General features: G+C 39.9%; 3 protein-coding genes and 1 long non-coding RNA gene across 4 annotated transcripts in view; 2 read left to right on the top strand and 2 right to left on the bottom strand.

Moving 5' to 3' along the window:
- The first annotated feature begins 5223 nt into the window (after positions 1-5223).
- Positions 5224-76518, top strand: PLCG2 (phospholipase C gamma 2). The gene is made up of 28 exons (XM_072422710.1): positions 5224-5461; positions 22265-22506; positions 29735-29878; positions 30318-30411; positions 31703-31750; positions 34915-34999; positions 35702-35785; positions 36302-36345; positions 37361-37433; positions 40654-40755; positions 41826-41944; positions 43652-43759; positions 45490-45648; positions 46142-46322; positions 47681-47755; positions 48650-48759; positions 48859-48952; positions 49906-49972; positions 50083-50240; positions 53334-53436; positions 56287-56496; positions 57228-57367; positions 57946-58060; positions 59543-59710; positions 60185-60273; positions 63770-63942; positions 67008-67054; positions 72342-76518. Exons 2-27 carry the CDS (start codon positions 22308-22310, stop codon positions 67051-67053), a joined length of 2988 nt encoding a protein of 995 aa, XP_072278811.1. The 5' UTR covers positions 5224-5461; positions 22265-22307; the 3' UTR covers position 67054; positions 72342-76518.
- A 1804-nt stretch (positions 76519-78322) lies between these two features.
- SDR42E1 (short chain dehydrogenase/reductase family 42E, member 1) lies at positions 78323-85458 on the bottom strand. The gene is made up of 3 exons (XM_072422517.1): positions 85393-85458; positions 84632-84722; positions 78323-80671 (listed from the first exon to the last, which is right to left on the bottom strand). The coding sequence occupies exons 2-3, from the start codon at positions 84691-84693 to the stop codon at positions 79573-79575; spliced, it is 1161 nt and encodes a 386-aa protein (XP_072278618.1). The 5' UTR covers positions 84694-84722; positions 85393-85458; the 3' UTR covers positions 78323-79572.
- Positions 85459-116934: 31476 nt separating this feature from the next.
- HSD17B2 (hydroxysteroid 17-beta dehydrogenase 2) overlaps positions 116935-126030 on the top strand; it is a 25450-nt gene continuing 16354 nt past the window's right edge. Inside the window, exon 1 of the mRNA XM_072422515.1 lies at positions 116935-117278. Coding sequence (XP_072278616.1) covers positions 117002-117278 — 277 coding nt within the window. The 5' untranslated portion in view covers positions 116935-117001. The remainder of the gene's footprint in view (positions 117279-126030) is intronic.
- On the bottom strand, positions 120036-122020 carry LOC140338333 (uncharacterized). Its single transcript, XR_011922225.1, has 3 exons — positions 121682-122020; positions 120312-120433; positions 120036-120236 (listed from the first exon to the last, which is right to left on the bottom strand). It is a non-coding gene; the product is annotated as an uncharacterized lncRNA (long non-coding RNA).

The raw sequence follows: 126030 nt of genomic DNA, 5'->3' as shown, positions 1-126030 counted from the left end.
TATCTATCTATCTATCTATCTATCTATCTATCTATCTATCTATCTATCTATTATCTATCTATCTGTCTATCTATCCCTCTATCTATCTATCTATCCCTCTATCTATCTATCTATCTATCTATATATCTATCTATCTATTATCAGCACTAGCAAACACTCGGCTGACCCTTTCTCTTCACCAAACGCCACCATTTCTGTCAGCCTGTTAGTGTATTACCATAGGAACAAATAAATTCTAATTATCAGAGAGACCACCTAGTTGAGATCTATAAGTGATTTCCCTCGCCCGGGCTAAGAATCAATAAGCGCCATGGGGGCGTGAGGGCTGAATTATAAATGAATGGTGCCGTGAATGATGCCTGCAGGCGGCAAAGGGCGTTCTATGGATTACTGGGGAGTAAACGTTCCAATGTGCTCATCCAGGGAACGGGACAGACCACACAAGAGTTTATGGCTGCTTATGGATTTGTATGTTATAAAGGAAGTGTAGCTTCAATTCAGGTGCACAATTAGGGCCTATTTTGGGATTGGGTACTACCACGGCATGGCACCAGCATCTGCACATTTGACAGGTGGCAAGAATGAGTGGCACTGGTTCCCCTCACTGGTGCCCCTATTCATTCTCCATGGGGCTGCTGTGGGGCATGAGGAACAACAACCACACCACAACCTCATGGCAAATGGGAACATACCCTATAAGTCCCAGCATATAATAAGGGGGCATGGTGAGCTCAGTTTTAGAAATCATCAGCAAAGCAGAGGGTGATGCCAGAGACAGTTTTGGGTAAGGTTGGCTTACCCAGGTCCCCCACCTTCTCCATTTGACATAATGCCAAGGGTGCAGGTGCTGATTATTAAGGGCCCCGCTTCATATTTGCCCAGAGATCCTTTTTGTCCAAAAGCGTCCTTGGTGCTGGTTTGGATGACAAAGGTGACTTATAGGCTTCAGAATCCAGCAGAAGGAACCACGGCATGCCACGGTATGTGACACACGTGGATGTGTTGGATATTCACATGGCACAGAGATAAAACACAGGCTGGCCGAATATGAAGCATTTTTCTTCTACTTTTACAGCCTGGGTCTTCATATGGTGACAGGGTCACTTTAGGTAGGTGGCCGCCTGCTGTGGTTAGTATGGACTCGGGTAATGTTCTGTCTGTAGGTTGGTCCAAGGAGCTGTCTGTCTTTCCCAGCTGAATTTTTTGTGTTTTACACAGACTGGATACATCCTGCTACCCTTCAGAGCATCGATCGAGATGTATATTGGAAAACCATTAAAAGGTGAGGGGTGAAGGCAAGATACTCAATCAGAATGACAGAGCCCTGGGCTGTGACAACCGACAGATTCTTCATCCATGTCATAGATGGCACAAACAACTTCAAAGCAGACTGATCCCCATACTGCAAGTTTATATTTTGCATTGAATGCAGTGGCTAGAACTCTTTGCAAAACCAGGTCTCAGGGTCGAACCTCAGACAGGACACTATCTGCATGGAGTTTGTCTGTTCTCCCTGTGCTCATAGATAGTATGAGTTTTCTCCTGGTATAACAATTGGCTTCCCCCCAAAATTGGCCTTAGACTATGACTCTGGCAAGTACATCAAATTGTGAGCCTTTCAAGGGACAATTAGTGACATGACTATGCACTTTGTACAAGGCTACATAATATGTTGGTGCTAATGAATACAAGATAATATTAAAGAAACATGTGCCTTCCTAAATTGATTCATATCATTTTAAAAGTTGTTAGCAATCTTTAAATATGCAGTTGCTATTACAATGTCACATTGTGATCTTGCTAGGAGAGTCCCAGATATAAGGTGACAACATTCTGTCCCTGTCAGCCCAATTCTTCTTCTGTGTTGTCACCCTATCACATGATCTGGTAATGGAAACTACCATTGGCTGTACACACAGCGCATTGCATGGACATTGTCCAATGTTGTCACTATCAGGAAGCCGATCCAGAGCAATGATGTGCAGCCGCATGGAGTACATGGATAGGAGGCGGCTGAAGAAACCTAAAGGAGATCAGCAGCACTGAGATGGAGAAATGATGAAAAAAAATGAAAGTGTGTATTTTATATAATAAAAAAAACTCAAATTGTTTATGATACATTTATTGGTTTATGGTACCCTGTGCCCTGTGCGGTTTTCCCTCACACCTGTGTTGGGTTCCTGGGTCTGCAGAACTTCTGTGCCCAATTTGTGACCATCCCTGGGCTGGGTTCCCGGGTCTGTACACCTGCTATGTCCATTATGAGGGTCTCACCCTCTCCTTGCAGGGCTTCCACCCTCCTTGCACTGAATTCCTGGGTCAGCACAACTGCTATGCCCATTTTGTGGGGTCCTCACCCTCCATGCCCTGGCATCCAGAGTTTATACACCTGCTGTGACCTTTAAGAGGAGCTCCCACCATTCTTGTTGCATTTGTATTCATTGTTATATTTTTTCCAGGTGGCTGCATTTGTTTTTTTTCCCATTTGGTGATCTCCCACTTTCTTGGCTTAGAATTAATTGTTGTATAAAGTGGCGGAGAAAGGACAAGCAGGTGGTGGGGAAACCAATAACCAAAAATAGCGTTAGTTATCCAACACCACAGATTACCATTGACCTTGTCAATGAAGTTGGGGTACACCTGTACTCACAATAGATTTTAGCCCAAGCAAATGATTCTATTGGTCCATTCTTGACAATGGGGCGGAGCCTGTCACATTTCATACGTGCCATTGGCTACGGTATGCCCCCTATTTCCTGGAAGGTGACCCGCACTAAATTTCCCCCATTCTTTACATGGCACATAACAATAACAGGTTGTACTGGCTGAACACAAAACATTCTGCTTCCTTTTGTTTCCATTTTTGTTTATTTTTTCAGCATGTCACCACTGTGAAAAGTTACCCCAAAGCTATTTCGGATTGGACTTTTTTGCAGACTTCCTGCTTATGCCCTGCATTGCGATGGTATGTCAGATATAGACGTGTTGATCCTCTTGAAAATCTATTTTTCTAAATATGACAAGCGCAATCAACACCCTTGTTGAACACCTGCTGAGAATAAACAAATGTTAAGACATCAGGATGTTATAGAAGGGACTTTCTTGAAAAATGCAAATGATCGGCTTGTGATTTGGTGGTGATGAAGCACTTTTGCTATTCGGGTTCCCTTTGCTGCTGTTCCACCTATAGATTTCCCTTTCTTCAGATTTATTCTCATTAACTTTCGTCCCATGCTGCTCCTTCCATGTGAATGCAATTTCCCAAATTGATTGTTGCTGGAGCCAATGATTGCAGATCACAAGGTGCCCCCCCTAGTGGTGCTTTTGCATATGCACCCTAAAATTGCTGCACTTTTTGCACCATTCAGCTTCTTCCAATCACATGACTGCTATTTCCCCTACCCATAGCCCATGGATTTTTGTGTTTGGTAGGGGAGGGGGTTGAACTGTTATAAGAAGCAGAACTAATCTGCCACAATGTTCTCTCCATCCAGTCCTGAGGTTGACATAGCTTGGTCATACACTTCAGCCCTATTCAGGAGGGTAGGAGAGATGATATTTCTATGCTGTAGGTAAATAACACAGAAAAGTATTGTCCTTCTACCAACCTGCAACAGGTAAAGGAGAAGGAACTCACTTTTCACTCTCTCTGCTCTTTCCTCCACTCAGCACACTACTTCTTAGCATATAAACATTGTCTCCTTCCACCTTTTCCAGTCTGAGCTGTGCTGTAGGAGGCTACAAGAGCCACTGAACAAGCCAGACACTCACACTGCTTTGCTTTAAAAATACTTTAATAATGAGTACAGATTTGCATTTATATCTGTCTGGTATCCATCTTTAGGTAGGGATGTGCAAAACATTATATGACAGCCATTGTCTTATAAGGATTGTATGAAGAAAGAGATCACCAGACTTGGTTAATAAAGTCCAGTATTTGCCACTTAAATGCCAAAGAAACAGCGTCCGACGCGTTTCAGGGGTCAACAGTCCCTCTTCATCAGGGCTTAAAGTGGCAGGGAATGCAGTACATAAATATATTCTGCCGTCCATCTCACTATTTGGGGTTCAGTCTTCAAAAAGCTATAGTGGTCAGAAGAAGCCCCAAATAAACAGTACAGTGCTCAGAAGGGGCCCCAAATAGACCGGACAGTGGTCAGAAGAGGGCCCCGAATAGACTGGACAGTGGTCAGAAGGGGCCCCAAATAAACAGTACAGTGCTCAGAAGGGGCCCCAAATAGACCGGACAGTGGTCAGAAGAGGCCCCCGAATAGACTGGACAGTGGTCAGAAGGGGCCTCAAATAAACAGTACGGTGCTCAGAAGGGGCCCCAAATTGACTGGACAGTGGTCAGAAGGGGCTCCCGAATAAACTGGACAGTGGTTAGAAGGGGCCACAAATAGACTGGACAATGCTTACAAGGGGCCCCAAAAACAGTGCTCAGGAGTGGCCCCAAATAGACCAGAGTGTGGTCAGAAGGTGCCATAAATAGACCGAACAGTGGTCAGAAAGGGCCACAAATAGACAAGACAGTGCTCAGAAGGGGTCCTCAATAAACATTACAGTGCTCAGGGGGGCCCCAAATAGACCGGACAGTGGTCAGAAGGGGCCAAAAATAGACTGGACAGTGATCAGAAGGGGCCATAAATAGACCGGACAGTGCTCAGAACCGGCCCCAAATAAACATTACAGTGCTCAGGAAGGGCCCCAAATAGACTGGACAGTGGTCAGAAGGGGCCACAAATAGATCGGACAGTGGTCAAAGGGTTAAAAATAGAGATGAAAGTGCTCAGAAGGGACCCCAAAAACAGTACAGGGCTCAGGAGGGGCCCAAAGAGCCTAGACAGTGGTCAGAAGGGGCCACAAATAGACAACACAGTGCTCACAAGGGGCCCCAGATAAACAGAGAGCTAATATGCATTTTTGGCACTTGTCTGGTTTTTATGTTGACCCCCATGAATTCAGAACTGACTTGAAAAGCAGGAACTCCTGGTCAGCTCTTTGCCTTCGAGCCATTATCTAAAATTCATTGAAGCTAAAAAATTAGGACGGCAGCCAGTCAACTAGAATTTTCAGAAAGTTAACAGTGACAACATATAAAGTTCTCTTCTGACAAAAGAAAGTGTCCGCGCCTTTAAGAGCTCATTTACTATGCAGTTGTTTCGTCACTGCACACATGTGTCAAAAAGATAAAACAGGAAGGACTGTGCTCAGTATATAGTCAGTGCCTCTGACACTTCCTCGTATCTAAACCACCTCCTTCTCCACTCGCTGTATTGTTCCTCATTGCTGGAAACATTTTGCAATTTTACTTGTTTTTTTATTATTATACTTTTTTATGATTTTTTGGTTGTCTGTCTTCTTCTGCAAATGGATACTGAATAAAGTGAAAGAAGTTGTAGGTGGCTCATGAGCAGCGATGACAGGAGAGAGGCTGGAAACTTGTGCAAGCAACTACCAAGTAAGTAACCGCTCACTGCACCTGTCACCAAAGTTCTTTTCTGTGGTTGAAACTTTCTAAAAGGGTGTTATAGGGGTGCGCAAATTGTACTTCTTCTACTTTAACATTTAACACTTTATGACATTTTACTGAAGAAAACTTTGCAGAACTTTTTAGGGTATTGTAATAATGACACATAATACAAAAAACAACACATAAAAGAACATAAATACCATAAATATATAAAATTGTCTTTAATAATCCTCAGAATTCTTTCCATTTTTTCTTCTGGAAAAAGTTTTATTTCATTTTAAGAAGAGTTATAAGAAAACTCAAACAGTACAAGGAATCAATAGCAATGTGAATGATAAAGTATTCTAAAGGTAATTCCAAGGTACAAGTGTAGATAATGAGGTCTCAATATGAAAGTAGCAGAATAATATAAAAGTAAGATAGCAAAGGGCGTATGGTCATAGGGTGAAGGAAGAATTAGGAAAAAAGGAAGGGGTGGGGGGAAAGGGGTAAGATTATTGGGTTTAGTATTAGGGGAAGGGGGTCAGAGGACTGGGATAGGTGTTAAGGAAATGGATTCAGGGTATTATGTTAGGTGTTGGCAAAAGGGGGTCAGGGTATTGGGTTAGATGTTGGGGAAAGGGGAACAGGGTGTTGGTTTATGTGTTGAGGAAAGGGGCTCAAGGTATTGGGTTAGGTGTTTGGACATGGGGTTATGGGTTATATTTGTGAAAAAGGTCCAGGTTAGTGGGTTAAGTGTTAGAAAAAGGAGGTTAGGATACTGGTTAGGTGTTTGCAAAATGGAGTCAGGGTATTGGGATGGATATTGTGGAAAGGGGAACAGGATATTGGGTTAGGTGTTGGGGCAAGGTGTTGATGAAAAGGGCAGAGGTATTATTATTTCATGTGTTAAGGAAAGGGGATCAAAGAACTGGGTAAGATGTTAGATTATTTCATTGGGTGGACATAATAAGAGAGCCAATGTAGAACATAGATGGCCCTTGGTGGAAAGGAGAAGAGAGCTCATGTAAAACATAGGTGGTCTTTGGTGGACAGGACAAGAGAGCTCATGTAGAACATAGATGACATTTGGTGGAACGGAGAAGGTCATGTGGAACATAGGTGGCTTTGGTGGAAAGGAGAAGAGAGCTCATGTAAAACATAGGTGGTCTTTGGTGGACAGGAGAAGAGAGCTTATGTTTGAAGTCATTAATGCCTAATCATCAATAATAGATAGAAAATGAGCAGAAGGTAGCTACAGCAGTGATCAAAGTTTTTGGCCTCCTTTTGTTGGCATAGTGGACAAATCATGAGACCAAACGATTCTTAGACATGTGTTTTACCTATTTATCTGAACTTGCTTTATAGTTTTCCCTGAACCATAATCAAAAATGTGGTCTTATCATTTAGGAGCAAAGGCTAAGGCCATTTAGGGCTAGGCTTGAGGGCTGATTTGATAATCTCTTACTACATACAGCTTTAATCACATGCCCGCTGTCATTAGAAGGGTTTTTCTTAACAATCAATCATGCTACTAAAATCACTAGTAGTAGCAAATGATCTCTACACTTATGGAACACATGGCTTCCTATTGTACAATGTGGTAACATCTTGTTACCATCAATTGTGCATGATTGGAGCATATGGGTAATTGCATCCACTGGATTCCTATTTAGGAACATAGGGAGTCCTTTTTTCTATCAATTCAGTATTAGAAAAAAAAGTTAATGCTCACATTGGATAGGACAGATTGGATTTAAATGCTCACATTGGATAGTCTGGAATAAAATCTTGCCTAACCTGAAAGAGGCAAGGTAATTGATTTCCATAGTCATCCTGGACCCCTCTAAACCAAACATAGAGGGCCATTTTTTCAACTATTTAAGTTTCAGTTAAATTCCTACTCCTTAGCAGGGGCATAACTTGGAGGATGTGGGCCTACCAGCAAGGCTATAAATGCCCCAACCCCCAATGCTTATCTATTGGACAGTATAGTACACCCGCCCTCAACAATTGCCATTCTCTCCACTATTTATTAGTTAGAGCCACCTTTTCATGCACAGACACCTTTTGCCTGGAACCCAACCATTTATCGGATCCCTAGTTGGCCTTTCTTTTTCTAATTGGGGGTAAACCAATCCTGTTTCCTCCCTCCTGTGCCAGGCTGACTACGAGGGAAGGGATTGGTGGGAACACCAAAAGCAAACAGGCCTTCAATAAGGACTCTTTGGCCCCATTGTGACCTTAGGTCGAGGGAGTGATAGGTACAACTCTGGTCCTAAATTACATTCACACTTTCATATGATGGTAATATCACGGCAATGTACAGCAATTCACCAGCCACTATGCTCTGTGTATGGGTACCAATGATTTTTATACCTTATCAGGACTTGCATCATGCCGCCCCATGCCAAGATCTTGGTGCTGAAATAGGCTGATTGTTTTTTCGATTGTTTCTGAAATATTCCCTTCCCTAACATGAAAGCAGCAGCATGATTGGTTTCTGTAGTCATCCTTGTCCCCTCCAAACTTTGCAGCTTTATAAAGCTAGTAAGTAAAACTGCACATAAATAGTATGAAAATCAGGTGAACCATGGACTTGTACAAAAGAGGAAGTGCTGCCTGTGAATATGACCTAGACTTATTCCTTTTGCAGCTACTTTGAATAGTTGGCGTATTGTTTTTACCCTTGATGTCAAAACCTTGGAAGATTTCAGTCACAGCCGCTGAAAAATGAAAATGTAAAACCGTCATTACTAAAAATTTCTGGATTTTTACATTTTTTCATCTGTCATTGTTCTTGCATTGGTATTATTTGTTGACTTTAATTCATTTTAAAATGAATAACTCTTCTGAATTATTTCCTCTGTATGCCCCTCTAATGGTTGGTTTCATATAATAAATGTATAAATTCAAAAATAAATATAAATTCATTCATAAATATTCAAAAATACATTTCATTTTATTAAACATGATGGGCTGCTTCAACTACCGTAGAATATCTGTCTAGGTTGGGAAAAACCAGTCCTGTCTTCCCATTCCTGTGCCATGTATAGGGGAAGGAAGTGGTGGGGACACAAACAGCAAACGATCTCTATCAGGAGCTGTATTAAGGACTTTTAGGTCCCACTGTGACTTGGGGTTGAGGCAATGATAGATACGGTTGTGATGCTAAGTTATATTCACTCCTTAATATGACGGTAATGTGTTTTAGTGAACCTTACAGCAATGTACACCAAGGGGCAAAGCACTGTGCGGTGTGTATGGGTACCACTGATTTTTGTACCTTTTCAGTATCAACAGCATACTGCCCCATGTCAAACTTTATTGGCACTTATAATATTTTATTATATGTTCTTGATACTCTATCAGTGAGATCTACCTACTTTTATTTTCCCAGACTGTCCACATAGAGTTCAGGGGTGTACCTGACTTTCTGGACAAGAATTGGTGACCCTTACCAGTATAATTTAACAGAGAGACAGATCTATTGGGTATTTTATAGCAAAAACTATGGTAGACTGATCTTTACATTTAACCCTTGGCCTCAAAAACATTAATTTAAATATATTCTTTAATAGCCAAATAAATGCTAATCCATTTTGTGTGCACCAAATACCTTTGCAGATTTAGTTATTACCTTGTAACAGTAATAGTGATACCAATTATTGAAATGTATATAACATAGAGGTGTGGGAGGGACCTAGAATGCCCGCCTACTACAGGCTTCCTATGTAAAACTACAGAGGGGCGGGGACAAGACCAGTCACCCTGCACAAGAAGACAGAACACAAGTGACTGGTCTTTAATACAGGAAGTTGGTGCACACAGGGAAGTTTTATGCTGGGTTACTGCACAAATCTGTAAGAAATTCATAAAATACACCAAGATTTAAGTAAAAATACACATTTCACCTATGTTATGACAGTAAGTACATATCCTGGGGGGTCAGCTTTTAAAGGATACAACTGTTCCGATCTGCACCCTGAGCTAAGATCAAATTGCCAATATCTTCTCGTCCAATGACAGCCTTTTTATTGACCACTGAAATGGTGCACAGAAAGTGGTTAATATTTTATGTGTGCACTCCTTTACACATAACAATGGCTGTGTGTGCATGAAATGATTGATAAATGTAAAGGAACCTTTCTTTCAACGTTTTCTGAAGATAAATTATGTTTTGTTTGAACTTGGAACACCTTTTACCAAAGCATGTCTATTTTATGTTTCCTCATCAACAACATTCCGGGACACTGAATGAGGAAGCTGATGGTTGTAGATGAGACAGTACATACAGGCTGGAATGCACAGTCTTATCTATAGTTTTGCAGAGTTAGTATTGTCGGTTGTATCTTAAAATAAAATGCCGGCAATGCCTGTTACCAGGGCAATATCAATCAAGGGGTGAGTAAAAAAAAAAAAAAAGTACTTCTTTGCAATACATACACACTCCCCCATCATTTATCCCATTGAAGACCCTGCAAGTACAAAAAAATACATATTGGTCTTCCAAAAAGTCTTGTTGTGGGCTGACAACACAGCAGTTTTTGAGGATTAAGTGTTGTCAGCTATTCTAATTTCTTTTGCTAGACTACCTAACTACTACCAGATCTCTACAACACAACGGCTGATCATTATGTATTAAAAGAAGACCTAAGAGGGCAGATTAGCTTCCTTGAGATAACACAGGAAGGCCGTGGGGACACAAGATGGCTCTGAATTGCTGACATGATCAAAAGGTATTTTGTGCAGATATATAAAATTGGTAAAGGCTAAAGGAGCAAATAAGAGAGGTTTATTGTTAGGGTTTTCTGTAGGTGGACTGAGAAATTTCCTAACCAGGGTTCCTTCATTGGTGATCAATTGATCTTCTGCCTGAAAGTGGATGCATAGTACCTTCACTTGGCAGATCATGTCCATGTACTGTGCACTGTAGGACAAGTTCTGGGAGCCAGTTAGGCTGATTGCATGGTTTTGGAGTTGTAGGGGAAACCTGAGTTTCTGGACGAAACCCTTGTAAACTTGGGGAGAACATGCAAACGTTTTGCAGGTAAGACCTGCAAAAAAATTAATGGGTTTCTCTATGGTGGGAAGGTTGAGAATGGCTTCTCTAGGACACCTTTTTCCAATATAGTGATCTTCTAAAGGTAGTTGGAGGTTTTATGCCCAGTCAATGTTGGTGGATTATTTCCAACTATCCCATATAGTTTCAACACCAAAGCCATTTGGCCAGTGGATTCTTTCCTCTTGGATAAGGGAGTAAAGAATGGGAGGCATCTTTCTTTCTGTCCGTCATGGTACCAGGGTATTCTTCTCTTTGACCCACAACATAGGGGGAAGCTACTACTCTAAGATGCACAGATCCAAGGTAACTGCACAATTCGGATATCTTCACCTATCTTCTCATTGAGCACCAAGTGGGCAGCACCTCTTGAACAGTAAAAGATTTATTCTTTATTGCATACAATTTTGTGGAATTCATATTGGCCATTTGGATGATATCCAAAATCTGAAATGGTATTCTGAATGAGATGTAAAGTCAATGACGAAAGGGACACTTGCTGTTTACTTTCTGTGACTTGATATACAGCATAGAAGGATAATTCTGTGGCCAGTATGGATTTCATCTCATGATATATAGTAAGGAATGGTTACTTTTTTGTTGGTAAGGTACTGATCACTTGTAGTGTGTTAAGAGGATACATTGACCTCATGTATTCGAAAAAAAGCTTCCTATAGACCACCAGTGTCAGAGGAGAACATAGACAGAGTATCTTGTTGCCTCTTAAACTGAAGGAAAAGCAGAGTGCCACCCTACATTGTGTTTGAACAATATCTACAATATACAATCTCTAGAACAGAAAATTAAGTGACCCCCCCCCCCCCCCCCATGGTGCACATAGAGCCAAAACACAAACCTGATGGTATTTAAGATACATCCATCATGTTAGTATTTTATAGCTGGCCACATTCCTATTAGACATAAGAATGAACATTCGGTGCAGCACACCAGTTTTTTGTGACTTTAAGGGCTGACAACAGAACATATATTAAAAATCACTTTATTTTAGATTATTAATTTTTTTTACAAAAGTAAAAAACATAGTAAAATTATGGGTTACACACAAGATTCTTCCATTGGAGTATCCCTGGTAGGGGGTACAACCAATTTACTTTCTCTACGCATTTTGCAGAAACCTCTGCTTCTTCAGGAGAAAGGAGATCTACAATTACAAAAAAAAAAAAAAATATTCAATCAATATCTCAGTATTCACATTTAAATCTTGCATTATTAGAGAACAGAATTATTTTGTGCATAAATAAATATAAATATAGATGTACCTGGTGTTAAAACAAATCTGATGGTATTTTATGTAATTTTTTACCATCTTTAGGGTTCCTCCAGATGTTTCTTCAGTGGTGGTCAGTTGATCTTCTGCTTGAAAGTGGCTGTGTAGTATCTTCAGCAATGCCACTTGCCAGATCTTTCCAATGTACCACGCACTGTAGGACATATAAAAGGCATACTAAAATAAGAGAAGGAGAGACGTTTCTCTTTATCTTCTTCTTTAGGCAGAAACAAAGTGGGTATTATGGGTGGCACTATGGCTAAGTGACTGGAAGTTTTGTCCTGGAGCTCATGGTACGTGAGGACATAGGACACTATTGGCATGGTGTTTTCTGTTATACCAATGTTTGCCTGGCTTTCCTCCCAAAATATACATGTGTTCTACTTAGGGTTACCCTAAAATTGGCCTTAGAGACCTTGGACCTCAGAGCATGAGATCCCATTAGCGACAGTTAGTAACTAAAGTCTGTCTATCTCGAACAAAGGGAAACCCTTAAAAAAACACGTCTTTGAGAACCCTTTGCTGAAAATAATGTATCCACAACTCACAGTATAAATATTATGGTGGTCATTGAGAACAATGCCTCTAATATTGCTGGCCAGTGGGTTGAATGTCACCCTTACAGATAGCCAAAAAGATCAATCAACTGACTGAACAAATTGCTCATTGCCCAAGAAACCCCTTGGCAGAACCCTTGAGGTTGAGAAACAAAACACCACAGTAATCTATGGACTCTGTAAAACTGTTATCCTGGTTATGGTAATAGCCAACAATTTTTCAAAGTGGCTAGCTAAATTTTTCGTACTAGCTGTGAAATAGCCGAGTTGGTATCTTGACCGAGAGGTTGTGATGTAACTTCCTTCTGAATAAAATGACTGCAATGCCGGTTCTGCGGTTTCAACATTACACACTGACGGCAGGAATAAAGGAAGCTTCCCCTGATTATTGAGTTGTTGGCATTCTGCATGGACAATATAGTGGTAGAGCAAATTAGGTCTGAGGTAGGCAAAGACACATTGATTGTGGAAGGCACTTTTTTCCAGCAATTTAAAAACAGCCACAAAAAAATGTGGTTTTAATTTATTTAATTGGCAGCATTTTGCTTGTTCTACGTTTATTTTCATGCCTGGAGTTTAGCTTTACCACAAAAGTAAATATAAACCTAAACACCAGTGTTTCTCAATTGGGGTTCCATGGCACCCTACGGTTCCTCCAGAGATTACTAGGGCAATACTTGAGCAGTAAGCAGATTGTACCTCTCAGGTCAGTTTAAGTGACACCAATGATCGTTTTGGCTGCTGGACAAAGTAAATGCCCATATCATGCACACAGTGATTTGAATGCCCAAAGCACCTGTGCTGTGTCATCAAAAAGATGGAAAAAAGTGGAAATTAGAAAAAAGATAACTCCGGGCTGGAATATAACATGTCTATCGATTTAGGTGGGTTAAATAGACTTTTAGTTTTTTTTTATATACCAGTCATTTCGGAGGAGGGAGGGAAGTGTGTGGAAGGTCAGTATTATCCCAAAGATCATCTTTAATTTGATGGCAGTGTGGTTCTTATAAAAAGAATTAGTTTATGTTTTATGCAGGGTGATGGGAGGTGAATATGCTGTCAATGCTTTCATCCAGTTGCCAAAGTAGACGCATTTCTATCGGCCAATTGTAACAGCAAGAAGTGGGAATATCTTTCACCACACTGCATCAAATGTTCTCTTGGTTGTCAGCCCCAATAGGTCCTTGGCATACAAGAATTCTCTAGTATTCTATGTTTACGGGCCAACATTTTGGATGTACCCATCATTTTAGGTCACAAATACAGTCACTGGAGCAAATGGAAAGGTTGTCCCCAAAGTGGGCAGAGACGGCAGTAAATGCCCAGTATGCATGGGTCAGTTTTGACTTCTGAATGAATGAATATGAATTCAACAGCCCGTCACAAGTGATCGTTTTTTGAGTGTTTGATCGCACATGGACAAGTCAGCAATGTTGGTACCATTGACTGCAAATACCCAAGGATCATGGGTCTGAACATCAAGTGAATCCAATCAGCAGCTCCCATCCCTGCTGTAGCTTACCCCATGTGTGCCAGATTTTGGGACTTTTTTTTTGGACTAAATGATTACCGGTTGGAAAATCAATTCAACCAGTCAATGCATAATTGACAGCAAATCTGCTCATGAATTCTAAGTCTACCAGGGTTGCTAATTTGCTAATTTTTGCTAATTTGTATTAAAAAAAGCTTTTGGCTTTAAACGAACCTTTAGGGGGAAATGTTTTCTATAGTCACGCTGTGCTTTCAGTTCACACAGACGTATTGTGATGACCAATTATTAGAACAGCACCAGGCTTGTCCCTTTTTTTTATTATGCGGCAACATGCAAGCAAACAAGCCCGTCAGGCGCCAATAAAAATAACTGAACAGCACTGTGTTTGACAATGGGGTCATTACTCAATTTCCTCCCCTTGTTTCAAACTTTTTTTTTCTTTTTGCAAAGCTGAAGCCACAGTGCATGCACTTGTTGATGTGACATTTAAAAGGTGAGTCCCGATGCCATTTACCTAAAAGAGCTTAATAGGTTGTGACTATTTTTGTGCATGCGGACAGGTGATGGCAACATATTATGTTTGCATGTGATACTTTTTGGCTGGCTGAACTCTTGTAGGGCTTGTGTCATGCCTTGTTGTTGGCTTTATTATTCAAAGGAAGCCACTTCAATGTATAGGTTTTAATACAAATGTGATCTGGTCCAAGCAATGCAAATGGTTTTCCCATAGGACATGCTACATTTAAAGAAATTAGGTGAAATGCAGCTTGAGACCTGGCTTTCACTGTATTGCGGTCAATGGGAATCTGCAGACCTGGTTATGATGTATACAGGCCCTTAGGATGGCCCAGGGAGACAATCTTATAGATATGGTGACACTTACATAGGGTGTTGGTAATCAGGACAAATTTTGCTATGATGTTACCAGGTTTGCCATCAGCACCCAGTTTTTGTTGAGTTGTGTTGGCACTATTTACCTATGAAAATGTTTTTCCCCTTTTTCACTTTGTTCAGAGCAGCTATTCTCATGCAGGGTTCTACGGAACCCCAAAGGGGCTGGGGGTTCCTCAAACTGACCTCTGACCTCCCATTTGATTATGTCTGCATAATTCTCAGGCCCACACCACTTGGCAGATGCATGACCCCAAAAATGGTGGTATTCTATTACCACTGTAGGGGGGGGGGGGGGGGGATTTCTTCCATTGGCCACCAATTGGCTTTTTCCTACTGACCTCCTGGAGTACTGGAACTGGAGTAATGCAGGATTATTTGGCAGGGGAGAGGCCCTTTGCAGTCACAGGAGCCCCACATTCACCGGCACATGGGCCATGGGTATTCAGGGAGCTTATCCAATGTTTTTCTGGGGGCAATTGAATTTTTAGTTCTGTCCGAATAGTCAGGAAAATGTCTGCACAAACAAATTTACATAAAATAAATTAGAGCTCCATTTGAAGTCCAATGTAGGAAGCTGAGAACTTGCCGGATTCTTTAGCTATTCGACTTGACTGCTGAAGCTCCGGTGTACCTTCTGGAAAGTACCAGCCCTTCCAATGGCCAAGTTGGTCTAAAGCCTTGTGTACAATAGGTAGTTGTAGAAGCTATACATGTGAAATCTGAAGCAATCACAATGTAATGCTCATTTGCAAAGAACATTGGTGCTCCTTAATGAGGCCATACCGCTGATTTATAATTGGTGCCCATCGTCTTCTTCTGATTGAAACCCTTCGTTCTGTCAACAGTTCAAGGCATATCTTTCAGTTACAGTAAATAAAAAAATCCCCATTTATCTTGATCTTAAACCACATCCTAGCAGCTAACAGCAAAATCAGATTAGTGTTGTGAGAATTTCTTTCCTGCAGAATTCATTCAGAGCTCATTTAGAAGTTGACCCACAGTTTTAATTGTTTCAATGCCCTCACACTCAAGATTTGTCATCTAGATTTGTCCTGGTGTCACTGGGCCAGAAAGGGGAAATCCTAAAATTTACAGTTTTCAGCAAAATAGGAAGTGAAGGGAAATCTTCATGGCGCCCTTTAGATATATCTGTTAACAGAAAAGGTATCAGACTTCAGATTTTGCTATGTGAGATGTGTTTGTCCTGGGGACATTAAACACAGCACTGAGCCCCCATGGTGGTTACAATTAACCCAAAGGGATTCCAGCAGCCATTGTGTTTCAACAACAGAAATTGCACTGGGGACCGAAGCAATGTATTAAAATAAATAAAGGGAAAATATATATCCAACCATGCGGCTTAGTTTTGGTAACGTAGGGAAGGCTCAGAACCCTTGTTGGGTTTTACTACAGGCACCATTGGAGTGAATTTTCTTCAGAAAAACTCTGTGCAGGTGGTTAATTTTCTTTCCCCATGATGATCACATTCGGACAACCTACATAGTGGTCCTTTGTTCTTTCTGTTACCCAAAACGATCCATAACGACCATTTCTCTATTTGTGGGGTTTGAATTTTATGGCAGGAAGTGAGGTCAATTATATCAGATTAAAGCCGAATGGAGCCCTAGACAAGGTAGATGTTTTGGCCCCCATTTTTGATTGATTTGCATTGATACGGTTTTCAATAGGCATAGAAGAAAACTCCCTATGTGTGCTGTCTATTGGACATTCATTGCTCCATGTGAGGTTGCCTTGTGGATGACGTGGCCTTGGCTCAATCCTACCCTGGCTAAATTCAATGCACATTCAATAAATCTTTTTACTTGGCCAGGAGTTGATCCAAAAACTGTTCTTGCACAGGGGCCCCTTGGTGATTGTCTACTTATGTTTGAGATTGGAAACATTGAACTAGATGAAACTTAAAAAACGAGCAAACCAGAGTTGTGCCTAACTGAACAAGCCTGTGTGTGGCATATAAAGTCCATCTGGGGAAGGGAGGTCGCAGCAGAATGTGCAGCACGAGGAAGGAAGTGGACGCAGTGGAGCAGAAAGCTGAGTGGCGGGGTGGGGGCAGAGGAGAATCATAAAGACCAAAAAAAGCAGAAGCCAAAAAACAACAAGGAACAAGCTTACAGCTTTCTCCATGTGCCTAGTGACAGAACACACCGCGTTCACCTGTCGGAGCCACTGGAACAAGATGGTGGTGAGTGAAGGAAGGAGAGGGAAAGATGACAGGTGCTCTTTATTGGCTTTTTAGTGGTTGGCTGTTTCTTTCCAATGCTAGTGCCAGCATATACTGATTTTATAACTTAGGCTTGTCCAGGATTCAGCATGCGGAGGGGACCCAGGGCAGCTATAAGACGAATATTAGGATCAGAATCAAGAGCCCTGGATGGTTAGGCTGTGGCCCAAAGTGGTATACATCCCTACCAATGGGGCTTACTATATATCTTGAAAATGCATTTTGTAAACAATACCCAATCACAGGCAAGGAGATTTTATAAAACATTGCACATGATTGGGTCGTTGAAGTCAGCAGATCTTCATCTTATTTCTAAGCTAGGTGATTAATCCATTGCATTGGGATAATTCACTTTGCTATGGAATCAGCCTAAATTCCCTTAGTACAGAGCAATGTTTCTAAACCAGGGTTCCTCCAGAGGTGTTGGGGGTTCCTTGAAGAAAGTGCACCTCTCAGGTCAGTTTGTGATACCAATGATCTTTTTGAGTATCTGTAGGGGTGACATGGCCAATGGCCAGCAATGTAAGGAACATTCGTCCTACTGTCGATATAGTAAATATTGCCAGGGTTCCCTAAGACCAGAAAGCAATTTAAAGGGCCTCCCATGGTATAAAGGAGGACAAATACTGGTATAGATCAGCCCCTTTCAATCTGTGCAGATCACATAACTGAAGGTGGGTGAAAGCAGCCTACGTGTGAATCTTGACCAGGGAGCTGATCTATACCGCAGATCTAGCCGGGGACAAGAATATTTTTATTGAAGTTCATCTAAGGGAACTCCTTAGAGTTTTTGAAACCCTATGTCCTTAGGGTTTTATATCTGGGATATGTTAATTTCCCTACGAATGTCTTTTTTCAACCTGACTTACCAAGTAACTAAGTTTTAAAGAACTTTTGCTGCTTTGATTTAAAATCAAAATAAACTAAATCTTGTAGTATTTAGTTTGCAAAGCATTGTATATAATAAATTATTTCTATCTTTCTTTTGTTTAATGAAATATTCATTTGGCAACCCTCATGTCACTGCCCTTCATACCAATTCACCCTTTTCTTCCACCACCCTTTTCCCATCCCAAAGAGAACTACCAGCCCAGTTGCTTAAAAGTAATTGGCTGTTTATTAATTACAACTGTTTTTTTTTTAACATTTCCATCATCATTTTCCATAACATTACAGATACAACAATTTTCCTGGTTGCGGGTCCTCGAGGGTGTTAACTTGACCAACACACCCACTATGGCCCCATTGGACTGATCCTCCTGCTCTCTCTTTGGGAACGTGACAAATCCGGCAGACCCTCCGCTACCCGAACCTCTGCCACCATTTACCGCCACTACTTTGGGAGACGCTACACCAAAGGCAGGTCCTCCCATCACTGTGACAGTTACTACCATACTGCTCCCAAGGACCCCAACCACCTCGCTCGCCTGTAAAACTAGGGAGAGAGGGAGGAAAGTGGAATAGTCCACTTCTTCCCCCCTAATATAACTCGTCCTCTCTCCACCCCTCTTGCTCTACCTTACCCCCCTTTTTGCCTCCCATCTTTCCCACACTTTTTTTCCCCAGTCATATTCCTTACATTCGTTACTTTCCCCTGGGTACAGGCTTAGGATACAGGATAGATCCCATCTGCCATAAAGCATACTTACCTGCCTGTTCCCAATCTTTTTCTTGCGCAGATGGAACATCACCAGCCCCTTCTGCAATAACAAATCTATCTAGTAAAATTTTTGAATTCTGAAGGTTTATTTTGGCTTAAATTCATCCATGGATCCCTGATAGCAAAAGGTTGCAAATAACTATTAGCATGTGATTTTTTTCCATTGAGCGGAGCCTCTTCATTCTACTTTGTCTGCTGGGATTGATGCCGCAGCTCTTCAACAGAAATCATTCTGACCCTAAGCCCTGGCTTCTGTTTAAAGCTGAGCTCTATGGGAAAAGTTAAATACAAAGATTAAATAAATACGCTCATTCAATAGGTTTCAATCAAATCAGCACTGCCCTGTGTGGGAGAGGAGGTGACCTGATTTTTCACTGCTGCAGCTTCACTTTTACTTACAAGTCTCTTCCCCACCCCCACTCTGTCATTGGACAGTAAAAGAAGACTAATGGGCTTATGCCTCTCCTAGCCTGTTTTCCTCCAATTGGAATGCTCAGAGCACTACAGTACAAGAAATTTATAGCAAGTCAATGCAAATACACGTTTACAATGAATTCATTAATACAATGCTGCATTTATTTTTGTTTCATATTTGCCTAGAATTCACCTTCAAGCTATGCTGTAAGTTGTCTAATAAAAGGAGTTCTATTTGGTAATACAATTGAGTTTATTTCTTGATAAGCTCAAAGCCGTACAGAATTTACAGAATTCACCTGCCACAATACTACCATGATAATGCATGTCTCATGCATGCAGAAAAATAAAAAGTTCATATATTACATTAAAAACCATCTTGGTTACCAGCGCGTTTCGCCATGTGGCTTCTTCACGGGAGGAAGAGGCAAGTAACAATCAATGTGCAGGTGAAAGACCTGATATAGGTCGTACCCCCTGTAGCTGCTTCATGTTACATATCCTGAGAATGTAACCCCTTTCTACTCTGGCATAAGGCTTGAAACTCTATTCCATATCATCTTTGGGTTAACATTGAAGCTAAATCTTAGAACAAGGGCTACAACCTATATCAGGCCTCTCCAGACACCTGCACTTTCATTGTCACTTGTCTCTACCTCCCCTAAAAAAGCCAAATGGCGAACTGCGTCAGGTACAGAGGCCGTTTTCGATGTATTATATGGATTTTTTATTTTTCTGCATTTCCTTCTTTTCCTACTTTACTTTACATTATGTTGTTAATGTGACAGGTGAACTCTGTATAGCTCTGCTTTTTCTTTTTATGTACGAGCTTATCAACAAGTAAACATAATTGTATCAAAAACTCTCCTTTTATTGTAGGCATACCTCTACGAGCTGGCATAAGATTTTCTCCAATATTTTTATTTTATAATATGCATTTCAAACTTTGCTATACGTTTGCCACCAAAGGTACAACCTAGCCCCCAAGTGGGTGTCCCAATTCAATGGACAAGGGCCAAGCTGTGTTTTTGCCTTAACTTGTATACAAGTTGTGTTTTACTTTTAGGACTCGGTCATAATAGGTGCACATGTTTATTCTGATCTCCTTCGCATTGTCTTATGGCCAACATTGTTTCTGTTCAGCTGTTGAATTGTTGGTGTTACAGGTGACCTATTAGTAGTTTCACCTCCACAATGGGGTATTTTATAAGGCTGGGCATCTACAATAACACTGTCAGGTCCTGCAAACACCACACACAAAGTTCCACTCATGCAAATCGTCTGCCATTCATGAAACAAAGAGCTACTCATTGCAAGTATTGAGACAGGGCTTGCAGAATAATACATTGTATGTCATGAGAGACTCTGATCAAGGACAAATTGTTACATTTCTGCACATCATCAGGATATCATGCAGTTGCTTTTTTTCTAACCGGAAGACTGCTGATGGATTCCAATTCTTAAAGCTGAACTCTGGGGAAAAGCAAATTATTGTAGCTTTATATTCACTGATTAGCTATAAAAAAATGTATTTTTGTAAATGCAGTGTAAGTGCCTGAATTCTACTTAGTATCAGCCTCTTAGAGTCCAGTGAGAATCTCATGTCATTCATCAATCCATCACAATGGATGTACGACCAATTGGAAACAACCATTATGGAAGAGAGCACATTTGGGTGCTTATCACTTGTTCTTCTTTATTTGTTCTCCATAGAACAGTATGGTGCCTGTTTATTAATCTGGAAACAATCACGATTTAGAATCATTTGATGCCCTGGCATCTGTATGCCAGACAGGGCTTTGCCAAGTTTAAATCTCAAGGCTTGATGGACAAAAATATAAATCCTCTGCCAGTTATGTATTTACCTGTATGCCTGGTGTTTAGTTTTAAAGTAAACATGTGCCAACACTTTGCACCTTAAGGTATGTACACATTCTTTAAAGCCCATCCAAAAATGTTTTTCTCTACCACACCACCCTCCCAACCAACTTCAGTACACCGTGCATGTTTTTCCTTTCAATCAGCAATATCTATTCACCCAAACTTGCTATCCAGGTCCCCACAGTAGTGCCACTTTTGCGCCGAATCCCCTACCCAAAAGTAAAAATGTATGGTTTACCAATGGAGTGTATTACAGAAATGGATGAATGGATCAGGGCCACCATCAGGGGGTACAGGGGGTAACTCTGCACTGGACCCCATTCAATAGAGCTTGACTTGTAGACATGGTAGGGTGTCAGAAAGTTTACCTAAAATTGAGCCCAGAAATTACAGATGGCAGCCCTGTAACAGTACAGTGTTAAAGAAGCTTTAAAAAAAATAAATTGAAACTTTTAAGGGTCTATTTCCCAGAAGTTCTTCTGAGATCTTTCCATCTTTGCAATGAAATCCATATTCTGTGAGCGTGTAAATTCCCCTGATGTCACGCTGATTGAAAACAATCTTCATTTCTGTGTACATTAGGTAGACGGAGGCGCTCAGTCAGGTACAAGGAGTGTGGCGGAGCGTAGCAATGCAAGTTGAACAGGAAAATCGCCATGTAATAGATCTGTGATAAATTGTCAGGTGATTCTTTCACAGCTGTGTCATGTATCCTGCTTTGTGTGTGATAGTAGTCATTTCATTTTGTTAACAAATAAGAATTGTATCTTGTTTTTTTCCATAATTAAGCCGTGTATGGACTCTAGATATAAGTTGGTATGAATAAATGATTCCTGACCAATGATGTGGTCCCCAGACGGCATCACAATCCATGATTCCATGCATAAGCCAAGGCGATGTTCATTGGCAAAGGTTGGCAAACCGCTTTACTGACTAATGATGCAATGTGTAGGGTAAAACGCTTCAGGGAACAAGGTCCCAGGTGGGGTTTCTTGATGGTTTGTGCAGAAAAATAAAGTTTTTGGATGGAGGATTTCCTTATGTACTGCTGAATTTTTTTGCTTGGACTACTTTGGGGTGGGGATGAGCTCCTCTCTGGCTTAGGTGTTTGGTTTGCTCAGGAGAGAGATCCAACGTATGGCTTCAGGAGACCATTTCTTTAAATTTATTTTAACAATGTGTAAAAAATTTAAAAAGGGTCTCAACTTTAGATATATTATATTATAGAGTTGCCCCATACCTAGCGCAGGGTTTTAGGTTTATTCTGTATAAATCTATAAAATAGCCCAATTGAAATCACTGTTCATTTTTTCCCCACACAGCGGTTTTAAAAGGTGAAAGGCCTCCTGGGACAATTTGAAGACGATGGCTCGTAGGAGTAGTTCCGATTACCGGGCTCTCCCGGAGTACGAGAAAAGCCACATCAAGAGGACCCTCGAACTGGGTACGGTGATGACAGTATTTAACTACAAGAAGTCTCAGCCTGAACGAAGGACTATCCAAGTCATAATGGAGACCTTCCAAGTGGCTTGGAGTAAGACTGCCGATAAAATCGAAGGCTTCCGTAAGTTCCTTTTTCCTTAAAATATTGAAAAACAGATACAATAGGAAGAAGTAAATAAATAAATAGTAAAGTAAATAAAAGTTCTGATAGCTTACCCAGGTCCGGATTTGTACTTCCCCACAGCCAGCTAGTTTGTGCTTAAGGGGCGAATATGGGAGGCCATAATGATAATGCAGGGTCATGATTGGGAATCATGATGGTTACAATCATGATAGCAGTAAAAATGTCACCCCCATTGGCCATGGCACCATTGGTGGTCCAGGACCTAGGTGGCTTTGTGACAAATCTGGCCTTAGATTACCCTCCATTGATTGCAACAAGTAGTTTTTTAGCTTTTTATGATTCTGTTCTTTAGGTATAAAGGTCCAAGAGAGTAAGGGACCTCTTTTCTAGGGTGGCAACACCTGATCAGCAACATTGTCACCCAAATGTTGATTAGAACATATATGAGATGAGCCTTTTGCACAGCTGCTAGCTCTTAAACCACCTACCTCCTATGAAGTAGGTTTTCTTTGCTCCAAATATAGTGAATTGATTTAGGTAGATCAAAATTCAGGGTTTGGTTGAACAGTACTTTATTACGTGGTCTTTATAAGAAGTGATCATTACTATTTAGGTCAGGCTTGGCAATATGGCAGTAATAGAGCTTACCAGAAATTGGTCTGTCCGAGAGTAATTAGTAATTTAGGTGAACAATGATGAGCTTTAGTGGCTCATTAATGGTTTTGAAAGATCTCTTCTTGATGGATAAATATAAAGAGAACATTATGGAAGCTGCCATCGCCAGTAGACTGAGCCAAACTCCATTCTTCCTTTTTTATAGTTTTTTTCAACTGCTAGTTTTGGGTTTTGATGATTCAAGACCTTTATTTATTTTTGTTTTTTTGGTTGAATTCAATGGACACATGTCTTTTAGTTCCACCTGACTGATTCAACCAAGAAGAACATGACATTAAAGAAGAAGGATCAGTGGAGACATCTCCCGTAACTCTGTCGTAACGCGCTCACTTTAAGCGACTTAACTAACTGTTGCGTAAAAATAAACCTCACATATAAAAAGTATTCAAGAGATAAATACTCTATTTAACATCAGACAGAAAGAACTATTTCACCTAATCCCTAAAAAAAACCGAATACTACAAAAAAGAGGCCTCCTTCCAACGGTGGTCACAAATCACTTTCAGGAGCTGGCCATTCTCTGTACAATTCATAGCAAGAATACAATTTCACCGCTGTGCAAGAGGTCAGCACTTTAAATTGCTTTTCCCTATCTCACATGAAAGAACGAAACATTTTCATTTATTGACGAGATGATGGCTGAGCTGAGACAAGTTACTTAAATCCAATGACCCCTGACCCCCGAGTTCAAAAAGATCGAGTTTTCTCTGTTTATAAGGACGAGAAATGGCTGCTGTGTTTCTTATTTCTTACTGCAGCCTGTTTTTTAAAGGCAGAGGACGATTTGATGGCCGCCCAAACAACACCATTTCTATGGGTCTTAGGCAATTAGATCTCCCAAGGGTAAATTCAGGAAAAATGTTGAACTCAACACATTCTTCTGGATTTAGCTACAGTTTTTGTCTATCTGCAGATATTGATGTTCTTGTCACTTTTTGTGGAAGGCATTAAAGTTTGCAGTGGTGGGAGCACGTAGAACATGCAAATGAGGAAGATATATGGGATAAACCTTTCCCCCTACACCTTCCTAAAGTCCCATTAAAAAGACCACTGGCTTAAAAAAATATTTTTTTCTAAAGCTTTGGTTCTGTGATGCTCACTTAAAGCTTTGATTCTGTAATGCTCAAGTCCCATGCTCTCTGTCTTCCTCTGAATACAAAGTAAGGGTCCTTTGGGTTTCCGCATCACTGTAACTTGGACTATTGGCTGTCCAGTGGTGGGGCCCTCTCATTATGCAAAAAGAAGTATGACATCTTCTTAAGGTGACTGTTGGGGTCAGTGGCAGATGTAGCCAATGGTGGGTCCCCTCACTGAACTGGCTTGGGGCCCCCGTTGGCTGAACTTTACATCTCCCTATGTCCACTCCAGTTTGGGGTTGGGCCAGTGCAGACACTCTGCAGCGCTGGAGTTTTGGTCCCCAGTCCCTTGGAAACAGCCCAGGCACAGTATCCAGTCAGCAGATTTAGGAGAATATATCTTGTTTCACAAAGCAGGAAAAAAACCCTGCCGTATTGGAATTCAGAATTGGAATTTAGTTGGATATGGAGATAAGTTAGGCTATGTTTTCTAGGTGGTGGGAGTTGGAGGCACTGATTTCCAAAAGCTGTTTGGGTTTTCTAAGTGCAGGGAATAAGTTCTCACTAGCCAGCTTTCCCCAATAAGAAGACCTAAACCACCTAGAAAGATCTGTATTGAGTAGTGTCAACATTTTGTCCCAATTGAAAGACGCAAAACCCTGTGTCCAGTTAGTACATGGATTTTGAGGGTTCTGTGGATCTCATGACTAGTGGGAAAGTGACTTGACTTCCAATTCATCCATTTGGGTAAAACTTTCTAATTCTTTAAAATCCACCAGACCCCACCGTATTAATCTATTGCTGTTGGGTGAGTGATTATCTGATGATCATTTAGATGTATCTTTGTCTAACCCTGCATTACATTGTCTTGGAACAATGTTTCCAAAAATAAAAAGCAGATGTTAGTCTTTTGATTTGTTACACATTTGCTGTACTCTGGGTTTTCCCTGGAGTTCACATGAATTGTATTTACTTTATTGAAGAAGTAAATGTAAAAAGAAAGTAAAAGTGTAAGTATAACTTTGTATGCGTGATGTTGTCATGCTGTTGAGTTTATGCCTTTCCTTTCAACTTTTAAAGCTTTTTCTTTCATTGTGGGCAAAAGGAGGTGAGGTCATAGAAGAGATGGGTGAGACCAGTGTTCTTCAACCAGGGTTCTGTGGAACCCTAGGGTTCCTACAGAAGTTGCTAGGGGTTCCTTGAACAATGAGAAATTTCTGCCGCTCAGGTCAGTTTAACAGAGACCAATGATCTCTAAGGGTGGCATTCGTCTCAATGGCCAGCAATGTAAGAGGTCCATCCACTGACCACCACACTAATATACTGTGAGCTATGGATATAGTAAATATAGCAGGGGTTCTCTAAAGACCTGAAAGTTAATTTAAAGGTTCCACCATGTTGAGAAAGGCTGGGTAAGACTAATGGGACTACTCTAACCCTGATACAAATTTGGGTGGTTACCTTCTAACCTTCTGGATGGTAACTTGTACCAAGTTATGGAGGCCTATCAACCTTCTTGGGCATAGATGTCACTACATAGATGAGGTCTCCATATCAACAGAAGGACTTACTGGTGCAGCCAGGTCCCTACTCTTAAACCTATGTAAGCAAAGTTTGGCAGGGAGACTTTTGATGAGCGAAAATGGTATATAGAGGCACTTCCTTTCAACCAATGTCAATGTTGTGACCGCTTCTGATGTAGATAGAATTTTGCAGCAAGAATCTCCTTGTATTGTGTGGATTTCACATGTCCAGGTACTTACCTCTCACTGAAATTACTACTGCTCCCACAAGCATTTTCATCTGATTGTCTCCCCAGAAGGGCAATATTACCTTTGCTCAGGCATCATCCAGGGTTCAGGATTTACCTCCTGGGCTCAGAGATGGTTCAATCATTTAACACCTGGTGCTAATGCAGTTTTTGGTTGGGTTTATTTCCTACACCAGATTGGATACATCATCTCAGCCTAGGCAAAGTCAATGAATGGGAGTTTATGGATGGAATTTTAATATTATAGGCTTAAATTTTTAAAAAAATCATGATGTTTTCTTATATTGCATCATGATTTTTTACTACCACTTTTAATGTTATTGAAGGGTCCTCTTTAAGACTGGGAAGCACTGTAGATGATGGACATGCAAGCCAGACGGGTCAGTCTTCAGTATTAGTGAGATCATTAATATTATTGAGGTTACCTCGATGCATTGCATCATGATCCAGAAGTATAAAGTTCACCCGCTCACCCCCAGCCACCTCCCGAACAGACCTGTTAAAAAACTCTGTAGCTGTATTAGCTGTAATATCACATGCAAATATTTCCTCCCTTTGCCCATTCCATTTAATTTTTAACTCGAACATTGGAAGTTTATGTTCCTTGATTCTAAAACAGTCAAAAATCAAGGAAACACTGTGACAACCACTTCTGTCTTTCTTGTCCTGTTGTCACAGGTTGTTAAAGGGACAGGAAATTAGATAAAGACTCAACGGGATAATGGGCAGCTATAAAAGACTGATGGAGGTTCTAAGTAATTATGAGGGTTTCTAAAACCAGAAATTTAACAAAAAAAAAAAAAGATAAAAATTGGTAAAAGTAAAGAAAAATTAGGAAAAAAAATGATGAATTAGGGCTTAAAAAAGTGATGTGATATATTTTTATTTAATTAAGAGGACAACCTTCACTTAGCTTTTTTTAGAAGCATCCAGGTACTTCTATTGGACGGTTACCGTCTGTTTCTTCTTTACCAGGTCTTTTGGGTGTAGTGGCCTGTATATACTTATATTGTGTTATTGTGTGCTGATGCTCCTCCCTCCAAAGGAAAGCCCACCCATGAGGAGCATTGCTGCCCCCTTTCCAAGAACCAGAGGTATTTTGGGGCTTTCTGCTACCCAATAACTACTCCAGGGGTGCTGTATGTAAACCAGGAACCCCAATTACCACTCAAGGAAGAACCAGGGAGGCACCAGCCTACACAAAATGAAAGTACCTACTACTCAGAAGCATACAAAGCTCATTCAGCAGTATTTATGCACCTGACAGTCAAAGAATTCCAGCCTCCATCTAACCTTAGGATTTTGTTTTATGACTGAGTCTTTTTAATTTGTCTTTTACATTTATCTAAATGTATTCTCAAATTTACTCCTTCGTTGTCAGCAAAGTAAATCCTTTGATGTTATCTCCCCCGGCGAAATTCTTTTTGTCTGCTGCTGTCAGGAAAGATGAAAAATACCAATAATAGCCATGATCTGGAGTGGAGTGATTCCATATATCATTTTATTTTGTGGCTCCTCAGAAGTCAGGCCGATGTTTGTTCCTTTTTTTTATGGGGAGTCCAAGAAACAAAAGATATTTTTATTATTTTCTGGTGCTCCGGTTTAATGGTCCCATCGCTCCATTGTTATGGAAAACGGTGTTCAGCACAAATCACCGCTCCCATTAGTCACAAGCTTTTGTTTTCTGTCTATTTTTTTACTTTTGTTTTCTCCCCTTAATAATGCGCCTTACATGCCACCGTGGGGGGCAAATTCACCAGGAAGGCCTTTAATTTCCTTTCAAGACTTGAAAAAAATAGAAATCCTTTTATTCTTGTCTATGTGAGATTATGAAACGACTTTTGACATCTTCCCTTCCTGTGTGTGTGCACAGAGCTATGTGGCCGTTTAAAGAGGACCTGTCATCAGATATATTATTTCATGCATTCTCAGTATTGTGTATTGCTTCTAGTTATATTACACAGTACTTTACCTGACAATGCATTTATCTGCTTTTTTGCTTAAAAGAACAGAGCCATCTGCAGTCCTGCATATACATGGAGAATAAGGGCTTGTTCAGACCAGCGTTTTGAACAGATGATCCCCTGCGGGACCTGGCAGTGGGCACTTTGCAGACCCCCTTGCAGACCCTCTGGCAGACCCGTTGCAGTCATGGCTCCTTATGTATCAGTGTTTGAACATTTTTTGTTGTCCGTACTGGGTACTGTGCCACTGTGCCCCCATTCACTCCTTATGGGAGGCTGCAGGTGAGATGCCTCTTGTCCTGCCACATTTTTCTGTAGCTCAGTGATGGGTCCTTCCCACAGTGCTGGCAGTGTTACACTCTTCAGATCCAACTCATACAATAAATTTACTTTTGCAGAAAAGGGCTGGTGGTGTATATAAGTACATACCTCCCTAATTTTACATACAGGGTAGAGGGGCACTTTGTACTCCAATACAGGCAGATGCTGTGGCCCTACCACGCCTGAAAAGCATAAAAGGCAAATATGCAGAAATGGATTGATTAACCAATAGGTGCTTTTTAACCACTTCATTGTAATATTAATAATAATAATAATAATAAAAAAACAGGATTTATATAACACAAACATATTACGCAGCACTGTAAATTAAATAGGCGTTGCAAATGACAGACGTATACAGACAGTGACAGAGGAGGAGGGGAGGACCCTGTCCAGAAGAACTTACAATCGAATCTTCATTTTTTTTTTGCATTTTTAAAGTAACCAATGGGATCATTTAGAGCAAGCTGAATGTTTTGTGTAAAATAACACTAGGTAAAAGTTGAATACTATTGAGGTCTATATGTACACCCACAAAAAGGAGCAACTGACCAAGAAGAAGGGACAGCTGGGAGATTTGTAGTTCTCATGGTCGTTCACTTCCCAGGCCTACGCGGCATTCGGCTGAAGTGCTTCCTGTTGGCGGGTGGCCCCGTGTCCTGTCAGAAACAGGAAGAGCTTGTGACTGTCCATTACATGTGGTGGTGAACCACTTCCTTTCCGCTCTCATCAACTTCTTATCATGAAGAAGCATGAACATTACAGCCCCAGAGACGCAGCTATTAAGTAACCGATTGGTTGGGAGCAGGCGGCAGTTTTGTGTGCTAGAAAAAAACACTCACATTAACTCTGTATTCAACAATACGTCACTAAACAAATATATTTTTATTGAAGCAATGAAAAGTTGCCTATTTTATCTTGTACAACAGTACTCAGGGTGGGAGAGGAAGAAGAAACACAAGGAGCCAATTAGCTTTGCAGACAAGTAACATGACTGGAGGAGAGATGAGTGAAAGAGAGATGAGCCAATCAGTGTGCTGCTTTCTCATTTCACCTTTTCAACCACAGGCTAGGGGAGGGACAAGACCTGTAAATAATGTTGAACTTTACAAGAGAAAAACCAGAAAAACCAGGTGTCCTGCACCGTATATAGGCCTATGAATGCCTCTTAACATGTACCTAAACTTTGCCTGATCCCTGCCTAAACTCTCCTCGCTGCCCTCTCCTGAAATATGAGACTGCTGGAACTTTACATAAGGAACTTTAATAGATGTCTCTTTTTTTTAGCAGGACCAGCAGCCAAAGCCTAATTTGGAGTTACAGTTTGTGTTCAGTTAATTCTCACTCTTCATATATATTTTATATATATATATATTTTCAACCACATAATAAATTCAGCATGTTCTTTTCTGTTGCAGTCGACCTCTCAGAGATTAAAGAAATTCGCCAGGGCAAGAACTGCAAGGACTTTGAGCGGGGGAAGGCTTCTCGCCTGAGGGAGGAATGCTGCTTTACTATCTTTTACGGGAGCCAGTTTGTGCTGAATACGTTAAGTTTAGAAGGTAAGCCATATCTCCCAGTGGCTCCTGGGGGGAGGGATAAAATGGTGGGACCGCCTCTCTTCCTGTATGTCCAGCATTATCTAGACCCTCCCTCCCCATCCTGCCTGCCACAGCCCCGCCCCTTTTGTTCATATGATTTCAGTTCTTTCAACCATGAAGGCTCAGGAACTCATTGACGATCTGTAAGCAAATGTAGCCTGTCTAGGCCTGCCCACTCCTCCAGGATGACACCTTCCCATTATTACATATTTGCATGACTCACTGCTGCCCACTGCTGGCATCAGAACTGAGGGCTCTATAGAGCAGTACTACGGCAGGGTACGGTGATGTTTTCAGGAAGCTACAATGAGCACCCTGATGGCTCCGCCCACTAGTCATAACCTTCTTTCATTGCACAGAGAAGCACAGAGACCTAGTCACATTTATTTCAATCTTGCAGCTGATTCTGTTGAAGATGCAGAGCAGTGGAAAGGCGGACTGAACATACTGCTAGAAGAAATTAACAACGCACCTACCCTGGCCATTATTGAGAGGTAAGTTAGATGGCACACTAAGCTTTTGGGTGGCTTTGCTATTGATCAGTCTTCAATTCAATGTTTATTGTTCCTAAGTGAACAAGGGCAGGGTAGCCTAGAGTTACCACCAGGTAAGTCACATTGTGGCTTATCCCAACCCCCATATTCTCACAGTGCTGAACTCATTTAAGCAGCTGACTCACCCTGACACACTCATTGTAATCAGAACAATTACACCATAAGCAGAGGGGAAGTATTATTAATTTCGTGTTGGACCTGAATAAAATAGCAAGCTGTGACTCAAACCACAAACCATAAGAGAAGCTGCTGAACTTTTGTCAAGTAAACTTGCCATGCGATATCTCGATGGACTATAACGTCCCACAGAAAATCTCTGACCCCCTTCCTTCTTGCACAGTAGGAGTATTTCACGACCACATAATTTGTCTTGTGAATGGGGCAGCACCCCCAAAACTGATACTTTCCATTTGTACACCTCTCTTTGGGGGTGATCACATGACGTTAAGGCAGAGGCATCGATCATGTGATCCTGGATCAGCGTGTGTGCGATCGTCGAGATCACATGGGCAATGCTTCAGTCACATGACAGGAGCAAGATCCCTCCCTCCCCCTCCACCAATATGTCCTGTTACACTGGTGGTCAGTGAGCTCCCCCCAGCTATACCTGCCCTTCCATTGGTGGGCAGTAAGTCCAACCACCCCTCTCCCGATTTTTCATGCCTTCTTACAATGGTGGTCATTGAGTCAAACTGCCCCTTCCTACTTTTCTTCCCCTGCTAAACTTGTGGTCAGTGAGCGTCCAACAGGTACATGCCTTCTTCAAATGGGAGACCCCGACACTTTTTGTGCCTTCTTACATTGGTGTTCAGTGAGCTCCCTCTGACAGTCACCACTTTGGAGCCACATCGGGGGCCTGAGTGGGCCCAAGTACTGTACCATGGGAGGCAATCTTACCCAATCAACCCCATGTGATCTCCAATGTAGGGCTTGCTCAAATTTTGACTTTTGGGGCAATGGCCAAATTGGGAAACGTAAGCAAAGAGAGTGGGTTGAGCTTTAAAGAGACCCTGTCACTTTGCCAATTCAGAGTCCCAGGGACAGTTCATAAATGTAGCTGCTGCCTGTAGTAACGAATCAGATTTCTTTTTCTAAGAGTTGATTAAATACTATTAGTTCCATTGTCATTACAGCTTTGTAAACCAGCTATGTTGTCCAAATTACCAATATGTAGGCCCAGGTATTCCATGGGTGCACGTGACTCAATTTACTTTTATTTTGCTGTTTACAGTTGGCTGAGGAAGCAGATCTACTCGGTGGACCAGACCAGGAGGAACTGGTAAGGCGGCATTCTTGCTGTGTGTGTAACGCAGTTCCTGACCTTGACCGTAAAACAGATTCTTAGATCAGGCCCCTGGGCCAAATACTCAGGGATCACTGGTAGCGAGGGGTTTGCCCGTCTCTGCTTTTTTTATTTTTATTGTTGTTTAAGTCATAATCAATAACAATACTCCCTCCTACTTGCTGCAGAATTAAATGCTAATCTAACACTTATCTGAATTCTACTTACCTTAATTCACAGTTCAGTTCCAGTTGTGGTGACCAGCTCCTTAAAACTGTTTTATTAGATGGTCTTGTTCCTGCCCCTTTTGCTGATGTCATCACATGCAATGCAGTACCAGCCTCTACCACTAGTCTTACCATATATATCAAAATGTAGAAGTACCCAACAAGTCTGCCTTAATCCAAATTGCTTTCACTGGTTCTTTTATTACCTCCTATACAGGGCAATTTTTACATTTCTGCTATAGGGTAATATATTCAGTATTAATCCTTAAAGAGACCCTGCCTACGTACTAATTATATCAGCAACAATATTACCATAAATCTATATGCCACATGAAGGTGGGGGACTAATGTCTAACTATAATAAAGAAAATTGTAGTCACCAACCTGGCTGTGCTGTCTGGCAAGGCTGAGCAAATACTATGACTGGCTAAACAGAATTACAAATGCTTTGTTAAGCAAATCAGCAAAGGTTGCAGCTGTGTCTTTAGCAGTTTGCCCCAGAGTTCAGCTTTGACATTCTCCAGCATAGGAGGCCTTTATTATCCTGAGGATTGGCAGTGAATGTTTTTTCATTGGTGAGAAAATCAAGCGGGCATTCATCTGTCAGTACATTGTGTGCTGGACGCCAGGAGGGCGGCTATAGGAAAAGCAGGATGTGCCTTTCTTATATGGGCGAACTTCTCCCACCCAGAGATTGTTTTATAATTGGTGTTTTCTTTCCAGGAAATAGCAGTGAGCCCATTTGGTTCTATAAATAAAAAGCAGCAGCTGCCAAATGTTTTGTATTTATGCTGAACGTTCAGCAAATATAAATGTAGATGTGTATATATATATATTGAACAAATTCATTGCATGAATTTATTGGGATTTCAAGACAAAACTTTAAAAACTTGCAACTTTCTCCTCCCTTCTGCAATCCTGCATTCTTTTTTAGGATTTTCTCTCTTCCCTCCCACCTGATAGCACTGGAGTTTGGTGATTGGCCAAGCCCAGTCACAGGAGAGTGGCATGTAAACTCAAACTAGGTGCATACACTGGACCTCCTCACTTTTAAATCAATTGAATTCAGTTACCAAGTGCTCCCTCTAGGGGCTAAATTACAAATCTTTATATAAAACCCAATATTGAAAATATGACCTGTCAAGATGGTGAAAATGTGAACATCTGCAATAGAAAATGAAAGTCTTTATTAACTGAATGCATAAGAAACTTTTTTAAGTGTTTACAAAAAATATTTACTAAATATTTGAATAAAAATCAAAGCTCCTACGTTTACCTTATTAAACAGGAATACTGCACTGACTGTTAACCTAGGGCACAAAATTTGACTGTTAATGCTAACATTCAAAACAGTAATCAACAGAAACACCAATAAAATGACATATACTATAGTGTGGTATTTAAAAGAATTAATTTAATAAGGGAATACAATTAAAATCACATGGAGCCTAGAGATTTTTACTTTTTCTCCTTTATACAGGCTAAAGTATTTTGCACTTTTGATTTGGTTATGATGGGTCACTTTCTCTTATATGATCTTTTGTGCTTTATTGTTGGCCATCAGTAGATGGCGATCATGTAACATGTGTCCTCATGTAACATGTATACCAATAATGTCTCACTTTACATGAGGACACTTTACATGAGGACACTTTACATGAGGACACAACTCCATCTAGTGGTGTGACCTGAGTATAAACCACATTTTTATGTTTATATTGGTAGTTTCAAAATCACTTATCCTAAATCCTAAAAAAGTTGGGCCCAAAACTGAGCTATAGCAAAATGCTTGCCGTAGCAATATAAAGTAAAGTTTTCCTTTAATTGCAATATCTTTTTTTCTAATAATCTCCAGAAACCTCCCGCCTATGTTTATTCACAAACGTTATTAAGGCTTCTTTTTCATGAACACAATGGCATTTGGGTGCTCTGACTCTTTAATCAGAGACTTATCTATGACATGCTGGCAGAATGAAGTGTAGTCCTGATGCTGATAGCAGTAGGTAACGCCATGCCTGAGTACAGACCAGTAAAACTAGGGCACATCTTCATTACTCTCTCCTCATCCCTCTGCCAGTCTTTTTATATCAGCCAGAATTCTGCGAGATGTGGAGGGGAAGAAAGGTCAGACACTGAGACTGAAAAACAATAACTGTTACTCAGTAACGTACAATCCATGAACGCGGCTCACCGAAACAAGCGTCTCATTATAGCACGCACAAATCACAGTTTATGCACTTTGCGAGGTACTTTTCAGCCATGAGGCTTAGAATAATATCCCCTATTAATCAGGAATACTATTCCTTTCTGGTATAGACAGGGAAACAGATTCTGATACTTTCCACACCAGACTGGGAGCATTTTTAATATCTTTTAGATGGGGACGCCAATATAGGGCCATTACATTGTAGTGATGTAATAACTCAGAGTGACCAATCAGGAATCAGCTGATCTGAATTTCGAATTTTGGCGTTGGGCAAATGTGACTAATGTTTTAGGATTCAGATTTAAACGAAACTAGTGCTTAGAGAAATACCTATTGGTAGCCAAGGCTGGCCTCCTTCTCACCTTCCTGATCCTAACACTTTGGGCCTCATTTATTAAAGCTTACCAAGGCTGGAGAGGATACACTTTCATAAGTGAACCTGGGGGATCAGGCTAACCTAGAAAGGATTTCCTGAAAGTCATTTGCTTTTTGTTAGCAAATGTGTTCAATCCAGTGGAATGTAGACCAGATCCATTCCAGGTTTGCTGGATGACCCAGGTTTACTGATGAAAGTGTATTTTCTCTATTCTTAGAGAGCTTTATTAAATTAGCCCATTTCAGTAAATGAGAACATGTGAGCTGCCTATTGGCTTCAGGTCTTAAAGTATTGAAACCTCCGGATTTTCTGGACTTTGAATAATACTTTAAATCTATCTATTTATTCTCAGCATTAGCATACGTGAACTGAAGACCATCCTTCCCCAGATTAACTTCAAAGTCAGCAGCGTGAAGTCCCTCAAAGACAAGTTACTGGTAAGTATGGAATAAGAAATATTCACCCATCCCAAAACAAATTCACTTTTAGATGATTGGCTGTGAACCAAAACCCCAGAATTTCATCATATTTCTTATGGTATCTGCCTTATTCTGTGTTGCACATTACACACATAGTACTATATAGATCAGCCTTTCTTGATGTCTTTACCATGGTGAAACCCTTGAAACAATTTTCTGTTCTTCAAGGAACCCTTTCTATATGGTGGTCAGTAGGAAGAATGTCTCTTACATTGCTGGGCAGTGAGAAGAATACCACCCCTAATGACAGCCAAAAACACCATTAGTGTCACTTAAACTGACCTGAGAGGCACAAACTGCTCATTGCTCAAGGAACACCCAACAACCTTCAGAAAAACCCTGGTAGAGAAACACCCCTTTAGAACTTTGGCCATGTCTTGGTCTAGAATCTCAAGAATATTCCCTTCACACAGATTTACGAACCCCAAGACATCCTAGTAATATAAGGACTGCTGGGAAATATGTTCTCAGTAATAGGCCTAGAGAATGAGAGCATCCTCAGCTTAGGACCTCATGCTGATGGACGAAGGAACTCACCATAATGATAATTTTGACCCAGTTTTTGAAAATTTTGGAATTTCTCAAATTCCCCAAACTTTGCTGAAGAAAATTATTGAGAAACCAGTGTATGTATTACTTTGTCCTATTTCTTGTTTTCAGGAGATCGGGATCCCACGGGATGACCTCAGTTTTGAACATTTACATTTATTTTACAAAAATCTGATGTTTGACCAGCAGAAGTCAGTAAGTTTCTACTAATTTGTTTCTTGTGGTTTAAAGTTTCCGCTAAAATTGAAGATCTGTGTTCACAGACTAAGTCTCGTTCTCAAATTGCCTAATATAATTTTATGTTGCCTGAATTGAAAAAAGTTGGATTGTGCTTAAAATACCCCCAGGGTCTACCCTATCATTGGGAATGAGGCCACCAAAGCCACCCAACTGGAGGATTCCTGAGGAATGCAAAACAGGCAAAATCTTTCAAGAAGACACTCCAATCCATGGCAAGAGTTCCACCTTGGCCAGATTTTGGCTGCTCTGCATTCTTTGACAGATAGGCAATAATGTCCTCCTTGCCTTGGTGGTGAGGGTGGAAAAAAGGGGTAAGGTAACCTTCAATTCTAGTAGACAAAGATGCCCCCTTTATTCCTTTTCACCTAGGCACTGGCCAATCAGAGCTTTCTATTAAATACAGCCTTTGGTTTCCTTCCATTATATTGCAAAACAAACTAAAAAAAACTTTTTAAAATATGTTTTCTTTAGATCCTGGATGAATTCAAAAAAGATTCTTCAGTATTTATATTAGGGTAAGATATCTTGTTTTTTATGTAATTTACTCATGCCTTGGAATGTGGAATTGCTGGATTCTGTTTTTTTTTTTTTTTTGCTTTTTATTGACAAAATACAATATATGTTCAGAATAAACAATAAATGTAATCAGAATTATAATACATGGTTTTTTCATATTTTACATTTCTATGTTTTATATATACTGCAATGATAAATATATTCTGGGGTACATGAACCCATTCCTGGCAGAGCCAGGACAGTCTTGGTCAGCACTTTGCTTACCTAGAAAATAATTCCTTCTTTTACCTTTATTTTTTATTTCTGTCTGGATTCCCATCGGTCATTTTTACCTCCTCTTTATGTTCCCAATTTAAAGTTTGTTTTCCTTTAGCCCTGATGAAGAAGGATTTGCTTAATCTGCGAAACGTGTTGCTTTTTTACATTTTAATATGACAAAAAATTATCATTGGACTTAAGATTGGCTTCCTTCTTTTACCATTTTTTATTTCTGCCTGCTCTTGTTCATGTTCTTCCCCATTTCCTGCCTGACACCCAAACTACACATAGGCGAAGCGGATGTCACTGAAACAAGAAGTCCCCAACAGCAAAAAAAACATTCGGCCTGATTTATTAAAGCTCTCCGAGGCTGGAAAGGATACACTTTCATCAGTGAAGCTGAGCGATCCAGCAAACCTGGAATAGATCTTGTCTAGGATTCAAAATATTTGCTAGCAAATAGTAAATGATTTGGAGAAATCCATTCCAGGGTTGCTGGATCACCCAGCTTCACTGATGAAAATGTATCCTTTTCAGCCTTTGTTGGCTTTCTCATTGGCAAAATATTCTATCCTGACAGGAAGAGAGGCGACCATTTTATGCAAATCATGTAAATTAATATAAAAGCTAGTTTTACACACGAGTGCCCATTCAAACAAAATGTAAATGGACTTTAACAAAAGACATTTTTGTTGTTCTTTTTACTATTATAATGTGTCACTTGACATCCCCATTGTGTTCTTTTTTTATTTATAGAAACGTAGATCGCTCAGATGCTTCTGCAGTCCATATACACGACTTTCAAAGGTTCCTGCTACACGAGCAACAGGTGAGGGGAATGGAGTTGCTTGGTGTCTTGCTTCCAGACTGAAATAATACCAGATTCCAATTAAAGCAGCGTGCCGGGATTATTTGCGGCTCTTTGATCTGGGGAGCTGAAGGCTTTTACAAACTGAGGGTTCCAACATCAAATAAAATCGGAGCGTAAATACAATTTCTCTTCCTGTTGTAATAGACTGCAGGAAAGGTTTGAGTTCATGTATTGTTTTTGTTACTATATGTTACTATATATATATATATATATATATATATATATATATATATAGTAGAACCTCAGTTATCCGGCAATTATTATTCCGCATAACTGAGGTTTCCTTTTCTCAGCCATTCCGACTTGTCATTATTCACCTCTAGTGCTGAATGGCTGAGAAAAGGGAAACCCTGATGACTGCTCAAGCGTCATCAGGGATTCCCTTTCCTCAGCCAATCATGAAATGGAGCAATCAGCGTAGTTCTGATTATTAATCCGCTTTCTTGATTGCCGTAGAACCCCGGTTTTCTAGTTATCTGAGTTCCGGATAACCAGGGTTCCACTGTACAAATTTTATAATGAATGATAGAGGTGGTTGATCCAGGGAATGTCTGATTGCCATAAAGTATCAGAAAAAAGTGTTTTCCCTATTGGACCAAATTGAACCCTGATTTATTTTTTTTTGCCTTCCTCTAGATCTACCGTGCATATGGGTTTCTGTCTAGGACAGCCTTTCCCAACCTTTTTTTATTCCTAAAAAAAAATATATATATATATATATATATATATATAAATGTATATATAGATATATAAATAAAACCAGTGCATTGGGGGTCAGTGGGAAAAACACATGTTAGTGTTACCTAAGATCTGCAATTAAATATGTAGTAATGGCTATATCTCTATACTGACACCCACCCACATAAATGTTAGGGTTGGCACCCATGAGCAGATCCACTGCCACGTTTATGCTTTGACCTATCTAGGGTCTATTTGTAAAAAGTAATAAGGAGCATTGGGTTGTCTATATAGAATTGTGTTTTGGTGGCGGTGTCTGGCAGCTCCACCAGGACTCAGGTAACACTTGGTTTACAAAAAGAGCATAAGAAAGAAACAACTACAATAAAAAGTGCTGCAATATTGATTCAAATAGGCCAAAAAAGAAAAAGCTGACACGTTTTAGGAGTAACACCTTCCTTCTTCAGGGCTAAGAAAATGTACATGTAAAAGGGGGTGTGTGCTGTGATGTTTTCCAGAATTTACGTACAGCACCCTACCCAGTGATGATTGCATTGGGGCCAGAAATAAAATATGTAACAAATGCAGATATATTTTTTTAAAGTATCATCAGAATGTTGATACAATCAGAGAATAATGTAAACAAATGAAACTTAGTGTATTTGGCTAAATACTGCATATTGTAATACCTTAATCAGTTAGGGGACCCCTAAAAAAGCACCACATTCCCAGTGCCCTCGTAAGCACCATAGACACTTGAGCTTCATTAGCACCTTCTTCTGGTCAAACTTGGTATTGTATCCCAAACCCTAAACCTTCTTTGGCACGTTCTAAAGTTCTCTGTAAACACAGAAGTTATTATAAAACTCTTCTTTTGTATTGAGTGTTTGTTCTTTTTGATCGTGTAAACCTGAAGGGCAAGAAACAAAAGACAGCATGTAAACGACAGAACAGTACTTGCCTTTATGGCTGGCAGACAAATACAGGCCGTTTTGAATATTCTCCCCCCCCCCCTTATTGTATAGCAGAGAAGCTCAGCTCAGCCTCCGCCACCATTTAACATTTTCTATGCAAATAAAAACGGAGGGGCCACTGAGAGCACGATTTGTTCCTGGCGACTACAATGGTACCCCAACGCCGAGTTATTATCAAGATGCTCTATGATTAGTTACGTGGGGGCTGTTTTGCATATGAAAATGGAAGGTGCTCTCTTCTGGGAAGGGGCTCCGGGGCCACACACTGACTTTCATTGTCCTGGTATTTGCATGGAATAATTATCTCCAGTTAGGGGGTTTTTTGGTGTCTGGATGATTCTGTAGATAGTAAGCGCCGTAGTTACCGCTTGTTCCTTCCATTCATTAGACTGATTGATATTCCCGTTCTGTACTCGGCTGAATGCTGAAAGGCTGAAGGGGATCGGGGTTATGCTATAGCACGGCTAATGAATTCTTTGTTGTTGGAGAAAAGAAATAAATAGAATGTAAAGAGGAACTCCAACCAAACAGCTAAATACATATACACTATATGAACTGTGTGATCCAACTTAGCCATTGTTTATTCAGCTCTGAAGGTGACACAAAAAGTTTCCAAAAGCAATTTATCTGTTATATTGTCTATGTGTTTGGGCAAAATTAGAACAAACATTTACAGTAGATTTTTGTTATACAATTATCTATGTTCCATCTCTTTAAAAAGGCTGCGAACAAAAAAAGGAGGCAAATAAAATAACAAACACAAAAGTAACAAAAAAGTAAAAAAAATACAAATAGTATAAAAAAAGCTGTAAATACAAAATAATCCTTGGCAATAAGTTCCTAACTTCCTTGCTGCACTGAAACCCCAAGAAGTGTTTGTGGGTTCAATCACCTCCTCCTCCCCCATACTATCTTTGGGGAGCATTCTGTAGTCCAGCATGGGAAGAACAGGAAGTAGGGTTGACAACACTGTTTAGGACTTCATAGGGCTCGATTTATAAAACAGTAAATCTGACATCCCCTCAAACATTTGTTTGTGGGATTCAATTACTGCCATTGAAATACATGGACCTGGAAGATTCCCATGAGGGAATGTCCAATTCTCTGTTTTATAAATAGATCCCATAGCCCATTTACAGTAGTACTGCATTCTGTTCAGCTTCCTGTGTATAACCCAATATGTAGAATGCAATGCAGGTCTGCTACAGTCACAAAGATGACAACCTCTAAATAGATGTCAGCCTAATCAATGACATTTTATGTAAGCTCAAACATGTCATAGCAAAAATAAATTCTTAGTATTTTTTACCTTTGCAGCTTTTATTGAAAGACTACCTGGCAACCCTGCAATGTAAGACTGTATGCAACCACTTTCTGTTATAAAGTGACAACGCTTTAGGCCTGCCTCATATTTTGCTCCTGTGTTGTCACCCTATCACATGGGCTTCCAATAATGATTACTATTGGTTGTTTTAACACATTACCCAGGCATGGTGCACTAAATTTAAATTAAATTTTTCCTAAAGGAATCCTCAGCCCAGGATCTGAACAAAGTCCGTGAGCGGATGACAAAGTTTATAGATGACACTATGAGGGAGACGGCGGAGCCCTTTCTCTACGTGGATGAGGTAAGCCTTAAAGGGTAAATCTACATGAAAAAGACCAGTTTTTTTGTTTTTAGTGCCATATGGAGTCTCATTTTTTTCTTTATAGTACTGTATTGCCGTTTGTTATAGTTTTTAACCAACTTTTGCTCAGAAATGCCCTTAAAATAACATTTTCTTCAAGTGGAATTGTAGTTCCTGTTTTAACTCTCCAGAGCTCTATGCTAGCTAAGATAATAAGATAATAGTAATGGCCAAGTCTTTTAGAGTGTATTGCTTAGTGTGGTTGGTCGATAGAATGGGCAGGGGCATGTCTGGCCAGGTTTACTAGAGTGCATTGCTCTGTGTGGTTGGTCAATAGAATAAGCAGGGGCGTGTCTGATCAGGTTTTTAAGAGTGCATTAGGCAATGTGGTTGATTGATAGAATGGGCAGGGCATGTCTGGCTTGGCCTATTAGAGTGCTTTGCTCCATGTGGTTGGTTAATAGAATGGGCAGGGGCGTGTCTGGCCAGGTCCATTAGAGTGCTGTCTGGCCAGGTCTATTAGAGTGTATTGCTCCATGTTGTTGGTCAATAGATTGGGCAGGGGCGTGTCTGGTCAGGTCCATTGGAGTGCATTGCTCCGTGTGGTTGGTCAATAGAATGGGCAGGGGCGTGTCTGGCCTGGTCTTTTAGAGTGCATTGCTCAGTGTGTTTGATTAAATTGGAGGAGGCATGTCTGATCAGGCCTATTAGGCTGCAGTGGACAGTGTTTGGTCCCTATAATGGGCAACGCTTGTCTGGCCAGGTCTATTAGAGTGCATTGGGCAGTGTGGTTGGTCAATATAATGGGCGTGGCGTGTCTGACTAGGTCTTTTAGAGAAGATTAGGCAGTGTGATTGGATATTGGTGCCTATTGGGCTGCACTACTATATTCAGACACATATAGCAGTGGTTATAGCAAGAAATGAAATGATAAAAATGGGGGCTATTAGAGAAATGTTTATTTCTGTGACTTCTTGCACAGGCAAAGCTCAGGTGCACTTTAATGAGACCTTTCTTTCTTTAATGAGGAAATCTGATTCTCCTTCTTTCTGTCTCTGAATATTTTACAGTTCCTGACCTACTTATTTTCCGAAGAGAATAGCATCTGGGATGAGAAATACGATGAGATTGCAGTCCAGAACATGAATAATCCTCTGTCGCATTATTGGATTGCTTCCTCGCACAACACGTAAGTAATGATGGGGTGTTCATCCTCTGGGCCCCTAGGTACATTACATTTACCTGCATTGGGAATACTTTTAAATATAAAAAGTAGAAAGGTAAGAAATCAGAAGGTAAAAGAAATCCCTTCTGAATGAAAAGTGGAGGCTGTTGATTTGTTAATGTCAGGTGGCTGTTTGCTATACTTGGTACAATGTGGATAAGAGCTTCAATCTTTTTGTATACATGTGCCAGCTCAGTAAACCAAAAAGTATTAAAACCAAGTAGGTTGTCAATAGCAGATTCCAATTGCCAACCAATTGGCCAATATTCCTATTTAAGTCCTAAGATGCCCATGGCTGTGAGAATCTTGGGTAACATTTCAATAGAGAACTGGAAAGGCTCACCTTGCATGTTCCTAGATCCCAGGCCCCATTTTCAAACCAATTCTGCTAAATATGACCTGACCTGCTAAGCTTCAGTGAACTCTCAAAATCTCAAAAGTATTAAAGCCTTCGAACCCACAAGCATGGGTTTTGATGGCAAGCTCATGAATGTATTGGGACTTGGAATAAGACAAGCCTTTCAGGTCTTGGTGTGCAGGCTGTTATGAGCCCATGAAAATCCAAATATAGCAACCTACTATGCAGACTGGATTCCTTTTATTGTACAAAATCACTAGCATACAGCATGATATAAAGCCAAAACAAATATCAAGACATATGTCCTTGTAAAATCTTTAGTAATCCTGCTGGACATTATTGCCCCATAGCCCTATGCTTGGGATGTCTCACTTCAAGAGAAGTTCCTCCATATTTGGCATCATCCATGGACAATATAGTCTTGGAAGAACAAGGACTTTGGTCGTACCAAGGCTGGCCATGCTTTATATCAGATGTGAAAAATGTTGTTTAAAAGAGCTTCAAGGCAGTTTTATGGTCCAATTACTGGAGTTAATTATCCTTTGATATATCCGGCAACACCAAGGGTTACAAAGATTCTCACTTCACCATGGCTCTATATTCTCAGAGGAGATGGGTGCTGAACTTTAATCACCTTTGATGGTGAACCTGATCAATTTGAGGAGTTCAGTCTGGCACCTGGAGTGACAACCTAGCCAAATGTGCATCTTTTTACATCTAAGCATAGGAATGTATTGGCAATTTTATTTGTAGCAACACTTCTTTACCAGAACCTTTAAAACTAGCGCTCTTCTCTGTCCCATTTTACCCAAATATGTGATAACCAGGCCAATTAAAAGTCAAAAATTGTTATAACTTATGACTCTGACACCCAAGTAGCAGTGCCAGACTATGAGAAAGTATCTAAAGTTCTTGTCATACCTTTGCATTTTTTGGGTTTAAAACAAAACTAGGAATGGATAACCAACATTAAGGTCAACCTAGATCTGAAAACAGATTAGGAAATCCTTTCATTAGTAACATTGTATAGTTATAACATGTAGACTCTTCTATAAGTTTACCCATGACTGGTTCTCCTTAGCTTTGGTAGGAAGATTGCTCCACCAGTGAACCTGAAACATATCAGAAGCCAATGGTTAATTTTTTTTCATTTGTTAGACCTTAAAACATCAATTGCGAGTGGACTGACCCTTTAAATTACTATTTATTGAGGAACTCAGCCATTTCCAACAATGCAGCAATACAGCCCCTTCACACCTGGCACACCTGGGCCATTCTTCTCAGTCCTGACCCCATTTGTGCTTCCTTTATAGGTATTTAACTGGGGATCAGCTGCGCAGCGAGTCCTCTACAGAAGCTTACGTGCGCTGTCTGCGGATGGGATGCAGGTGTATTGAGCGTAAGCATGAAATGATTTCATTGTTATTTAATAGGAAGTTATGCTAATTGTTCTGTTTGGTTTCTGGTCATTGTTACGCTTCTGACGGAGGTTCTGATAGACGTGACCTGAGGGACCACCATTTACAAAAACAACTTCATACAAAAAAGTTTCATTTCTAAAGGCAAGGTAAATCTGTTAAATTGGAAGGAGGATCAGAACAGATCTGAATGCTGCAATTGCACAAAAATTTGCAGTTATCATTTTGGACTTTGTTCTGTTTCTGGGCCCTGAGGATGTAACAAAGGTTTACTTCTTCATTTCCTTTAAAGGTAGCAACACTGCAGTGAAATTGTACAGCTTCATTGTCAACCTGTGGACAGGATGGTTTTAGCTGGATATGTAATTTTGAACCTTTTATAAATACCTAACACAAATGTTTTATACATCTTAGGTGCATACTAGATAACTGAATTGAAAATGAATGATCAGCATCAGCATCAACATTCACCTAGGTCAGCTTTTTTTCCATGTTACTCCTTCAGAGTTTGCTATGGGTTCCTCAAATTGTGGGTGGTTGACTTCCCATCTGATAATGTCTACATATTTCTGGGACGAACATCACTTGGTGGGTCCAGCTGCATGACTCTAGTGATGTTTTTTGGTGTCTATAATGGTAGGTATTTCAATCATCACTGTGGGGCATTTTTTTCCCACTTGCCACCAATTTCAGAGTCTTTTTCCCATTGATCCCCATAAAATTGGTTTTAGTAGGGGTCCCTTAAGACCTGAAAATTATTTCATGGGGTAATAGGGATGAGAAAGTCTGACTAGATAATGGGTCAGAAGAATGCATCCAGTGATGCCAAAAGATGTCGATCCATGAAGATTCTTAGCTGCAACAAGATATCTATCCAAATGGAATAATTCTGGTAATCATCTCTTATCCAATATTATGGGTGGAGATGTTGATAGACAACAAACGATTGTAGACACCACCATGCATGTGCGACCAGTGGGCAAATGGGCAGGGGAAGTGATGTAATGTGAACAATCTTTAAATGATCACATCTACAGTCAGTACAGTGCCAAGTCTGAGCATCCATTGCTGTATTTTATTATTATTATTATAATAAACAGGATTTATATAGCGCCAACATATTACGCAGCAATAGGGATTGCAAATGACAGACTAATACAGACAGTGATACAGGAGGAGAGGACCCTGCCCCGAAGAGCTTACAATCTAGTGGCTGGGGGAATTCCACACACAATAGGATGGGAGATATGTAGTGGTGGGAAGTAGTGGTGGTTTCAATTGACAGAAGAAGACAGGTAGGCAAGTTTGAAAAAATAGGTTTTGAGTGCTCTTTCAAATGAGCAGAAAGTAGGAGCAAGCCGAATAGGACGAGGAAGACCATTCCAGAGAGTTGGGGCAGCTCTAGAGAAGTCCTATTGTGTGTACAATATCTACGAACGATCGTGTCGTTACCTCTATGTGCAGGATCGGTGCTATACGATCGTTCGTATATATCGTGCAGGATCGTTCGTCGTTCGTTTTCCAACAATAATAATTGAAAGTGTGTACGTAGCTTTACCTTCCAACTATGCATACAGATACAGGCTTGCACAACCAACCCCTTTTGGGGGGACACAGGTGTGTCACATAGCACCTGCAGTGCCACAAGGGACAAAAGGGGAGGATGTCACATGCTTTCTCATACCCACATGAATGGCATGTACAAAGCACATGTTTCATGGTATTGATTTTAGTTTAAGAATGATTAGTGATCAGTTGTTTATTTGTCATAGGTGGTATTATGACAACTTGAGTCGAGGCGAAGCAGAAGACATGCTCATGAGGATACCTCGAGATGGAGCTTTTCTGATACGAAAGAGAGAAGATTTAAATTCCTTTGCCATCACCTTCAGGTATGTTTTAATTCTATGTTCTCTTTCATGCATAGATTCTGTTTTGATGGTTAACTAGGACCTAATCTGTATGAAACAGATCTATAAGAGTGCGTATAATAAAAGCCCAGTTCAAGGCCAAATTGTACAACAGCTGGGTCTGTAAAGAATATAAGGACAGTTATACAAGAATATGTTTGATTCTAGAAGAACAATGTGCAGACTCCAAACTTTTGGAGACATTTACTGATGTTCAGATATAACTTTTTTGGAGAAGAAACCCAATACATTGACTTGAGCATAATCCAGTGCCCCATACCTATTGTTTTAAGCTGCTGTGAGATCATTAGACTACCTGTAAATATGAATCAAATGCGTGTCAAGTCCCAACCCCTGTATTCTGTGTTGGAGAACCTCCTCTTACCCAACATAGTGAGCAAAGAGAACATAGGGAGCTATTCTTAAAATTAATCCCAATCTTTTTCTTTTGTTTGTTTCCCTTCTGTTATTTTAGGGCAGAGGGTAAAGTGAAGCACTGCAGAATCCAAAAAGAAGGCCGACTGTTTGTGCTGGGAACTTCAGCTTATTTTGAAAACTTGGTGGAACTGGTCAATTATTATGAGAAGCACACATTGTACCGGAAGATGAAGTTGCGTTACCCCGTGACTGAGGAGCTGCTGATGAGATTCAATGCTGTATGTCCTGAGTTTGCATTGTGTTGAATTTGCATTGTTGATGGCTATGGTTCCAGACAAATCTTAGGGTTGTTAACCATTAAAGCAGAAAAAAACAAATATAGAGGACTGACAGCAGAAAGAGACTGTTTTGTCTAATTTTGGTCTGAAGATAGTGCCCTTGACCTTTATTCAAACCCATAATGCACTGAAAGGTCATGTCATGCCCCCCTTCCTTTATTTACTTGTAGGTTTGCATATTAGGTATCTGAGGATTCTCCTAATGTATTGAATCCTTAAGGCCTTGCACCATTTTGATATTCTATCTTACATGACAGGAACATTGGGTCTGATTTATTAAAGCTATCAAAGACTGGAGAAGATAGGCTATCATAAAAGAATCAATTTGATTCAGAAAACCTGGAATGGATCTGGTCCAGGATTGAAAACATTTACCAACTAATTACAAATGATGTTTAGGAAATCTATTCCAGGTTTGCTGAGTTACCCATGTTCTTTCATGATAGTTTATCTTCTCCAGTCTTGAAGAGCTTTGGCTCATGGGTCAATTTTACTAGGCATTTCAGGATTTGATAGACGTTTCTTAAAGGCATTCCATTGTTGTTGGATGGCTCTCTTTCTATAGAATAGGACAAAATGTTCAACATACTTTCTCATTTTCCACATAGCCAATGGAATGTCCCACCAGCCCACACATTAAAGGTACTACATTCTTATCACAATACTTCTTCAAACTACAACAGCTAGAATTGGGTCTAAGTCAAAAGGTCTTGATGTCCAAGTGACTAGAAAACCTCTATATGACACCAAAAGTGATAAACCAGTTGGTCCCTATGACAAACAAAATCAGTTGTCTTGTAGATTTTTTTAGTCTGTACCAGGGAAGTTCCTAGGCTGAGACAAGCTTGGCAGTTGCCCTGTTCTCCACCACTCAGAGAAGGCACCAGATTGCCATAGGATATAAATCTGTATTAAGAGTAGCCAAGCATACTGTAAAAAAAAGGTGGGCGTGCAGGCATTACTAAATTTATGGATTGGAAATGCCTAAAAACTTAACCCTACTATTGTAATTGGCTTTTCTCAGGATCCTTCATTTGACTGATAATGGGATTGCAGTAAAGGCAGATATTCCACCCTAGCACTCACTAGGAGAGTTTCATGTTAGAACACTAACTAGTTTTTATGTTCAGTGACTACAGTACATAAAAATTTATATCCTGACATGGAAGAAAACCCATTTCCTCCAATGCCAGTTCTAACATGCCCATTCAACCATTCACTTAACATAAATAACATTGTTTTGCTGTATTCGTTAGAGATTACATACTTCTTCATTAACTAAGAATGTTTTGTTCCAGGAAAAAGATGTAAACTCTATTTATGATGTAAAATCCAAACTGTATGTGGATCCCGGTGAAATTTCCCCAGCTATGGTGAGAATTATTCCTCTTCTACATCATCTCCTAATTCTGCAACTATGTCACCTGTTCAGGAAAGACAAACACTTTAGGAATGTTACCTAATACATGATGTATTATTGGTAGTTAGAAACACACAAATCTTTAACTAATGCTGCTTAATCAGCATCATGGGAGATTAAATTGTAGTGGATACAAATATTATTAAAGCCACAATCAAGGTATATATAAAAGACACAAGTGAAAGCCGCATTGTATTCAGTAATTCATCATGATTTTTGCATGAAATGTATATATTTGAAATTGACCTGGTATATGCCCATTTATTGCCCCAGTACAGCAAAACTTAGACTGGACGAGCTAGAACCTTAACAAAGAGCCAACAGTTTTGCTGAAGTGTTATGTGCATTTGGGGGCACTGGTATAATCTGGGGTGCCTGTGGGGGCAGTGTTTTAATCTGGGGTGCCTGTGGAGGCAGTGTTATGATCTGGGGTGCCTATGAGAGCAGTGTTATGATCTGGGGAGCCTGTTGGGGTTGTATTATGATCTAGGGAGCCTATGGGGGCAGTTTTATGGTCTGGGGTTCCTTCAGTTGGTCAGGTCTAGTAAGGTTAATTTAGCAAAATTATGTGCCCAAAAAAATGAGGTCAACTAACTACCTGAAAATACTGAATGACCAGGTTTTTCTCATCAATGGATTTTTGGTGCTAATGGCACGGGCAAATTTCAAGATAACAATGCCAGGATTCATTGGGCTAAAATTGTGAAAGAGTGGTTCCCAAAGCATGAAACATTTACATATTTTAGGGTGTATTTAGGTGTTTGCCAGAAGTTTATCTTAAAGAGTTCTTATTTCACATTTGCCCCACTAGCTTACCTTACCTTTATATATATTCTTTTCTTCTAAGCCTCAAGGAACAGTTATGGCTCTATACAGCTATTCAGCTACCAGACCGGATGAGCTGAGCTTCTGCACAGGCGCAATCATTCATAATGTCGTAAAATTCTCTGATGGATGGTGAGGACCGTTCATATTTCAATTCATTTCTAATTATATTATAGTGTGTAAATGTATTAAATATAGACTGAACACAATATTGTGACTGCTGTTTTGCAGGTGGAAGGGTGACTATGGAGATAAACTGCAGCATTTCTTCCCTTCTAATTATGTGCAGGACATATCGACCAACGAAGAGTTTATTGCTAACCAGGTAATAGAGTTACAGGCAAGAAATACTATATGTATTTCAATGGTGTACTCATGTGAACCTGTGCCCAGGGCATCCACACACTATTTATAAGCAATAAAACAAGCCTCTATTAATCTTGGTAGCTAAAGGAATTGTGGAGAAATTATTTTTGAAAGCTTAGAACATGAACAATGAAATTACAGCTCCTCTCCTTGTTTTTTTTATGGAGTGGAATTCCAGCAGCATGCCAGTTCCATAGAATGTGTTACCAAGCTGTTAGACAACAACTAAAATCTTACTCTAGAAGTTTTCTGTGATATTTGAGAATGAATTGCTTCACAGTACAGGTCTCTAGAGAGGTCAGGGATGGCTTGTTTTAAAGTCCATCTCCAGGCAAGTATTGGGTGTAACCCCATGATATACAAGACTTACAAAGCTATTCTTATGTGAACACGCTTCAATCTTCTGCTACAAAAGATGCATATGGCTCATTACTGGACGTACTGTATGAATGGTGAAAAGGACTGCTTTATGACCTCACTGGTCTTTACCGTGGGTATTACCATCTTCTGAGGATCTTGTTAGTAAGAAGATATGTCCCTATATTCAGAATGGCCGTGAAGTTGCAGTGTGGTTACTGCTTGTTCATATCAGTGATCAACTGCTTTAATGGACGGACCACATGTAGCTTCTACCTACTCTGCAGCCCATCAGAGTAAATAGGGGTGGCAGTAAGCAGAAATAGAACTACTCACTGTTGCCCAATATTAAATCTGTAGGCTGTGAGTAACTGAGCAGATGGCAAGGTGCAAACCACCAGGAGCCATGTAGGATCGCTTAATCCTTTCTGAGGTCTGAATCTGCCCTAAGATTATTTTTTGTGGAGATGGTAATCTTGAGCTGTTTATATGATCTGTTTGTTTTCCAAATGCAAATTTTCATGACCGTGACTAAAAGATTTTCCCATTTGGCAGATCATTGAGGACAGTCCCTTGGGATCCCTGTGCAGAGGTATTCTGGATCTGGGCACCTATGACATCAGTAAGTATTCTTGGTTTGCTTTTTAGTAGCTAGGCACTTGTCTTAGCAATATAAAATTATTAGTTGTAATTGGTGCCAGTTAGTAAGAGTAATACATTTTTTATATATAGAGAAACTTCCGCATGGGAAGAACAAGAAAATGTACGTCTTTTCACTGGACCCCAAGAATCCTGAAGATCCTTCGGTAGATTTCGCAACTGACAAAGTGGAAGAATTATTTGAATGGTACAAAAACATTCACCATATAGTGCATCAGAAGGGGGCACAGGTGAGTGTTGGACAACTCATATAAGTTTATTTAGTTTTGCACTAAATCTACATTTGGAATGTTGGGTTACTTACTTACTTTAAATAGATGCTCCTTTCTCAGACCCAACCCACCCTCCCCTTCCACAGATGCATACCTATTGACATCCAATGGCCTGGTTTCGCTGTTTGATTACATCCATTGCTGCCAAGTCATTAGTATGCCAGCCATACCTGTGCATTACATCCCTATGGGACATTCTCTGTTCACCTTTGGCTTCAAGACACAGCTCCATAGAAGTCTACATAACCTAACTACTCCCACCCTCTCGTTCTACAGATACAAGACAACAACCTAAATACAATGACCACAATTTCCTTGTTTGTTTAGAACTAATTATTTACTGTTCTAGCTATGCCTACCGGTATGTATCACAGTTCCATAGACCTCCTTGGACCCATTTCTGACCACCATCAGCCTTGGGACTCATACAAGTCCATGGAATGGTAATGCACAGGCATTAGACTTGGCTCTAAATCAACAAGGAAATGTGGTTGTTGTCTTGAGGTTGTGTGTCTGTGGGTTGTATGCATCTACTCTAGGTTAGGACAAGGGAAGGGTACTTTGATTTAGGGGCACTTGTCCTATAGCTCAAAGCATTTTTATTGTTTTCGCATACGTGTAAAATGCACATTGGAAACCTGAAGATGTTCAACCCCCAAAACATTATACTTTTGGAAGAAGACATCTTGTAACAATCAAGACACCTTGTTCATGCATTCAGGGATCTGCTCTATAGCTTGTTCCTTCAGGGTGATAAAAGGGTTAAAAGAAATAATATTATATGATTTTTAATATTCTGCATTACTTTTCAATCAGCTTCCAATGCAAACATCTGGATTTAAGTGACGCTGACATCACCCACTTGTGCTGATTGCCACCGACAGGAATATCTTACATGGCAATTGGCATATTATACATTTTAAATTGCTCTCCCCATTGACTTCAACAACCCGCATACATATTTATGCTTCTACAAAGCTGCGGCAGAATAAAAAAAGTCACTTTATTTGCAGTTTAATTTTTCAATTTGTGGGTGGATTTTGTTACAAGTTTATTTTGTATGGCAGAGATCTCTTCAAGGGTTTTCAATTAATTTTGCATTAGTTAGGTTTTAAAGTGTAAATGTCATTAAATATTTAGGGTTCCAGAAATTTAATTCATGTCCCCACCAGAGTCAAACTGCAGGACGCTGGTTAAATGGAGTCAATGGCAGCAGCTCACACCTCTGCAGTGCTGTGGACCTTTTTATTATTTATTCAGCGGTTTGACTACGCTAAGGCACATTTTTAGACCCACAGAATTCATCAATAGCTTTAATGCATATGTGGAAATTTAAACCTTTCCATTTTTTTAAGTTAGGGAGAAAAAAAGGAAAATGAGAAAAAATATATAGAAAAGTCTCATTATTTTATTTTTAGGTGAACTTGACCTGGCAGACAACATTTCTAATGTATTAATGGTGTTGGCGTATGGTTTTATGGTGTAATAAATTGATTATTGTGTCCAAAAAGCCCCCTTGGATCATATGGCCAGTCTGTCCGTGGGACCTTGACTTCTGCTCAGGTTGAAATTAAGCCCACCCCCTTCAAAGTTTATCCTGCCCCCTATCAAGAAACTGTCAAATGCCAAAGCCCCATTTGTTAGATAAAGGATTTGACAGTGCCCAAACCTTGGCCAGGGGTGTAACCTAATTTGGGTGAAAGGCAAAGCTCCACATACATCCTAGTCCTAGGATGCAAGAAGGCAACACATGGCCACAGGAATCAGTTCTGCCGATTGGTACCCTTTAGAGATCTTTTAGGATCAGAGTGAAGTTTTTGTTACATGTACTGTTTAATGAATATCCTGTTTCACCCTCTCCCTTGCCATGGCAATGGGTGCAGCTTCTTCTCTATGTGCCGCCAGTGATGTCTATGCAGTAAAGCCTAATGGACTTCTTTGGAGCAGATAGACAATTATCAGACTAATTGCTCAATACGGCTCCATGGGGCTTGTAAACAAGGGGCCACGTTCCTTAGAATCTCGATAAGTATAAATGTGTGGAATGGGTAGGTGGGTTACTTAGGTCAGGGTAATGGGTAAACATACTAGCTGTACTAAATTTGAATGTACTTTTACCCTTTAAGAACTATAAACGACCATTATTTGACCATTAATTAGAAACTATAAAAGACCACATGCCTCAACTAAGCACAGAATTTTGGAGGTACACTCCCAGTGGCCCTTTGAAGTTTCTAAATACATCTGGGAAAGGTTGGGCTAAGTTTGCGCAGATGGCTGTAAAAAAGTTCTGAGGCAGCCATCAGCCTACTAAGAGCCACAACCATCATGCTTCTTCAAAATGAACAAATGTTGGTAGGGTCTGATGGGCAACCGGGAGGTGGTCTTCAACCACCTTGCTCGTTCCTTTTGGGAAGCCACAGATGAGAAGTATGAGATACCTGAAGCATCTGCTGGGTACCTGTCAAGAAACAGGAACCACACAGCTTCCTAATGGACCATTGGAGTTGTGATTTCTGTTTAGCTTTTTTCTCATTTGCTCATCAGACTAGGACAGGAAGCAATCTCCAAGAGGGACACTGTGGCAAGAAAACAAGAGTGGCAATGGGAGAATAGAACCCTCAACAGATATATTTTGTTGTCTATGTCTTTCCTTGCAATTTCTCCAAAAATCATGTTGGAAGAACAACATTTTCACCACATAAAGAGAGGAAATCTTCCCAAATCATCAGACTGCATTTGAAGATGATAGCGGTTCTTACCCTACCTTTATCCAAAACAAATGTGTTTCAATTTCCTGTATCCTTGTTATCTGCTGTACTTTATTAGAAACCCACATGCAATCTCTTGGCATTCCTTGCAGTATCCAATAACCCCAGAGTCGCTACCATCTTTCTTTTATTGAACAAGAAGATGTGATCTTGCCCTTACCTATATTCTATTTTAACATTGTTCACTTATTTCTGTCTAATTAGCTAATAAAGCAATGATTAATACCCTCTAACTTGTCCCATATATGTTGTAATTTGTCCCATGTGATCTTCCCTCCAGGACTTTGTCATCAAGACATGGGAGAAGACTCAGGTCATTGCAAGAGAGCTATCCGACCTGGTGATTTACTGCAAACCCACTAGTGAAGGCAAAGACAACCTAGGTAGGGCTGCTTTGGCAATTGATTTAATATGAATCTTTTCTCCTACAGCCTGGCAACCTTAAAAATGGGACTTTATGTCAGTAATAATCATAAAATTAGTAATCTGATTAACAAACCTTATTCAAGGAGAGTGTAGAAAAATTAGGGCTTTTAGGCTATGTACATTCATAAATACACAGGTTTTATGCACAGGACATGTAATACATATTTATAATATTAGGATTTATAAAGGATTCCTATAAAGAAAGGGGAGATATACAGTCTATTAATAGGTATAATCCTAAACCCGAGGTATTTCCCCAGTAGGCTTCTCTCTGCTGTTCTGGATTAGATATCTGCCGATCCTCATTTGGCTCATTAATTTGTCTTTTTCAAATCCTAGCAAATATTAATATCCATCTTTGGAAAAGGTCTATTTTTCTTACCTGGGACATTTTACAATCTTTGGGACAATTACTTTGCATGATGTCTCTGTTTCCCCTGAAGACCCCATACTGGCGAAATGCATCAGAATTTGATTTAACTTTTTAATCTCCCAAAAAAAAATATATCTTCTCCAAAGCCAGAAAATATTATTTGCTAGGATCTCTGGGGGGATCACTATAGGATGGAAACAGCCAAAAAGGATCTGCAGATATCTGGTCCATAACAGCTGCAGCAGAGAGAAGAAGCCTACTGGTGAAACGCGTTGGTATTTAGATTATACTTAATAATGGACTGTATATTTCCTCTTCCTTATGAGAATTTTTCATGAATCCTCTGTATGATATATGTCTTTATTGTTGGACACTAGTGGATCCCTATTAGTTTAAAATTAAGAAAATATGTATTTCCCATCCTATTGTGTGTGAAATTCCCCCACCTACTAGATTGTAAGCTCTTCGGGGCAGGGTCCTCTCCTCCTGTATCACTGTCTGTATTAGAAATTCCCCCACCTACTAGATTGTAAGCTCTTCGGGGCAGGGTCCTCTCCTCCTGTATCACTGTCTGTATTAGTCTGTCATTTGCAATCCCTATAAATTGGTAATCTGGACATAAAGGGTCATGCTGTTAATGGCTGATGATGGCTGAGCTAACAGAGATCCACTAGTATCCAACATTAGGGATATATAATATACTCTTGGAATATTAAAATTATTAAAAGACTCCCTTATGGAAGAGAAAATATACAGTCCAAGTTTAGACAACTTTACCTCTCTATTTCCCCTTTACTCAATCCTATTAATTGGTAATCTAGCCATTCAGGGCCATGATGTTGATGACTGATGTGCTTCTCCATGCCCACTGACCAAATACAGCAATAGCAAATGTAGGCAAAAGCTAATTTCAAAAAGTGTCATTGAACATTATGGTATATGCTGACAAGGTAACTCAAAATATGTGCTCATTAAAATACACTATGCGTTTTAATAAATTGCCTGGCAAGGCTTTTTATATTATTTTACAAGTATCAAATAAAACATAAGAATATGACTTCTCTTTGCCAATGATAAACAGTTTAGAACGCTGTTGCCAAGGCCTCGTCTTCAAAGAGGAAATTGTAAAGGACTTTGGATGAAGGATTGCCACTTTAAATGTTTTTGCAGAGAAACATATTTCTTGGTGACTGCTCAGACTCAACTTATTCCCTCTCTCGACACAAATATATTCTGTACTGCCACCAGAAGCAGGTCCAATTAAAATAACTCATTTAATTATGCAATTATTTTAACTGTCAGCTAATGAGTGATCTGGGGGAAGGCTATTAGAAAGTTCAGGTAAGAACACGTGAAAGTGACAGATATCTGAAGGTACCTGTGACATTGGTTGGCGGTAAAGATTCCTCATGACCTGAAATCTTCAAAAATAAACAATATAGACATTTATCAAAAATATATTATGTATATATTCCATCAAAGAAAGGTGACTGTCAGATGCACTGCTTGAAAGAACCCTGTAATAGCCTCTTGTAGAGTTGCTGTTCGGATTCTGGTAGATTGCAAAGTTGGTCTAAACAACCTGCATATGGCTGGAAATGAACACATGTATAGTTCAAGCTATGATATGCACTTGTACAATGTGGTCATCATTGAGGTTTTGTAGATGTTGCCACTCCACTCGCAGCTCCTCTATATAGCAGCTTGCAGCATCCCCAGCCTCCCTTTAGTCAGATGCACCCTGTCTATCTCTGCATCCCCGGCACACTGTGCGCAGCTGGAGGAATTAGAACTGTGTTTCTGACCTTTGTAACATAGTGGAACCCTTTGAAATAACTTTCAGGACTTATTGAACCCCTACTTTATCTTCTATGTCCTCAAATAACAGTACATTAGCTTGGTGGTCAGTAGGAAGAATGCATCTTACATTGCTTACCAGTAGGATAAACGTCACCATTAAAAATAGCCACTAAGATCATTGATGTCAGGCAAACTGACCTGAGAAACATAAATTGCTTATTGCTCAATGAACCCCCAGCAACCTCTGGAAGAACACTAGGGTTCCATTGAACCCTGGTTGAGAAACAGTGATCTAGAGAGTTCAGTTGTTGCCCACTTTCTGTCACATGACTGGACATTCCAAAGGGAAAACTGAGAACTACATCACAACTAGTTCCACTATCTACAGTATCTTATCCTCTCATATGTCCTAAGATGTCCTGATCTTTCAAAAATGAGTACTTTTCAGATAAAATAAAATTTTGAGTGTTTGCAATGGAGACAAGACAGATCTCACCACCAAAATGCCATAAAAGACCCATTGTTTCAGCTGATGTAATTTCCCAACAAAACATGTTGTTGACTCAATGGGCTGAAATCTGTGCAGACAGCGGGATGCTTTGATTTGTGACTATTCTTATTGCTTTATACACAGAGAGACCAGACTTTCGAGAAATACGTTCATTTGTGGAGAACAAAGCAGAGAGTCTTTCTAAATCGAAGGCCTCTGACCTGCTGAAATATAATCGTAAGGCGCTCACTCGAGTCTACCCCAAAGGACCGCGGGTGGACTCCTCCAACTACGATCCACTTAAACTCTGGCTGTGTGGTGTCCAGATGGTGGCTCTGAACTACCAAACTCCAGGTAATCACTTACAAGATGTAAATTCAAATAGTAAATTCTTGGGGTAACTTATTTGTAAGCCATGTGCCAGTTTTTGTAGGCAAATAGTGGCTGGAGATAATTAGGACTTACTTTGAATTTAGGGCATGAAACCTCTCCTCACTTCTGCAATGCTGCAAATGTTCCATACCATGCAGATTTTGAAAGTAACTCTATTTCCCCCAGGGAAATATTGGACAAGCCCCTTAGCTGCCTGTATCTATTTTAGTAGGACATCATCAGAGAATAAGGTGGGCCTCAACAGTAGCGAGGTGGGGCCAGGGACTGTTATGTGGGAGAACAAGGCATAGTCCAGGGATCAGGACACATAAATGATATTTGGCCATCCATAGCCCCTCTAGACCAAGGGGAGTGGGTACTGTGACATTGGTGACCCCACTCAAGACAGAGGTGGATTTCTATATTGACAACATAGACCATGGCCATGGCTTAGCAGGGCTACAAGAAGCAGTTGTGAACTTCATAAAATGCTCAGCCAAAATTCTTTCTTCATCTTAACGTGAAACTTAATTTGCCTGATGGTATAAGTACATACAAAACTTATTTATATCTTAGATAGAAAGCAAATGATTAGAACACATAGGGTTTTTTTGTGGATTTTTGAACACCACAGTAAGCCTACCATACATCTAACCTAATCTCACTACTGTACCCCCATATTATTATTCATGTTATGCTTTCTGTTGTTATAGACCGATACATACAGATCAACCAAGCCTTGTTCTCTTACAATGGACGTTGTGGATATATCTTGCAGCCAGAGTGCATGAGGCATGATTCCTATGATCCAAGTGATTCCAAGAGACCAGGGCAGATGGTGTTGACCATTAAGGTAGGTGACAGTGAGAACATTGAGGCTTTAGTAAATTCCCAGAGTTGAGTGACTTTTCATAGCTGAACACTCTGAGTGCACAATCTTTAGACAACCACATTTAACAAAACTTTGTTGTATGGGGTTCTACTTTAAACTTATCCCTGTGTCAAGGCCAATTTTTGGGGAAGGGAAAATTGGGTAATTGCCCAGGACTTTCACCTTCCCTATGGCCCCAACTGAATGAATAGCAAGGACATAGGGAGCTGGACTGCTGAGAGTTTGGGGAGTACAGGCCTACATTTTGTCTTAAACCAACCATGCTCCATCTTGTATTGCAAGATATACCCACCAAAGCCAAGTCCCTACCCAGAGCAGTCCGCTTATCCAAAGCTGCAAAAATGTCCCCACCAGACAGTCCCCAAAAGTCATCTTATTCGGACATCATTTATAGGCCAAATCATTATGAGCAAAATCAAATTTGGTACTAGGTATGAGTACAGAAAGGTGTTATTTACAAAGCCTGGTTGTGTACGCTAAGTACCATTATATAATGTGTTGTCTGTGGTGATATTAAAGACTCATCTTTGGTATTCCAGGTTATTGGTGCTCGTCATTTGCCGAAGCCTGGCCGTGGTATTGCCTGCCCTTTCGTGGAGATGGAAGTTTGTGGAGGGGAATATGATAATAATAAGTTCAGAACCAGCGTTGTGAGTACGTATAAGTCCAATACTAATGGGTTAACTTAAAGCTCATCTCTGGAGTAATGATGACCCCTCCTTCTATGCCTTTCCCCCACTCCCCTCCACTGACCTCTGGTCAGATAAAAAAAAAAAGAATGAATGGAGAAGAATGGAGGATGTAGCAGCAATTTTAGCAAAATGAGATTGTTGGGGAGCAGTTGTAACATCTTTAGGGCTAGATCAACCTATCTGGGAGTAGCACTATCAAGAGACCTAGAGGGGCTGCCAGCTCTGCTCCCCTGATTGCTCTTACACTTCTACACAGTCCCAAAAAATAACCCGAATTTTCCCCCTAATGACTTTAATAGTGTTCGAATTCAACGTTCGATCACCCGAACAATATCGCTCTATTCGATCGAAAGCTGTCCAATCGAATAGTGAGATATTCGACCAAAACTAGTGATATGGCTGCACTGGAAGACACAAAGTGAACCAACTGAGTGCAAACAAGATAAGCATAATATATAAAGATTAAAGTAATATGTTGTCGCTATATAAATCCTGTTTATTATAATTATTAATAATGATAAATTAATTTATTATGCTTATAAAATATAGTTAAAGATGAACTCATAGACAACATAGACATGTAATCATCAGAATGAAATGCTTGGTATTGCACCCCCTATTAACAAAAAAATGGAGCCACTGTACAAATGTTCCAATGTGGTTCTCCCCTGCCTGTGAGGTAAGGTTGCTGCTTCCCATCATTAGCAAGGTCATTTGTCTAGATCATGCATTTTGGGGAACCATTCCCCTTTGCAAGCCCTGATAGTGATGTGGATGTATATCGGTTTAGTAGGCAGTGGGACAGGGAGAGGTTGCTAACAACATATAATAAATCAATAAAACAATGTTCCTGTGAAATACATAAACTTTTAAATGTAATGATTTTTATTTCAGTTGTTTTTGTTTTGATTAGGCCTTGCGCTTTGTCTCTTTGTTCCTAATTGTTGCTGTCTCCTTGACTTTGCTAAAGCTGCAGAACCTGTCTGATATTCTCATTTTTTTAGATGCCTATTGTCCTATTCTACGTCATGTGGTTCCTTCTGTTCTTACCAACTTCCTAATCAGTTGGACTACAGGAACGTGGGGTCTGTACAAGGCAGGGAAATTCACCATTAACCTATCTGATTTGAACCCCACATTTCTTGTCTTCATTCCACCAAAGACATATTGGCAATCCAGCCTGCATTGTAGTAGTAGTCCAGGGCCAAGAGGGTAGTCAGTAAAAGATGTGGCATCTTCATTTATTTATCTCATGAATTAAATAAAAGATTGCTCCTGTTGGTTCAGAGGAAGAATCCACTTCCATACTGTAAGATTATGATGAAGGCCAAGTCTGGACAAGCAGCAGTGTGGCTGGCCAAATTTTGATTAGCATCAATGGAGACCACTGAAAAGTCACCTTTATCACTTTATAGTATTGATATTATCATGTTTCCTCTTCCAGATGACAATGGCCTAAACCCGGTTTGGACCTCTGTTCAGCAGCAGGCCATGTTCGAGATCCGTGAACCAAATTTGGCTTTCCTGAGGTTTGCTGTGTATGAAGAAGACATGTTCAGTGACCCCAACTTTTTAGCCCAAAATACTTTCCCTGTTAAAGGATTAAAAACAGGTACAAACAGAGATCACATGAGTATTACCTATGTTATTGTGGCTCCAATGATCTTTTTGGCTATCTGTAAGGGTGACAATTTTTCCCACTTGCCAGCAACGTACAATGCATTTTTCTCACTTACCATCATACTAATATCCTGTGATATGTGAATATACTATTAATAGCCGGGTTCCCTGAAGACCTGAACGTTATTTCAAGGGTTCCCCCATGTTAAAATGGTTAAAGAAGTGGGATAGCCCTGTGAGTGGTATCATTTGAACATTATTGAATATTAATGTTAATAAGTATGTTATTATTGGTTTATGCTCCAGGCTGGAGACCTGCTGCAGTTTTTTTTTGCAAACTAAACTTTTTTCCTTGTCAATTTGATTTAAAAAGCATAGTAGTGTGAAAGGGTTAAAGAGAAAACAAATAATTAAGAGTGGAGAGAAACAAGTAATATAAACAAATACTTCCAATCTTGTATTTTAGGATATCGATCGATCCCCCTGAAAAATGGTTATGGTGAAGATATAGAGTTAGCGTCACTTCTGGTTCACTGCCAAATACAGAAACATCTGGTAAGTACTCCTTAAGTAGAATTACATTTTTTAGCATAGAGGGTGCAAGATGGGTCATTTTGGTTTTTAGAGCAAATAAACCCTACCTTTTCATCATATAGTGCAGATTTTTAAGTTATTTGCAAATACCAAGTTATATGTCAGTGTAACACGTCCTGCAAAGGCTTTAAAAATGCTTCCATAGACGTTGATAATTCTAATTTAACTCTTTTAGAGGTAGCAGTGAATGCTTCATGCTAAAATGAACCCTGCTGCCCCATATTACCTGTAAAGGATTAAAAACTGACCAATTTGGTCCGTTAATTTTGTTTTTTTGCAAGTGTAAAACGTCTTGCATGTACCACCGGTCTGAATGTGCCTTTGGACCTGTGTTTCTCAAACAGGACTCCATGGATCCCTATGGCTCCTCTGGAGGTTGCGGGGGGTTCCTTGAGCAATGAGCAGTTTGTACCTTCCAGGTCAATTTAACTGACACCAATGATCCTTGTGCCTATCTGTAAGAGTGACATTATTCCCAATGTCCAGCAATTAATTATTCTTCCTGCTGACCACCACACATATTCTGAGCTGTGGAAATAGTAATTATAACCAGGGTTCCCCGAACACCTGAAAGTTATTTTAGGGTTCCCCCATGTTATAAAGTTTTAGAAAGGCCATGTTAGTCTGTATAATGTACAGGTAGGAAGCTGCTGCAAGGGCTAATCCAGGGGTGTCGAACTCAAATACACAGAGGGCCAAAATTGAAAACTTAGACAAAGTTGTGGGCCAACCTTGAAATTTATTGAAAAAATTGAGGAATTGTTTCCATCTATTTAGATATAAACCCTTTTCATATGGAAACAAAGAGGTTTTGCTTCACATTTAATCTGGAACAAGCCTATTATAGAAAGAGAGGCATAACAATTTTCTTTTTAAATTTTATTTAAGAAAAATGATTATGCCTCTTTCTCTATTTGTAGCCTTTTGAGTTAAATTTCAATCGTAACCTTTTTGCACACAAATTGTAACCTTTTTTGTATGAAAATCCAACCAATCAAGTCCATGCCTTGGAGTAGCAAGGAAAAGTACAACTGAGGGGGAGTGCTGGAAATGCCAGACGTGGGCAATGTGGGGCTGGAACTCCCTCTTCATTGAAATAGCGCCGCTACCAAAGTTCCCGCCATTACTTGCGTCTATAAACCAATGTGGGACCGCACATAGGCAGAGAGCACACGGGTCTATAGACGCGAGTGATGCTGGGAATTGAAGTGGCAGCGCTATTTTAATGCAGCCGTGGACCAGCTGCAGTTTATATTTAGGATTCCTTTGGGGGCCAAAAAAAAGGACATTGGGGGCCAATTGCCCCCCGGGCCAGAGTTTGACACCCCTGGGATAATCTGTGCCAGACATTTGTAAAAGCAGCCAAGAACTGCATATAAAATTGCAAAAACGCTGTATTATTGCCAACTATTGACTACATCAAATCGTCTGTCATTTTGCACCCATTGGGTTTTCTTTAAGTACACTCCTTGGGGTTAAAATGTCTACATGCCTTTTGTATGTACACCATGACCACATCAGAACAAATGATCACTGTGGCCCTGGACCCTCCATGGATAACAATGGTCATAGCCATTGCTCGCCTTGAGAATATCCATCCACCAGCACAATCAGCAAATCCAAAGTTAGTTTATATAGTAATAATTTGTCTATTCTGTACATCATCATCTCCCAGGCAGCCGTTGCAAAGCGCAATTTATCTTCCTCAACGCCTTTCCAAATTTCCTAAACAAGACGTTTCATTCTGTAGGAGGTGGGTCTCCAAACATTTGCCTGAATCTATGGTGGAGCGTGAAATTTTACGAGCGTTACGGATTCAGACTCCCTGCCAATGTAATCTGAATGGAAAATTAAAACGCGATCGGAGCCTCCATCCATCTGTTCCGTGACTTAAAAACTCCTCAATAAATGCTTATAATTTAATAGTAGGTCTGCTTTGATAAAAAGCACATCTGCAGGCACTTAGATGGGAAATGTGAGATGATAACGGGCTTACAGATGGCTCTGCTCTAGAATTTTCTGGGTCTCTGTAACGGAAAGCTGTTTAAGACACTAAGTGAGCCTAAATTACACTTCTGATTATGTTGTCAGTTAGGAAAATTGAGTCATTTTTTAAGTATATTCTTTTTTTCCCTCCATGATAATGGCCAAGCTTTTCTCCTTCTCATTTCTGTTGTGTTCAGTCTCTGCTCGAGTGTCGCCTCTGCAATCTCAGGCCAGCGGCTTGCTTAAAAGTGTCACGTAGACGATTCAGTGCAGGGGAAAAAAATTTGATCTCTTTGAGCTTTGTCAGCGAAACTGCATTATTGTTTGAGAACAAAACAAAAAGTTACAGTCCCGGTGGTTAAAAACATGCTTTAGTTCCCGAGGATCTAAATACTGTTTATTCAAACAGGGATTTTATTTTTAGCTGCTGCGCGTGACTGCTCCCCTGCTGCATGGAAAGGGATAATAGGTTGTAGTCGGTTATTTATAAAATAAAAACTGAGATCTGTATCAGAGTATCTGAGGTTTAGCTAAAGAATGAAATACATAGACCTTTTTACATTAAATTGGGTTGCAAATGACAGACAGATACAGACAGTGACAGAGGAGGAGGAAAGGACTTTGCCCCGAAGAGCTTACAATCTCGGAGGTGGGGAAGAAGCACATGATAGAAGCGGGGAAATGAAATATTAGGAAGAAGTGAGGGGTTTAGGTGACAGAAAAAAACAGGTAGGCAAGTTTGAAAAGATGGGTTTTGAGGGCTCTTTTAAAGGAGCAGAAAGTATGAAGAAGCTGATTAAGAAGAGGAAGACCATTCCAGAGAGTGGGGGCAGCTCTAGAAAAGTCTTGGAGTTGTGTGTGTGATGAGGTTATGAGTGAGGAAGTCATTAGTAGGTCATTGGAGGAGCGAAGAGAGCAGCTAGGGGAGTATTTTTCTGTCAGGTCAGAAAGGTAAGTGGTTTGTGGTGAGGTTCTGCCTTCAGAGGAGAAAAAGTAACCACTTGGCTACAAGCAACTGAGCTGCAACCTCACTACTTCTGCAACGTAAATACTCTGGGAAAATGCATCCACCAAAGGGTTCCATTCCAATTCAGTGAAAATAGTTTAGAGCGTGGTTGGGGTGTTTTGCTGGTTCACTGCACATCTGAAATTAGGCGTACCCATCTGCTTAGCCAGCCTTTGTTACTTGGTCACTTCTCAGCAGATATGTGAACAAATATAATAGAATAAAAGACAGCAAAGGGAACCTGATGGACAATATCACATTTCCTTGCTCTTGAATCAACAAAAAAAAATTTAAAGTGAAAAGTTAAAAAGTGATATGGAAAAATGTTTGAATGTATTGAGTACAAGTAAAGTTACATAATCACAATACATTGAATACAATACAATTTATAAATGTGAGATGCCCTACCTATATATGAAGGATAGACCAACTGGCTAATGATGATATTTTTCACCATTTCTATAGGGTAATGAAGAAGCCTTATATATTTCCTCTGGAGATCTTCGGCGGCGAGGAGCCCATAATACCGAAGTGTCTTTGTATGATACACATGAAAACATTAGAGTTCCTAACAGAGAAGCAATGGGACGACAACCAATGAATGACATTAGGACAATTCCAGACCCCGCTGCTAGGAGGTATGCTTACATGACATGCTCACTGGGAACTTTTCTTAGTTATCAGTTATGTATTAATGCTGATATCCTACATTATACAATGGTGAGATCTTCTAAATGGAATTCTTAGCTCTGACAGTTGTCAAGCCTCACTCCTTCCTATTCATTTTCTGAGATTAAAAACAGAAAGAAATAGGATCCATAATAAGGAAAGCAGGTGGATGGAACTTGGATCTCAGGTGAGAAAGCGGTGTAGCTGGAATTTCTTAAAGGTAATAAATAAACGGTGGTTGACTCAATGGTTTATACCTAAAACTAAAATCCTAATTCTTAAAGGGTTGTTTTTTGTAAGAAATCATTGTGTAACACCCTACCATGCTGTCTCTATAAATAAGGTCTGAAATAAAAAAGACATGGAATGCTCACTACATCTATTGACCAAACTTCCCATCTCAGCCTCATTGTAGGGAACCCACCGGCTGAAGAATCTTCAAAATCCAGCATTTTTTGGAGTGTTGATTTTCTGGTCCCCTGCTGTACACTATGGTTGGTTCCACTGGCTCTTTTCTTGCTGCTTTGTAATGAAGTGAAGAAACCACAGTTGTAGGAGGGGATGTGGATTTCTACATTCTAAGTGGCGGAGTCTAAAGATTGTTTAGTTGGCAGAAAAAATTAGTGGAACGAAACCAGGAAAAGTCATTATTCCACGTCTTCTTTGATTAAACACTCTCAAACATTGATTTATTATCTATTATATTTTCTGGATCTTGGGTTGTATGGGTTGTACCTCATCTTAACAAGTATCCTACTAACTTGGTGTAAAACTAAAACTTATTGTCATTATAATCTGTGTTTACTGTGGTCGTAGTTCTCATTCATTTTCCAGATGTGTTGGTTTACTAACTATCATAGAGTCATGTGTTTCATAACTGTGTCCTTAATGGTGGCAGTAATTTGGTTCTTACCTTTCTTTTGCACTTGGTTCTCAAAAGAGTTGGCATGTGTATGTGGTTGTTGGTGAATCTCTATCATTTTTTCACTAACTGGGGTCTCCTTCATACTGCAATAGATAGTTCAAAGTATGTAAACCCTAGATTATAGACATTTAGTTTTCTAATGGGGTGGGGGTTGAATTTCAAAAGAAGTAGGCTATGTTTACTTTTAAAGTGAATTTTACTTATTTTAGTGAAAGTAAAAGAATACCCAACTATGTACAAAGGTAAATCAAAAAGAAAAATGTTTGCTTGCTTATGATTGAATGATTGAATATAGCAAAGTCTCATCATCATTTTCTAATAGAAGTAAATGTTCTCACTAAAAAATTAAGTTGTTTTATGACTTGGTTCTGCTTGGTCTGCTTACTGATTGGACATACATTGAGATAACTGAAACTAAACCTAAAACCAAACAAGCCAGATGTATAGGATGGGTAATACAACATATGACCCAATGTTTCTGGACATATTACCATTGCACCTATGTAGATGACCAAAAGAATATGGATCCACTTCAAAATAATAAGTTCAGGTGTTTCAAGTTAAGGCTATTATTGGTATAGCATACAAAGACAGAGGTGTGTTTTAACCATTCTGTTACAACATTACTGTTCTCCTGTGTACAAAGCTAGCTCCATACAGACATGGTTTGATGAGTTTGGTCTAGTGTAGTGTTTCTCAACCAGGGTTTTTCCAGAGCAGCGGTGTAAAACTCAAATACACAGTGGGCCAAAATTAAAAACATAGACAAAGTCGTGGGCCAAACTTGAAATTGAAATAGCAACGCTACTACAATTCCCTGAGCCAAGAAAACAGTCCAATGTGGGGCTTAATGGTATGAGTGTCTGGAACTCCCTCTTCAATAAAATAGTGCTGCTACTACAATTCCCTGCGCCTATAAAACAGTCCAATGCTGGGCCACACATAGACAGAGAGGGCGCTAGTCTATAGATGCAAGTGATGCCGCTACTACAATTCACGCATTACTTGCGTCTATAAAACAGTCCAATGCGGAGCCACGAATAGGCAGAGAGGCCGCTGGTCTATAGACGCTATAGAGTGATGATGGGAAGTGTAGTAGCGGCTCTATTTCAATGCAGCGATGGGCCAGCTGCAACTCAGGCCAGAGTTTGACACCCCTGCTCTAGAGGTTGCTAGGGGTTCCTTAAACAATGAGCAGTTTGTGCCTCTCAGGGCAGTTTAGGTGACATCAATGATTTGTTGTCTATCTATAAGGGTGGAAGCCTTTCCACTGTCCAGAAATAAGTAAGAGGCATTCTTCCTACTGACTACCACACTAATGAACTGTGACCGGTGGATATAGTAATTATATCAGGGGATTACTGAAGACATGAAAGTTATTTTAAGTGGTTCCTCCATGTTATAAAGGTTGGGAAACACTTGTCTAGAGGAACCCAAGTGGTCTTTAAAGAACTCTGGCCTCAACCTAACTGAACACCTTTGGGGTGGACTGGAATACCAAGCCAGATCTTCTTTCAACTTCAGTACCTAAACTCTTGAATTCTCCTTTGGCATAATAGACACAATTTCCATAGACACTCCAAAATCTTGTAGAAAGACTTCACAGGGGAGAGGAGGATGTTAAAGCTGTACCGAGGGTTAGGGAGGCAACATCCTAATAATGCCTATGGTTTAAAAATGGAAGGTCAAACAAGCTCATAGTGTGATGGTTAGGTGTCCACAAACTTTGGGTCATATTGTATATCTCTTCTTCATCTTTTTTACACATATATAGTATATATCTGTTGGCTTCAAAAGTATAGAAACCAAAAAGCCTTCACAGTAACCCAGCCACGTATTAACAAGCAATATCCAAATATCAGAAAAGCCTTAACACTATTATTATTGTCATCCTCCTATTATCTCTACCCTTTGTTATCTCTGGGAATGTAGAGCGACATTTATTACAAAGTGGGTCTGCTCCAAAAAAAATAATTCACTGTGAATCTCATTAATATTCAACCAGCTGTGTTTTGTTTGAAGACAAAAAAGAAGATTGTGGAAAAGAACATTTCAAATCAATGTAACTATCTTTTTTTAGAATCACTCCTTATCTCTCTCTTATTACAGACCAGGGTACCGAAAGCACAGCTATCAAAATCTGCTTGATTACTAAGGTAACTGAAACCTGAGACAGAGCTCTGCTCTGGGTAAAACTGAAAAAGTTAATTAAAGGGGATCTTCCAAATAGAATGCCTACAAACTGGAATCCTCCATGTAGTCCTTACACAACTGGTTGACCATGCGCTCATTTGCGTCCTCTTCTTTTGTAGGAGATTTTAAATTTTGACTTTTAGAAAAGTCAATGCCAAGGAAATCCCCCATAGGAAAAGTTATCTCCAAGGAACACCCCAACCACATCACTCATCACACATGTAAATTGAAGACAACTAGAGGCATGTTGCTCTAGTGACTGTTTTCAAATTCTCTATTTGCATACTTCAAATGAAGTAATGACCAACTCTTTATAAATTAAGAGGTACAAATCAAAGAACAAAGGGTATAATCATGACATAGGTCATGAATACCGGCATAAAGTGGGGTCGGTCTACAGATGGTGGAAACTGAACAATTTGGGTAAAAATGACGGTAAAGCCATTGATCATTTAAACTAAGAGATACCAAATAGGTTGGTGAGGACATTCTATGGATGTTAGTCCCAAAATATTCCTGTGGAAGTTGTACTAAACATAACTAAAAGGAAAAAATGGCCAGTGGTAGCCTTAAACATCCCTACAGGAATGTATCTCAAAACTAGACTAAGAATGACTTAGAATCTCCTAGGAAGAGTGAGAGTTTCTATTTAGACCAAGGGATGTCTTGGCCACACTCATTACAATAATACATTATCTAGTAAATGGAGATATTCCAGTAGGTTCAAAATGTAGGTTCCTAGGGTGCAACAGTTTGGGTTTATATCAGGGTAAAAACAACAAATCCTTTGAGCCAAGAAATACAAAATAAGTTGATGAAGACATTCTTTGGATGTAATACCCAAAAGGTTCCTGTGGAAGTTGTACTAGACACAACTAAATGGAAAACATGGCCGATGGTAGCCTCAAACAATCGTACAGGATTGTATCTCAGAACAAGAAAATGACTAAGAATGACTTAGAATCCCATAGGAAGAGTAGTAGTTCCTGATTAGGCAGGGGAATGTTCTGACCCCACTCATTCAGGATTTCAAGGCAATTTCTGGCAAAGGAATGCATTTTTAATATATAAAGAAATTCTAGTAGTTTCAAATACGTTCTTAAGGTACAAAATTTTACATGTGTGGTTGCCACCTTGCCATTGATATTATAGGCAACATGTTATGCCACTTTCCTCTGTGTTTGCTCATTAATCAAAATCACTGCTTTTGCTTTCTTTTGAGTGTCAAGTGCAAATTTTTCAAACATGAGACAAACAACGGTTCATGAAATGCTTTGTGATACATTAGGGCCATGATACCTGGAACACATGTAACCTAGTATGTAGTATTTCAAAAGTGGGAAAGGCTATAGGGAAAGGTAAAGGGCTTTGTAGCTCTACTCCAATAATAAAAAAAATATTAACACATTCGATGTTTCGAGTACTTCACTTGATGTCTTCCCTGAAGAAGCTCTTTGGCGAAACATGTCAGGATTGAAAATATTTTTTTTTGATGAATGGACTATACTCTTTTTCTCCTTTATATGGGAATTCATTGTTAATCATTTTGACAATGTAAAAATCTGTTTTTGTCAATAGTGGATCTCTGTTAGTACATTTCCTAATGAATAAATCCTTTGTTATACAACCTATTTGTCACAAAGCCCTATTCCTTCAACACTCATCAAGCATGAGCCTCTCTAAATTTTGAAATTTAAATACACTTTATTGCTGGCAATTGATTTTGAGGTATATATATACATGTTGTACCCACCTTTCCCTCCTTTCTTTCCTCTAAATTCCTAGTATGTAGTATTAAGTTTTACTAAAGGCCATTTTTACTGGAACAACAATGTTAGACCCAACATTTTGGAATGATTTATTAATGCTCTCCAAGACTGGAAAATATAGACTATCAGGCTAGCACCTGGGTGGTCCAACAAACCTGGAATAGATTTCTTAAAAATCATTTGCTATTAGTTGGCAAATGTTTTCAATTGTAGACCAGATCCATTTCAGGTTTGTTGAATCACCAAAGTTCACCTGTGATAGTCTATCTAGCTTTAATAAATCAGACCTTAAAGTCCAAGTGACCATTGCAACCAAGATAGAAAGTGTAAGTAAATCTAAAACTGTACAGTTTTCCCAGACCAGGAATAGATAAGGGGAGTAGATCTGTAGGGGAAACCTGTACGGGTAGGGGTCTAACATAGGAATTCCCCTTTTTTTCACCCTGCATGTCAGGGACAGTAAATAAGAGAAAATCAAAATGCAAACTGCAAACTGCAAAAAAAAAAAAACTTACAAGAGGTTTCATTTCTTTATCCAAACTAAAATATATTGGCAATAAAAAATCTTTAACTTTTTCATGTATAACAACTTTTATTTTATGTATAGTCGGCCTTTTAAATAAAGATGTGATAAGCAAACTGGATAATACTTGCTTAAATTACAAAAAATATGTAATTAGACGTGAAGCAAATGCTTTGGAGTAGTAACATGGAAACCTTGCTCAGCAAGCATAAGTGACCAGATAATTACTGCTGCGTTGATATATTTCCCCCACATTCTTTGCTGTTTTAGTAATTTTAAAAATTATATCTTAACCATTTAATACATCCTGTTAGATATTCCCATCATTTTTTTTTCCCACATGCTCATTCAATGTTTTTTTTTTATCATTTTGCACCATGTTTTCCTCTAATCAATCTTAATTTTGCAAATTCTTCTTTGTCACCGAGAATTGCTCAAATGGGCTTGTACTCAGATGGTAAAAGTGTAGTAAAGTCCGCTTAGCAACACATGCTGACTTCTGAAAAATATCTTTCTTCTAGCTTGTCAGCATTTAGCTTTTGCATTTCAATGTTCATTCTTGGCACAGACTCTACTTAAGATGAAGTAGCACCCAAGTGTTTTGAGTTACAGTATGTCACCCGATCATCTTGACCCCATTATCTATTAAAGATGCCTGAAGACTTCAATCATAGAAGAAGACTAAGTGAAGATGTCAGCTGCAGTGATGAAGGGAGGACATGGCTTTGCATTGCTGGAGGTGGTGGTGGGGGTGAGAGACAGAACCTGTAGATGTTGTCCAGCTTCTGCAGAGAAAAGAAATGTCTTCTGTCCAATGGGACAGGTCCAGCCTGTATTTCTTCTTCTATAGATAGAAGGGGTAAATAAAGGACTAAAGTTAAAAAAGGTCCTTTCTAAGCTCTTCCAGGGTTCTTCCAGTAATATAACCACAAGAATTGGATGTGTGGTTAAAATGATATTCGCTACAGGGGAAGATCAGTGCACCTGAACTTTGATCCTCCTCTTAAGCAGATGACAGAACCACAAATTTAGGCTTTTAGTGATGAGGCTATCATTAAATGGCACCTGAAGCAGCACATTCTCTAGTAAAGAAACTTGGCTTTTCATTACCCTAGTTATCCATCTCAGCAAGACTATTGATGTCACGTAAGGTTGCAGTCTATGTTTAGGTTTATTTTTAATCTCTCTCCTTAAACAATGTATCTTCTTTTGGTTGGTGTGAAATGGGTTATTCTGCTACCTGGAACGTGGTTAGAAACCTTGTCCAATATATTATTGACAGGCTAAGGCAGAGTTTCTCAACCTGGGTTCTGTGGAACACTTAGGTTCCTTCAGAGCAGTGTTTCTTGATCTTTTTACATGAGGAAACTCTTGGAATAACTTTCATATCTTCTGGTAACCCCTGGCTCAGGGAATTGTAGTAGCGTTGCTATTTCAATTTCAAGTTTGGCCCACGACTTTGTCTATGTTTTTAATTTTGGCCCACTGTGTATTTGAGTTTTACACCGCTGCTCTGGAAAAACCCTGGTTGAGAAACACTACACTAGACCAAACTCATCAAACCATGTCTGTATGGAGCTAGCTTTGTACACAGGAGAACAGTAATGTTGTAACAGAATGGTTAAAATACACCTCTGTCTTTGTATGCTATACCAATAATAGCCTTAACTTGAAACACCTGAACTTATTATTTTGAAGTGGATCCATATTCTTTTGGTCATCTACATAGGTGCATTGGTAATCTTTTTACATGAGGAAACTCTTGGAATAACTTTCATATCTTCAGGTAACCCCTGGTGTAATTACAATAGCCATAGCTCACAGACCATTGGTATGGTGGTTATTTGGAAGAATGTCTTCTACAGAGCTGAATATTGGGAAGAATGCCACTGTTACAGATATCAAAAACCATCAATATCTGTTGAACTGACCTGGGAGACACAAATTGCTCAAGGAACCCACAGAAACCTCTGGAGGAACCCTGGTTGAAAAAATCTGCTCCAAAAGTTGCCCAGGTTCCTTGCCTCATGGGTACCTTGGACCTCTTAGGTCAGTTTTAACTAACCCAATGGCCAGCAATGTAAAATACATTCTTTCCACTAACCACTACACCAATGTACTGCGAGCTGTGGATTTAGTAATTATATCAGGGGTTCGTTAAGACCTGCAAGTTATTTAAAGGGTTCCCCCATGTTAAAAAGGTCAAAAAAGGCTGGGCTAAGGTATTGACAACTGAACTATTGTTGCCATAAACTTGGAGCATTGATCCTCAAACTATGGTTTTCAGACATGCCCTGTTCTTTTTTATCTTCCTACCTTTCATTAGAAGGCAGTAGATAAATCATTTGATGATACAGCTTTCCCTCAACCCTGACATATCATATTTTTTTTTGGAATCAGAAAACTGAAATTGTTAGGTAGTATGGCCAGGAGATTTACTAGTCACTAAGGTTGTCAAGATCAAAGCTAAAAGGAGAACAAATAACATTTCCCTTTATGCAGGTCTTAAAAGAGTTAAGTATACTTTGCATCACCCTGTCTCCATATAGAGAATCTGTCATATTGCTCCTTTCTGCCACCACTTGTTGCTCCATTGGGGCCTTCAGGACATTCCTGATGCTTTCAGGTTTGGGGAACACATAACCTATTCCAAGTTTGGGTCTGAGTGGCCAATGGCTTGGCCTGAATACTTATAGAGGAAGTCATTTACTCTATGTAAGCTCTGGCACTATTTCATGTAGCTTGCACTGGGTTTGTATGTCTAATTTCAACAGAAAAATCTAATCTTGGGTGGAAAGGTGAATATCGGCAGGTGCGGTATATAGAGATATTATATAGGTGGAGAAGATTTTGATAACATTTGAGATGAGTCGATGAATCCAAGTAGATTTTTTATTGGTGAGTTAACTAAAGTTGCCATTTTATGGTTCTAATATTTGTCTTTTTTTCTTCTTTAAGGCTAGGAGAGAAGCGTATAAGTAACAGCAGGTTTTACTCATAGCCAGATGATGTTGTTTCGGACCTCCCCCTGTGGAATATCAAGATTGACATCAAGTAGAGATATTTTGAAATCAAGAACTTCATCAAAGTAATCTATTACTAAATCATTGAGTGCAACACGTGAACTCCTCACTGCCATTTTGTCGACACCTGGAAGTGGGTTTAGCAGTTTAAAGAAGTTTTTGTTTCATTTTTGTGGTCCAGTAGGAGATGAACTTAATACTCCGGTTTTTTTATGCTGTTTATTTGATTGTCATGGAGGTCCAGATTTTCTACAAAAAGACCAAAGGCAATTTTTAGAAAAAGCCTGGACAAGGGAACCCTCCAAGAATGATAATGTGTAATATTGTCACGTGCTACTGAATGTATGAGATAACAATTGGTGGCACATTTGTGGCAACCAGATATACTTGAACTGTGTATGTAAATGGTTGATAAAACAAATCTGTAAGTTTTTTAAGCTGAAGGTCTCATATTACTTTTTAGACTTTTTTAAACTTCTATTTAATTATGAATTTAGGCATGTTGTTGGAAGCATAACATGTATTTATATTTGCAGTTTTTGTTTTTTTAAATTATTCCCATTGAAATGTTTTAAAATGAACCTGTGCTTTATCCATTTGTGACAAAGGAACTGGATAAATTTAATACCCACCCCAATAGAAGCACAGTCACCTCATGTGCCCTTCTCCACTGCTCGATTTGGTTGCCATAATTAGAAGAATACCTGGTACTTATGGGTAGTGTTGGTGTTCGAATTCCGGTTGTCCTAAAATTTGACCTGAATATGGCTGTTCAAATTTGGATAGACCCGAACCGAAAAACACGGGATTCAGCGGCGCCAATTTGTGTGTAAAAAAATTAAAAATTATTGTTACAGTAATTTATTGAATGTGTGTGATTTGTGTAACTAACTTTTATTTTTTTACAGGTTATCCCACTTTGACAGGATGATTCCCACAGCTGCATGTGGGAGTTCTCCTGTCAGTGTGGGATCCCCGGGAACTAGAGGTTAAATGGGGACACGTTTCCTCATTAATCACCTCTAGTACTCTGTGATTGGCTCAAGCGTCACCAGGATTCTTTTTCCCAGCCAATCACAGAGCACCAGAGGTAAATGAATGGGGAGACTTGTCCCCATTTAGCCTCTAGTGCCCTGGGGATCTTCTCAATAAATGCGGCCGCGGTCCCATTCATTGAGAACAGTGTGCGATCCGCAGCACTAGAAGTTAACTATTCTCTAGTGCTAGAGATCTTCTCAATGAATGTGGCCACGGTCGCATTGAGAACAGTGTGTGAGCCCAAGCACTAGAGGTTAAATGGGGACAAGTCTCCCCATTCAAAACCTCTAGTGCTCTCTGATTGGCTAAGGAAAGCTTCCCCAGCCAATCAGGGAGCACTATCCCTATCCCTGAATAGGGTTTCTCTATCCAAGAACACTTAAACTAGTAAAGGGCTGCAAGAGCAATCAGGGGAGCGGAGCTGTCAGCTCTTCTCCCGATTGCTCTTGCAGTTCTTCACAGTCCCGAAAAATACCCCAATTTTTTCCCCCATTGACTTTAATGGTTTCGATTTCGGCATTCGATTACCGGAACAATATCCCCCTATTCGATCAACACTTATGGGTATGGAAAGGCATGTGAACGTCCTCTCCTTCTTCTCATGTGCTGGCGCTTAGAGACTGGCTGCTCAACACATAAAAAGGTCACATAAGGATTTGGAGAAAGTCCCCAGCCTTTCGTAAGTTCCAGTCTCTGGCCTTTTATTCTTTTTTCCCATGAGGAATTGAGCAGTGGAAGAATGTAGGTAAGGAGTGTAGGAAAAGCACAGGTTCACTTTAATTCAATCTGTTATATACCATATGGCGAAAAGTGTGTGGCTATCTGACTATTCCATGTATGTATCACACTTCAGCCAATGGTTATTTGTCTTCTAAGAACAAACACATTTACATAATGGTAATTTTGTCCTTGAAGGTGTGTGCAACGGAATATCTGATAAAGTAAAATGTACTTATGTAGGTCTTTTACAGCATTTCATCTTTTTTACAAGTAGGTTCCTGAAATAGGTAGGTTTCTACAAACAAAACAAAATATACTATTAAGCTTTAATAGCCTGACCTTATCTCTTTCCTCCAAATTTATAATGATTTTCTTATTTACTACTAAGAAACTACTACACCAAATCCCCATGCATCCCTCAGCAGAATGAAGGGATTTTGCCCAGTTGTCTGGTTGAAGGGTATACAAAGCTACAAACTCTAAAGACCAGTCTACTCCATTGACACGCAGCATGTCTGTTACCATTCTGCTCACAGTTCCTCTGTGTAGCAGCTTCCAGCATCCCCAGATTCCCTTTACTCAGATGCAATATGTTCCATCTCAGCATCCCCAGCTCATCCTATGCAGCTGGAGGATATTGGAAAGTTTGTCCTGCAGCCAATAGCAAATTAGTTCCTGGTCATGACCTGTCCTGCTATTGGATGTTTGTCCAATTTAAGCCTAAATAGTCCTAGGCACAGCCTGTTACCTGCTACTTGTAAAGTGATAGTCTGCCTGTTTGATTTTTTACATACTGACCCTGGCTTGACCCTGACCTTGACTTTTTTGTTCCTCTGACCTAAGACTGTTTTGACAACGATTGCTTCCTGTCTTGACTTTGGACCATCTTTACCAAGGGTATTGCCTGCCGCCTTCCTGATCCTGATACCCATTCACTGGTTGTCCCTAAACTAAAGCCATCTGTTCTCTGTTCCCCCCTGTTGGAAGAGCCTGGGGAGCTTGGACCTGGTGAACTCCAAGCAGCAAAGGAGTCTCGTGGCCACTGGAATTACTGGCCCATCACTCCTTGCATTATGCTCTGGTGAAGACCAGTAGACACTTGCATGCCTCAGTAATCCTGTGCCACCTGCCATGGAGTGTAGCCCTAACAGTGTCAAAGTTTATTGATATGACCCTCTTTGTCAAGCTTAACGTTAACCTGTGAACAATTATAAAAAAACCCAGATCCTATTAAACACAACTTCTATCCAATAGAGCGATTGTGAACTCAAAGGATCTCACACCAAACCTATTTGTGGTCCAGACTCAAGATAATATGAGAATTATCAAGTTCCTACAACTTTTTTAGGTCACTCAAGGGCATTGGGGAGACTGCCCACTATTTCACTTCCAAACTGGTGCTTTCTTTTACACTAAATGACCAAAGTTTTGTGGACACTTGACCACAACACATACATGAACTTAGCTGGTTGGACATTACTTTCCAAAAACGTGGGCATGATTATGGAGTTCTATCCCTCTTACCTCTCTTTGTGAGGCCAGATATTAACGTTAATCAGGAAGACATAGCCAGCATTTCAGTTCATCCCAAAGGTGTCAATTCTGGATTTTGTGTATAGTCATAGTAGAACAGGAAAGGGTCTTCTCAAAACCAATGCCACAAGGTTAGAAGTGCACAGTTGTCTAAAACGTCTTTGTACCTTGTTGAAACGTTAGCATTACCTTAACTGAAACATCGAGGTACAAACATTTGAAAGGGTGCTCACATACTGTAAGGTAGTGTTTCTCAACCAGATTTTGATGGAACCTTAGGGTTCCTCCAGAGGTTGGTAGGGTTCATTGAGCCACGAGCAGTTTGTGCCTCTTAAGTCAGTTTAACTGGCACCAATTGTTTTTTTGGCTATGTGTAGGGGTGACATTCTTCCCCCTGGATATTGTAATGTTAGCAGGGGTTAAGTAGGACCTGAACATTATTTTAAGGGTTCCCCCTCAAGAAAGACTGCTGTAAGGTATCCAGTGCATCTCACCTTAAACACTGCCTGGCTCAAGGGTTCAAGAGTGGCCTAACCAGTAATTCTTGCACAAATGGAATCTCCAACCTATTGTCACTTAGGGACCCAACTATAAACAACCCCAATTGACTTCTGCCCTGGTTGGAAAATTTTCATTTCAGGCTTGCTGAGTTGACACAACACAAATTGGTGAAGCCTCAATAAAATTTCATTTTTCATTGCACATGTTATGTACTGCACTGCATTGTATGTTGCACATGTTTGTTTGAACCCAACAGATCCCAAACTAAGTCTGAAAATGTTTGTGGAATAGAGTGAAATAAAATGCGACTTTTAATTTAATGTTGCCATTGTTGAGTTTTACAAAAGATATATATATATATATATATATATATATATATATATATATATATAAATGTTAATAAATGTTTGGAGTTATTCATAGATGTGTAATTATATTTAAAGGAAACCTGACAGATACATGGGGTATGTATTGCTGACTTCAACATTTGAAAATACTAGTAGCTTGGATTTCATTCTGAACCTCCACTTCTAATCTGCCACCCAGAATACATATTGAGACATTCTAGAGCATGCTTCCATTAGAGTGCAGAAAACTAAATAAAAACTTACTTGTTTAAAGTTTTCCCAATCAAAATAAAAACCCAAAATGCAGCATTTTTCCTTGCACATTATTAGATGGTTAACATCAACAAAAATTTGCCTCACTAAGCGAAGCGTATTTAATTGTGTTTTACCAAATGTTTAATGCATCAGACAGGATTCATAGAGCACTATGGGTTAGCTAAAGAGAAATCATAGAATTTGGCTCAGGTGGGGCGGAGCATTCATAGTCAAAAAAATAAATTCAGAATATCTGAACCAAAGTTTGCCCCTAACCTCTGTTGGCAAATAGGAACACTGGCCAAAATTTCTTTGCTGATTGCCTCATAGCTGCTATTGTAATCAATGCACGTATCACTGTTAGCCCATTATCAAGGTAAATAGAGATCTCTTACCCTGACAACCACCAGCCAATGGTAATTCTGGCCACTATTGACCTTGGCAATTGTTTTAACAGTGTCTGCAAACTATAAATTAATTTACTCAGTACTGCTGACCCACTGTCTACATAAAAATAGATTACCAAGCCATTTGTTTCTTACTAATAGAACTAAATAGTTAATAGAATGTTCCAATCAGACAAGTATTAAAACATCAGACTGAGCCATATGCTGAAGGGTCAATGATTGGTATAAATAAATTTGAGGCTGCATATTGAAGCTTGAGCTTTTCAGGTTGTAAACAAAATGTAAGACATCAGATGTGATCTTCAAATAGAGCGATGTTTGAGTGGGCCTGAATAGGTCATCGTGGTGTGTGTAGTCCAGTGTAAAGTAGAGTTGAAAACCCTAAAACTGAACTCCAGACAGTCCTGGGTAAGCTAACAGTTTAAAAAAACAGTTGAGGTTATAAGTTTAAATCTGAACTACAGGCATACAAACAAATACACATAGCTGGTTGTGCTGCTTTTCTCTCCCAGTCTCTTGCTGAATAGAGATAACGAGAGGGTGAAACTAAGGCTAAGTACACATGCCAGATGATTCTTATCGGATAATCACCTCAGAGCTGATATCAGACAAGAATCTGACATGTGTACAGCGCTCATAGTCTGTCGTTCTGCCACGGATGATGGACAATTGCAATATTAATGAAGGGGAGAGAGTGCAGCCGGTTGCCCTCTTTATGGAGTAGAATAATGCTGTATGTACAGCACTCGTTCATGCATCGTTCAGTCAATTATTGTATGTGCATACCAAGTCAAATTCAGGTACTTTCATTGCTTTAATTGAAAAACAATGTTTACTGATGTGATAATGAATACAGCATTGTAGTAACTTGTATCTTTATATCTGCCTAGATTCAAGCTTTAGGATACATCTTTGCGAAAATAAAAATCAGCATTTTCCCTAGAAAAAAAGCTGGATGGGAAGAAATTGTATGCAGGTGGTGGCTTCTGTATTGTGACCCATCTTTTCAGTAACTACCCAAAAACAGCCAGGTGGTTATAGAAAAGTGCTGGGTGGTGCGCCTGGCTAAAAGAGTCAGGGGACAGAACAAAAAATGCTTCAACACAAAACACAACCCTTATTATAATATTTTATTCGGTACATTATAAACATTCGTCTTTTTGTAAAATTACATTTGTTACAAAAGCACCCAGTATAAACAGCAAGCTATTATTTGTTCGTTTTCTCAAATATTCAGGAAAAATATGAATACAAATGAAAATTTTTTAGAATGAAAACAAAAATGACATAAACAAGTATAAATCAATACAGAGAATGATGTGAAAGGGAATCCAAGTCTGAATGAACACTTCCCAATTTCCGCATAGTTATACAGCCCTTGTTCACCCTGATAATGCTCCCATATTTGTTCAAAGAGTCTCGGCCATCCCAACCAAAATACATTTTGCAGGTATAAAGTGAAGGCACCAGGAGGTTCATGCATTCACCTGCAAAAGCCACTAAAACTCTCCAGTCACAGCCACAGTCTAAGCAATGACTTTCCTGGAGTTGCAGTTTGTATTGTCTGAGGTAGATGTGTCGAAGAAAAGCTATACATTGTTAAAAGTCTGAGTATATCTGCGTATGGCATTATTTGGTCCATTAAAGTGAAATTATAGGCAAATTATAAAAAATAAATCAACCCGGTTGACCTATAGATTTTGTCTCCTATTTGTAATCTAGTAAAAAAAAACCTACTGAACTTCCAATGATGGCCTTCTTAAAGCTTAACTTCAGGGAAATGACAAAACTTGCCTTGTAGTGGTCTACCCCTGCATTTTAAGAGGTAAATGCACGTTTTGGGCTAGTATACTGGTAACTCATACTTTGCTTGCCATCAGTAAGTGCCCTGCTGATGTCTTCAAGGCACCTGGTTGTGGAGGAACCCTTGATGTCCTCACTCACGAAGCAGGATTCCGCTGGTTCTGCATTGAACATGATGATGTCAGAAGCTTAAGAGGACCAGCTGCACAGAAAGGAGGGTGTCTTTGTGAACATGAGAAAGAGGTAATTAGAGGCTGCATTTATCGGTACGCTAACAATGTGTGTGTTGGGGGGGCACTGCTAGGGTAGTTTTGTCATTTGCCTGGAGTTCAACTTTAAAATGGGTGACAATGCTGACTCCCATTTAGTGAAATATCTGAATTGTGAACCATTTCTCCTAATACGTAAACCTAAGCACATCAGACTCAATATAATATATTAAAGTGCCTTAAAGTCACTTTTTAAATTAGGAATATTAAGACCATATGGCTCACTCAACTGTGTGTAGGTGATTGGTATGTCTGAACAGTACGTTGCCCAGGATGTCCGAAGATTAAAATCTTTATCCAACCATTCTAGGAAACCAAGCAAGCAGCGCAACAATAAACAAAAGACATAACAACAGGTCCCAAAGGAAGTTATTGCTTTTGCCCTTAGTTACCCGTTGCCCGTATCCCTGAGCTCTGTACCACTGGGTGACTTCGGACATTAGAAATGGCTTAGGATTGTATCCAAGCTCCTTCTTGGCTTTATCCAGGTTAAAGTAATGAGTAACGCCTGTTTTGTACACTTCGGCGCGGGTTAGTAAAGGCTGGAAATTGTAAAAAGGTCTAATAAGAAAATGTAACCATTCTGTGAGGTAGGCCATAAGGTATACAAAGAAGAGAGGAAGGCGAAAAGTGGGGTATTTATACCCGAGGCCTTCGATAAAAGGCCGTAGGAATTCAAAATTGTCAACCGGATGTCGATCGGCAATGAAGTATGGCTTACCGGCAGCAATATGGCTTTTTTGTTCTGTAAGGGCTTTAGCTGCCAAAATGTGGGCAGAAACTAGATTGTCTACGTGTACAAACTGCACCTGGTTATGGTGATCCCCATACAAGAACATGAACAAACCTTGGTCAACAGTCTTGATGATCCTCGGAAGATGTCTTTGTTCCCCAGGCCCATAAATACCGGCAGATCTAAGAGCGCAAGTTCTTAAGTATCCACTTTTATTAGTCAGCTCCAGCCCATTGGCTTTAAGCACCTTCATCTCAGCCATAGCCTTGGTGCGAGAGTAGTTGTCAGCGTGGCGATGCAGAGGTAGATATTCCATAGTCTCGTCTCCATTTCGAATCGTCTGCCCCCCAAACACCACATTAAATGTACTGGTGTAAACAAGCCTTGGGACACCGGTACTCAAGCAAGCTCGGATAACGTTCTCTGTACCTTTCACGTTGACTTCTTCGATAAGTTTAGTCTGCAGTTGTTCCCTGCCTGACATTCCATAGGAGGCTGTGTGGATTACACAACTGGCATTGGTAAGGGCATCTTCTACCACGGAGAAAGAGCGAATGTCCCCTTCTATAAACCGGATTCCATCTGGGAGATTTTGAGCTGGTCTTCTTATGTCAAAAAGAACCACGTCGATTCCCTGCTCAGACAAACGGCAACCCAATCTAAAACAAATAACAATGAAGAATTAATACAACAATGATGAGAAAAGGAAAAGCTTATAAACAACCAGCTAAGAATCTGCTTTTATCTTCATCACATTAGTCTCTAGGTGTCTCCTAATACAAATATTAAGGCAGCCAGGACCCTGTACCAACCAAGGACTTCATCTCTTCAAAGGTAATACATGATTTTCCTGGAAATACAACCTAGAGAAGTGAATGTAAAATAGGCCACAAGCAATCACAAAAAATTCAGGTGATCCGCTTATATTGGCTGATATCACCATGTTGTTTTAGGGGGCCTCTCTCATCAGAGCTATAAAATGGGTATCATAACATTCATTGGCCTCCTAGATTGTAAGCTCTTCGGGGCAGGGGTCTCTCCTGCCCCTGTGTCACTGTATCATTCTGTCATTTGCAACCCCTATTTATTGTACAGTGCTGCATAATATGTTGGCACTACATAAATCTTGTTTAATAATAATAATAATAATAATAATATTATTATTTAACCTCCCAACCGTTAAGCCCGACCTTGGTACGGGCTAAAAAAAAGTGCTATAATGGTTAACCCCGAGATTTTCCGTACATTAAAATACCCACTTACCTGGTCCCGCTGTGCTCATCCAGCGTCGTGTTCGTGTTCCAGCGTCGTCCTCCGTCGATCTCCCTCTCCAGCGTCGGGTGCCTTCTCCTATACCAGCGGGACCAGTAAGAAGCCGGCCGGCATCTTGTGTTCCGCCGGCCAGCATCTTGTGTTCCCTGGTCCCGCTGATCGTCCCGCGTCGTTCTCCGTCCAGCGCCGGGTGCCTTCTGAAACGAGAAGCCGTCCGGCGGAGAAAAAAAAGCGGCTCGGCTTCTCCCTGCGTGCGCGATGACATCAGCGCGTGTGCGGGAAATTCAAATTCAAACTCATTCATTCATTTTGTATTGGATTCAATACAAACTCCTGTATCCAATCCAATACAAAATAATTCAAATAAATACAAAGTGTGTAATTGGTAAATTCAAACTCTCATTTTGTTTTGGATTGAATACAAACTCCTGTATCCAATCCAATACAAAATAATACAAAATAAATACAAAGTATATACCTGGTAAATTCAAATTCATATTTTGTATTGGATTTGATAAAAGGCTTTTTTTTTAAATACAAAGTGTGTAATTGGTAAATTCAAACTCTCATTTTGTTTTGGATTGAATACAAACTCCTGTATCCAATCCAATACAAAATAAAAAAAAATAAAATAAAAGTAAATAACTTGGAAATTCAAATTCATATTTTGCACTGGATTGGATACAAACTCCCGTATCCAATCAAATACAAAATAATTCAAAACAAACTCCAATAAATACACAAAGTTTTAAAAATTGCCACACTAGGGAGGTGTTTTAGAATAATATAGTACTTTACAATATACAGAGTTATTGCTTTTTCAGTATTTTCAGTATTTTTGATTTGTTTACATAGTCATGTTTAAGCTGATTTTTGTGTTTTTCCTTTAATTTTATTAAAAGTAATTTTTTTTTTTTACATGATTGTGTGTTTCAAACATTTTTTATATTCATAATATCTACTAGACCCTTGTTCGGACATATTTCTGTAAGTTACAGGTCTACAATTTAAAAAAAAAAATTCATGAAAAACAGTGGAACACTTTTGGTACAGAAATCTAGACCTCAGTGTAACTCTCAGGTGGTTAATAATAATATTTTTGTGACAACCTAAAACTAATGTATACATACATTTTATTTCTTTCAATGTGGTTTGAATAGACAGTGGTATTATTATACAGTATTTATAAAGTGCTGACATATTACATAGTCATGTCACTAGCTGTTCCTTAAAGTAGCCCACAATCTAATGTCCTTACTATAGTCCTATGTCTTTAATAAAGTCTAAGGTCAATTTCCGGGGAAGCCAGTTAACCTAACTGCATGTTTTTGAAACAGAGGGAGAACCTGAAAACTCCATGCAGATAGTGTCCTAGCTGGGATTTAAACCTGGGACCCAGCGCTGCAAAGGGCAGAGTGCTAACCTCTGAGCCACTGTGCTGCCCAATATCTCTTCCACATATAAACTTTTCTTGACCTTTTTAACATTGAGGAAACTTTGAATTAGCTTTCAGATCTTGGGGAACCCCGGCTATAAATTTCATATCAGTACATTAGCATGATGGTCACTGGGTCACTGATGATGCAATGGTCACTGATGATGCCCTCCCCCTTCCTAAGTGTTTTTGTAACCCTGTGACCCGGAGTCCTTGCATTGCAGGATTCCAGCATTTCTCTTTGGTTACCGACTTGTTTGTACACAGCTATGCTTGCTCATTGCCTGCCTTGATCTTTGATTCATGTCCCTGGTGAGCAGATAAGTCCTGTGCTGTATTAGAACTCCATCTATGTTGTAGAAAGGAGAAGAGGGGACATTTCTTCCAAGTACTTCTTAGCATGTTTCCTGCCCTAGGATAGCAATGCTGCTTCTCCATAAATTCTGTAGGACGGGAGTGCATTGCCACCCTAGGACATGCTACTGAATACCTGTAAGCTAAAAAAAAATGCATTTTATCTGTATGTTTAAATATAGTTTAAAGCGACAGTGTCCACCTCCAACTCCCCTCACTCAGATGCCTTAAAAAACAAATTCAGATATACATAACTTTTTTTTAACAAGAATCTTCAGGCTGTATAGTCCGTCTTCTCCTTGGTGGGGGGGGGGGGGGGGATAGAAATAATGGTCATTATTACATAATGATGTGAGTACCATTCGGTGTAACAATTCTCTGAGCCTAGGCTGGTGTATATATAGATTTGTGGTGTGACCACGCACTTTCAGGGGTAAATCCATGACAGCCTTGGCTGCCAATAAGTGGAGATGAGCAATGCTGGTCGAGGTTAGATTTGGAAAGCTGATGGTGTCTACTAGATGGAATAGTAGACTGAGTAAACATTGAAGGTGAGTACTGCAGCAAAAAGTTGCTTTTTTAAAGTGGAAATAAACGTAACTCTCCTTTAATGGCATCTTAAAGCAAAACTTGAATTAAAAAAAAACCATCTACCTTTTTTTGCTGAAAGCCTTTAATTAATGTACTTATCACACCTAGTGAATTCCTCACTATCTTACTTGCCGTCGTCTTTCCTGGGCTTCCTGTTACATCCCATGCCACGATCTTCTTTCGTCTAGGTTCTTGATGATATCTCCTGCATGTGGCCATCAAATGTAAACAAACGAATGGCGATCTCACTCTGCACACGTGTGGGATCGTGCACATGCTCACACGCACGGCTCCAAGACTCTCACTACTTCCCGCCATTCCATATCCACCTCCTATTGTGTGCTGCTTCCCCATCTCCTAGATTGTAAGCTCTTCGGGGCAGCGTCCTCTCCTCCTGTGTCACTGTCTGTATCTGTCTGTCATTTGCAACCCCTATTTCATGTACAGCGCTGCGTAATATGTTGGCGCTATATAAATCCTGTTTATTAATAGTAATAATAATAATAATAAATTTACATTTGAGGAAAGCCCCCAATGATGCAGAGCCCGATCCCTGGCATGCGCAGAAGGAGCAGCACACAGCCTCCTGGGATCTGTGACGTAAATATTCCAGGAGTATTTTCAGGTTCCGCTTTAAAAGCACTGGACTGAATATTTCTTTCCTAAATCCAGAACCGGGTTGAATTTCCAGCCCGGATTTCAGCGCACCTTTCCTATATTGCTAGATACGACGTCACATGAACTACAGAGGGAAGCAGCACATCTCCATAGAAGTCGGTGGCAGGAGCCCTTCTCCACCTGAGCAAAACCCATTAACGTTCTCTAATTAATAATGGAATTTGGCTCCTCCGGAAGATGCAATTAGCGTTCATTAGTCAAATCATCCCAACGGAATTGAATAATTAAATAGAATATTAATAGACTTTCCATAATTATGTTACATTATTATTTATAGCGCCGCACTAACCTGTGTCCAAAGTATCCACCTCCTCCGGTAATGACAATGGTTTCTCTGGGAGATGGTGACATGGCTTCTTATGGCACGAAGATACACAGACCTTGGAAAAAAAGCAACAAAATCTATGAAACTGAGAACAATTATTAGAAAAAGGCAAAAATATCAAGATAAAAGTGATTATTTGCTGTCTACTTTGATTTAAATGAAAGCAAAGAGCTACTGAAAGGTGTACAGACTGTCCTGTTGTGACCACACTTTTCTCTACAGCTGATAAAGCAAACCAGCATGGTCAAGGACCGCCCCTTCCCTTTGATTGGACAGCAAAAAGCAGCAGAAACTGATCAAAGCAACCCTCTGCTCTCTCCTAGCATTACCCAGCACGCACAAAAAAATAGAAGCTGATGGCAATCTCCCAGCAATATAACGGGCTCACCTTTCCGATTATTTGGGCATCTATGGAATGCTTGGCACTAACCATCAATGCCAGCTAGTAGATGAACACAAGTGAGTGGCCAACTAAAGATCATGCAGGTTGATTTATGACAACCATTGATGGGTATGGCATGGTGGTCATTATAGGCGGGGTCATATAAGGCCATGTGCCCAGCAGATATGGGCATATGAATGGCACCAAGAGCAAACACATACATATATATGAATAATATGAACATAATATTATATAATAACTCATGCAGCACTATTAGCAGGTGCACACAGTGGTGGTACCTCTAGAGGTGCCCATTCCCCTTGCCCCCATTCCCTTTCCATACCAATGCCAGACTCTGCTGCCCTCTTCTCTTCAGTTCACAAGTGGTGCCACACTACGTCACTGTGATGTCAGCTGACCTGGGAAATTAGCTCCACCGAATAGACGCCGATAACTGGTTCATTAGGTTCGCCCCGCCCAAAAGGCGGTGGCCTTCCTATCCCTTGAGCTGTGAGTTTATTGGTTGATGTGTGCCGTGGTTCCGTACAGGAATGTGGCGGCGCTGTGTACGGATTCCGACATTCGCTTGTTGTCCTGGGAGACAGGGAAGCCGTGCGCATTGACGCAAGTCACGTGAATGAAGTGAGAGAGATATGGCGGGGAAACTGAAGCCGGAGGAAGCGAAGAGAGTGCTGGAGGCGCTGAGTGGTGTGAACAGAAGGCTGGGTATGGGAAGGGACGCCTGGCAAAGGCTGGGGATACGAAATAAGCTGATAGGAGCCGCTTTCCTGAATGATAGATGACAAGTCCTTATTGTTTATGTTTTTCAATGCGGTGTGGCCCCTGAAGGGTGAGGGGTGAATACTCCCCATTGGGGAAGGGCAGAAGGTGCTTCATTATTGGGACATAATATCACTGGGGGTGGGGTCCCTCCAGAATGATGTGTACAGGTAATTTGTGTGGAGAATTAAATACAATTCTATGGTCTGCAGGCCACATATGATATGGTGGTTACTATGGCAACATTGGTCTTCTAGTATAGAGTCTGGTATGGGAATATACGCTGTGTATAGTGTACAGCGCAGTGTATGGATCCGTGTACACCGCACAAACCTGGCCATTCATATTTAAGTGGTCAATTCACTTCATTTATTGGTTACATTAATGATGCTGAGTCTAGACCCAACAAACAACCGACCCAGATGGTAACACTGCCAAGCACCCCTCTATTGTAACACTGCCAACCTGCAGGCACCCCCCTATGGAAACACTGCCTCCCTGCAGGCACCCACCCTTTAGTAATACTGCCCCCCTGAACGCACCCCCTATATGGTAACACTGATTTAGTTCCCCTTTACCAATGCATTCCTGAAAACACCCACCTGTACCAGTGGAGTATCTGGTATCACAAATGCCCTCATGCTGACATTGCCAATCCCTGCAGACTTCTTTCCCTTCTGCTGGATGCCAGGTGATGAGGTCACCAAGATTTCACAAATTTCTTAGATTGTAAGCTATTCGGGGCAGGGTACTTTCCTCCTCTTGTGTCACTGTCTGTCATTTACAACCCCTATTTAATGTACAGCGCTGTGTAATATGTTGGTGCTATATAAATCCTGTTTAATACCGTGTTTCCCCGAAAATAAGACCTACCCCGAAAATAAGACCTAGTAGAAAAAGAAAAAAAAAAAAAAATACTCACCCGGGAGACAGCGGGCGTACACACTCCGGAGCCGCACAAGCCGATGCTTGCCTTGTAGTTCCGGCTCCTGTCACAGGCGGAGTGATATTACATGCACTTCGCCTGTCAGAAGCCAGGAACTCGGCTCGCGTCTTCTGATAAGGTAAGTTTTTTTTTTTTATTTTAACCAGCACAATTACGGTATAAAAATAAAAAAAATAAAAATGTGAGCAATCATTGCCCCAGCCACATTTTGTGCTGATTTTAGGTTTGTAAGGACAAGCTGGCTGATTTAATACAGTAACAGTGCAAGAAGAGAAATGCTGAATTCAGTAACCAATACCGGTAGCAATGAATCAATGAAGAGTTTAATTTACAATTGGGTCACCATATAAAACTCTCAAATGTACATTGTTCTACATGAATATGGTAAGTGTTTTTTTTAATTGAAAAAAGTATATAAGACCTACCCTGAAAATAAGACCTAGTGTGTTTTTGGAAGCCCAAAAAAATATAAGACAGTGTCTTATTTTCGGGGAAACACGGTAATAAGGACTTTCATTTCATCTGGAATAAGGCAAGCATATAAAAAAGGACATTCTAGAGGGGCTTTATGTGTGTTTTAGTTTTACAAATCTCTTTTCATATTGAATAAAAACATCAATATTATCTCCTTCAGATTGATCAGAACTCTGCTCGTCACGTGACAGCTATATTGAATTCTGCAGCAAAACTCTTTACCTGGGGTGTTTTGCCATGGAATGATCGTTGTATAGTTTTATGGTCGGGGTGGCTCACCTCTGTACAGATGACATTTGTATCAGGAAAGACAAATCAGCTTTGCAGTATTAATGGTCAATTCTGAATTACCTTTACTGCTCTATTGATCGGTTTTATGTTTTTGTCGTTTTCTGCTGCTGTATCCTGTGCTGATGGAAATTGTTTTTCTTTTATTGCAGGCTCTTGTTTGGGGTCCCTTGAAGACAGTCAGAAAATGCTGGAGAAATCTTTAAAGTGTCAGGGTTATCTGAACCATGTAAGTTCCGTTCTCCATCCACACACACAAATCCTGTCATTTTCAAGCACAGCAACCTGAAAGATGATGGGTTCTTCCTTTTACAGGGAATGCAACAGAAAAGTTTGAAAAAATCTATATCTATATCTAGATCTATAGTTAGATTGTTTCCTACTGTTAATGAACATTGCAACCGGTTTCATGTTTTATAATAACACAGCTTAGCATATATCTGGCCTTTTCTAGGCAAACCTCAAGGACTGGTTACCCTAAATAACATTGTAGCTACTTAGGTCACAACACACCTATTTTATATTACACTGGGAAGGCTATATGTATGGGTATGTGTAAATATATATATGCATGGGTATGCCCATGCAGTGTTCTCCCCAGCCCCCTTTAGCTGGGTGCACCACCCGACACTTTTCAGTAATCACCCGATTGTTTTTGGGTGGTGCTAAAGAGTTAGTTCACAATACAAGAGGGGCTGCCACCCGCCTATAATTTCTTCCCATCTAGCCTAAAAAAAAAAATTCTGGGTTGAACACTGCCATGCGTTCAGACCTTTATTGACTTTTATTTGTATTTCATGTATATCAGAGATCTGGTGTCATACCCGGAGACTTGTACTGCTTTTCCACTAGATGTATGTTCCATTCACAGGGAGTCCGTCCCAATATCCCATTTTGCCTTGTGTTATCATGTAGTATATTTTACGGACAGCCCTGTTGTAGCATTAATGAAGCCTAATTTCCAAAATTAGGGAACACTTTGAGTTGCACAACTCTGGATCAGCCTGTTTAGTGCTGTTGCCATCCCAAATCCTTTGGGTTTCCAAGTCACAGAAAACCTTTCCTTACACTTACTTTTTCAGGTTTTTTTTCTATTGAGGTTAATATTCCAAAAATTTGATTTACATCACCCTCCCAATATGCTTTTTGGCTAAAAAGGTGATCATCCCCTCTGCAGATTCAGCAGTGTCCAGCCTTCGCAAGTGACTACTATTCTTGTAAGGGGCGTATGTTTTTGGAACCCCAGTGAGGAGTGTCTGCTTCATTGGTAATGAATAGGGATGTTAGTGAGTGGTTCCAGTACCGCTTATTGCTGCCAGCTGTGAAATGAGCAAATTCTGATTCTTCAGGAGTCCGCACTGTGAGTGTTCATTTGTGGCAAAGTGCCAGCCACGAGGAGCCATGTGGGATCGTGCCCTGAACTTACCCTTGGGTTGCAAACACATGCTCTCAATTATTGTCACTGGAAACAATGAAACAGATGAACAAGTGCTGTACACATAACTTTCATTTTGTTTTATTGATAAGGGAGGGGGACAATGAGCCAGCCACACACTGCTGTGCTCGGAGTCCAGGACAGGTCCATGAACGTCGTTGGACAACCTCTATACATGTTTCAGATTCTTGACTGAGACGAGCATGATCGCTTTTTAGGGCAAGAATCATCTGATGTTTGTAGATCGCCTCACTTGCGATTGTAAGCATCTCCTGTGAATCTAAAGCAGCTGAAGTTAAGTGTAAATTACCTTGTCCATGATCAGCTTTATTAAGAGCTCTGTTCTCAGCCTACCCATCTGTTGCAGCCAAGAGGTTTTTGGCACCAAATATCTTGTCGGTAATTGAAGAAAATGAATGCAACATGTTTGGTGTAATGACTTATAATATACTTTTGCTGCAATATTGGAGTATTTATTGGCAGCCTAATATATTAGCTATGGTTTACAGTAACTGTTAGCATTTAGGTTAAGACAGTGTTCCCCACCCTTTTTAGCTGGGTGCACCTCCTTGCATATTTCAGATGGTTACTGAAATGGACTGGACAGTTAGGGCATATTACAAAGATAATGGAAAGATGGGATATACTGAGGGGTGGGGGCAGAAAGCTGACAGAATTATCAAGTTAACTAGATTCCTATGGCAACAACAAATACTGAGGGCACTAATTTTGTCATGTTTTGCTTTTCCCATTTTTGATTTTCTTCCTACTCACCTGAAAAATGATCCTGGGGAGAACCCTGTTTAAAGGATGTCTATGTTTCAGGCAGAAGCTTCAGTGAATATGAGGTTTGCCCTTGTAGGATATCCAAACAGGTTTACTTTATTCAAGACATCCACGTGTGCATACACTCTATCCCAATACTCAATTTTTCTGTTAGCGTAAAGTAAGCCTTGTGTAAACTTTCAATCTTAGCTTACATGTAGCGACACTGATTGAACCAATTCTGCCACATTCTCCTCCATATACAGATGTAAATTTCGAGTTCCTCCATCTAAACTCCATGTTAGATCAAGTTTGTACCGTCCAGGAATAAGGTCTACATGATGAAGTTGCCACATCTTTATTTTTACTACTTTTTTATTGGCTGACAGCTTAGTAAGTTGATAGTAATAGGGAAAAAAAATTACAACAAAAAATGGCAATTTGTTTTCTAATAAACCATTACCACAGCATTTCCTCCGCCCAACGATTTCCAGGGACCGCTGGACCTGTTTCACATTCTGCTTTTTTCAGTTAACCCGTCCTTCATCCTGTAAGTCGTGCAATCAAACTGATTAGACATTTATAGCCATTTCCATGATCTGATTTTATGACTAAAGCCACATCAAATTGGACTGTAATGTCTTTGATTTAATGAAGGCATGCAATGGGAGGTCCCCCAAAGGCACGACAGCCACTGTAAATCTTGCCAGCTCCTATCCTATAACAGTCTTCTAGGCTTCTTAAATCGTGTAAGCTTTGAACAAGATTGATTACTGCTGCAAAACACCTACACAAAGATTTATGGCAGATGAAATAAGATCTGGGTGGTGGAGAACACAAGTGCTGGACTGAGCACCACTGGCCAGTAAAAAGGCAAAAAAAAATCAATCATTTTCCTGCAATGACAGCAGATGACTAAATATTTAAAAAAAATAAAGGGAGTGGATGTTATGCTCCTATGGTGTTGATGTAATCAATTGCAATAGAAATAAATGGAAATTAAATCAATTTAAAGGAAAACCAATTTACTAAGACTACATAGACATGTGCGATATTTGTCGTTGGAAAAGATCTTTCACGATCCTTTCCAACGACTGCACTATGTATACACACAGCACTGTTCTGCTCTATAGGGGGGGGGGGGACGACAGAGCGGCACCCCATTGTGCTCTCCCACTTTCATTACGGTCATTCCTTGATTCCTTGGATGCACCAGGGCAGTCATTTGTATGGCGAGTGCTGTACACACGCCAGATTCTCGTCCTATGTCAGCCCTGAGTCGATTATTGGATGAGAATCATGTGACGTGTATATGTAGCCTAATTATACTACAAGTTACCATTCCATTTCAGTCTGCAGTCAGTAGAAGGGCCAGAGTTGACTTTAGGAACTAAGTGTGAACATGCCTTATGCACAACAATCTTAAAACTGCAGCCTTTTTCCCGATTCTTAGATCTGCCTAGTATTCTGTAGTCCTATCCTAGAGGCCTCAGATCGCAGTGTCTCTGGCGTTGAACTGTTAAATGGTGAGGGAATGGCTTAGTGCTGGGATATTCTATGCCTAATACTTGTATTAACAGAAATCTAGACTTTGTTTAAACCCGAGACCAGCATACAGGAACTACACAGGGACATTAAACATACCCCCATTTTTAACATATTTTCAATTACCTTACCCAGAATCTCATTTACTTTCTGTTCATTTGTAAATCCTTAGCTTTTTTTAAAACCCTGGTGATCCTCCCTTAAAGGTTCTTGTTTAGACAGTTGTTCTAGGGTCACAGCGCTCACAAAAATCTCTGAAATTTGCTCCTGTGTTGTCATGTCATTGTAAAATCTTTTAATAGTGGCTGTTAAAACACCCATTGTATAGACATGGTTCATTGTTATTGCTACCAGGAAACCTACAGTGTGCAGTGCAGAAGCTATATATATATGTTTAATGTATAATAATGCACGTATATCATGTTCTCCCCAGCCCCTTTTAGCCGGACTCACCACCCGGCACTTTTCAGTAACCACCCAGCTGTTTTTGGGTGTTACTGAAGAGTTGGGTCACAATACAGGGACTGCCACCAGCCTAAAATTTCTTCCCACCCAGTTTAAAAAAAATGCCTGGGTTTAACACTGTAAATGTTTATATGCAACACAAAATTGGTTGTGTATCCATGTACTGTAGGTGGCTGACTCGCTGCCATCCTGAAATATTTACATTTCAGAGCAGATTGCTGGGTGCCTGGCATGATGTGTACCAAAAAGGTAAACTTGGTCCTTTGGATGTGTGGCTGCCGTATCCCCACACTTCGGCCGCTATCTCATTAGTTTCTGGTTGCATAGAAGAGCTTACACCTTTTAAATATAAATTCCTTACCGTAGGATCGGAAATTGTTATCTCTCTTTCTATATTCCTTGTGCAGAATAGCTTATGTAATGGAAAAGTTTTAGGCTTTAGAATAATCGTGGCAGTGTCTGTAAGACTTTTGTTGTGGCGTAGTAGTTTAGACATATTTTGTGGGTACAAGGACTAACTACTAGTTAACTAGGTGTCATTGCAGTGTGTGTTTCTCTGTCATCCCACACATCCAAAAGTCGAAATCCAAAACTACAGCATGATGATGCCACACTTCCAGAAGTATGTGAACTTTTGCAGTGTGGTCTGACAGGAGTGAAGCAGCAGCTTTCTATGAAGCAGGCCTTTGGAAAGGTAAGTTTACAGTTATAGCTTGGCAGGTGTCGTCTTTATGGAACAGCCATTGTGCTGGTAATTGTTTATTAATGTAGGCTCTGTGCGCTCTGCCATAGCCAGATTTCACAGAGATTCCTGCATGTGGTCTGAAGCTGATGCTGTACAGCTTCCTGTTTACTGATGTGTCACTAGAGATCCCATGCCTAGAAGATGGGTTTGAAGGGGGTCTTATCCAGTCTTTAGAAATTGCTTATCATTGTTCTGTTGGGCTGACTTATTGGCCCTAATTTAATAAAGCTTCCAAAGCTGGAGAGGATTACACTTTCAGCAGTGAACTTTGGTGATCCAGCAAACCTGGAAAGGATCTGGTCCAGAATTGAAAACATTTGTTAAATATTTAATGACTTTTAGGAAATCCATTCTGGGTTTGCTAGATCACCCATGTTTACTGATTAAAGTGTATTTTCTCCAGCCTTGAAGAGCATTAATAAATCAGGGACAATTGGCTTTAGTTTGCAAGTCGGCAGTTTTTGCAGTCAGAGAGTGCCAAACAACTATCATCATCTGCAGCAATGGCGGCCAATATGTTGCTTTACATACAGGTTTCCTTTAGGTAAACAGTAACATTTGTAGAATTCCATCCTCTTTCTTCAGCTCCCGGTGAGTCTGCCACCAGATGGTCACATTTGGACACCCTTGTCATGGGAATGGAAGAAAATGACTGTTTTACAACAGAATGTTCAATGTGTCCAAAGCAATAATACACAATTAAATCACAATTTATTTTATCCAAGCTAGAACACAACATGCTGTCCTTTACTGCCGAACATTATTAAAAGGAGAAATATACAGTGTTTGCTGTGCGTTTCCTGTAAAGCATATGGGCCGGGGTTATTCTGAACAGAGGGATGCAAATATTAATCAGTGCAGAAATACAGGCCGATCTGTCATTCTGGAAAACGTAGGAGAAGTGTCTTGATTTACAACACACAAGGACATAATGGAACTGGATTGCCAGTTTACAGCGAGAACTGATGACTTTTTGATTGGCTGTTCTAGGTTTAAAGCCCAACGCCACTTAAAAATGTTCATACTTTTTTTTTTTTTTCTTGCCGTCATATGGCCAGTTCACTAATGTCAGAGACTATTCATCTTCTTTCTTAGTGACAGTGTTGGCGAATCCCTACTCCTTGACAGCATGGCATTTCTGTTAAAAACTGTGGGCACCATATTGTGGTAAATGCTGCAAAGTATTCATCTTCCTCATAACCCCTGGATTACTTTGATCCACACTATTTATGTGTGCAAAATACTTGAAAATACATAGCATAGACAAAAACATGTAGACCATCACACCCTCATAGGCATGTCAATGTTCCTTCTTCAAAAAAAAAAAAATCTACCCTCAACTTTCTTGTCCTCAGTCTGTCGTGGGTAATCACCATTTCCTCCTTGTTTCGATATTTGCCCATTTTGAGTGACTGGGTTGGGATTTTCTATATCCTGTGCAGGTGAGCAGGAGTTCATTCAGTTCCAGCAGCCGTAGGTATCATGGCATCCTGGGTTGATATACGCATGCACAGCTCAGTGATTTTTGTAAGTTGAGGGGAGCGATCAGGAAGGTAAGCATATTTTATTGCAGAAAGGTCGTGGCCTTTCCTTTTCTGCAACAAAAACATCATCCTGATTGCAGATTTTAAAACATTGGTTCCACTTTAATAATACTTATCCAGTTTTGCAGCTATAACTTCCACTGCTCTGGTAAGTCTTTACATAAGATTTGCAGCTGTAGGAATTGGTACTGATTCAGACAAAAGAGCATAAAGCTGGCTTTGTATACTGTCTTCCTGGAACAAAAAAATGGCCTTCCTTAAACTGTTGTGCCAAGGTTGGAATTCTCTTAAATATCTTTGTATGCTGTAGACACTTTACTGGAAACACTGCAACTCAATTGGTGTGGTGTCCACATACTGTTGGTTTTTATCATGCCAAAATTGCAGCTCCTATAGCAAGGGGTTACTGCAATTTGCCATTAGCAAAAACAGGGAGACCGTTATGGGAGCAATAAATGAGACTTGTAGGTGTGTTCTGCAGAATGCAATAATGCTGATAGGGAGTGACATTTGTAGAAAATTTTAGCAGCTACTGAAAGAAATTGAAATTTTTTTTATAGACCTTCATTGCTGGGGCTTTCTGTAGTAATGTATATTTGCAGTGTCTGGGAAAGATGGGGTTAATTTACATGAAATAAGCAAGATTGTAGCTATCCCTGGTTTAGGATGCAGACTAGAGGTAGGCAGATGGGACCTGAACATTCCTACAGAGGGCGCTGTTGGTCCACACGTCTCATTCTCCTTATCCAGATTGCAAATTTATTAGACCTATTGCCAACAGCAGGGAATTAGGGCTTGTGAGTTCCACCTGTCAGTCTGGTCCATTTCCAGAAACACAAAGCTGTGCGACCATAAACTAATTTGTGCTGCCGGGCCTAAGGTAGATATACAGTAGCAGCTTTTACAGGAAGATCGTTTGTCACCCTGGCGAGTTCACCTGTCTCATTAAAGCATAGGAAGGAATTAATACTGCTAAGTAGCTTCAGTGGGGTGTTAATGTGTCCTCTTCAGATGCTAAACTTCTCCAAGAACTAATCTGTCGGATAACACTGGAGACAACAAGGTGGTTTTTTTTTTATTTCATAACTACATAGAACAAAAGAATCCATAGCACCTTTTAACATTTATCTTGAATACATATATATATAGTTAAAGTAAAGACTTTTTGGTTTTCACAGAAAAAAATCTTCAAATTTTAAAAACTTCTGTTTTTTTGGTTTGTAAAATTTTCAGATTTACATTACCTTTTAATCCTGACATTAGTGATCTCCAGCATGGATACAGAGAGCCTGAGAAACATGGCAGCCATTCTAACCCCTCACAACTTTATCAACATATTAAAAAAAAAATGCCTTTAGTTACTTTTATGATCCTGTAAAGCTGTTAGAATAAATACTGGGTGAGATGCATTAGGGTTGGGTCACACCTGCCACTTGTTTGCTCAAATCTCTACAATTCGATCAAGGCCCTCAAAGGAGCTCACAATCTAATGTGTCCCTACCTTAAGCTGCGTACACACTTCCAATTTTTGTCGTTGGAAAGGATCTTTCACGATCCTTTCCAACGACAAGGGAGTGCACGATGCATGAACGGTGCTGTACATACAGCACTGTTCATGCTCTATGGAGAGGGGAGGGGGAGAGCGACGGAGCGGCACCCTGCTGCGCGCTCTCCCCTTCCCTTTCATTAGGATCGGCTGTCGTCCATCGTCCGTGGATCCGGCAGGTCGGTCGTCCGGACGATGGACGACACCGACTGTACACACGGCAGATTTTCGCCCGATAATTGGCCGATGCCGATTATCGGGCGATAAAAATCTGACGTGTGTACGTAGCTTAAGTCATATGTCATTAACACAGTCTAAGGTCAATGTTTTTCTGATGGGGGGAGGGGGAAGACAATTAACCTAACTGCATGTTTTTGGAATGTGGGAGGAAATCGTGGGAGTACCCATAGGACTATGCGGTCATTAGGCGGGAAATTTAAAATAATAAGTATTTTTTAATGTACCGTTTTGACATATAAAAATACTTATTATTCCGACCACCATGGAGGTTAAGCTACATATATTTTGTCTTTTATGTTTCCTCATTTCCCTACTCCCATCCATAACAGGCTAAAGACATTTTAAAGATTGACTGGTAGGAAGGGCTCACAATGTGTTGTACATAGCTTCCCAAAAACACCACAGCTCCCTGCCTCAGTCCTGCTATCAAAACCCTGCAGCCCCGCAAGCAGCATTATGGGAGGAACTATCAAATATAGAAATGCCATGATTAGTATATGTGAAACTGGAGGTGTGGTGTTCCTATACAGGTCATATTTGCTTGCAGACTTCTCTAGGTAACATCTGGCTGAGTTGCTAGAACTAAAACCCAATTAAAAATGGGGTGTACAGAGATAGCCTGGCTGTAAAAGGAAAGGGTTAGAAGATGCTGGATGCCCACCCCTTACCTGCCAGTAGTCAGGTTCTGTCAGTGGAACTGCATAAAGGAGTGTAAGTACATGTTCCCTACCACAACCTTAGACTAAAGTTAGTTTTATATTGTTTTTTTAAAAAGTCACACGTTATTTAACTAAAAAAATATTTATTTTTTTAAAAAATTGCAACCAGCTAGGTATTTTATTGCAGAAGGGGCAATTTCCATGAAGTGTTCTTGTGTTTTAAAACAGAACTATAGTCCTACTTTACAAATTTGGCATCAGGTAGGGCATCATTGCAGAAAGAGACAGGCAATGTCCCTTCAATACCAGAAAACCTTGCTTGAGCTGTAAAAATAACTCCACTGGGTATTTATCTGTCTGGCAAATGGTTCAGTTTTGTTAATCAGGATTTGGTGACTAGGCTTCTCACACTGGCCATATTTGATCAGCAACTTTGGTTTTTAACACATTCTTGCAAGCTCACATCCTATTTTTATATATTTGTATTATCATCTTTCATCTATATAGTTCTTTGACACAGGCAGACCACACAGGCTAATATTAGTAAGGTCTATTTAACATAATATAACATATATAAATTTCCATCTGAACTTTTTGTATAAGTTTTGCTTTGGATTTACGGAGGGGTTAAACAGGAAGGTGATTTCAATGATGAGAACTGGACTGCCGCAGTTAATGATAAATAGCTAAAAATTCCTTTTGTGGTTTGATGTATATCCTGCTGTACCTAGACATCAAAGAGCTGTCAAAGGAAGCTGCCCATGTACCGTTAATTTATAACGGCTCTGGAAGGCAATCCATAATCCCCCCAGCTCTCCTTCTGCTTTATGATAACCTAAACCTCAGCCCGAACCTTGCCGAGTCCACAGAGAGAACTGCATCAAAATGGGCTGTCACAACAGCTGCACAGCTCATCCACTTTGATCACTCTGCAAGAGCTAAGGCTATCTTAAAGAGACATTTCTAAAGGCTGCGCAGTATTGTGAATTCCCTGATTAGGATGAAAAAAGTCAGAAAAGAGGAAAAATATGTACAAAGATCACAGTTTAAACTTGCTGATAGGTTAAGTGAAGAATTAAGATTGATGATCTGGTTACAATGGCATCCTGGGTGGGATATTTTGGACAGCAAGTTGTAGAAGACTATTGGCCTGATTTATTAAAAGATAGACTATCATCGGATAGTCACCTGGACACCTAGCAAACCTGGAATGGATTTCTTAAAATTATTTGCTGCTTTCACCTGTTCTAAGTTATTGGCTATATCAATACCAGGTTTGATGTATCCCCCAGGTTCCAACATGATAGTCTATCTCAGCGGTCGCCAACCGGTGGAGAAATTTTTGGATGTCCAAGGACCATGTAGCCTATACGGATCACAGGCTCAGAGCCATGTGTCTCTAGACAAATCTCACCCACTGTGCCATCGCAAGCTCAGGCCTGTGATGGGAGAGTGGGCAGGCTTTGCTATCATGATGTGACTCTGGGGGAAGTTTCTTTCATCCTCTTTAAGTGATACACAGCTCCCCGCATTTCTGGTCCGGAGACTGAGAAATTATTGGCGACCACTAGTCTATCTTGTTCCAGTTTTGAAGACCTTTAATAAATTGAACTCTGTCAGTGTTTCTCAACCAAGGTTACATGAGACCCTGGGGTTCCTCCAGAGGCTGCTAGGGGTTCCTTGAGGTCAGTTATCATGATATGATATGTTATCATGATATGATCTTACATAGTTATATAGGTTAGATTGAAAAAAAAGGCATAAGTCCATCACATTCAACCACTAGGGAAATAAACATGTCCCAGATATAAAACCCTATAAGACATAGTTGGTCCAGAGGAAGGCACCCCCCCCCCCCCCCCGGTACAATTTACTTCAATAGGGGAAAAAAATTCCTTCCTGATTCCTCGAGGCAATCGGATGTTCCCTGGATCAACAGTCACTGTTATTTTTACTTTAAAGCCTTAATACCCAGTTATATTCTGTGCTTCTAGAAAAACATCCAGCTTTTTCTTAAAGCAATCTATAGTAGTTGCTGAAACTACGTTCTTAGGGAGTCAATTCCAGTGAAGAATCCCTTCCTTATCCGGAGCATAAACTTCCTTACCTCCTGATACAAAAGGTGCCCTCTTGTTCTTTGCAATGATCTCAAAGTGAATAATGGGGAAGAGAGTTCTCTGTATGGACCATATATATTTTTTTATAAAGGGTGATCATATCCCCCTTATACGTCTCTTCTCAAGGGAGAATAGATTCAGTTCAGCTATTCTCCAAAATGAGAATTCCACAATGTCCTTTTTGTGAACTGGTGCCCAAACCTGGACTGCATATTCCAGATGCTTTGTACAGGGGCAGGATTATGTCTCCATCTCTGCAGTTTATTCCTCTTTTAATACAAGAAAGTGCTTTACTAGCTTTGAATATTGCAGCTTGGCATTGCATGCTGTTATTAAGTCTATGATCTACCAGAACCCCCAGATCCTTTTTCATTTCTGACTCCCCCAAATGTATTCCCCCTAGACAGTATGGAGCATGCATGTTGTTAGCATAACTTTACATTTATCTATAATAAATGTAATGTGCCACTTGGCTGCCCAATCAAACCGTACATCCAGGTCTGCTTGTAGATTGTAGACATCCTGTATGGACCTAATTCCATAACATAGTTTGGTGTCACCTGCAAACACAGAAATGGTACATTTAATCCCAAACTCTTTATCATTTATAAAGATGTTAAACAGTAAAGGTCCCAACACTGAATGAGTCATTAATTACAACTCTCTAGATGCGATCTTTAAGCCAGTTTTCAATCCATCAGATTGACTTTTCTAAACCTTTTGACCCTAACTTGCATATTAACCCTCTGTGGGGTACAGTGTCAAATGCTTTAGCAAAGTCCAAGTAAACTATATCAACTGCTACTCCACTGTCTACCTGTATACTTACTTCCTCATAAAAAGAGAGTAAATTTGTTTGACAACTTGGATCTTTCTTGAAGCCATGCTGACTATCACTTATAATATTTTTTAGCAGACACTCCTCCATGTGGTTCTTTTTTAAACTCTCTAGGACCTTCCCACTTTGGACGTTAAACTAACTGGTTTGTAGTTACCTGGTAATGACTTTGCTCCCTTTTTGAAGATAGGAACCACATTGGCCTTACGCCAATCAGTCGGTACCTTGCCAGTGACTAAAGAGTCTCTAAAAATTAGAAATAATTTGCTTTGCAAGCTCAGCTCTTTGAGGACACAAATACCTATCTATTCGAATACCTGTAAGGGTGGCACTCTGCTTTCATTGTAAAAGGCCTAATGAACCATGATACCATGGCTATCATTAATATTGTAAAGGCTCCCTGGGACCTTAAAATTATTTCCATGTTAAAAAGGTTGAGAAAAGCTGCCCTATGTATTGGAATCAGAAAAAAAATCAAATCAAGCAATGTAGGTTTATGAATGCTCTAGTCTTCTAATTTATTCTGCATGTTCTATGTTAGTACATGTGCAGTACAGGGGAGCCTTAATATCTGTTATTCATGGTCACCACTCACCCCAACTGCATGCTTCTGTGTTGGAGATCGTAGAATTATAATATGTTAGAAAACTTCAGTAAACTACCTGAACATGCCTATATATTGTTTGTGTGAGATTCCCACCACAATACATTAACATGTCACATTGTCACAATACATTAACATGTCACAATACATTAACATGTCACATTGGCAGTATTGTGTGTGTGTGTGTGTGTGTGTGTGTGTGTCACGGGTAGAGACATTGGATTTCAGGCTCCTTCGGGGGGCAGTGACTGATGACTGGTTCCATGTACTCCGTGAAGGCACTAAGTCATTCCTGACAAATGCCCCTTCTCTCTGCTGCAGAGTTTGAAGCCTGTTCAGACTGGGTTTACTAATAAAGGAAATACATCAGATGGTTTGGATTCGGCTTCACGGATATAACACCGAAGATGGAGAGAAAACAGAATTCTTGTTTGTCCAATATTTCATTTATACTTTGGATCAATCATGATGCTGGTCATAAAAGCCACAGGATGTACCAATCTGGAAGATATACAACAGACACCAGTTTGTTGAGGAGATTTCTGGAATGTGTATTTCCTATTTCATATCACAGATGTATAAGCAAAAGAAGACATGAATTAGAATTGTAATGTTGGTTTTTACTATTACCACCCTTTTTTTTTTTTTTAATAAAAACATGATCGATGCCAGGTTTATTATAAATCAAATGAGCGTGTGTGTTTTTAATGTTTAGAAGTTTTTTATGTTAAGGTAATTTAAATGTATTAAAGGTTATCTCTACTTGCTAATTACATTTTGCTTCCTTGTTGTGTCTTGCTCATACTCTACCCTAATGAAACATAAATTATCATAAGAATAGGACACCATGTGATCTAGGTTGCCCATACTTTTAAGTCATATGGAAATATTGGAAATATGATGAGTGCCCTAACTTTTAGTGAGGGGTCTACTTTAACATGTATGCAGTGACTCTAGCAGGGGAGAGGTCTTAGACAACACTAATATGCTGAGCCAATAGCTTCCATTGCCAGGCCAAAGGCCTATGCAGTTTTTCAGGCATCCAGTTTTTTTCATTTATAGGGGAGTGACAGGTAAAATGTACACCTGGTGCAAGTAAGTGTTGGCTCCAGAGCAGCCTTTCTCAACCTTTTTTTTACATGGGAGAACCATTTAAATACCTTTCAGGTCTTCAGGAATCCCTTGCTACAGATACTACATCTACAGATCACAATACATTAGTGTGGTGGTCAGTGGGGAGAATGTCGCTCCTACAGATAGCCAAAAGGCTGATTAGTCTCAGTTAAACTGACCTTAAGGACTCGTGGTTGAGAAACACTGCTCAAGAGAAACAACTGTAGAAATATAAATGCAGAATTTTTTTGAGTATAAAGAAATCTTATGAACAATAAGCAACTAACCTATTGCATGGAAAGTAACGTGGGTGTTGTTACAAATACGGCACGCTTGGCCCACATAGGTACATGGAAATTTTCTATTCCAACTATCTACAATACAGTTGCATTTTTTTGTGCTAACTGATGGGGAGCTATTTCAATATCCACTGACCACAGGCATAGGAGCATTTTAGTCCCAACAACCAGTATTTACATTGACTATGATGATGGACTAAATAGAAAGTTTGAACAGATGGTGAACTGGCCGATGTGTAAAACTTCCTTTACTTACATGTGATCAATCCATGGTAACAAATGATTTACTGTACCTTTTATAAAGTTCACATTTCTCAGTGAACAGCCTTTGCTTTTATCAGTGCATAACATCTAAAAGATTTGCATGGGTTGCTAAGCCATTTTGAAGGTTTTCTGTTATCAGATAACAGACTTTACGACATGATGATAGTAATAAACTTGAACATGTCAGAGCTCACAAGAAAATGTGCAGCAAACGTGATCACATATGGCCTTTTCACACCCTGCAATGTCAATGCACTGAACTTGTACGATGTACCTGCTGCACTGACATAGTCTGCAGAGCATAATTTACGTAAATTGAATTGGAACCCTAAATATGACAGCTTTGGACCGATCTCATTGTTAGCACTAACCGTGTTCTCCCCCAAAATTTTTTTAAGCTGGGATGCAGGAAGAAGCTGTAGGTGGGTGGTGGCACCTGCGATGTGACCCAACTTTTCAGTAACCACCCCAAAACAGCTGCCTGGTTACTGAAAAATGCCAGGTGGTGCGCCCAGCTAAAAGATGCTGGGGAAAATGCTGCACTAAGAATGGTTTATCTATCTTTAGTTTTTCTTCTCTCACCGCCTTCCATACCAGTTTCAGTGTTCACTCGTTTTACAATTTTAGCAACAATTTTTTTCATCAAAATCGCAGGGTGACTGCTGAATGTCAGTAGCTATTGGCCAGACAGAAAAAGAAAAAAATAAAAGAAAAAAAGATATAAGTACTTGTGTTTCTGTAGAGTCTTGGCAGGAAGCTCATTCAGATTGGCGACGCTGCATTTTTCTACTCTTCTAGTTTATCAGAACAGCTTGTTCACTTCCCCAGCCTGTGATTCAAAGAAGCAGACTGATGATGACTGAAGGCATCCCTTTCCTTTCTACCAGCACATGTGCATGGAGCAGAAGCTGATTGGCTCATTCTTCAATACTGCTAATGTACAGGGAATTACCAATAGCTGACAGATTTTGGTTTTTACACTATTTGCATAAAAAGCTACATTTATTATGTTCTGATCAAATAATTACATGGTGTTCATTTCTTTCCGGATTTATTTTAAGTAAAGCACAATCATTTACACAGTCCCGAATTGGCCTTGGTAAAGGATTGTTGATGGAGTTGATAGAATTACATTAGAATGTTTAGAAGGCTTTCAATAAAACAGAGATCTAGTTCTCACCTCTCCAGATCTGCTACATCAGGTTACAGAGGATTCAGTACAGAATAGATGCTGCTCTTCCTTCCACCCCTTCACTATCTACCAATCTCTGTCTTATTCCAAATTTTTAGATTTACTTTGATTCATCAAACCTTTTTTTTTTTTTTTTTTTTACTCACAAATTTATGTTTTAGAAGACCCCACAACCTATTTAGACCTGATTCATCTGATATCCTACATACAACATTCTGATGGTTTGAAGTCATCTACTGTGAAGGTCCCCTCCAAGCATGCCAGTGGTATGCATTGCAATCTACACTGTCAGTGGTACCGAGAGATAAAGCAATCTATAGTATTTGCTGAAACTACTTCTTGAGGGAGTCTGATCCACATTTTCACAGACCTTACAGTGAAGAATCCCTTCCTTATCGGAAGCTTAAACTTCTTTTCCTCCAGACGCAAAGAGTGCCCCCTTGTTCTTTTTAATGATCTTAAAGTGAATAGTTTGGAAAACAATGAGGCGCTATTCCTTTCACTCATACAAAAAATGGGATACTATTCCTCCTATTAGTACCAGTGATAGGACACTATTTCTTCCACTGGCACCAATGATACAACACTCTTCTCTCACTGGTACCAAGATACGGCACTATTCCTTCAACTTCCTTCCAATACATGTATGGTGCATTACTTTTAAAAGGTAAAACAACTTCAGCTCAATATCCTTATCATTCCAACTTTGTTTTTATAGGTTAAAGTTAATTTATGATATTTTGTGCATTTCTGTTTGTCACCATTAGATGGCACTGTGTCCTCATGTAAAGTGCTACAAACGCTGTATTAAATGGCAAGAGTTTGTTATACACTTTACATGAAGACAAAATGCCATCTAGTGGCCAAAGTATACATTTATTTATTTTTCTAAAATTTATGTTTCTATTTTTTTATGTCATTGTTTTGTTTGCAAATACCTTACTTAAAACATACTTTCTGAGTTTGGGTTCATCTGTGCACAATGTAGAATATACCGTCATTTATGTGACACCTTCATTTAACTACTGCTACTAGTTTGCTTACTTTCAAGTAATTACAGGTTTACTTTAAGTTGATAGAAAAGAAGCAAATCTTTCCTATGTGTTGCCATTAGCAGTGTTTTTTTATTGTTCGTTTGCTTTTGACATCCTTGTAATTGCACATCAGCAAATTATGCATCATCTGTTAAAGGAACACATGCAGCTTGGAATCAACCTCCAGTGCAAATAAATGACAGATTCAGCCTGACCCCTTCTCTGTCAGCTACTCCGCACAGCAGGATTTGAGCTGAAACAGATGCAGAATGGACTTCATCATTACGGAAGTGGTGTAGCCGTACCGCTCTGTTTCACAGCTTTATGGAAGTTTATGTGATTTACCATGGAAACTAAATTAAATGTACAGTGTTTGCACATATATTTTCTTTTTTTATGGTTAGTATTAAAAATGAAATATGTGCTTTTTATTTTAAAGAGTAAAGTTAGTACACAAGGTTTTCATTTATTGCTGTAGCAAGATATCGGATTACATAAAGTTGAACAGATTGAACAGGAGTGAAAGTGGTTCTTCTTTGAACTAAAAAGACAGTGCTAGGTGTTCCTTTTAGAAAGTCCAGCATGCCTTGCCATCATTGTACTAAAGAAGCACCTAGTAAATGTTTATTGTAGACAAATAATATTATTGATTCTAACTATTACAGTTTCTTGTGACAAGCAAAAGATGCTGACAGGGACCATGTGAAGGTACCCAATGTGCCAACACATTACTGCACCTGCTTTCAGTTTTGTCTTCTCAGCCAAATGCTGGGCCTTCCTGGGTATTATTGGCTCTTGCAGCTAAGCCCCACCCATTATTTCTACCGGCCTGTGTAACTATAGCAAGCTGCCTTATTGGCCAATTGGATTTTGTTAACCACCTGGGCGTTACATCGATGTCTAGATTTCTGTTCCAAAAGCGTTACAGGTTTTAATGAATTTTTTTTTTTTAAATTGTAGACCTGTAACTTACAGAAATATGTCCGAACAGGGTTCTAGTAGATATCATGAATATAAAAAATGTTTGAAACACACAATCATGTAAAAAAAAAAATACTTTTAATAAAATTAAAATACACAAAAATCAGCTTAAACAAGAATACATAAATAAATGAAAAATACTGAAAATCCGATAATTCGGTATACTGTATAGTAATATATTTTTCTAAAACACCTCCCTAGTGTCCAACCGTCCAACGTCACATACCTATAGACAAAACCAGATAAATATATTTTGAATTATTTTGTATTGGACTGGATACAGAACTTTGTATTGAATCCAATACAAAATATTTGAATTTCCCGCTACGACCCCCATCGACGGGCGCACGCACGGACATCATCAGGAATCGCCGAGGGACGCGTATGCGAACGCCGGGTATTCTAATTCTTTCCAAACTTACATGCAAAAAGTGTTACATTTTTTGCATTAAAATTTATTTTGGATTGTAGGCTATAATTCACTGAATTACCGCATAACTCACCGAAATATGTCCAAAATTTTATAAATTTAATAATTTTTTTTTTTAAAACATAAAAAAAACCTTTAAAAAAAAAAAATCTTTAAAAAAAACTAAAAAAAAGCTTAAAAAAAATAGTGTATAATGTAATGTACAGTAGCTTATATAATATATATATATAGTACAATTATATATATATTATATAAGGATTTCTTTGTATTGGACTCAATACAGCTTTTTTGTATTGAGTTCAATGCAAAGGAACTCAATACAAAATTTTGAATTTCCCGCCCCGCCTCCCTCCCGCACCGACGCATGGGAGGGAGGCTGGGGAAACCCCGGTGATCGTCACTGCACTCGCCGGCTGAAGACAGAAGAGGACAGATGTGTCCGGAGGAGCGGAGGGAGAAGGTGAGTATTTTTTTTTTTTTTCTGTCCAGCGATCGACGCTGGACAGAACGGAGGGAGAGGAAGCTGGCCAGCTTTTTCTTCTAAGGAGAGGACACCCGACGCTGGAGGACGACGCTGGAACACGACGATGGACGATCGCAGCGGGACCAGGTAAGTGATCGCTAAACCCGAACTTTTCTCACTGTATTTTCATACAGTGAGAAAAGTACGGGCTTATCGATAATAGTAACTTTTTTTTGATGGGAAAAGTACGGGCTTAACGGTTGGGAGGCTAATAAAGAAAGAGGCAAGCAAGTTTCACAAAGCTCCATACATAATATCAGCTAAAGCATAAATTCATTTTTGTTCTTTGTTGGTGTAGGGGGCTCATGTTTAAACTCTACCCCCAACCTTCTGCTACTGTGATAACTAAAAAAGTTTGTATTGACCATTTCTTTTCTTACCGCTGACAGTGATCAACAGGACCAATAGAGGAGGTAAAGGCAGGGAGTAATAATAACCCCTTAAGTGCTCTGGCCTTTGCAGCGCTAGGTCCCAGGTTCCAATCTTGGCCAGGACACTATCTGCATGGAGTTTGCCGGTTCTCCCTGTGTTTGTGTGGGTTTCCTCCCACATTCCAAAAACATGCAGTTAGGTTAATTGGCTTCCCCCAAAATTGACCTTGGACTACATTAATGACATATGACTATGGTAGGGGTATTAGGTTGTGAGCTTCTTTGAGGGACAGTTAGAGTGACATGACTATGGACTTTGTGGGGCGCTGCATAATATGATGGCGGTCTATAAATAGTGTGAAATAATATATACTTCCCAACCCCTTTTCTGACCACAATCTGTATGCTAACTTAACACAACATATTGCCCTATGCCAAGGCCATAATAATAAATGTTATCTCTATATAAGCCAGCAGCTGACACATAATGTGACTATTGGATCTCAATCCCAGCAGTCAGTGACAGCATGGGTCCCCACGTATAACTGGGAATCAGACTTGTTCATGATCATGTGATCGCTGTCAACAAAACTATCGTATGCAGGTTGCGACTCCACTGACAAATAATTTTGCATATATTATTATTATTATTATTATTAATAAATAGGATTTATATAGCGCCAACATATTACGCAGCGCTGTACATTAAATAGGGATTGCAAGTGACAGACTAATACAGACAGTGATACAGGAGGAGAGGACCCTGCCCTGAAGAGCTTACAATCTAGTAGGTGGGGGAACTTTTAGGCTGGAGTGTGTATCAGCAGTGCCATCTGTTGATACTGCAACTGTCATATTCAGTTGCATTATGAAAAAAATTGAGGATTACATTTTTTTTATTGAACTATTGTAGCCAATAAAAACTTCATAGGTCCTTATAAATATGTGGAAAAATTATGTGAGTGAGCAAAGTATTTAAAGTATTGAATTTGACTTTACCATGAATTCTCTAGCGAAGAATCTTTCAGCTCTGTCTTTTTAATGGCAGTTATTGATTTCTGAATGTCACATTCACTTAATAAATAAACTCAATAGTAAACAGAAGTATGCTGGTGCTGCAAAGTTTGGTCTGAGCATCAATAACTTCTTGTCAGAAAAGGATTTTTTTGCCGTGTGAAGATTGGTCAGTCGGACTTTGTTCTCTCGGAAGGGAATAGTAATGAAAGACCGTATGAAATGTTTTATTATTTACAGAATGGAGCCAGTAGCATGCCTCATAACAGATGCAAAAGACCAAAAAAAAATTCCAGAACGTTTTCTGCACGGCAAAAACATTACTGAGTTTAATTATGGAAAATCTGCATCTGTGCTCAAAGCTGTTGGTATCCAAGTAAGTAAAACTGTCTTCTAAGTGTGATTAACTACTTTTGTGCGCAAAGAGACGCCCAGATGGCTGCTCGTTCCTTTTCTTCTAAACTTTTTTTTTCCTTTTTTTTAATTCAAAATTCGTATGTGGAGGGACGACAGAGCAGATTGGAATCTGAAAACTTGAAAGGAGAATCGTCGGGGTAAATCATACCGCTGGGGCTATAAACAAAAGCTTCTGCGATTTTTTACTGAACTTTCCATATGCGAGAGGCTACGCTGTATTAAAATGTTTCAGTGAACCAATCAGAGGCTGGATGTGAGCTGTGCCGGGATGTCTGATTTACACCTGATTTAAGATTCAAAGTAACAAAACCCAAGAGATGAAACACAGATGTAGAAAATGATTTAACTATTATGTGATTTGTAAAGTAGGGGACAGACACCTTGTACTAGAGACAGATTATGGACATCTATTACTCTTAACAAGCAGCAAATGAGTTTTAAAATAAAGTCCTCAATGACCTCTGTAGGTGCTGACACTGCAGAGTAATTCATCTTCAAAGTTCACAAGAGAAGCACTGAAGTTTGTCTAGGCATGAGAGACTGATGAAGGCTGATATGTTGCCAATTTACCACTGAGAGAGGGGAGAAGGATGAGCTTAGTTGCTGGTAGAGCAAGTGGGGTGAACCACTAGGGAAAGTTGCTAGGCTTCCAAATCATTGCTTATATTGAGAGCCTAGCCATGAAATCTCTACTGGTAGGAGAAGTTGGGTGAGCCAAGCTACTGAATCCTTGCTTATAAAAGAAACAGGGTGAGCCAAACTGCTGAATTACTGCTGGTAGGGGGAGCAATGTGAGTCAAGCTTCTGATTGGCTGCCGGTAAGGGGAGCAGTGTTAGCGAATCTTCTGATTTGCTGCTGGTAGGGGGAGCAGTGTGAGCCAAGCTTCTGATTTGCTGCTGGTAGGGGGAGCAATGTCAGCCAAGCTCCTGATTGGCTGCTGGTAAGGGGAGCAGTGTGAACCAATCTTCTGATTTGCTGCTGGTAGGGGGAGCAGTGTGAGCCAAGCTTCTGATATGCTGCTGGTAGGGGGAGCAATGTCAGCCAAGCTCCTGATTGGCTGCTGGTAAGGGGAGCAGTGTGAGCCAATCTTCTGATTTGCTGCTGGTAGGGGGAGCAGTGGACGCTAAGCTGCTTAACTAATGCTGAGAGGGTAGCTAAGTGATTGACAGAAAAATGAAAGTATTCCCATGTTAACTTTGAGGGTCAGTGAGGGTCATGGGGAGTACGGTGATCTCTGAGATGTAAAAAAAAAAAAAAACACCTTTATTGAGGATGAGTACACACAACTGAAACATAAATCCCATTCTTTATCCATTGAAGTAAGAATAAGCAAAATGTTATAGTTTATTTTTGCCTGGGTACATGTCCCCAGTGAAAAAAGCTTTAAAATGCCATGTTGTTTTCCCATAAATCAAAGCTAAAATATAGAGAGGGGAAAACCTTTTTTATGGAAAATGACATGCTCTTTAAAGATTGTTTTTCACTTGGGAAAATTTCTAGCTAGCAAAAATAAAATGTTCATGGTCAAATCAGCTTTGCAAAAATTACCTGCCCATCCTTACACTTTATATGTTGTACTGTTAGCAATAAAAAGTATTTAAGGTGGAAAAATTAATAAAAATATCTCATTAAAAACATGAAATATATAAAAATTGAGACATTGATGTGAACATAGAATGACCCAGAGATGGGCCGAGGAAGCGGTTAAACCGGCTCCCGCAGCTTAGTGAATGGAGCCCTTTTGTCCTGGCGGAGCGGTGACCTGACTTGCAGCTAATGTAAAGTTGTTTGTTGCATTGTATGTCTCCAGGTTTGGAATGTGCTCTTTATACAGACAGCTCTGACGTCCCGTGGCGTTAATCCGTGCTGTTTTCATCCCGCAGCTCTTGCATTCCTCCAGTGTTTATGCTTTTTTTGTGCCTAGCTTTAGTAAAAAGGAAAGTATCCCGCTGAGAAGGGCAGTTTTGATCACATTGGAGAGGAAAGATACAGGAAAGTGTTGTGGCTTGTTGACCAGAACACAACTTTTTCAAAGAATGAAGGGTGTTTTAGCTGCCAGGACTTGTTTTTGCTGGAAGCGCTGCTGTTCTTTCACAAGGGAAATGTTTTAATGAGTGCACACTTGGAATAACTATCAAAGTATAGGTAACTCTAATCTCTGAAATCTCAAAAGTTTCTGAAGTCATTTTGAAAGTTATTTTTAATGTGTTTAAATCATCAGATTTCATGAAAATAGTAAATGGTCTTTGTTTACTTCCTGTTATCTGTGACAACATTTTGGCCTTACCTCCCAATTGGGATTCAGTGTTGTCACTTATACGAATTTACGATGGAGATACATGGCTGTTTCAAAGTACATAACACAGGCATTGCCAATGTCATCATTATCAGGAAACGAACCACGAGTAATGTCATGCAGATATCACTGGAATGCATGAAGAAAGGAGGTGCAAGAAAGCGGGGAGCATGAACTTTGCTGATATGAGTGCTCAAGTTCTGTCTTTGCAGTTGGTATAGCTGCTACTTCTGCATCCAAATTGTCCAACTTAATGCCACGGCCCCAGAATGCCATCCAGCTTGGCAGTGAACTTGAATCCAGTAACACTGCAGTTTAGCACTGGCTGCTTTATCTGTACCGTCTTTGTGTACAGTCAAGCTGAGCTTCTGTATTATCAGAATGTAAGTCCACACCCACTGAAGTCTGAATGGGGCCCAATCTCCTGTCCCAGGAGCAGGGGACAAGGGACTAAAGAGATTGGAGAGACAGCCAGCAATGCCAGCACATGTGTATGGATGTGTGTGTTATGTATGTGAATATGAGTATGCAGTGTTCTCCCCTATCCCTTATAGCAGGGCGCAAAGTTGTCTCACAATACAAGGGCCACCACCCGCGGAGAATACTGGTATATATTTGAGTGTGTGTATGTGAAAGTGTGGGTGTAAGTATGTTGGCGTGACTGTGTATATATGTATGTGTGTTGTTGAAATATCTGTTCTGTGTTCTACTTGTTCTATGAATACATTTGGTGGAGCTTATCATAGGTAATGCTATTCAGTAAGGTGTATATACTCTTGTGTAACAATGTATGTTACATGCTTCTGACATCCACACTCTGTTTTCAGTTCTGTATGTTACTTTTATATTTGACCCCGGCACTCTGTACATAACAAACCTTTAACCCCGGCACACTGTACATTACACACTTTTGACTCCTGTACTTTGTACAGTACACACTTCTGCCCCCTGTACTCTGTTCATTTCAATTCAGAACCCCTGCATTTGGTGCAAGGCAAACTCCTGACCCTATTACTCTGTACATCACACGTTTATTATCCCAGCACTCTGTACATGACATACTCCTGTCCCATGCACTCTGTATATCACATACTTCAGACCCTTGCACTCTGTACATCACTCACTACTGACCCCTGCACTCTGCACATTACACACTCCTGACCCTGCACTCTGTATATCTCACACTTATGTCCTCTGCACTCTGTACATCACAAACCCATGAGCCCTGCACAACACTTCTGACCCCTGCACTCTGTACATCACAAACCAATGAGCCCTGCACACTGTACATTACACACTTCTGACCCGTGCACTCAGTACATTAAAAAACTCCTGACTCCTGCACTCTATGTGGACCTTTCCATTCCCCAAGCATGGAATCATGGTGGTATCTTCCTAACCCTCTCCACTATCCAACATTCAGCCTAAGCAGAAGGAACAGCACAGTTATTGATTTACAAATTTTAACTTTTTGTTAAATGTCTGTAGACTCCTTACTCCCTCTCTTACTCATCTTACTCCAGCCGCTGACCTATGTAGTGATAAGTGACCCAAAGCTATCACAGGAAGGACAGAGGTCTCTGTGACCAGTGGTTAGCCTGGCTTCACCTTCTCTGTGTTGATAGAGGGACAATATGACAGTGCCCAATGAGACATTAACTGGATCTCAGAAATGGACTCAAACTCCAGACTCTGCATTCTTATAACCTAGATAGTTCACAATTACCAGCGGCGTCTAAAAACTAGACCAGAAGGGTTGCTTTAAGTGTTGACCTGCGTGTAGACTTCTTTCAGCACCATGGACAGGGCCCTGATTTGGGGCATAGAAGACCCTGTTCCTGGGCTTAGCACAATACGTTTACTACATTATTTCTTCATTCTACATTCTTTACATTCTTTTTTAGCAGCTCATCCATTCTTTTGTTATAAAACATTGACTTCCACAATCCCACATTCACACAACAATGAATCTCATTGAATGAATGAGAAACAATGAATTATACACACTGCTCACACAAACCTTGTACCTTATGGATTTCCTGCCAAATTGACACTATAAAAATCTTTTACTAAACGCTGTGTAAACCCTGGTTATCAGATATTGTGACAAAAGAACTTTCACACCTCACAGTTTAGAGTTAATTGTTTCCCTTTGATCATTTGTACCTACCCTGTAAAATTTGACCCATGTGTGTTTTCTCATGGAAGGTGTTGACTGTACCTGCACTCACCCTTCTGTTTTGCCATAACAATTGCACCTTGTTGAACCTGTTTTGCAGTCTGGAAACATCTGAGGTAGATGTAATTATAGTTCATCAATTCAGCTGAAAAAATGAAGAGAAAATGAAGAGCATGGATCTGGTGAAAGGGGTTTTAATCCCCCATTACTCAACCAGTGTTCTATTTTTGCGATGGGTGGGCAAAAAAAGTAGGCTGGTGGTCAAAAAGTGGGCAGGGTAACAAATTTAGTGTCCCCCATTGTTACTATAGGAATCCTGTTATCCCCATATTTCTGTGGGCTTTTCATCACCCCCACCTTGTACTTTGTCTCAACTATCTAATGCCAACCTCCTCAGTATGTGCCATTTTTTATCCTTTTTGTATTATACCCCCACTTTGCAGTGTCTGTGTAGTGCTGCTGAACTTTTCAGAAACCACCCAAAAACAGCCCAGTGGTTACTGAAAAGTGCTGGGTGGTGCACCCAGCCAAAAGTGGTCAGGGGGAAAACACTGTCATCTATAACCAAGAAGAAAAAATCGGCACCTTTAGGCTCCTTGCGGTTGCAAATCATTCAGTAAGCCAATCGAGAGCTGTTGTGAACACGGCCCAAGGTACATGGCAAACTGCTGCAGGTTCAAGCATTTGAACACCGAACTTGTACGTTTGCAGTGAAGTTCTTCCCCCAGAAAAGAGGCAACATGTTGCTTTCTGGAACTACGCCACAACCATGCTGCAATGCTTCCCCAAATGTGTGCACAAAATGGATCCCAATGGCCTTTGTTTGGTTGAACGGGAGCAACAGTTTAAAGTTCCGGTGAGCAATGAAATGGGCCTAAGTCTTCTTTTAAACCTTAATCAGGTTCTCCTGTAGTGAATCAGTTGTACAATATTTTTATTTATTACTCAATTAATATAGGCACTTTGTTTCCTGGAAATAATTTATAAAGAGCAAAATGATGTGTTTATAAATAATAAAAGCTGCAAAACAAATTTGCCTGTCAGTATGAATAAGGATGCCGGCAATTTTCGGATATAAAACACCCAACTACTCATATGTTAGAAATATCCATTCACTTGGCAAGCTAATGACATAATCTTTGTCATTCTCTGTCGGCTTGTGAATGCATGAATTATTAATTGCATCTCTGTCAACATGGGAACATAACAAATATGACTGTAGTATACAAATTCCAATGGGGAGACCGTCTGCTGCGTTTCACTTATCACGCATTTCACGAAATTCACAACTGGCCAGATACAGTTTCTTATCTTTTAATAATATAGTTTAATTAAAAAAAACACAGCTTGTGACTTTTTAAAGTTGGTGAGGCATCTAAAGAGGAGCCTGTGGAGTCGGACTTTACCCTGTAGATTATACTTCCCTGACTGTCATGGCCATTTTTGAAATATACCCAGATCCAAATATAAACAGAGGTACATTTTTTTATCTGACAATACAGGAAAATGCTTCGACATGAGTATAAACCTAGGGCACAAAATGTGTCCGTCACTCTTAACATTCAAAACACTAATCAATAGACTTGCCTATAAAGGTAATGTGAATAAATTCATCCACGGTATGTTATTTTTCAAACATTTATTTTAAAATAAAATCATATGTGCTCAGCCTGTATATCTTTTTTTTTTTTCACATGATAAAGTATTTTGTACTTTTGAGTTGGTTATGATTAGTCATTTGCTCTTAAATCTTCTCTACATTATTTCTGGTGTGGTGTCCTCAGGAAAAATGTGTAGCAATCTACGCTTTTGTAGTAATGTTATCTCAGACAGTAGGAGTTTGTTACACATTTTACATGAGGACACAGCACCATCTAGTGACATGACCTAAGTATAAACAAATTATTTCTGGAATGGAAACAAAAAATGTTTTTTACAGAATGCAGAGTCATAGACAAGCTGACGTCAAAGTCCAGAAAGACAGGCAAAAAGGAACCCGGGGCAGGACGGAGGGTAAACACACTATAAGTCCAGCAATGGATTATAGGAGACCTAAATAGCCCTCCTAATTCTATGTCCTGCCCATGTACGTAGGTGCACATTTAGTGTGCTCATGGTACTGTGTGTGGACGGTTGGGCGCATGTGCATACCTAAACATGTTCGTGAGCAGTACAGGTTGGGTGTGCATCAGTCAAGGAGGTGAATGCATGTAAAGAATGGTTACAGGGTTAAGGAAATAAACCAAACCACTAACTATGGGAAACCAAGTAACAAAACACCAAAGCAAACTCCAGTCTACAGCAGCCTTTCTCAACCTTTTTTTAACATGGGGGAACCCTTCAGAATACTTTTCAGATTCCCAGGGAACCTCCTTCTATAGTTGCCATATATACAACCCACAGTAACTTAGCATGGTGTTCAGTTGGAAGAATTCAACATTACTTACATTGTTGGCTCTTGAGTAAATTGACACCCTTACATATAGCCAAAAAGACCGTTGGTGACCCTTAAACTGATCTGAGAGGCACATATAGCTCATTACTATCAGGAGGAGCCCTATCAGCCTATCAGGAGGAACCCTAGGGTGCCACAAAACCCTGGTGGAGAAACATTGGTTTACAGGGACCCTAAGAGGCCATAAAGTATATGCAGAGGGCCATATTTTGCACCTGAGGCCTTAGGCAGGGCACCAGGGATTGATTAAGGCTTATCTTATCTTTACATGCTGCAATGCCTATCCCTTGTTATGTAATAGAATAAGTAGACAGAACAATCCATGTATCGTCATTCTGTCCTATCACTCGTGTACAGAGTACAGTTTGGTGATGTACCTCGTGTTTTCCTCCTGTTCTCTAGCAATGAACACAGTATGGTATAAAAGAGACTAGAGATGTGATGTACAGCAGTAGACCCCCCCACCCTCCCATCAGGGCACAGTGCCCTTGAACATAATATTCACAGCAGCACAGACTGAAGCTTCCCGATAGTGTAACGTGTGTTCAGCCTCGCACAGCCAATTAAAAGAAGTCTCTGTTATACGGTTTGTATTTGCAAAGGACAAAAGTAATATTTAGTTTCTCTGAACTGCTTTGATAATTCAGATAAGGCATCTTGGAATTAAAAGGCAATTTCAGTCCACAATAGAATTTTTCTTTGAGTTTTCTTCTGATTACCTGTAAAATTTGATATTTTTCTATGCAGTCGGCCTTCTGCTTCTGCAAAAAATGTACTGGCTTTATGGGAATGATTGACACTCCTGCTTTCTAATGATTTAGTTATTCTTCAAAAGAGTCTTAACTCCACCTCCCAACCCTGAACTGAATGGTGCCTGACTTTGTGTCCTTGAGTAATCCCGTCTAAGTAATTGTGAAATATAGTTGTCAAAGTGAAACTTTACTACAATTCTGCATGAACACAATAATTGCATGTCATTATATGCAGCAACAGTATAGTTATCCAGAAAGCTCCACATTTTATCACCATCCTTGATCCCGATTCTCTTGGTAGTCCGCTGCAAGCAAAAGGAAGAATTTTCTTGGTCACCTCTTCAATCGCCTTTTCCCCAGTGGTCAGATTGCAGCAAGTTGAGAATTAAAAGGGGCTGTTCTGTGTCAGAGATTTGTAAAAAAGGGCCAACATCTTTAAGTCAGCATCGCAGTCTATGAAGTAGATGCTGACCTTGGATGAGGCCAGAACAAAGATGGATCTCTGATTCCGAGTAAAGACTAGTCTGTCCAAAGGCTTCAGTACTTTCTCAGCCAATGGCCAGGAACAATTTCATAGATTGCCATTTCTGATGTCTTTCTAACATTCATGCTTGTTCCAGATTTATGATTCCAGGAGTAGTCGGCAGACCTCTTCAGATACACCTCCATGAGTTATAGTTGGAGCTCTTCAATCATTGGAGGGCATCCAGTATGTGGTTAGGCGGCAGCAGAATTACTCCAGGGTGGTCTGGCATGTGAGTCGGGGATGTGAGCACCGCACATGCATTGTTGTTGGCTGTGTGGCATTGCTTTGTGGTCAGGCAGTCCTTTGTTCCGTCTTTTAGTCCATGGTCCCTGGCCAAGCCTTGGCCTCAGGCATGGCATCATACATATGCAGACTAGTGTAGCAACATCACCGTGTCCTGCCCCCCCTTCACATCCTAACTTTAACAGACAGTACGACACTTGTGACCAAATGGACCTTGTTTTTGCTGATGCCTGCACCTGCCTACAGATGATCGGGTGTAAAATGCCAATGTAATTTACAGATGTTTGGCAATCAATTACCAAAAGCATTGCAGCTTGGAGAGCCCTAGTGCAGATTCAGCAAATGGCATGTTAGACCTTTGCAGAGAGACCACAGCTTCCACACACAAAGCAAGGATCTTTTTCTCTAGCATTCTACTCAGACCATGCCTGTAACACCATACACACCTTTTGCCTTGATATTTCTAATACATTTTAACTAAATGTATTTTTGGTCTTTAGGCTGAACATTAACTTGAAGTGCTATGTGACCGAGCAAAATAAAGGAAGATCACACACATAGGAATGTCCCAGTTTGTCACATCTGCCTTCCTCCGCCGTCTGTTTCAAGCTGATGTCCCATTCTGGGATTTCAGATAAACCAGTAAAGCTCTGTCATGTCTTGTAGTAATAAATTACTTATTGAAACTTCTTTTACATGTCTGGAGAGGAGGAGCCAGGGTGTCAAACAAAGAGGGGAAAAAACACACACACACACACATACGAGAAGAGGTGGGAAGACAATAGTTATAAAAGACAAGGTACTAAGAAATTATGAGGATTGGTGAAAACTGCCTGGCTGAAGTTTCCAACTGACAGGCAACTTTTTGAAAATGGATACAGCCGAGTATGATGGGTCTGTGCTGTATTTAGGATTAGGAATTCTCTTCTCCGGATTAGCCGTGCACAAAATAGTTAAGAACAAGGTGAACATTGAAAACGCGTCACTGAGCGCTCTGCCGGCTTTGCTCCTGCTGGAAGCCTTCTGTTATTTTTTCTTTCCAGTTAAGCTTGGAGTGAGCGTCTTCTTTGTGGCATGCGTGCTGTATTATATCACGTTACCAGTCAGACGGATGCTGCCCGCTGAAGGCAAGAGCGTCCTTGTAACAGGTAAGGAGCAGCGGTGTTAACTACGTCCTGTCAATTGTGAATTTGGAATGATTTAAAGGGATGCTGCACACGAATGACATGTTTCTGTTTCTGTGTTCAGAAATGAGAATAAAAAAGTTTTTGATAATCACTTATGATTTTATAAAGTTTTGAAGGTATTGAATTGCACAGGACAGTGAGGGATATATAAGTATAAGTACCAGTATTCCAGGAGTATTATAAATTGATTCTATAATATCACTAACGATTATAGGAAAAACAAGTGCTGTATTAGCACTCCGCTGTGTCCTCCCCATTACAAAACAACAGCAGTCATTCACTGTTGGTCGTTGGAGATATGGTATGGGGGATTACTAAACAAGCTCGGGGTACAGCTGTCTGATGGGCAAGGAAAGACTAGTATATATATATGTATGTATGTATGGCTATAAGGTACGACTCCAGACGGACCAAAAGAAAGTTGCAAAAACAGTTTTAGCATTAGTTAGCACCTGTTGCCATCAATGTGAATTTACCCCCAGTGTAGCGCCAACAATGTCATAGACCCATTGTACATACAGCATGCCAACAGTGAGCGTGGGGGCTCTCATTCAGTGATGCAGCGCTGTCGTTTGTATTCCCCCTTCTCGCCTTATCCAATCACTAACTACAGGACGTTCTGTGATTGGTCAAGAAGAGAAGGTGCATCGGTGAATGTGAGCTGCCACTTGGACCGCTGTAAATACAGCGGACCTGTACTGTTTGCTGGCACCAAACCGGGGATGTTTTTTATTGCCAGCAATAGGGACATTGGATAAGATTACTTTTTTGTTAAAACTTTATTTTTTTCCCAGGTTGGATTTATTCTTTGAACTTTCAGCCTGACCTATTCAGTAATTTAATTTGCATACAGATGTTGTTCTAAGGTACCAGCCCCTCTCCCTTTTTAGGACAATATGAGAAAAAAACAGAAAGATTGTGAAGCACAAACTACAGGGGTGCTAGGTGCTCTCTAGAAACTAAACCTAATCTGATTTCGGATTTCTTAGTGAATAGCTTTAGATGACTTTATATAATTGCCTACCATTGCTTTTTAACCCCTTATGGGCAACAGCTGATCCAACAGCATCGACATTCATGTAGTCACTGGATCTGACTTCTCCCGCACTTTGATGCCATATATATATATATATATATATATATATATATATATATATATATATTTATATATATAATATACGTAACTAACAAAAAAAAAAAAAACTTGTGGCTTCCTTCCTGTCTCCCTAGGATGGCTATTACCAGTGACAGTTTATAACGCGGGGCACAGGTGATGTAAGGCATTGCATCAAAGATGGGGCATTCTGTTAGGTTGCGGTTACCTGGTGCACTTTACATTTTTACTAGCCCATAGAAAATGTATATCAATATCCAGTATTAGTATTCAGATTCTGAATGTAATTTCAAAAGTTGTGGAAAGGATCAGCCTGTTTCTTGTACCAAATGGCGAGCCAGGAACCGCTGCAGCCCTTTATGCAATGTAACTAATGAGGTTATATACCTACCTATATATAAGTACATTTGCTTTATTGCCTCTCCTGTCAGTGCTATATGAACTTTGCTCCGTCTATGTAACTCATATCTGTTGTTTATGCAAGTTATCATTTATGTCCTACACTGATACAAAATGACATTAGACTTCCTGTTAGCGCCAATCCTTTATAGGTTAGGGAACTTTATAGGCAAACACACTAGGGTTGATGTAAGGGATTGAGGCTGAACATTTACCAAGCCTATTTGTCCCCTTTGCAAGGGATATTTTACTTAGCTTAGTGAGGGGAAAATTCACTTTGCAAAGAATATCTGAACACATGCAAGGAAATCTAAAAAAAAAAAAAAAAAAAAAAAAAAAAACATTGTACATGAATGATGGTTGAGCTGAACTTTATATCATTTCCTAAGCTAAATTAAATATTCCTTGCAAGATAACTAATTTTGCTATGTGAACAATTTATAATTACTAGTAAATCAACCCCTCTTTAGGTATTTGCATATGAATATTACCAGGAATAAAAATACCTAATGCCAGTGGAAAAATGGCAGATCTACAGGTGGGATCAGCAGGTAATAAAACAATCTATGGAGTTCCTTACAAAATAATAATATGTTAATGAAAGGTACAAATAGGAACACATATGTTGTTTTTGAACTGCACATTTATACCATTTGTATTCTTCTTTGTAATACTAAATGAAGTCCAGCTTCACTATTACCAACATATGACATTTCCCTGAGCCTTTTTATGGTGATAAATACTTTATATGACAAGGTGTTTTAGTATTTCATTGCTAAATTTATTTGTTTTAATTCCTATTTGGGTTAGGCAGTAGCAGATTTCAACAATATGCACTGGTTTACTGAAATTCTAAAAGCTTTGGACCAATTTTTTTGTTTTATTCTTTTATTCTATATATATATAGGATTTTTCAGTAAAATAAAAATAAGTTACCTAAACTTCTTTTTCATTGGCCATGACATGAAGAGCCATCCCAGGACTTTTTACTTTCATTAAAATTATGTAAACTTGTGATACATTCCATATTTGAGTACCTACATTGATATGTATAAAAAAAAAAATAAAGTATTTTAAATTGATCCGTGTTTAGTTAACACAGACCAATTTATTAATTATATATTAATCCTCCAGCTGAAGGTTTGTCTGTAGTACGTGGATAGAAAAAAACTACGCAGTTCAAGACTTCTGTAATTTCTGACATATTATATCAACTTTTTACACTTTTATTAGCCTTTGATTAAAGTACAAAATATTTGTATTACCTATTTACTTACTTATTTAAAGTTCGTATTTACTTATTTAAAGTAGTAGCAGACTGTAAAAAAAAAAAACAACAGGACAACTGTGTAGGTTGGAACAGGGGTAATCCAGGTCAGGAATTTGTGGAATTTTGTTCCTTCCCTCTGGAAAAAAAAAAAACAGGGTAAGGCATTGTTAAGCATGAAGATATTGACAGTTTTTGAGAGGTAAACATGTACCTGTAAGTGTTTCACCTAAATGCTATATATGGTTTGCATATTTCTAATGGTATGTCCACTTTAAGTGAGTCGGTAAATGGTATCACTGAAACTCCGACCTTCCTGCAGCGTTTAAAGCGGAACTATTAATAAAAAAAAGGGGTTAAAGAAAACACGTTTTTATATAACAGTAAAAAATGTGGTGATAGGTCTGCTTAAGTGTTAAAATTCTTGGTGTTCTCTTTACAAGATACTCTAAACTATAATTATAGTACTGTGAGAAACCTCCCAGCTATAATCTGAGCTGAATTGATTAAAAAATGTTTTACATGTCCCAAAGTACAACTGGCAAGAAAATGCAGTATGTCATTTCTTGCAGTTATAGTCAAATTTATGGCTGAAAATTTAGGATTGAGACCATGACCCTTTGCTTATTTTCTTGACCTCAGGACTTCTCATGAGCTTTTGTATTCTCTGGGGTCCTTGGGGTTCATGTTACATGCTCTCTACAATCCAAGCCCAATGCAGGCTAACCTAATCTGAACTTTGGTTTATGAAGAGTAGAATCCAGGAATATACCACCCATCCAGATTCCTCCTGCATAATAATCCAAGACCAATGAAGGGGAATAGTGCTTAACCCACCAAAAATGAGTATTCTGTCAACTCTATTTAGATCCTTTTTATCAGGACAAATCCTGACTACCAGGGACTCTAATCCTCTCACTCCATACCAGCTGACTTTTTCAGGAACACCATTGAGGTTCCACTGATGACCGGAGAGCTGTAATACTGTAGCAATCACCTATTTGGAACACCCCACCAAAACCCAAAGCTCCACCACTCAAAATCTAGAATGACAAGAATGATATCCCCGAAGACAGAACCTTCAAAAGTATCATACCAATGCAAGCATCCATATTATTTTCTAGCAGATTACTCATCCTATTCTGTGTAAATTCCCCCACCTACTAGATTGTAAGCTCTTCGGGGCAGGGGCTCCTGTATCACTGTCTGTATTAGTCTGCCATTTGCAACCCCTATTTAATGTACAGCGCTGTGTAATATGTTGGCACTATATAAATCCTGTTTATTATTATTAATAATAATAATAATAATAATAATAATAATAATAATATTAATAATAATATTAAATAATATCGATCACATTCATTATCCCTCTACCACTACTACTCATCTGTTTACCAAAATTCCGTATTCCGCTCCTACTATCCTCTATTCCCCTTCTTTTATTTGTCCTCCTGCCTATGCTTACTGCCTGGCTATGTAATCCCTGTCACTTCTTACTGGCCAGCTATCTCCAATGACTAATATGTGGTATTCTTTTACTTGTGCACTTTAAATTTATTATCACTTTCTCTCCCTTAGTACCTCCACTTTTAACTCTTCTGGGTCTGTTAGGAGATGCTTATCTGTCCGGCGATCCCGTGCTTTGCGCCATCGCAGAACAATCACGCTTTATTCTGTCCAGCAATGTCATTTGCAGCAGCCAGAAGAACTAAGACAGCATCCCCTGCTTTCGTTTAGCCGCGCAGCCTGATGTATTTTATCGGCATCCCCAGCACCACTGTGAGGCCGTGCACAGCTGAAGGGGATTCTAGAGGCAAAATAGCTCCAGATCCTGCACTGCCATTAGCTCCTGGGACTTTATAGCCTCTCTGCTCCCAGTCACCAGTGCCTGTTGCAGTGTTTAGCTGAGCTTATCTGTGCTGGCGTGTGTTTCATCTGATTTATTGTTGCTGACCTTGCCTGTTTCTGAACCTGAGAGTTTACACTGTCTGGACCGACCTTTTGCCTGTGACCCTGACTCTGCTTGTGTTTTGCTCTTGTGTATTTCATTTGGTGCACGGATATTCTGTGAATGCCCTCTGGCTTTTTTTCCTGGTAGTTTCTGTAGGAACCTTGGTTCTGCTTTATCTGTGGGCTCCTGGTCCTCTGCCAGCTCTTCCCCAGGCACCATCCCTTGTGCACTAAGTCCTGGGGGCCACCTTGTGCTGGGAAATGCAACCAGTCTCCGGGGATGAGCGAGGGCTTACTATAGGTGAAGAGTGTGGCGTTAGATTGGGGAACTGGTGTCTGGCGAGTACTGTTGCTGGACCGGAGCCTTTCAGGGTTCTTGCTTATTTTTCAAACATTTCATTTCCTCTGCAGTCCTTTATCTTATCATTTGTAAACATCCAATGTTTTTCCAGTTTTTTCCAGCTGACTAATTACTTCTCATGACCCTTCCAATTTTATCAGTGTTTAACATCACCAAGGTAATAACCTACTGCTCAGTTCCCTCCACAAATGATTGACATAGATCAGTGTTTCTCAACCAGGATTCCTCTAGATTAGGGGTGGACAAAGTAGGGTAAAGGTTGGCCCAACAAGCTGTGTATGGCCTGCGGGCTGTATTTTTGCCCATGCCTGCTCCAGAGGTTGTTTGGTGTTCCTTGAGCAATGAGCATTCTCTCAGGCCAGATTAGGTGACAACAATGATCTTTTTGGCTATGTGTAAAGCTACGTACACACGGCAGATTTTTATCGCCCGATAATCGGCATCGGCCAAATATTGGGCGAAAATCTGCCGTGTGTACAGTCGGTGTTGTCCATCGTCCGAACGACCGACCTGCCGGATCCACGGACGATGGACGACGACCGATCCTAATGAAAGGGAAAGGGGGAGAGCGCGCAGCAGGGTGCTGCTCCATCGCTCTCCCCCTCCCCTCTCCATAGAGCAGAACGGTGCTGTATGTACAGCACTCGTTCATGCATCGTGCGGTTCTTATCGTTGGAAAGGATTGTGAAAGATCCTTTCCAACTACAAGAATTGCACGTGTGTTTGCAGCTTAAGGATGACATTCTTCCCACTGGCCAGCAACGTAAGAGGCATTCTTCCAAATGACCCCCACACTAATGTACTCTAAGCTGTGGATATAGAAGTTTTAGAAGGGGTTCCCTATTACTTAGAAATTCTGACATATGTTATATTGCGGAATCACATCATACATCTTGGTGCTAATTTCAATATTTGCATACCCAATGGTTCTTCTTTAAAAGTTTGATTCCATGCTTAATATTCATGTGTATTCATTATTTATGTATATAGGGGTAGATTATATACATCATCTTTGTTAAAAACTGTTTTTTCAACATCACGTACATGATTTCTATTCATTTTACCTCATTTAATTGTTAGTTTCAAAATTCAGTAGTTAACATGCTACTTAGATACGTAATATACAGTAATAGGCAAAAGAAAGTACACCCTTTTTTCTAGGGTTTTACATATCAGGACATAATAAAAAAATGATCTGGTCCTTGGTTGTAATTTTTTTTTTTTAGATCTAACCTCAGTTGTAAAACATTACATAACAGATTAACTTTGCTATTAATATTAGGAACAGCTTTAAATGATTGATACTGAATAGTCAGGCTCATGAGTCTGGAGAAAAAAGATTACACAAACTGTTGAATGACCTGTACACCTCGCTTCCTTTCTTTCATTTCAGAGTGCACCCTTTATATAGTCAGCAAGATACAGGTTATATCTAAATGTGTAGCACTGACAGTTCTGAGCTATTATTAAGCTAAACTAAAAGGAAATATAGAAGGCCAAAATCAATGCAGCTCTGTAATCATTAATACATCAACCAATGTATTTTTTAAAAGCTTGCAGTATATGTACATGATTTGACTCGGGATCAGCCTCTTGCAGTGAACAGTCAGAGGAAGAAGCAGTTCAGGGATACAGAAGAAGTAAAGGGAGTTCTAATAGGGAGCATGCATACTAGAGGGGCATACATACTAGGGGGAAAACACAGTGGCATATAAATTAGCTTATCACAGTGCTTCTTCTTCTTCTTTCACTGTGCAAAACAATGTCTTTGGCAACCTGGGCTTGGAGGAATCGTGTTGAGTGATGCTGACAATAAGGATGAGGACATCTAGTGGCAGGAAAGAGTACGACAGGGAAACCACTGAAGCTAGGATTGTCTTTTATCCTTGCTACCAAAGCTAAAACTATGCATGATTTTTGACAGATACCTGGGGCAATCAGGCAGGTAAGGGGTATTATTGCACAAGGGACATCACTTGTCCCCTTTTGCAATAATGCCCTGCCTGATTGCGGATTCTTAAAAAGTAAAACTTTTATTCCGCTTTAAATATCTATCGAAATGGCTGTGGCACTTAACTACACAGTGCTATTTTTTTAGGAACATGTTTACATGTCTCAGCAGTCCCGCTCTACCTCATCCTCCTTGCCACCGGCCGTCATTGACTCCCAAATACAGCCATTGTCCATAAATCCCAAGCAATGTCCATAAAAACCAATGTTCCCGTACGCCATAACCAAAGGAAATTGTATTTCTCTTTAATGTACTTTCCAAAAGTTCCACATGTGAAACCATTACATCAAATTGTCCTTTGCTATTTGAATATGTAGTCCTTTGCTATAATGGCTTTCGCGTAGCCTGGGTCGCCTCGTTTATTGATCTATTATTTAGAAAGACCATAAAGGTTTCCAGATGTAAAAATAATAAAAGGACAAAAGTTAAGGACGTTTTGAGGTCGTGAGACTACTAGCTGCTGAGGATATATTTCTGCAGGGTACTATTGTGTGAGTTTATTTTTCTGTTGCAATTGAGCTGAAAGACCTAAACCGTTGTGATGGAGGGGTTAATAAAGGCGAACTCCTGTTGACTCCTGGCGAACAAAATGTGATCTGGTTAGGAGGGGTTAGTATATTTGCCATTCTTATTGCTGTCCCTGTCCTTGTGGATGCAAATCTTCTACTTTCCTGTCCAGTGACACACAGGATCGCAGAGAGACATGTATTGTAGGAGCAATCAGTGGAGACACAGACAGACAATAAACCAAAAGAGTAGAAAGTTGCATGTGTTCCACAGTAATGTCTGTATCCAATAAAAGCTTGTAGGCAATGATATTTAAAACAACAATAAATGCTTATAAAAGACATCATTTCTCAACCTTTTTCAAGTGGAGCTAAACTAAAAATAAAAAATTCACTTACTATTATTGACAGATCCCTCAGTAACTTTCCTGGATTGGGTACTACACAATGCTGGAATTCACTTTTTCGTCCTGGTGTGGAGGAAGCGCCGGGTGCCGCTATCTTCCTGTCTTTCTTTTTATTCTTTCTTCGATCTTGGGCATGCGCAGGAAGAGCACCCAGAAGTCCACTGGGATGTATGACGTAGGTCTTTGCTCCCATTCTGTGTTTACCGCCACGGCAGTAAAGACGGAAGAGGAGGGGCTTCACCTTTTTTTTTTGTTTTAAGAAAGGATTTGAAGCCATAAAAAAGAAAATGGTTTTCTACCCTGTTATGTATAGTAAAAATTTTGTTGATAAGTCTGCTTTAATATAGAGGAACCCTTAAAATAACTTTCAGGTCCGTAGACAACCCCTACTATAATTACTAATTACTATATCCACAAATCACAGTACATTATTATGGTGGTCATTGGTAAGAATCTTCCATTGCTGGCCATTGGGAAGAATGTCACCCATACAAATAGCCAAAAAGATCATTGGTGTCGCTAAAACTAACATGAGAGATTAAATTGCTTAATGTTCAAGGAACCCCTAGCAATCTCTGGAGGAACCCTGGATGAAAAACACTGATGTAAAGGTATAGATAGGAAGCCAATGCATTTTTAGAAGTCTGTGTTCTCTTCTTTATGACTAACATAAAACATATTATATATTTATGTAC

Source organism: Pyxicephalus adspersus, chromosome 9 (genome assembly GCF_032062135.1).
Source record: "Pyxicephalus adspersus chromosome 9, UCB_Pads_2.0, whole genome shotgun sequence".
Taxonomy (NCBI): Eukaryota; Metazoa; Chordata; class Amphibia; order Anura; family Pyxicephalidae; genus Pyxicephalus; species Pyxicephalus adspersus.
This window is presented reverse-complemented; position numbering and strand designations above follow the sequence as displayed.

Coding starts and splice junctions, on each gene's coding strand:
- PLCG2 (XM_072422710.1), top strand. CDS start 22,308: ATGGCTCGTAGGAGTAGTTCCGATTACCGGGCTCTCCCGGAGTACGAG. Junction 59,711..60,184: donor TGTTAAAGGATTAAAAACAG/GTACAAACAGAG, acceptor CTTGTATTTTAG/GATATCGATCGATCCCCCTG. Junction 63,943..67,007: donor CCAGACCCCGCTGCTAGGAG/GTATGCTTACAT, acceptor CTCTTATTACAG/ACCAGGGTACCGAAAGCACA.
- SDR42E1 (XM_072422517.1), bottom strand. CDS start 84,693: ATGTCACCATCTCCCAGAGAAACCATTGTCATTACCGGAGGAGGTGGA. Junction 80,672..84,631: donor GGTGGATACTTTGGACACAG/GTTAGTGCGGCG, acceptor TATTTGTTTTAG/ATTGGGTTGCCGTTTGTCTG.